At 37.6% G+C, this 144,179-nt stretch overlaps 1 long non-coding RNA gene across 1 annotated transcript; it reads left to right on the forward strand.

Annotated features, from left to right (window-relative positions):
• Positions 1–51,330: 51,330 nt before the first annotated feature.
• On the forward strand, positions 51,331–112,551 carry LOC130682566 (uncharacterized). The gene is made up of 8 exons (XR_008995776.1): positions 51,331–51,921; positions 63,339–63,449; positions 64,280–64,448; positions 65,178–65,320; positions 83,406–83,496; positions 97,828–97,877; positions 111,162–111,199; positions 112,466–112,551. It is a non-coding gene; the product is annotated as an uncharacterized LOC130682566 (long non-coding RNA).
• The last annotated feature ends 31,628 nt before the right edge of the window (positions 112,552–144,179 follow it).

Raw genomic sequence — 144,179 nt, forward strand, 5'->3', positions numbered from 1 at the left:
CCTGTATGTCTGATAAAATTCCGAGGTAAATCCATCTGGCCCGGGGGTTTTGTTCTTTGGTAGTTTTTTTTTTTTTTAGATAATTATTTTTTATTGAAGGGTAGTTGACACACAGTATTACATTACATTAGTTTCAGGTGTACAACACAGTGATTCAACATTTATATACATGATAATTCTAGGTACCAGCTATCACCATACCAAGTTGTTACAATATTTTGACTATATTCCTTATGCTATACATTACATCCCGGTTACTTATTTATTTTACAATTGGAAGTGTGTACTTTTTTTTGGTTGTTGTTGTTAGGGCATCTCTCATATTTATTGATCAAATGGTTGTTAACAACAATAAAATTCTGTATAGGGGAGTCAATGCTCAATGCACAATCATTAATCCACCCCAAGCCTAATTTTCGTCAGTCTCCAATCTTCTGAAGCATAACGAACAAGTTCTTACATGGAGAACAAATTCTTACATAGTGACTAAGTTACATGGTGAACAGTACAAGGGCAGTCATCACAGAAACTTTTGGTTTTGCTCATGCATTATGAACTATAAACAGTCAGTTCAAATATGAATACACATTTGATTTTTATACTTGATTTATATGTGGATACCACATTTCTCTCTTTATTATTTTTAATAAAATGCCAAAGTGGTAGGTAGATACAACATAAAGGTAGAAAACATAGTTTAGTGTTGTAAGAGAGCAAATGTAGATGATCAGGTGTGTGCCTGTAGACTATGTGTTAATCCAAGCTAGACAAGGGCAATATAACATCCACGTATGCAGAAGATTTCTCTCAGAATGGGGGGGTGAGGTTCTAAGCCTCACCTCTGTTGATCCCCAATTTCTCACCTGATGACCCCCCTGCGACTGTGCCTGTCTTAGGTTGTTCCTCCCTTGAGGAATCTTACCCGTCTCTGGCTAACCAGTCATCTTCCGGGGCCATACAGGGAAATGTAGAATTGGTAAGTGAGAGAGAAGCCTTATTGTTTGAAATGGTTAGCTTTTTATTTCTTTGCATATTTATGCCCTGTGGCTTCTATGCCCAGCATTTGTCTTGAGGTATCTTTACCACTTGGAAGAATTATGATACTCGGTAAATTTGATATGAGGCACGAATTCTATTTAAGGGTTGTAATTAGGAAGGAAGAAGAAAAGCTATAGAAGTAGCAGGCGGGAGAAAACATGGGAAGATTGATTATTTCTTTGACAAATCTTCTTGTAGAGTAACTTCAGCATGTATAGATTTTAAGCTACTACTTAAATTGCACACACACATTAACATAATAGGAGTATAGTTACATAACCAAAGCATACCTGTAATTACCAGCCATCTCCAGTGAAACCAAGAAAACCAGTTAGGCACCCTAGGCATTTGTGAAAACTTATCAATGATATGATGGTTATTATCTAACTGAATTTGAATAGTTTGAGAAAAATCAGACAAATTAAAACAACCCATTCCTGTGCACTGTTCACATCCCATATGTTCTTTTAACAGTAAATAGTCTGTAGTTGTAAGATTTTGGAGCGCTACAATTTGCACTTTTCCTAATTCTTGGTTGAGTTCCAACAGTATAGATCCAGTCAAATTTGTTGTTTTACTGTATGCACAGGCCAGCTTAGATATCTCCTTCATTCCCATGGCAAGTCCAGGAGCTGGTGGGATGAGTGCATCTACAGCTGTAGCAGTGCGTGGATCTTTGTTGGGGTTTTTTGATGATCATCTTCTGGCATGAGTCTTCCCGAGAGTGCTGATGTTGGAAGTTCTCTTTCATATCGTTTCTTAGTTCATTTTCGGGGTAGCCAAATTAGGCTTTGATCCTCCGTATAAACACAAACAGACCCTTTGCCTACACTTTTATATGTCCTTTATATCATTGTGTAGAACTCATTAGAGGTCACCACATAGGAACTGCATTTTTTTTTAATCATTAATCTACACTTACATGACGAATACTTACGAATACTTTGTTTACTAGGCTCTCCCCTATACCAGGTCCCCCCTATATACTCCTTTACAGTCACTGTCCATCAGCGTAGCAACCTGTTGTAGAATCACTACTTGTCTTCTCTGTGTTGTACAGCCCTCCCCTTTCTCCCACCCCGCTATGGATGCTAATCTTAATACCCCCCTACTTCTCCCCCCCTTATCCCTCCCTACCCACCCATCCTCCCCAGTCCCTTTCCCTTTGGTACCTGTTAGTCCATTCTTGAGTTCTGTGATTCTGCTGCTGTTTTGTTCCTTCAGTTTTTCCTTTGTTCTTATATTCCACAGATGAGTGAAATCATTTGGTATTTCTCTTTCTCTGCTTGGCTTGTTTCACTGAGCAAAATACCCTCCAGCTCCATCCATGTTGCTGCAAATGGTTGGATTTGCCCTTTTCTTATGGCTGAGTAGTATTCCATTGTGTATATGTACCACATCTTCTTTATCCATTCATCTATGGATGGACATTTAGGTTGCTTCCAATTCTTGGCTATTGTAAATAGTGCTGCGATAAACATAGGGGTGCACTGATCTTTCTCATACTTGATTGCTGCATTCTTAGGGTAAATTCCTAGGAGTGCAATTCCTGGGTCAAATGGTAAGTCTGTTTTGAGCATTTTGATGTACCTCCATACTGCTTTCCACAATGGTTGAACAAGTTTACATTCCCACCAGCAGTGGAGGAGGGTTCCCCTTTCTCCACAGCCTCGCCAACATTTGTTGTTGTTTGTCTTTTGGATGGCAGCCATCCTTACTGGTGTGAGGTGATACCTCATTGTAGTTTTAATTTGCATTTCTTCTGATAATTAGCGATGTGGAGCATCTTTTCATGTGTCTGTTGGCCATCTGTATTTCTTTTTTGGAGAACCGTCTGTTCAGTTCCTTTGCCCATTTTTTAATTGGGTTATTTGTTTTTTGTTTGTTGAGGCGTGTGAGCTCTTTATATATTCTGGACGTCAAGCCTTTATCGGATGTGTCATTTTCAAAGATATTCTCCCATACTGTAGGGTTCCTTTTTGTTCTATTGATGGTGTCTTTTGCTGTACAGAAGCTTTTCAGCTTAATATAGTCCCACTTGTTCATTTTTGCTGTTGTTTTCCTTGCCCGGGGAGATATGTTCAAGAAGAGGTCACTCATGTTTATGTCTAAGAGGTTTGTGCCTATGTTTTCTTCCAAGAGTTTAATGGTTTCATGACTTACATTCAGGTCTTTGATCCATTTTGAGTTTACTTTTGTATATGGGGTTAGACGATGGTCCAGTTTCATTCTCCTACATGTAGCTGTCCAGTTTTTCCAGCACCATCTGTTGAAGAGACTGTCATTTCGCCATTGTATGTCCATGGATCCTTTATCAAATATTAATTGACCATGTATGTCTGGGTTAATGTCTGGATTCTCTAGTCTGTTCCATTGGTCTGTGACTCTGCTCTTGTGCCAGTACCAAATTGTCTTGATTACTATGTCTTTATAGTAGAGCTTGAAGTTGGGGAGTGAGATCCCCCCTACTTTATTCTTCTTTCTCAGGATTGCTTTGGCTATTCGGGGTCTTTGGTGCTTCCATATGAATTTTTGAATGATTTGTTCCAGTTCATTGAAGAATGTTGCTGGTAGTTTCATAGGGATTGCATCAAATCTGTATATTGTTTGGGCAGGATGGCCATCTTGACGATATTAATTCTTCCTAGCCACGAGCATGGGATGAGTTTCCATCTGTTAGTGTCCCCTTTAATTTCTCTTAAGAGTGACTTGTAGTTTTCAGAGTATAAGTCTTTCACTTCTTTGGTTAGGTTTATTTCTAGGTATTTTATTTATTTTTGATGCAATTGTGAATGGAGTTGTTTCCCTGATTTCTCTTTCTGTTGGTTCATTGTTATTGTATAGGAAACCCACAGATTTCTGTGTGTTGATGTTGTATCCTGCAACGTTGCTGTATTCCGATATCAGTTCTAGTAGTTTTGGGGTGGAGTCTTTAGGGTTGTTTATGTACAGTATCATGTCATCTGCAAATAGTGACAGTTTAACTTCTTCTTTGCCAATCTGGATTCCTTGTATTTCTTTGTTTTGTCTGATTGCCGTGGCTAGGACCTCCAGTACTATGTTAAATAACAGTGGAGAGAGTGGGCATCCCTGTCTACTTCCCGATCTCAGAGGAAATGCTTTCAGCTTCTCGCTCTTCCATATAATGTTGGCTGTGGGTTTATCATAGATGGCCTTTATTATGTTGAGGTACTTGCCCTCTATTCCCATTTTGCTGAGAGTTTTTAACATGAATGGATGTTGAACTTTGTCAAATGCTTTTTCAGCATCTATGGAGATGATCATGTGGTTTTTGTCTTTCTTTTTGTTGATGTGGTGGATGATATTGATGGACTTTCGAATGTTGTGCCATCCTTGCATCCCTGGGATGAATCCCACTTGGTCATGGTGTACGATGGTTTTGATGTATTTTTGAATTCGGTTTGCTAAAATTTTGTTGAGTATTTTTGCATCTACATTCATCAGGGATATTGGTCTGTAGTTTTCTTTTTTGGTGAGGTCTTTGCCTGGTTTTGGTATTAGGGTGATGTTAGCTTCATAGAATGAGTTTGGGAGTATCTCCTCCTCCTCTATTTTTTGGAAAACTCTAAGGAGAATGGGTATTATGTCTTCCCTGTATGTCTGATAAAATTCCGAGGTAAATCCATCTGGCCCGGGGGTTTTGTTCTTTGGTAGTTTTTTTTTTTTTTAGATAATTATTTTTTATTGAAGGGTAGTTGACACACAGTATTACATTACATTAGTTTCAGGTGTACAACACAGTGATTCAACATTTATATACATGATAATTCTAGGTACCAGCTATCACCATACCAAGTTGTTACAATATTTTGACTATATTCCTTATGCTATACATTACATCCCGGTTACTTATTTATTTTACAATTGGAAGTGTGTACTTTTTTTTGGTTGTTGTTGTTAGGGCATCTCTCATATTTATTGATCAAATGGTTGTTAACAACAATAAAATTCTGTATAGGGGAGTCAATGCTCAATGCACAATCATTAATCCACCCCAAGCCTAATTTTCGTCAGTCTCCAATCTTCTGAAGCATAACGAACAAGTTCTTACATGGAGAACAAATTCTTACATAGTGACTAAGTTACATGGTGAACAGTACAAGGGCAGTCATCACAGAAACTTTTGGTTTTGCTCATGCATTATGAACTATAAACAGTCAGTTCAAATATGAATACACATTTGATTTTTATACTTGATTTATATGTGGATACCACATTTCTCTCTTTATTATTTTTAATAAAATGCCAAAGTGGTAGGTAGATACAACATAAAGGTAGAAAACATAGTTTAGTGTTGTAAGAGAGCAAATGTAGATGATCAGGTGTGTGCCTGTAGACTATGTGTTAATCCAAGCTAGACAAGGGCAATATAACATCCACGTATGCAGAAGATTTCTCTCAGAATGGGGGGGTGAGGTTCTAAGCCTCACCTCTGTTGATCCCCAATTTCTCACCTGATGACCCCCCTGCGACTGTGCCTGTCTTAGGTTGTTCCTCCCTTGAGGAATCTTACCCGTCTCTGGCTAACCAGTCATCTTCCGGGGCCATACAGGGAAATGTAGAATTGGTAAGTGAGAGAGAAGCCTTATTGTTTGAAATGGTTAGCTTTTTATTTCTTTGCATATTTATGCCCTGTGGCTTCTATGCCCAGCATTTGTCTTGAGGTATCTTTACCACTTGGAAGAATTATGATACTCGGTAAATTTGATATGAGGCACGAATTCTATTTAAGGGTTGTAATTAGGAAGGAAGAAGAAAAGCTATAGAAGTAGCAGGCGGGAGAAAACATGGGAAGATTGATTATTTCTTTGACAAATCTTCTTGTAGAGTAACTTCAGCATGTATAGATTTTAAGCTACTACTTAAATTGCACACACACATTAACATAATAGGAGTATAGTTACATAACCAAAGCATACCTGTAATTACCAGCCATCTCCAGTGAAACCAAGAAAACCAGTTAGGCACCCTAGGCATTTGTGAAAACTTATCAATGATATGATGGTTATTATCTAACTGAATTTGAATAGTTTGAGAAAAATCAGACAAATTAAAACAACCCATTCCTGTGCACTGTTCACATCCCATATGTTCTTTTAACAGTAAATAGTCTGTAGTTGTAAGATTTTGGAGCGCTACAATTTGCACTTTTCCTAATTCTTGGTTGAGTTCCAACAGTATAGATCCAGTCAAATTTGTTGTTTTACTGTATGCACAGGCCAGCTTAGATATCTCCTTCATTCCCATGGCAAGTCCAGGAGCTGGTGGGATGAGTGCATCTACAGCTGTAGCAGTGCGTGGATCTTTGTTGGGGTTTTTTGATGATCATCTTCTGGCATGAGTCTTCCCGAGAGTGCTGATGTTGGAAGTTCTCTTTCATATCGTTTCTTAGTTCATTTTCGGGGTAGCCAAATTAGGCTTTGATCCTCCGTATAAACACAAACAGACCCTTTGCCTACACTTTTATATGTCCTTTATATCATTGTGTAGAACTCATTAGAGGTCACCACATAGGAACTGCATTTTTTTTTAATCATTAATCTACACTTACATGACGAATACTTACGAATACTTTGTTTACTAGGCTCTCCCCTATACCAGGTCCCCCCTATATACTCCTTTACAGTCACTGTCCATCAGCGTAGCAACCTGTTGTAGAATCACTACTTGTCTTCTCTGTGTTGTACAGCCCTCCCCTTTCTCCCACCCCGCTATGGATGCTAATCTTAATACCCCCCTACTTCTCCCCCCCTTATCCCTCCCTACCCACCCATCCTCCCCAGTCCCTTTCCCTTTGGTACCTGTTAGTCCATTCTTGAGTTCTGTGATTCTGCTGCTGTTTTGTTCCTTCAGTTTTTCCTTTGTTCTTATATTCCACAGATGAGTGAAATCATTTGGTATTTCTCTTTCTCTGCTTGGCTTGTTTCACTGAGCAAAATACCCTCCAGCTCCATCCATGTTGCTGCAAATGGTTGGATTTGCCCTTTTCTTATGGCTGAGTAGTATTCCATTGTGTATATGTACCACATCTTCTTTATCCATTCATCTATGGATGGACATTTAGGTTGCTTCCAATTCTTGGCTATTGTAAATAGTGCTGCGATAAACATAGGGGTGCACTGATCTTTCTCATACTTGATTGCTGCATTCTTAGGGTAAATTCCTAGGAGTGCAATTCCTGGGTCAAATGGTAAGTCTGTTTTGAGCATTTTGATGTACCTCCATACTGCTTTCCACAATGGTTGAACAAGTTTACATTCCCACCAGCAGTGGAGGAGGGTTCCCCTTTCTCCACAGCCTCGCCAACATTTGTTGTTGTTTGTCTTTTGGATGGCAGCCATCCTTACTGGTGTGAGGTGATACCTCATTGTAGTTTTAATTTGCATTTCTTCTGATAATTAGCGATGTGGAGCATCTTTTCATGTGTCTGTTGGCCATCTGTATTTCTTTTTTGGAGAACCGTCTGTTCAGTTCCTTTGCCCATTTTTTAATTGGGTTATTTGTTTTTTGTTTGTTGAGGCGTGTGAGCTCTTTATATATTCTGGACGTCAAGCCTTTATCGGATGTGTCATTTTCAAAGATATTCTCCCATACTGTAGGGTTCCTTTTTGTTCTATTGATGGTGTCTTTTGCTGTACAGAAGCTTTTCAGCTTAATATAGTCCCACTTGTTCATTTTTGCTGTTGTTTTCCTTGCCCGGGGAGATATGTTCAAGAAGAGGTCACTCATGTTTATGTCTAAGAGGTTTGTGCCTATGTTTTCTTCCAAGAGTTTAATGGTTTCATGACTTACATTCAGGTCTTTGATCCATTTTGAGTTTACTTTTGTATATGGGGTTAGACGATGGTCCAGTTTCATTCTCCTACATGTAGCTGTCCAGTTTTTCCAGCACCATCTGTTGAAGAGACTGTCATTTCGCCATTGTATGTCCATGGATCCTTTATCAAATATTAATTGACCATGTATGTCTGGGTTAATGTCTGGATTCTCTAGTCTGTTCCATTGGTCTGTGACTCTGCTCTTGTGCCAGTACCAAATTGTCTTGATTACTATGTCTTTATAGTAGAGCTTGAAGTTGGGGAGTGAGATCCCCCCTACTTTATTCTTCTTTCTCAGGATTGCTTTGGCTATTCGGGGTCTTTGGTGCTTCCATATGAATTTTTGAATGATTTGTTCCAGTTCATTGAAGAATGTTGCTGGTAGTTTCATAGGGATTGCATCAAATCTGTATATTGTTTGGGCAGGATGGCCATCTTGACGATATTAATTCTTCCTAGCCACGAGCATGGGATAAGTTTCCATCTGTTAGTGTCCCCTTTAATTTCTCTTAAGAGTGACTTGTAGTTTTCAGAGTATAAGTCTTTCACTTCTTTGGTTAGGTTTATTTCTAGGTATTTTATTTATTTTTGATGCAATTGTGAATGGAGTTGTTTCCCTGATTTCTCTTTCTGTTGGTTCATTGTTATTGTATAGGAAACCCACAGATTTCTGTGTGTTGATGTTGTATCCTGCAACGTTGCTGTATTCCGATATCAGTTCTAGTAGTTTTGGGGTGGAGTCTTTAGGGTTGTTTATGTACAGTATCATGTCATCTGCAAATAGTGACAGTTTAACTTCTTCTTTGCCAATCTGGATTCCTTGTATTTCTTTGTTTTGTCTGATTGCCGTGGCTAGGACCTCCAGTACTATGTTAAATAACAGTGGAGAGAGTGGGCATCCCTGTCTACTTCCCGATCTCAGAGGAAATGCTTTCAGCTTCTCGCTCTTCCATATAATGTTGGCTGTGGGTTTATCATAGATGGCCTTTATTATGTTGAGGTACTTGCCCTCTATTCCCATTTTGCTGAGAGTTTTTAACATGAATGGATGTTGAACTTTGTCAAATGCTTTTTCAGCATCTATGGAGATGATCATGTGGTTTTTGTCTTTCTTTTTGTTGATGTGGTGGATGATATTGATGGACTTTCGAATGTTGTGCCATCCTTGCATCCCTGGGATGAATCCCACTTGGTCATGGTGTACGATGGTTTTGATGTATTTTTGAATTCGGTTTGCTAAAATTTTGTTGAGTATTTTTGCATCTACATTCATCAGGGATATTGGTCTGTAGTTTTCTTTTTTGGTGAGGTCTTTGCCTGGTTTTGGTATTAGGGTGATGTTAGCTTCATAGAATGAGTTTGGGAGTATCTCCTCCTCCTCTATTTTTTGGAAAACTCTAAGGAGAATGGGTATTATGTCTTCCCTGTATGTCTGATAAAATTCCGAGGTAAATCCATCTGGCCCGGGGGTTTTGTTCTTTGGTAGTTTTTTTTTTTTTTAGATAATTATTTTTTATTGAAGGGTAGTTGACACACAGTATTACATTACATTAGTTTCAGGTGTACAACACAGTGATTCAACATTTATATACATGATAATTCTAGGTACCAGCTATCACCATACCAAGTTGTTACAATATTTTGACTATATTCCTTATGCTATACATTACATCCCGGTTACTTATTTATTTTACAATTGGAAGTGTGTACTTTTTTTTGGTTGTTGTTGTTAGGGCATCTCTCATATTTATTGATCAAATGGTTGTTAACAACAATAAAATTCTGTATAGGGGAGTCAATGCTCAATGCACAATCATTAATCCACCCCAAGCCTAATTTTCGTCAGTCTCCAATCTTCTGAAGCATAACGAACAAGTTCTTACATGGAGAACAAATTCTTACATAGTGACTAAGTTACATGGTGAACAGTACAAGGGCAGTCATCACAGAAACTTTTGGTTTTGCTCATGCATTATGAACTATAAACAGTCAGTTCAAATATGAATACACATTTGATTTTTATACTTGATTTATATGTGGATACCACATTTCTCTCTTTATTATTTTTAATAAAATGCCAAAGTGGTAGGTAGATACAACATAAAGGTAGAAAACATAGTTTAGTGTTGTAAGAGAGCAAATGTAGATGATCAGGTGTGTGCCTGTAGACTATGTGTTAATCCAAGCTAGACAAGGGCAATATAACATCCACGTATGCAGAAGATTTCTCTCAGAATGGGGGGGTGAGGTTCTAAGCCTCACCTCTGTTGATCCCCAATTTCTCACCTGATGACCCCCCTGCGACTGTGCCTGTCTTAGGTTGTTCCTCCCTTGAGGAATCTTACCCGTCTCTGGCTAACCAGTCATCTTCCGGGGCCATACAGGGAAATGTAGAATTGGTAAGTGAGAGAGAAGCCTTATTGTTTGAAATGGTTAGCTTTTTATTTCTTTGCATATTTATGCCCTGTGGCTTCTATGCCCAGCATTTGTCTTGAGGTATCTTTACCACTTGGAAGAATTATGATACTCGGTAAATTTGATATGAGGCACGAATTCTATTTAAGGGTTGTAATTAGGAAGGAAGAAGAAAAGCTATAGAAGTAGCAGGCGGGAGAAAACATGGGAAGATTGATTATTTCTTTGACAAATCTTCTTGTAGAGTAACTTCAGCATGTATAGATTTTAAGCTACTACTTAAATTGCACACACACATTAACATAATAGGAGTATAGTTACATAACCAAAGCATACCTGTAATTACCAGCCATCTCCAGTGAAACCAAGAAAACCAGTTAGGCACCCTAGGCATTTGTGAAAACTTATCAATGATATGATGGTTATTATCTAACTGAATTTGAATAGTTTGAGAAAAATCAGACAAATTAAAACAACCCATTCCTGTGCACTGTTCACATCCCATATGTTCTTTTAACAGTAAATAGTCTGTAGTTGTAAGATTTTGGAGCGCTACAATTTGCACTTTTCCTAATTCTTGGTTGAGTTCCAACAGTATAGATCCAGTCAAATTTGTTGTTTTACTGTATGCACAGGCCAGCTTAGATATCTCCTTCATTCCCATGGCAAGTCCAGGAGCTGGTGGGATGAGTGCATCTACAGCTGTAGCAGTGCGTGGATCTTTGTTGGGGTTTTTTGATGATCATCTTCTGGCATGAGTCTTCCCGAGAGTGCTGATGTTGGAAGTTCTCTTTCATATCGTTTCTTAGTTCATTTTCGGGGTAGCCAAATTAGGCTTTGATCCTCCGTATAAACACAAACAGACCCTTTGCCTACACTTTTATATGTCCTTTATATCATTGTGTAGAACTCATTAGAGGTCACCACATAGGAACTGCATTTTTTTTTAATCATTAATCTACACTTACATGACGAATACTTACGAATACTTTGTTTACTAGGCTCTCCCCTATACCAGGTCCCCCCTATATACTCCTTTACAGTCACTGTCCATCAGCGTAGCAACCTGTTGTAGAATCACTACTTGTCTTCTCTGTGTTGTACAGCCCTCCCCTTTCTCCCACCCCGCTATGGATGCTAATCTTAATACCCCCCTACTTCTCCCCCCCTTATCCCTCCCTACCCACCCATCCTCCCCAGTCCCTTTCCCTTTGGTACCTGTTAGTCCATTCTTGAGTTCTGTGATTCTGCTGCTGTTTTGTTCCTTCAGTTTTTCCTTTGTTCTTATATTCCACAGATGAGTGAAATCATTTGGTATTTCTCTTTCTCTGCTTGGCTTGTTTCACTGAGCAAAATACCCTCCAGCTCCATCCATGTTGCTGCAAATGGTTGGATTTGCCCTTTTCTTATGGCTGAGTAGTATTCCATTGTGTATATGTACCACATCTTCTTTATCCATTCATCTATGGATGGACATTTAGGTTGCTTCCAATTCTTGGCTATTGTAAATAGTGCTGCGATAAACATAGGGGTGCACTGATCTTTCTCATACTTGATTGCTGCATTCTTAGGGTAAATTCCTAGGAGTGCAATTCCTGGGTCAAATGGTAAGTCTGTTTTGAGCATTTTGATGTACCTCCATACTGCTTTCCACAATGGTTGAACAAGTTTACATTCCCACCAGCAGTGGAGGAGGGTTCCCCTTTCTCCACAGCCTCGCCAACATTTGTTGTTGTTTGTCTTTTGGATGGCAGCCATCCTTACTGGTGTGAGGTGATACCTCATTGTAGTTTTAATTTGCATTTCTTCTGATAATTAGCGATGTGGAGCATCTTTTCATGTGTCTGTTGGCCATCTGTATTTCTTTTTTGGAGAACCGTCTGTTCAGTTCCTTTGCCCATTTTTTAATTGGGTTATTTGTTTTTTGTTTGTTGAGGCGTGTGAGCTCTTTATATATTCTGGACGTCAAGCCTTTATCGGATGTGTCATTTTCAAAGATATTCTCCCATACTGTAGGGTTCCTTTTTGTTCTATTGATGGTGTCTTTTGCTGTACAGAAGCTTTTCAGCTTAATATAGTCCCACTTGTTCATTTTTGCTGTTGTTTTCCTTGCCCGGGGAGATATGTTCAAGAAGAGGTCACTCATGTTTATGTCTAAGAGGTTTGTGCCTATGTTTTCTTCCAAGAGTTTAATGGTTTCATGACTTACATTCAGGTCTTTGATCCATTTTGAGTTTACTTTTGTATATGGGGTTAGACGATGGTCCAGTTTCATTCTCCTACATGTAGCTGTCCAGTTTTGCCAGCACCATCTGTTGAAGAGACTGTCATTTCGCCATTGCATGTCCATGGCTCCTTTATCAAATATTAATTGACCATATATGTCTGAGTTAATGTCTCGATTGTCTAGTCTGTTCCATTGGTCTGTGGCTCTGTTCTTGTGCCAGTACCAAATTGTCTTGATTACTATGGCTTTATAATAGAGCTTGAAGTTGGGGAGTGAGATCCCCCCTACTTTATTCTTCTTTCTCAGGATTGCTTTGGCTCTTCCGGGTCTTTGGTGGTTCCATATGAATTTTTGAATTATTTGTTCCAGTTCATTGAAGAATGTTGCTGGTAGTTTCATAGGGATTGCATCAAATCTGTATATTGCTTTGGGCAGGATGGCCATTTTGACGATATTAATTCTTCCTAGCCACAAGCATTTGATGCGTTTAAATCTGTTAGTGTCCCCTTTAATTTCTTTTAAGAGTGACTTGTAGTTTTCAGAATATAAGTCTTTCACTTCTTTGGTTAGGTTTAATCCTAGGTATTTTATTTTTTTTGATGCAATTGTGAATGGAGTTGTTTTCCTGATTTCTCTTTCTGTTGGTTCATTGTTGGTATATAGGAAAGCCACAGATTTCTGTGTGTTGAATTTGTATCCTGCAACTTTGCTGTATTCCGATATCAGTTCTAGTAGTTCTGGGGTGGAGTCTTTAGGGTTGTTTATGTACAGTATCATGTCATCTGCAAATAGTGACAGTTTGACTTCTTCTTTGCCAATCTGGATTCCTTGTATTTTTTTGTTTTGTCTGATTGCCGTGGCTAGGACCTCTAGTACAATGTTAAATAACAGTGGGGAGAGTGGGCATCCCTGTCTAGTTCCCGATCTCAGCGGAAATGCTTTCAGCTTCTCGCTATTCAATATAATGTTGGCTGTGGGTTTTTCATAGATGGCCTTTATTATGTTGAGGTACTTGCCCTCTATTCCCATTTTGCTGAGAGTTTTTAACATGAATGGATGTTGAACTTTGTCAAATGCTTTTTCAGCATCTATGGAGATGATCATGTGGTTTTTGTCTTTCTTTTTGTTGATGTGGTGGATGATATTGATGGACTTTCGAATGTTGTGCCATCCTTGCATCCCTGGGATGAATCCCACTTGGTCATGGTGTACGATGGTTTTGATGTATTTTTGAATTCGGTTTGCTAAAATTTTGTTGAGTATTTTTGCATCTACATTCATCAGGGATATTGGTCTGTAGTTTTCTTTTTTGGTGAGGTCTTTGCCTGGTTTTGGTATTAGGGTGATGTTAGCTTAATAGAATGAGTTTGGGAGTATCTCCTCCTCCTCTATTTTTTGGAAAACTCTAAGGAGAATGGGTATTATGTCTTCCCTGTATGTCTGATAAAATTCCGAGGTAAATCCATCTGGCCCGGGGGTTTTGTTCTTTGGTAGTTTTTTTTTTTTTTAGATAATTATTTTTTATTGAAGGGTAGTTGACACACAGTATTACATTACATTAGTTTCAGGTGTACAACACAGTGATTCAACATTTATATACATGATAATTCTAGGTACCAGCTATCACCATACCAAGTTGTTACAATATTTTGACTATATTCCTTATGCTATACATTACATCCCGGTTACTTATTTATTTTACAATTGGAAGTGTGTACTTTTTTTTGGTTGTTGTTGTTAGGGCATCTCTCATATTTATTGATCAAATGGTTGTTAACAACAATAAAATTCTGTATAGGGGAGTCAATGCTCAATGCACAATCATTAATCCACCCCAAGCCTAATTTTCGTCAGTCTCCAATCTTCTGAAGCATAACGAACAAGTTCTTACATGGAGAACAAATTCTTACATAGTGACTAAGTTACATGGTGAACAGTACAAGGGCAGTCATCACAGAAACTTTTGGTTTTGCTCATGCATTATGAACTATAAACAGTCAGTTCAAATATGAATACACATTTGATTTTTATACTTGATTTATATGTGGATACCACATTTCTCTCTTTATTATTTTTAATAAAATGCCAAAGTGGTAGGTAGATACAACATAAAGGTAGAAAACATAGTTTAGTGTTGTAAGAGAGCAAATGTAGATGATCAGGTGTGTGCCTGTAGACTATGTGTTAATCCAAGCTAGACAAGGGCAATATAACATCCACGTATGCAGAAGATTTCTCTCAGAATGGGGGGGTGAGGTTCTAAGCCTCACCTCTGTTGATCCCCAATTTCTCACCTGATGACCCCCCTGCGACTGTGCCTGTCTTAGGTTGTTCCTCCCTTGAGGAATCTTACCCGTCTCTGGCTAACCAGTCATCTTCCGGGGCCATACAGGGAAATGTAGAATTGGTAAGTGAGAGAGAAGCCTTATTGTTTGAAATGGTTAGCTTTTTATTTCTTTGCATATTTATGCCCTGTGGCTTCTATGCCCAGCATTTGTCTTGAGGTATCTTTACCACTTGGAAGAATTATGATACTCGGTAAATTTGATATGAGGCACGAATTCTATTTAAGGGTTGTAATTAGGAAGGAAGAAGAAAAGCTATAGAAGTAGCAGGCGGGAGAAAACATGGGAAGATTGATTATTTCTTTGACAAATCTTCTTGTAGAGTAACTTCAGCATGTATAGATTTTAAGCTACTACTTAAATTGCACACACACATTAACATAATAGGAGTATAGTTACATAACCAAAGCATACCTGTAATTACCAGCCATCTCCAGTGAAACCAAGAAAACCAGTTAGGCACCCTAGGCATTTGTGAAAACTTATCAATGATATGATGGTTATTATCTAACTGAATTTGAATAGTTTGAGAAAAATCAGACAAATTAAAACAACCCATTCCTGTGCACTGTTCACATCCCATATGTTCTTTTAACAGTAAATAGTCTGTAGTTGTAAGATTTTGGAGCGCTACAATTTGCACTTTTCCTAATTCTTGGTTGAGTTCCAACAGTATAGATCCAGTCAAATTTGTTGTTTTACTGTATGCACAGGCCAGCTTAGATATCTCCTTCATTCCCATGGCAAGTCCAGGAGCTGGTGGGATGAGTGCATCTACAGCTGTAGCAGTGCGTGGATCTTTGTTGGGGTTTTTTGATGATCATCTTCTGGCATGAGTCTTCCCGAGAGTGCTGATGTTGGAAGTTCTCTTTCATATCGTTTCTTAGTTCATTTTCGGGGTAGCCAAATTAGGCTTTGATCCTCCGTATAAACACAAACAGACCCTTTGCCTACACTTTTATATGTCCTTTATATCATTGTGTAGAACTCATTAGAGGTCACCACATAGGAACTGCATTTTTTTTTAATCATTAATCTACACTTACATGACGAATACTTACGAATACTTTGTTTACTAGGCTCTCCCCTATACCAGGTCCCCCCTATATACTCCTTTACAGTCACTGTCCATCAGCGTAGCAACCTGTTGTAGAATCACTACTTGTCTTCTCTGTGTTGTACAGCCCTCCCCTTTCTCCCACCCCGCTATGGATGCTAATCTTAATACCCCCCTACTTCTCCCCCCCTTATCCCTCCCTACCCACCCATCCTCCCCAGTCCCTTTCCCTTTGGTACCTGTTAGTCCATTCTTGAGTTCTGTGATTCTGCTGCTGTTTTGTTCCTTCAGTTTTTCCTTTGTTCTTATATTCCACAGATGAGTGAAATCATTTGGTATTTCTCTTTCTCTGCTTGGCTTGTTTCACTGAGCAAAATACCCTCCAGCTCCATCCATGTTGCTGCAAATGGTTGGATTTGCCCTTTTCTTATGGCTGAGTAGTATTCCATTGTGTATATGTACCACATCTTCTTTATCCATTCATCTATGGATGGACATTTAGGTTGCTTCCAATTCTTGGCTATTGTAAATAGTGCTGCGATAAACATAGGGGTGCACTGATCTTTCTCATACTTGATTGCTGCATTCTTAGGGTAAATTCCTAGGAGTGCAATTCCTGGGTCAAATGGTAAGTCTGTTTTGAGCATTTTGATGTACCTCCATACTGCTTTCCACAATGGTTGAACAAGTTTACATTCCCACCAGCAGTGGAGGAGGGTTCCCCTTTCTCCACAGCCTCGCCAACATTTGTTGTTGTTTGTCTTTTGGATGGCAGCCATCCTTACTGGTGTGAGGTGATACCTCATTGTAGTTTTAATTTGCATTTCTTCTGATAATTAGCGATGTGGAGCATCTTTTCATGTGTCTGTTGGCCATCTGTATTTCTTTTTTGGAGAACCGTCTGTTCAGTTCCTTTGCCCATTTTTTAATTGGGTTATTTGTTTTTTGTTTGTTGAGGCGTGTGAGCTCTTTATATATTCTGGACGTCAAGCCTTTATCGGATGTGTCATTTTCAAAGATATTCTCCCATACTGTAGGGTTCCTTTTTGTTCTATTGATGGTGTCTTTTGCTGTACAGAAGCTTTTCAGCTTAATATAGTCCCACTTGTTCATTTTTGCTGTTGTTTTCCTTGCCCGGGGAGATATGTTCAAGAAGAGGTCACTCATGTTTATGTCTAAGAGGTTTGTGCCTATGTTTTCTTCCAAGAGTTTAATGGTTTCATGACTTACATTCAGGTCTTTGATCCATTTTGAGTTTACTTTTGTATATGGGGTTAGACGATGGTCCAGTTTCATTCTCCTACATGTAGCTGTCCAGTTTTTCCAGCACCATCTGTTGAAGAGACTGTCATTTCGCCATTGTATGTCCATGGATCCTTTATCAAATATTAATTGACCATGTATGTCTGGGTTAATGTCTGGATTCTCTAGTCTGTTCCATTGGTCTGTGACTCTGCTCTTGTGCCAGTACCAAATTGTCTTGATTACTATGTCTTTATAGTAGAGCTTGAAGTTGGGGAGTGAGATCCCCCCTACTTTATTCTTCTTTCTCAGGATTGCTTTGGCTATTCGGGGTCTTTGGTGCTTCCATATGAATTTTTGAATGATTTGTTCCAGTTCATTGAAGAATGTTGCTGGTAGTTTCATAGGGATTGCATCAAATCTGTATATTGTTTGGGCAGGATGGCCATCTTGACGATATTAATTCTTCCTAGCCACGAGCATGGGATGAGTTTCCATCTGTTAGTGTCCCCTTTAATTTCTCTTAAGAGTGACTTGTAGTTTTCAGAGTATAAGTCTTTCACTTCTTTGGTTAGGTTTATTTCTAGGTATTTTATTTTTTTTTGATGCAATTGTGAATGGAGTTGTTTCCCTGATTTCTCTTTCTGTTGGTTCATTGTTATTGTATAGGAAACCCACAGATTTCTGTGTGTTGATGTTGTATCCTGCAACGTTGCTGTATTCCGATATCAGTTCTAGTAGTTTTGGGGTGGAGTCTTTAGGGTTGTTTATGTACAGTATCATGTCATCTGCAAATAGTGACAGTTTAACTTCTTCTTTGCCAATCTGGATTCCTTGTATTTCTTTGTTTTGTCTGATTGCCGTGGCTAGGACCTCCAGTACTATGTTAAATAACAGTGGAGAGAGTGGGCATCCCTGTCTACTTCCCGATCTCAGAGGAAATGCTTTCAGCTTCTCGCTCTTCCATATAATGTTGGCTGTGGGTTTATCATAGATGGCCTTTATTATGTTGAGGTACTTGCCCTCTATTCCCATTTTGCTGAGAGTTTTTAACATGAATGGATGTTGAACTTTGTCAAATGCTTTTTCAGCATCTATGGAGATGATCATGTGGTTTTTGTCTTTCTTTTTGTTGATGTGGTGGATGATATTGATGGACTTTCGAATGTTGTGCCATCCTTGCATCCCTGGGATGAATCCCACTTGGTCATGGTGTACGATGGTTTTGATGTATTTTTGAATTCGGTTTGCTAAAATTTTGTTGAGTATTTTTGCATCTACATTCATCAGGGATATTGGTCTGTAGTTTTCTTTTTTGGTGAGGTCTTTGCCTGGTTTTGGTATTAGGGTGATGTTAGCTTCATAGAATGAGTTTGGGAGTATCTCCTCCTCCTCTATTTTTTGGAAAACTCTAAGGAGAATGGGTATTATGTCTTCCCTGTATGTCTGATAAAATTCCGAGGTAAATCCATCTGGCCCGGGGGTTTTGTTCTTTGGTAGTTTTTTTTTTTTTTAGATAATTATTTTTTATTGAAGGGTAGTTGACACACAGTATTACATTACATTAGTTTCAGGTGTACAACACAGTGATTCAACATTTATATACATGATAATTCTAGGTACCAGCTATCACCATACCAAGTTGTTACAATATTTTGACTATATTCCTTATGCTATACATTACATCCCGGTTACTTATTTATTTTACAATTGGAAGTGTGTACTTTTTTTTGGTTGTTGTTGTTAGGGCATCTCTCATATTTATTGATCAAATGGTTGTTAACAACAATAAAATTCTGTATAGGGGAGTCAATGCTCAATGCACAATCATTAATCCACCCCAAGCCTAATTTTCGTCAGTCTCCAATCTTCTGAAGCATAACGAACAAGTTCTTACATGGAGAACAAATTCTTACATAGTGACTAAGTTACATGGTGAACAGTACAAGGGCAGTCATCACAGAAACTTTTGGTTTTGCTCATGCATTATGAACTATAAACAGTCAGTTCAAATATGAATACACATTTGATTTTTATACTTGATTTATATGTGGATACCACATTTCTCTCTTTATTATTTTTAATAAAATGCCAAAGTGGTAGGTAGATACAACATAAAGGTAGAAAACATAGTTTAGTGTTGTAAGAGAGCAAATGTAGATGATCAGGTGTGTGCCTGTAGACTATGTGTTAATCCAAGCTAGACAAGGGCAATATAACATCCACGTATGCAGAAGATTTCTCTCAGAATGGGGGGGTGAGGTTCTAAGCCTCACCTCTGTTGATCCCCAATTTCTCACCTGATGACCCCCCTGCGACTGTGCCTGTCTTAGGTTGTTCCTCCCTTGAGGAATCTTACCCGTCTCTGGCTAACCAGTCATCTTCCGGGGCCATACAGGGAAATGTAGAATTGGTAAGTGAGAGAGAAGCCTTATTGTTTGAAATGGTTAGCTTTTTATTTCTTTGCATATTTATGCCCTGTGGCTTCTATGCCCAGCATTTGTCTTGAGGTATCTTTACCACTTGGAAGAATTATGATACTCGGTAAATTTGATATGAGGCACGAATTCTATTTAAGGGTTGTAATTAGGAAGGAAGAAGAAAAGCTATAGAAGTAGCAGGCGGGAGAAAACATGGGAAGATTGATTATTTCTTTGACAAATCTTCTTGTAGAGTAACTTCAGCATGTATAGATTTTAAGCTACTACTTAAATTGCACACACACATTAACATAATAGGAGTATAGTTACATAACCAAAGCATACCTGTAATTACCAGCCATCTCCAGTGAAACCAAGAAAACCAGTTAGGCACCCTAGGCATTTGTGAAAACTTATCAATGATATGATGGTTATTATCTAACTGAATTTGAATAGTTTGAGAAAAATCAGACAAATTAAAACAACCCATTCCTGTGCACTGTTCACATCCCATATGTTCTTTTAACAGTAAATAGTCTGTAGTTGTAAGATTTTGGAGCGCTACAATTTGCACTTTTCCTAATTCTTGGTTGAGTTCCAACAGTATAGATCCAGTCAAATTTGTTGTTTTACTGTATGCACAGGCCAGCTTAGATATCTCCTTCATTCCCATGGCAAGTCCAGGAGCTGGTGGGATGAGTGCATCTACAGCTGTAGCAGTGCGTGGATCTTTGTTGGGGTTTTTTGATGATCATCTTCTGGCATGAGTCTTCCCGAGAGTGCTGATGTTGGAAGTTCTCTTTCATATCGTTTCTTAGTTCATTTTCGGGGTAGCCAAATTAGGCTTTGATCCTCCGTATAAACACAAACAGACCCTTTGCCTACACTTTTATATGTCCTTTATATCATTGTGTAGAACTCATTAGAGGTCACCACATAGGAACTGCATTTTTTTTTAATCATTAATCTACACTTACATGACGAATACTTACGAATACTTTGTTTACTAGGCTCTCCCCTATACCAGGTCCCCCCTATATACTCCTTTACAGTCACTGTCCATCAGCGTAGCAACCTGTTGTAGAATCACTACTTGTCTTCTCTGTGTTGTACAGCCCTCCCCTTTCTCCCACCCCGCTATGGATGCTAATCTTAATACCCCCCTACTTCTCCCCCCCTTATCCCTCCCTACCCACCCATCCTCCCCAGTCCCTTTCCCTTTGGTACCTGTTAGTCCATTCTTGAGTTCTGTGATTCTGCTGCTGTTTTGTTCCTTCAGTTTTTCCTTTGTTCTTATATTCCACAGATGAGTGAAATCATTTGGTATTTCTCTTTCTCTGCTTGGCTTGTTTCACTGAGCAAAATACCCTCCAGCTCCATCCATGTTGCTGCAAATGGTTGGATTTGCCCTTTTCTTATGGCTGAGTAGTATTCCATTGTGTATATGTACCACATCTTCTTTATCCATTCATCTATGGATGGACATTTAGGTTGCTTCCAATTCTTGGCTATTGTAAATAGTGCTGCGATAAACATAGGGGTGCACTGATCTTTCTCATACTTGATTGCTGCATTCTTAGGGTAAATTCCTAGGAGTGCAATTCCTGGGTCAAATGGTAAGTCTGTTTTGAGCATTTTGATGTACCTCCATACTGCTTTCCACAATGGTTGAACAAGTTTACATTCCCACCAGCAGTGGAGGAGGGTTCCCCTTTCTCCACAGCCTCGCCAACATTTGTTGTTGTTTGTCTTTTGGATGGCAGCCATCCTTACTGGTGTGAGGTGATACCTCATTGTAGTTTTAATTTGCATTTCTTCTGATAATTAGCGATGTGGAGCATCTTTTCATGTGTCTGTTGGCCATCTGTATTTCTTTTTTGGAGAACCGTCTGTTCAGTTCCTTTGCCCATTTTTTAATTGGGTTATTTGTTTTTTGTTTGTTGAGGCGTGTGAGCTCTTTATATATTCTGGACGTCAAGCCTTTATCGGATGTGTCATTTTCAAAGATATTCTCCCATACTGTAGGGTTCCTTTTTGTTCTATTGATGGTGTCTTTTGCTGTACAGAAGCTTTTCAGCTTAATATAGTCCCACTTGTTCATTTTTGCTGTTGTTTTCCTTGCCCGGGGAGATATGTTCAAGAAGAGGTCACTCATGTTTATGTCTAAGAGGTTTGTGCCTATGTTTTCTTCCAAGAGTTTAATGGTTTCATGACTTACATTCAGGTCTTTGATCCATTTTGAGTTTACTTTTGTATATGGGGTTAGACGATGGTCCAGTTTCATTCTCCTACATGTAGCTGTCCAGTTTTGCCAGCACCATCTGTTGAAGAGACTGTCATTTCGCCATTGCATGTCCATGGCTCCTTTATCAAATATTAATTGACCATATATGTCTGAGTTAATGTCTCGATTGTCTAGTCTGTTCCATTGGTCTGTGGCTCTGTTCTTGTGCCAGTACCAAATTGTCTTGATTACTATGGCTTTATAATAGAGCTTGAAGTTGGGGAGTGAGATCCCCCCTACTTTATTCTTCTTTCTCAGGATTGCTTTGGCTCTTCCGGGTCTTTGGTGGTTCCATATGAATTTTTGAATTATTTGTTCCAGTTCATTGAAGAATGTTGCTGGTAGTTTCATAGGGATTGCATCAAATCTGTATATTGCTTTGGGCAGGATGGCCATTTTGACGATATTAATTCTTCCTAGCCACAAGCATTTGATGCGTTTCCATCTGTTAGTGTCCCCTTTAATTTCTTTTAAGAGTGACTTGTAGTTTTCAGAATATAAGTCTTTCACTTCTTTGGTTAGGTTTAATCCTAGGTATTTTATTTTTTTTGATGCAATTGTGAATGGAGTTGTTTTCCTGATTTCTCTTTCTGTTGGTTCATTGTTGGTATATAGGAAAGCCACAGATTTCTGTGTGTTGATTTTGTATCCTGCAACTTTGCTGTATTCCGATATCAGTTCTAGTAGTTCTGGGGTGGAGTCTTTAGGGTTTTTTATGTACAGTATCATGTCATCTGCAAATAGTGACAGTTTGACTTCTTCTTTGCCAATCTGGATTCCTTGTATTTTTTTGTTTTGTCTGATTGCCGTGGCTAGGACCTCTAGTACAATGTTAAATAACAGTGGGGAGAGTGGGCATCCCTGTCTAGTTCCCGATCTCAGCGGAAATGCTTTCAGCTTCTCGCTATTCAATATAATGTTGGCTGTGGGTTTTTCATAGATGGCCTTTATTATGTTGAGGTACTTGCCCTCTATTCCCATTTTGCTGAGAGTTTTTAACATGAATGGATGTTGAACTTTGTCAAATGCTTTTTCAGCATCTATGGAGATGATCATGTGGTTTTTGTCTTTCTTTTTGTTGATGTGGTGGATGATATTGATGGACTTTCGAATGTTCTGCCATCCTTGCTTCCCTGGGATGAATCCCACTTGGTCATGGTGTACGATGGTTTTGATGTATTTTTGAATTCGGTTTGCTAAAATTTTGTTGAGTATTTTTGCGTCTACGTTCATCAGGGATATTGGTCTGTAGTTTTCTTTTTTGGTGGTGTCTTTGCCTGGTTTTGGTATTAGGGTGATGTTAGCTTCATAGAATGAGTTTGGGTGTATCCCCTCCTCTTCTATTTCTTGGAAAACTTTAAGGAGAATGGGTATTATGTCTTCCCTGTATGTCTGATAAAATTCCGAGGTAAATCCATCTGGCCCGGGGGTTTTGTTCTTTGGTAGTTTTTTGATTACCGCTTCAATTTCGTTGCTTGTAATTGGTCTGTTTAGATTTTCTTTTTCTTTTTGGGTCAGTCTTGGAAGGCTGTATTTCTCCAAGAAGTTGTCCATTTCTCCTAGGTTTCTCAGCTTGTTAGCATATAGGTTTTCATAGTATTCTCTAATAATTCTTTGTATATCTGTGGGATCCGTCGTGATTTTTCCTTTCTCATTTCTGATACTGTTGATTTGTGTTGACTCTCTTTTCTTCTTAATAAGTCTGGTTAGAGGCTTATCTATTTTGTTTATTTTCTTGAAGTACCAGCTCTTGGTTTCATTGATATTTGCTATTGTTTTATTCTTCTCAATTTTATTTATTTCTTCTCTGATCTTTATTATGTCCCTCCTTCTGCTGACCTTAGGCCTCATTTGTTCTTCTTTTTCCAATTTTGATAGTTGTGACATTAGACCGTTCATTTGGGATTGCTCTTCCTTTTTTAAATATGCTTGGAGTGCTATATACTTTCCTCTTAAGACTGCTTTTGCTGCGTCCCACAGAAGTTGGGGCTTAGTGTTGATGTTGTCATTTGTTTCCATATATTGCTGTATCTCCATTTTGATTTGGTCATTGATCCATTGATTATTTAGGAGCGTGTTGTTTAGCCTCCATGTGTTTGTGAGCCTTTTTGCTTTCTTTGAACAGTTTATTTCTAGTTTAATGCCTTTGTGGTCTGAAAAGTTGGTTGGTAGGATTTCAATCTTTTGGAATTTACTGAGGCTCTTTTTGTGTCCTAGTATGTGGTCTATTCTGGAGAATGTTCCATGTGCACTTGAGAAGAACGTGTATCCTGCTGCTTTTGGATGTAGAGTTCTGTAGATGTCTATTAGGTCCATCTGTTCTAGTGTGTTGTTCAGTGCCTCTGTGTCCTTACTTATTTTCTGTCTGGTGGATCTGTCCTTTGGAGTGAGTGGTGTGTTGAAGTCTCCTAGAATGAATGCATTGCATTCTATTTCCTCCTTTAGTTCTGTTAATATTTGTTTCAGGTATGTTGGTGCTCCTGTATTGGGTGCATATATATTTATAATGGTTATATCCTCTTGATGGACTGAGCCCTTTATCATTATGTAATGTCCTTCTTTGTCTTTTGTTACTTTCTTTATTTTGAAGTCTGTTTTGTCTGATACCATAATTGAAACACCTGCTTTCTTCTCTCTGTTGTTTGCTTGAAATATCTTTTTCCATCCCTTGACTTTAAGTCTGTGCACGTCTTTGGGTTTGAGGTGAGTCTCTTCTAAGCAGCATATGGATGGGTCTTGCTTTTTTATCCATTCTATTACTCTGTGTCTTTTGATTGGTGCATTCAGTCCATTTACATTTAGGGTGATTATTGAAAGGTATGAATTTATTGCCATTGCAGGCTTTAAGTTTGTGGTTACCAAAGGTTTAGGGTTAGCTTCTTTACTATCTTACTGTCTAACTTAACTCGCTTGTTGAGCTATTATATACACAATCTGATGATTCTTTATTTCTCTCCCTTCTTATTCCTCCTCCTCCCTTCTTCATATGTTGGGTGTTTTGTTGTGTGCTCTTTTTAGGAGTGCTCCCATCTAGAGCAGTCCCTGTAGGATGCCCTGTAGAGGTGGTTTGTGGGAGGCAAATTCCCTCAAGTTTTGCTTGTCTGGGAATTGTTTAATCCCTCCTTCATATTTAAATGATATTCGTGCTGGATACAGTAGTCTTGGTTCGAGGCCCTTCTGTTTCATTGCATTAAGTATATCATGCCATTCTCTTCTGGCCTGTAGGGTTTCTGTTGAGAAGTCTGATGATAGCCTGATGGGTTTTCCTTTGTAGGTAACCTTTTTTTTCTCTCTGGCTGCTTGTAATACTTTGTCCTTGTCTTTGATCTTTGCCATTTTAATTATTATGTGTCTTGGTGTTGCCCTCCTTGGATCCCTTGTCATGGGAGTTCTGTGTACCTCTGTGGTCTGAGAGGCCATTTCTTCCCCTAGTTTGGGGAAATTTTCAGCAATTATTTCTTCAAAGACATTTTCTATCCCCTTTTCTCTCTCTACTTCTTCTGGAATGCCTATGATTCTTATATTATTCCTTTTATATTGATCACTCAGCTCTCTTAAAATTCTTTCATTCCTGGAGATCCTTTTATCTCTCTCTGCATCAGCTTCTCTGCGTTCCTGTTCTCTGTTTTCTAGTCCATTAATGGTCTCTTGCATCTCGTCCATTCTGTTTTGAAGTCCTTCCAGAGCTTGTTTTATTTCTGAATTCTCCTTCCTTAGTTCTTGCATATTTCTCTGCAAGTCCATCAGCATGGTTATGACTTTCGTTTTGAATTCTTTTTCAGGTAGACTGGCTAAATCTATCTCCCCAGATTCCTTCTCAGGGGAAGATGTAGCAGATGCTGAAGCTGTCTGGGTTAGTCTTGTCTGGATCATATTTTTTTGCCTTTTCATGTTGACAGGTGCTATTGACTGTCAGCTGGGAGGGCCAAAATTTTCACTTACTACTGGCCTTTCTTTACTGGGGCAACTGCGACCCCTAGTGGCTTGTGTTGGGTAATTGCGTGTAGAGTGGGTCTTTGTGTCTTGCCTGGCCGGGAGGGAGAAATTTCCCTTTCTGTGGGCGGAATTTGTCTCAGGCTGCTTCTCTGCTTTCGCAGCGCCCGGTGGGGTGATGGATGGGGGGGCTGCTTGACTGTTTGCCTCCGTGGGGGGTCTCAGAGCTGTTGCCCAGGGGGTTAGTGCACCCGGTTTTCCCTGTAATTTCCAGCTGCTGTACTGTGACCTGGGTTGTTTCCGTCAAGCTGTTAAGTCCCTGTCCCTTTAAGACTTTCAAAAAGCCCCCGCTTTTCTTTGTCACAGGGGCATCAGCTTCAGCACCCGCTCAGAGGTCTTACTCCCTGTTCCCCCAGTATCCAGGGCCCCCTGGGCATGTACTGTGTCTGCGCTCTGGCCCGGATGGCTGGGGCTGGGTGTTTGGCAGTCCTGGGCTCCGTCTCCCTCCCGCTCTGCCTATTGTTCTCCCGCGGGGAGCTGGGGGGAGGGGCGCTCGGGTCCCGCCGGGCCGGGGCTTGTATCTTACCCCTTTCACCAGTCGCTGGGTTCTCGCTGGTGTAGCTGCAGTCTGGCCACTGTCCTGCGTCTTCTGGTCTCTCTTTTAGGGCTAGTTGTGTTTGTTGTATTTTCAAAAGTATGTATGTTTTTGGGAGGAGATTCCCACTGTCCTACTCACGCCGCCATGTTGGCTCCGCCTTTTGGTATTTTTTTGATTACCGCTTCAATTTCGTTGCTGGTAATTAGTCTGTTTAGATTTTCTGTTTCTTTCTGGGTCAGTCATGGAAGGTTGTATTTTTCTAAGAAGTTGTCCATTTCTCCTAGGTTTCCGAGCTTGTTAGCATATAGGTTTTCATAGTATTCTCTAATAATTTATTGTATTTCTGTGGGGCCCGTCCTGATTTTTCCTTTCTCGTTTCTGATACTGTTGATTTGTGTTGACATTCTTTTCTTCTTAATAAGTCTGGCTAGAGACTTATCTATTTTGTTTATTTTCTCGATGAACCAGCTCTTGGTTTCATTGATTTTTGCTATTGTTTTATTATTCTGAATTTTATTTATTTCTTGTCTGATCTTCATTATGTCCCTCCTTCTGCTGACCTTAGGCCTCATTTGTTCTTCTTTTTCCAATTTCGATAGTTGTGACAGACCGTTCATTTGGGATTGTTCTTCCTTTTTTAAATATGCTTGGATTGCTATATACTTCACTTTTAAGACTGCTTTTGCTGTTTTCCACAGAAGTTGGGGCTTAGTGTTGTTGTTGTCATTTGTTTCCATATATTGCTGGATCTCCATTTTGATTTGGTCATTGATCCATTGATTATTTAGGAGCGTGTTGTTAAGCCTCAATGTGTTTGTGAGCCTCTTTGCTTTATTTGTACAGTTTATTTCTAGTTTTATGCCTTTGTGGTCTGAAAAGTTGGTTGGTAGGATTTCAATCTTTTGGAATTTACTGAGGCTCTTTTTGTGTCCTAGTATGTGGTCTATTCTGGAGAATGTTCCATGTGCACTTGAGAAGAATGTATATCCTGTTGCATTTAGATGTAGAGGTCTACAGATGTCTATTAGGTCCATCAGCTCTACTGTGTTGTTCAGTGCTTCCGTGTCCTTACTTATTTTCTGCCCGGTGGATCTATCCTTTTGGGTGAGTGGTGTGTTGAAGTCTCCTAGAATGAATGCATTGCAGTCTATTTCCCCCTTTAGTTCTGTGAGTATTTGTTTCACATATGCTGGTGCTCCTGTGTTGGGTGCATATATATTTCGAATGGTTATATCCTCTTGTTTGACTGAGCCCTTTATCATTATGTAGTTTCCTTCTTTATCTCTTGTTACTTTCTTTTTTTTGAAGTCTATTTTGTCTGATATTAGTACTGCAACCTCTGCTTTCTTCTCGCTGTTGTTTGCTTGAAATATGTTTTTCCATCCCTTGACTTTTAGTCTGTACATGTCTTTGGGTTTGAGATGAGTTTCTTGTAAGCAGCATATAGATGGATCTTGCTTTTTAATCCATTCTATTACTCTATGTCTTTTGATTGGTGCATTCAGCCCATTAACATTTAGGGTGACTATTGAAAGATATGTACTTATTGCCATTGCAGGCTTTAAATTTCTGGTTACCAAAGGTTCAAGGTTAGCCTCTTTAGTATCTTTTTTTTTTTGTGAGTGCGTCTCTCATATTTATTGATCAAATAGTAGTTAAAACAATAAATTTCTGTATAGGGGGGGTCAATACTCAATGCACAATCATTAATCCACCCCAAGCCTAATTTTCGTCAGTCTCCAATCTTCTGATGCATAACGAACAAATTCTTACATGGAGTACAAATTCTTACATAGTGAATAAGTTACATGGTGAACAGTCCAAGGGCAGTCATCACAAAAGCTTTCGGTTTTGTTCAGGCATTATGAACTATACACAGTCAGTTCAAATATGAATATTCATTTGATTTTTAAACTTGATTTATATGTGGATACCACATTTCTCTATTATTATTATTTTTAATAAAATGCTGAAGTGGTAGGTAGATACGAGATAAAGGTAGAAAACAGAGTTTAGTGTTGTAAGAGAGCAAATGCAGATGATCAGGTGTGTGCCTGTAGACTATGTGTTAATCCGAGCTAGACGAGGGCAATAAACATCCATGTATGCAGAAGATTTCTCTCAGAACATGAGGGGGGAGGTTCTAAGCCTCACCTCTGCTGCTCCCCATTTTCTCACCAGATGGCCCCCTGTGACTGTGCCTGTCTTAGTTTGTTCCTCCCTTGAGGAATCTTACCCGTCTCTGGCTAACCAGTCATCTTCCGGGGCCATACAGGGAAATGTTAAGTTGGTAGGTGAGAGAGAAGCCTTATTGTTTGAAAAGGTTAGCTTTTTACTTCTTTGCATATTTATGCCCTGTGGCTTCTATGCCCAGCATTTGTCTTGAGGTATCTTTACCACTTGGAAGAATTATGATACTCAGTAAATTCGACATGTGGCACGAGTTCTATTTAAAGGTTGTGATTAGGTAGGAAGAAGAAAAGCTATAGAAGTAGCAGGCAGAAGAAAACCAGGGAAGATTGATTATTTCTTTGACATATCTTCTTGTAGAGTAACTTCAGCACTTATAGGTTTTAAGCTACTAATTAAATTGTGCACACACATTAACATAATAGGAATATAGTTACCTAACCAAAGCATACCTGTAATTACCAGCCATCTCCAGTGAAACCAAGAAAACCAGTTAGGCACGTTAGGCATTTGTGAAAACTTATCTATGATATGGTGGATATTGTCCGACTGAGCTTAAACAGTCTGAGAGAATTCAGATAAACTAGAACAACCCATTACTGGGGACTGTTCATATCCCATATGTTCTTTTAACAATAAATACTCTGTGGTTGTAAGATTTTGGAGTGCTACAATTTGCACTTCTCCTAATTCTTGGTTGAGTTCCAACAGTATAGATCCAGTCCAATTTTTTGTTTTACTGTATGCACAGGCCAGCTTAGATATCTCCTTCATCATTCCCATGCATGGCAACTCCAGGAACTGGTGGGATGAGTGCATCTACACCTGTGGCAGTGCGTGGATCTTTGTTGGAGTTTTTTTTTTGCTGATCATCTTCTGTCATGAGTCTTCCCGAGAGTGCTGATGTTGGAAGTTCTTTTTCATATCGTATCTTAGTTCATTTTCAGGGTAGCCCAATTAGGCTTTGATTCTCTGTATAAACACAAACAGACCCTTTGCCTACACTTTTATATGCCCTTTATATCATTGTGTAGAACTGATTAGAGGTCACCACATAGGAACTCCTTTTTTTTTTTTTAATCATTAATCTACACTTACATGACGAATACTTTGTTTACTAGGCTCTCCCCTATACCAGGTCCGTCCCCCCTATATACTCCTTTACAGTCACTGTCCATCAGCGTAGCAAACTGTTGTAGAATCACTACTTGTCTTCTCTGTGTTGTACAGCCCTCCCCTTTCTCCCACCCCGCTATGGATGCTAATCTTAATACCCCTCTTTTTCTGCCCTCCCTTATTCCTCCCTACCCACCCATCCTCCCCAGTCCCTTTCCCTTTGGTACCTGTTAGTCCATTCTTGAGTTCTGTGATTCTGTTGCTGTTTTGTTCCTTCAGTTTTTCCTTTGTTCTTATATTCCACAGATGAGTGAAATCATTTGTTATTTCTCTTTCTCTGCTTGGCTTGTTTCACTGAGCATAATACACTTCATCTCCATCCATGTTGCTGCAAATGGTTGGATTTGCCCTTTTCTTATGGCTGAGTAGTATTCCATTGTGTATATGTACCACATCTTCTTTATCCATTCATCTATGGATGGACATTTAGGTTGCTTCCAATTCTTGGCTATTGTAAATAGTGCTGCGATAAACATAGGGGTGCACTGATCTTTCTCATACTTGATTGCTGCATTCTTAGGGTAAATTCCTAGGAGTGCCATTCCTGGGTCAAATGGTAGGTCTGTTTTGAGCATTTTGATGTACCTCCATACTGCTTTCCACAATGGTTGAACTAACTTACATTCCCACCAGCAGTGTAGGAGGGTTCCCCTTTCTCCACAGCCTCGCCAACATTTGTTGTTGTTTGTCTTTTGGATGGCAGCCATCCTTACTGGTGTGAGGTGATACGTCATTGTAGTTTAAATTTGCATTTCTCTGATAATTAGCGATGTGGAGCATCTTTTCATGTGTCTGTTGGCCATCTGTATTTCTTTTTTGGAGAACTGTCTGTTCAGTTCCTCTGCCCATTTTTTATTGGGTTATTTGTTTTTTGTTTATTGAGGCGTGTGAGCTCTTTATATATTCTGGACGTCAAGCCTTTATCGGATGTGTCATTTTCAAAGATATTCTCCCATACTGTAGGGTTCCTTTTTGTTCTATTGATGGTGTCTTTTGCTGTACAGAAGCTTTTCAGCTTAATATAGTCCCACTTGTTCATTTTTGCTGTTGTTTTCCTTGCCCGGAGAGATATGTTTAAGAAGAGGTCACTCATGTTTATGTCTAAGAGGTTTTTGCCTATGTTTTCTTCCAAGAGTTTAATGGTTTCATGACTTACATTCAGGTCTTTGATCCATTTTGAGTTTACTTTTGTATATGGGGTTAGACAATGGTCCAGTTTCATTCTCCTACATGTAGCTGTCCAGTTTTTCCAGCACCATCTGTTGAAGAGACTGTCATTTCGCCATTGTATGTCCATGGATCCTTTATCAAATATTAATTGAACATATATGTCTGGGTTAATGTCTGGATTGTCTAGTCTGTTCCATTGGTCTGTGGCTCTGCTCTTGTGCCAGTACCAAATTGTCTTGATTACTATGGCTTTATAATAGAGCTTAAAGTTGGGGAGTGAGATCCCCCCTACTTTATTCTTCTTTCTCAGGATTGCTTTGGCTATTCGGGGTCTTTGGTGTTTCCATATGAATTTTTGAATTATTTGTTCCAGGTCATTGAAGAATGTTGCTGGTAGTTTCATAGGGATTGCATCAAATCTGTATATTGCTTTGGGCAGGATGGCCATTTTGACAATATTAATTCTTCCTAGCCACGAGCATGGGATGAGTTTCCATCTGTTAGTGTCCCCTTTAATTTCTCTTAAGAGTGATTTGTAGTTTTCAGAATAGAAGTCTTTCACTTCTTTGGTTAGGTTTATTCCTAGGTATTTTATTTTTTTTGATGCAATTGTGAATGGAGTTGTTTTCCTGATTTCTCTTTCTGTTGGTTCATTGTTGGTATATAGGAAAGCCACAGATTTCTGTGTGTTGATTTTGTATCCTGCAACTTTGCTGTATTCCGATATCAGTTCCAGTAGTTCTGGGGTGGAGTCTTTAGGGTTTTTTATGTACAGTATCATGTCATCTGCAAATAGTGACAGTTTAACTTCTTCTTTGCCAATCTGGATTCCTTGTATTTTTTTGTTTTGTCTGATTACCGTGGCTAGGTCCTACAGTACTATGTTACATAACAGTGGAGAGAGTGGGCATCCCTGTCTACTTCCCGATCTCAGAGGAAATGCTTTCAGCTTCTCGCTGTTCAATATAATGTTGGCTGTGGGTTTTTCATAGATGGCCTTTATTATGTTGAGGTACTTGCCCTCTATTCCCATTTTGCTGAGAGTTTTTATCATGAATGGATGTTGAACTTTGTCAAATGCTTTTTCAGCATCTATGGAGATGATCATGTGGTTTTTGTCTTTCTTTTTGTTGATGTGGTGGATGATATTGATGGACTTTCGAATGTTGTGCCATCCTTGCATCCCTGGGATGAATCCCACTTGGTCATGGTGTACGATGGTTTTGATGTATTTTTGAATTCGGTTTGCTAAAATTTTGTTGAGTATTTTTGCGTCTACGTTCATCAGCGATATTGGTCTGTAGTTTTCTTTTTTGGTGATGTCTTTGTCTGGTTTTGGTATTAGGGTGATGTTAGCTTCATAGAATGAGTTTGGGAGTATCCCCTCCTCTTCTATTTCTTGGAAAACTTTAAGGAGAATGGGTATTATGTCTTCCCTGTATGTCTGATAAAATTCCGAGGTAAATCCATCTGGCCCGGGGGTTTTGTTCTTTAGTAGTTTTTTGATTACCGCTTCAATTTCGTTGCTGGTAATTGGTCTGTTTAGATTTTCTGTTTATTTTTGGGTCAGTGTTGGAAGGTTGTATTTTTCTAGGAAGTTGTCCATTTCTCCTAGGTTTCCCAGCTTGTTAGCATATAGGTTTTCATAGTAGTCTCTAATAATTCTTTGTATTTCTGCGGGGTCCGTCGTGATTTTTCCTTTCTCGTTTCTGATACTGTTGATTTGTGTTGACTCTATTTTCCTCTTAATAAGTCTGGCTAGAGGCTTATCTATTTTGTTTATTTTCTCGAAGAACCAGCTCTTGGTTTCATTGATTTTTGCTATTTTATTCTTCTCAATTTTCTTTATTTCTTCTCTGATCTTTATTATGTCCCTCCTTCTGCTGACCTTAGGCCTCATTTGTTCTTCTTTTTCCAATTTCCATAGTTGTGACATTAGACCGTTCATTTGATATTGTTCTTCCTTTATTAAATATGCTTGGTTTGCTATATACTTTCCTCTTAAGACTGCTTTTGCTGTATCCCACAGAAGTTGGGGCTTAATGTTGTTGTTGTCATTTGTTTCCATATATTGCTGTATCTCCATTTTGATTTGGTCATTGATCCATTGATTATTTAGGAGCGTGTTGTTTAGCCTTCATGTGTTTGTGAGCCTTTTTGCTTTCTTTGAACAGTTTATTTCTAGTTTAATGCCTTTGTGGTCTGAAAAGTTGTTTGGTATGGTTTCAGTCTTTTGGAATTTACTGAGGCTCTTTTTGTGTCCTAGTATGTGGTCTATTCTGGAGAATGTTCCATGTGCACTTGAGAAGAATGTGTATCCTGTTGCTTTTGGATGTAGAGTTCTGTAGATGTCTATTAGGTCCATCTGTTCTAGTGTGTTGTTCAGTGCCTCTGTGTCCTTACTTATTTTCTGTCTGGTGGATCTGTCCTTTGGAGTGAGTGGTGTGTTGACGTCTCCTATTATGAATGCATTGCATTCTATTTCCTCCTTTAGTTCTGTTAATATTTGTTTCAGGTATGTTGGTGCTCCTGTATTGGGTGCATATATATTTATAATGGTTATATCCTCTTGATGGACTGAGCCCTTTATGATTATGTAATATCCTTCTTTGTCTTTTGTTACTTTCTTTATTTTGACGTCTGTTTTGTCTGATACCAGAATTGCAACACCTGCTTTCTTCTCTCTGTTGTTTGCTTGAAATATCTTTTTCCATCTCTTGACTTTAAGTCTGTGCGCGTCTTTGGGTTTGAGATGAGTCTCTTCTAAGCAGCATATGGATGGGTCTTGCTTTTTTATCCATTCTATTACTCTGTGTCTTTTGATTGGTGCATTCAGTCCATTTACATTTAGGGTGATTATTGAAAGGTATGAATTTATTGCCATTGCAGGCTTTAAGTTTGTGGTTACCAAAGGTTTAGGGTTAGCTTCTTTACTATCTTACTGTCTAACTTAACTCGCTTGTTGAGCTATTATAAACACAGTCTGATGATTCTTTATTTCTCTCCCTTCTTATTCCTCCTCCTCCCTTCTTCATATGTTGGGTGTTTTGTTGTGTGCTCTTTTTAGGAGTGCTCCTATCTAGAGCAGTCCCTGTAGGATGCCCTGTAGAGGTGGTTTGTGGGAGGCAAATTCCCTCAAGTTTTGCTTGTCTGGGAATTGTTTAATCCCTCCTTCATATTTAAATGATATTCGTGCTGGATACAGTAGTCTTGGTTCGAGGCCCTTCTGTTTCATTGCATTAAGTATATCATGCCATTCTCTTCTGGCCTGTAGGGTTTCTGTTGAGAAGTCTGATGATAGCCTGATGGGTTTTCCTTTGTAGGTAACCTTTTTTTTCTCTCTGGCTGCCTGTAATACTTTGTCCTTGTCTTTGATCTTTGCCATTTTAATTATTATGTGTCTTGGTGTTGTCCTCCTTGGATCCTTTCTGTTGGGGGTTCTGTGTATTTCCGTGGTCTGTTCGATTATTTCCTCCCCCTGTTTGGGGAAGTTATCACCAATTATTTCTTCTAAGATACTTTCCATCTCTTTTCCTATCTCTTCTTCTTCTGGAACCCCTATAATACGGATATTGTTCCTTTTGGATTGGTCACACAGTTCTCTTAACATTGTTTCATTCCTGGAGATCCTTTTGTCTCTATGTCAGCCTCTATGTGTTCCTGTTCTCTGGTTTCAATTCCATCAATGGCCTCTTGCATCCTATCCATTCTGCTTATAAACCCTTCCAGAGTTTGTTTCATTTCTGCGATCTCCTTTCTGGCATCTGTGATCTCCCTCTGGACTTCATCCCATTTCTCTTGCGTATTTCTCTGCATCTCTGTCAGCATGCTTACGATTCTTATTTTGAATTCTTTTACAGGAAGACTGGTTAGGTCTGTCTCCTTCTCTGGTGTTGTCTCTGTGATCTTTGTCTGCCTGTAGCTTTGCATTTTCATGGTGATAGGAATAGTCTGCAGAACTGGGACGAGTGACGGCTGGAAGGACTTCCTTTCTTGTTGGTTTGTGGCCCTCCTCTCCTGGGAGAACAGCGACCTCTAGTGGCTTGTGCTGCGCAGCTGCACGCAGACAGCGTTTCTGCTTCCTGCCCGGCTGCTATGGAGTTTATCTACGCTGTTGCTGTGGGCGTGGCCTGGCTCGGGCAGCTGCTCCAAAGTGGTGGAGTCACGTTGGAGCAGGAGCGGCTGCGAGGGTATTTATCTCCGTAAGGGGCCTCCCTGCTCGCTGCAGCCCAGGGGTTAGGGTGCCCAGAGATCCCCGGATTCCCTACCTCTGGATTAATTGTCCCGCCGTGCCCCTTTAAGACTTCCAAAACGCACCCGCCAAAACAAAATAACAACCACCAGAAAAAAAAAAAAGAAAAAAGTTTTTAAATTAAAAAAAAAATTTTTTTTTAATTAAATAAAGAAAAAAAGGTGGCTGCTCGTTTTTCTTTATTCTCCGGCGCCAACCTCAGACCTCTGATCACTGGTCTTGCTGCTCTGTTTCCCTAGTATTGGGGTCCCTATCACTTTAAGACTTCCAAAAATCACTTTCCAAAACAAAACAGCAAAAAATGGGCCCTCGCTTTTCTGGTGTCCTCCTGCAACAGGCTACCGGTGCCCGCTCACTGTTCTTGCTTCCCTGTTTCCCTAGTATTGGGGTCCCTATCCCTTTAAGACTTCCCAAAAGCGCTCACCAAGTCAAAGCAGCAAAAAAAAAAAAAAATTGGTCACGCACTTTTCTTATGTCCTCCGGCGCCCAGCCTCCGGTGCCTGCTCACTGTTCTTGCTGCCCTGTTTCCTAGTATCCAGGGCCCCCTGGGCACGTACTGTGTCTGGACCCGGTTGGCTGGGGCTGGGTGTTCGGCAGTCCTGGGCTCCGTCTCCCTACCGCTCTGCCTATTCTTCTCCCCCTTGGAGTTGGGGGAATGGCCACTCGGCTCCCACCGGGCCAGGGCTTGTGTCTTACCCCCTTTGCGAGGCGCTGTGTTCTCTCAGGTGCAGATGTGGTCTGGATATTGTCCTGTGTCCTCTGGTCTTTATTCTAGGAAGGGTTGTCTTTGTTATATTTTCATAGATATATGTGGTTTTGGGAGGAGATCCGCTGCTCTACTCACGCCGCCATCTTCCACCCCTCTCCTCTATTTCTTACTACTTTTTATGTTTACTCTGTTTATTCTTCCCTTGTATATTTTGTTATTTCTGATAGTTCATATTTACCTTCAATTTTTTTCATTTTGAATTGTTATACCTTAGATTTTCAAAGTGTCTTTGAGTCCTGCGAGGAACAAAACACGTATAATTGGCTCAATACCACTATCCATATTCATTTCTCAAATTAAACATTGCAGGATCACTCAGGCAGCATAAGTCGAAATGAGACAGGGATGGGACGGTGGGTGTAGTCAGAGTAGGGTGAGATCCTCCGTGAAAATCAGAGTAGGGTGAGATCCTCCGTGAAAAGCAGGGTGGAATATTTACAGTCAGAGCAATGTAACAATGGGCAAAGAAGTCCCCATTGAATCTCTGTTAAGCATTATGCAAAGTCAAGGTCACACTAATTCTCTAGGGGAAGATAACTAAGAATATAGACATCTTCAGTGAGATCAGTTAAAGGTCAAAAGGCCAGAAGCAACTTGGCCTGGAATATTTTGAGTGTTCTGCAAGGGTATCAGCATAACCTGTGACTCCGCTGTCAGCCCCAGCAATCAGACTATGACCAAGCCCACCTTGAGGACAGGGCAGGTGATGCAAATCCACACCCCTAAGTTTTTTTCATTTTCGAAAAATCCTCAACTGCCTATAAAACTCCCTAGACAACACACCACTACGGGCTGTCTTGTCCCCTCCTGGCATGAGCCAGGAGCTCTATTCTCTCACTTTATTTCTAAATAAAAGCCTGTACCTTGCTCTCCTACCTTGACTGTTTGTGAAGCTCATTCTTTGGCTCCGCAAACAAGAACACCGGCATCAGAAACAGCAAACTTAGGGAAATTGCATACTAATGGCTTTAAATTCTAAGGGCAGACTCTTCCACACTAGACCTCAAGCAAAGATACACACCATTTTTGCCATCTTGTTATCAGAGATGGATCCTTGGTCTGGTTTCAAGAAAGAACTCAAGAATGGATGCAAAAGCAGTTGAGCATTAATAGTTTATTTGGGAAATAAAAGTTCCAAGAAAGACAGAAGTACACATCTGAGAATTGGGGTGCAGGCAGACCCTGAAGGAGGTAAGCCGAGGAAACAGAAGAGGAGCCCTTTTTGTATGAAGGGAGATGAATATTCACCAAGTGGGGTCAGGTTTCAGAGGGACCAGGTGGATTATTTTTTGGAGTCCAGCCTTGCTCCACCCTCACAGTGGAAGGGAAAAGTTTTTACTCTATTTGTTTCCCATCAGAACTGTCATGGCAGCAGGGAGGTGTGATTTTTACTATGCTAATGTGGAGGGGGGTGATTTTTACCATCTAAATGAATTTTGGGGTGAAGTTTGGGTCAACGTCCCCTGCATGTTGGAAACAGGTGGTGTGGTTTTGGCCAGTCTGTTATCTGTATTCTCACTCCCCCAGTTTATATGGAATGTGTAGAATATAAGAATATACAAATATAAACACTTGCCAAAGTCCCTTGCCCTCTCCCTGTTTAGGTTTAGCTATCTACCTACTCTAAGAATCTCTGAAAACATTTTTAATATTTATATTTATTTATGAAAGTGAACAAAGTTTCTGGATCAAGGGAGATTATCATTAACAGAGAAAACATTTGCTCTCTTTTCCCAATTCTTCCATCTTCTAAAGTTATGCTCTGTAGGAGAGGGATCTTGAACCTGGAATTCAGTTTTTCTAAGACAGCTTGCACAGGATCCCCTCTTCCACTCCAAGAGAAAAGAATACTTTATGTTAGAGTACACAAATCCTTTGTAATGTAAATGATAGCCCCAGGTATAATCCCCCTTTGATATGGTAAACATACCTACAGGGAGGTAAATCTCTGCTCCAGAGAGATGTAAATCATCTTTTAATTTCCAAGGCCTGTCCCTTAATCCAGGTTTCTCGTTTCTTTGTTTAGAAAGCCCTAACCTTAAAGAAGCAATGAAGTATTTTCTCAACAGTCCCACAGTCTATCAGTGTGGGTAGGTGAGCTTTTTGAATATTAACATCTGAGTTTTAATACCCAGTTTAAATACCCTGGCAATATTTATACTTTCTGCCTTATTAATTCATAGTCTAGAAATTTATTCTAAGAAAATTATGAAGAACTGTGCAAAGATGTCCATGAAAAGATGTTCATGAAAGTGTTTTATATAGATAAGTAGATATAATTGATAAAATGGAAAAACTCTAAATAACAACTGAGTGTTAGGCAAATTATAGTATGTAGTATTAAAATAGAATGCAGAATCAAAAATTATGTTGTAAAAGAATACTAACATGAAGAAAAAATATTTATATAACAGTTCATAGAAAAGCAAGTGTGGGCAAAATTGCAGTATTCCCAGAATATCTTGCCTGGCCATAGTCCATCTCCGTATCAATAGGTAATTATAAAGGGGAGTGAAGGCATAGCTGGACCAGAGAGGTTGGGTGGGGTCCCTTTTGCAGCTGGGTTGTGAGAGACACAGGTGAGCAGATGTGGACAACAGCTTGTAAGCAATAAACGGGTTTCTCCTACTTTATTTCTCTGTTTGACTGATTTTGGTTTCAAAGATATTTTTCCCCGAGATTCCTTCCCCAACCCCCTGAAGTTACAGCAAGGCACTAAAATATAGGTAGAATTCAACATGATTTTTAATAAAATAAATGAGAATTCTTAGAAAATTTACTTGAAATACATACACAGAGTTTAAAAAGTACTTATGTCTGAGTGATTGTTACGGGTTGAGTTCATTCTCCTGGGCCCTTGTCCCCACCACAACAAAGAACTGAAAGGCAGGGACTCAGCAGCAAAGCAGAATCAAAGTTTTATTTGAATGCACTCCAAGTGAGGAGTGGGCCAGAGTCAAGGTAGGCAAAGGCAGACTGCTTACTGTGAGGCTTTTTTTTCTGTGGTTTTTGACAGGACAGAGAAGTCCTTGACTGACCATCTTTGACTAGGAGGCCTGGTCTAACTGGTAAAAAGATGACATGGGCTGTGTCCTGATGTTTGCTGTGACTATCCTCTGGTATTTTCTTTATCTGGGGAGTGTCTGGGCATTCCAAGTCACTCCTGGTCCTTGAAACTTTAACTAATTAACTCTGTGAGTCTTTTCTGACTCTCTGGTTTTATCTGGTAACTTTTGAGTCCCTTTTAATTGGCTCTACTGGCCTTATCTCCCTCCACCCTCTTATGTCTGTCTTTCTACCTAACATAATGGATTTCTACTGACTCTTTTACATTTATAAATATTGTTTCTTTTCTTTTGTTATTCATAAGATATATGTGATTTTTATGTTAAAATATTAATTTTAATGGCCTAATAATTCTGTTTTAAGAAAATATCAAAACAATATTTGTAACAGTGAATCACCAGCAACTACCTAAATGTCCAACTTCATCATATGGTGAAATAAATTATGATCTCTCCTGTAAAGAAATAATATGCAACAATTAACAAAACATTCTCAAAGAATATGTAAGGGCTTGAGAAACATGCAAATGTATATATATATAGATACACAGTTAGGTTAAAAAAATACATGTTTAAGGATCATAACAATCTTAATTTATATTTATTTTCTTGGATAAAAGTTTATAAGCAATTTTCAAGATATTAAATAATAGGTTATGACTATGCTCCTTTTTGTATAAAATACTTATCTATATTATTGAGATTTCATAGGACTATTAATATTCTAGATGCAGTCACTGGGATCTTTTAGCTCTTTAGGTGATATTTTATCTGCTTGATAGAACATACCTTTGTAAGTCTTTGAAATTTCATCACCCAGTCAACTGCATAGCTTGTGATGGACAACATTGCCACTGGCCACATGTGGCTATGTAAATTAAGATTAATTAAAATCTATGTTCTTTAGTCACACTAGCCACATTTCAACTGGTCAGTAGCCACATTTGACTGACCAGTGGTATTCATAAGAACAGTTAATGAAACAGCATAGATGCTGTTAAAGAATATTTTTACCATCTCATAAAGTTTGACTAGAGAGTGCTATATAGAGTTTTCAAAATAATTCCCAAATCTCTACAAAAATCAAAGCAAAGACAAAATTAGGGCTTCACATTTAAGGGAATGAAATTAATTTGGGTTTTTTTATAATGCTGGTTAGATGCTGACTCCATCAGAACACAGAAAAATACAAACCACCCTAGACATTTCAGCAAGAGGTTGTGTACAGGAAATTGGTGTGGAGATGTCAAAGGTTTGAATAGACAAAAGAGTTACTGCAAGAAGCACATATTATTTTTAAGACTATGGTAACCCAGCTGATAATAACTAGGGAGCTGAGAGCTGGAAGTGGTGTTATCTAAAGCTAGGAGCTCTTAGGAGGGGCTCCGATTGCCGTGTCTTAGACCTCTGAGGGATGCATTGCATGATTTGTACATGAATGGCTGAGGGAAGCATGGCCAGGGCTGGTATCTCTGGGGCTGGAAGGATGACATTGTAACTGTCATCTGAAGTGATACTAACATGAACTGTAAACGGAAGGTGATGTCTGTTCTCTGTCATCCTGCTTTCCTAGCTTCCTCTAGTAGAGCCTCTCATAGAGCTGAGAATACCATCAGTAGTAAAGGGGATCTGAAAAGTATAGTTTATATAAATGTATGTATACATATGTACACTATTTAATTAAAACATTTCATATAGTAGCTTCAGTGTCATTTCTATTGGTAGTGTTTAGGATTTTATATTTAGTATTAATGGTAAATCATTAATATTTGTTAATTATTAATAGCATTATCTATGTATCAGATACTCTGCATGTATTATCTCATTTATTTGTAACAAAAATTCTATAGAGTATTGTTTAACCGTTTAATATGTGTGCAAACTGAAGCTCAGTAACATGCCCAAGGATTCACACTCTTGAAGAAGGCTGATATAAGCACCAAGCAATTAGCCCCATGGCCACTTGACAATAAGGGAATAACTAGTTTGAGGCTGCATATTCTTGTCACTCCTTTGATATGTGATATTTTGACTATTGCTTAAGAAATGATGGCAAATAAATACAGTTTTTCAAGTTGTAACATAGTAGTAACACTTAACAAAGATTCATGTGACTGCATACTAATTCTGACTTTTCTTATGTAAGGCCTTGGAACATTTTAGGGCACTCTATGGTCAAGATATGAATACTGTATTTAAAGCAGTTTCCCCTGTCATTTTTATTTTCTATAATTTATCTGTTTACTTATAAAGATAGAATCATTCTCTCATGAGCCATCCAGGGAAATCATTTTCGAGATCATTATGACTGATTTTTATTATTATATTTTTTGGCTAGAGATTAGGCATGTGTCAACAAGGATAAAGGAAAAAATATTAAAAGGTAAAAACAAATTTCCACATGCCACACTGTTACTGCATCTAGAAACATACATATTTTTAGGACCATGAATATTTGTATAGAATTGAAGTTGAGAATCTCAGAGAAGAATAGGAAAATGGATGAGAATTTCATTTTACTGGATTATTACTGTCTGGCAAGTGTTCTAAATATGTGTATTCAATTAATCATCAAAGTAAGCCTTTGAGAAAAATTTATCACTTTACTTTCAATAGGTGAGAAAACTGAGGTTCATGGGGTGGGGTGGGTTCTTCTGGCAAAGCTAGAGCCAGTGGGACCCCTGGCAATATGCTTTCCTCAAAATTAATTAGGGTTCTAGCTATTCAACTGGTACAGGGTTCTCTCTCATTCACCGATTGAACATAATTTTAAGAACTTAAGATATTTGGTACATACTCTGCTAGCAACTAGAAATGCTGAAAGAAATACAACAGTGGCCAGTGGCCTCAACAAGGGAGGACTCTGGGAGCTAGAGGACAGAAATCAGCCATGCAATCAGACAGATGCATCCTAGGAAGATAATTACTGACGAGAGGGTGCCCCAAATCCTGTAAGGGAGGACAAGGAGGCTCAGCTTTGCTTTGTGTTTGGGAAGGCTTTCTTGAGAAGGTGGTAGGGATTTAAGTGTGGCAGAGCTGTTGGTAGGAGCGGAAGGTTTCTCATCCAGCAGGTTCCTGAAGGCAGCTGCAAGTGCCAGCAACATTCCTCTGTACCAGGCCCTTTTAAGTCTTGCAGGAGTCCCCACATGGGAATAATGCAAATTTCGAGTAATGTATTTGAACTTCAGAACATCATATACCCCTTGGAGATTTCACCATTATCATTATCCCTGGTAATATTAAAGATTTCGGAGAAATATGAAATATAGCTTATGTTTCCTCTCTCACTCCTGACCTGATACAAAACCCTATTAATAAAGCTCTCTTTGCTCTCATTCTTTTTTCAACACTCAAAATATTAAAATGTGGATATACACTGATATAAAATACATATAGTACAGTTTCCAATTACATGATGAATAAGAAAATAGAAAAATTCACAAATGTCTTTTTAAGTGTTTTAGGATATCCTAGGATAAGCTACTTTATAATTTAATAACTGTATGTTATTTAACCTCAAGTATGTTTCCAAATAAGATCCACCTTTTTACAGCCAAACTCATATTAAAACAAAACTAAATTCAATGCCTTTTCTTCTTTGTACTCCAGGACTTGGTCTTTTTGTATCAACATTTATTCAAGCCATAAAAATGGAGGAAAGATACCTTCTTCAATTGTACCCAATGGATCACCTTACCAAGCAATTGTATTTCTTCCTCTACATTTCCAGAACAATTACCATCATTTGAATCTTCATCATTTATTCTATAGTTACTCACTAATGGGTCACTATGATTGATCCTACCTATCCATACTTAGTTCAAATCTTCATCATTTCTCATCTGAATTTTTATAATCTCTCCTCCATTCGGCTCCATGTTTAGACCCCCCCTTGTTACCAATGCAAATCTAATCCCATCATTTATCTACTAAATCAGTCATATATGTGGCGTTTATTTATGAAATTAGTTCTATGTGATTTAGCACAATATGCAAAGTTCCTGATAATCTATCCTATTTCTTTGCCATCTATGATTCCACCCTTTACATTTTCCATCCATGAACATCACCTCCAGGTTTCCAAACTCTAACTCATACTGAATTTCCCCGTATCTCAAGAAGTGCTCCCCTCTTATGTCTCTGTCTTTTCCTTTGACCTACTGTTTCTCTCATTGGAAGTCTTTTCCCATTCCTCAGTTGATCAGTACTGCAAATGTTACCTTCAGTAGTTTCTCCTCTGGTCAAACCATCTACTTCCCCTGTTCAAGTCATGTATGTCTTGTTCTTTGTGTGAGGGTTCTGGCCCATATTTGTTTATGTGAGTCCTGCTTAACTTTTCCCCTACAGCTCAGTATTTTAAGCAGGGTCACATTAATAATAATTCCTACTATTTTTTATTCCCAAAGTTTATTTCAGGAACTCCACCCAATTGCTGATCTCTTATCATTCTGGTTGTCCTCGGTTATGTCACATCTTCCTTGGCAAATGAGGTCCTTCAGCTAAAATATACTTAAAAATAAAAAACTCCTATGACCTGTATGATTTATTGAGGATGATAGCAGAGGCAAGACTATTGTCAAATCCTCCTTCTCCCTTTACACAGCTGGGTCCACTGTTGTTTTCCATTCCAGCTAAGGACCCCCTCAGTTTCCAAGTAAATCTTTACTCAAGTGGTCAGCATATAAACACATGCAGGAGAGCTTAACATTCAGTTCTGCAACTAGATAAGGATTTAGATTTCTTAGCTTGAATGTCCAGATTGTACATTGCTCCTAAGAACTCCCTTGCTTTATAGTTAAACTTTAGGTGCAGTGTACCCAGGAAAATCTCCATGCCCACAGTCACTAAACACCACTGCACACCACCTGTGGGTTCACATGTTGCAGGTCTTTTCCTGGTTTAGGCTTCTGAGGTACAAGAATAAACGAGATAAATGTTTGCTTAAAGATAAATCATGGAGATATCAATTTTTTTTGGTGCAAACAGTGCTATGTAGCCACATCAATAAAATTAGCCTCACTCTTCTGATTTCTCATCTATAGCCAACTTGGCTGATTCCCCAGGCTTGATCTTCCCCTGTCTCCCCTTCTCAGAAATATATACCCAAATTTATGGCATCTCCCATTAACATCAGGATATCCCGACTTTGGGGATCATTCAACCTCTACTTCCATCATCACAAACTGAGCCTGTTGTCATGTTATCAGCTGATCCTGACCATTAACAACCGTCCTTCAATTTTCACTCCCAGCCTTCTGTCTGTCTACTTTACAATCAACTTGGAGAGAGGAAAGTATTGCAAAAGAAGTGCTAAGTAGATTATTTTATAACTGGAAGACATAGTTTGCGGTTGTAAAAAAATAGATGGCTTATAGATGATCTATCCTGGTCTCAACTCATTACAACCAAAGCTCTCTCCTCTCTTTTGGAAGCTGCCAAGATATTATGAAAATCAGTGTGGGTGGTGGGGAGAGTGAGGAACCAATATATTATCAAAATTAACTGTAGTTTGTTTTATTACTTTATTTAGTTTATATTATAAAACTATTAATTTAGTTTTAGCATTATGGTTCTTATGTAAAGGCACATATTCATTTCATTAAATAGAAGTCCTTTAGTATACCATGTAATTAAGAATCCTGCAAGTATAAATACAGTTTAGAAATTATTACTTTCTAATACAGTCCAGTAGAGTTTTGGTTGTAATGAGTTAAGACTGGTACAGATGATCTATAAGCTATCCATTCTTTCATAATGGCAAACTGTGTCATTTGAAGTAGTTTTCCTTTGAAGTACTTTGCTGTCTCCAAGTTTATTGTAATTTAGAACATAGGCAGAAGGCTGAATGAAAATTAAAGGAAGGTTGTTAACGGTCCATATCAGCCAATAACAAGAAGACAATGGGCTCAGTTTGTATGGAAACACAGATTGAAAGGTCCGCAAAAGTTTGAACATCCGAGAGTTAACAGGGCATGCCATGAATCTGGGTATAAGATTATATATATATTCATATTACCATCTGTAATGCTCCATGTTTGTAGCTTAGGAAAATTAGCACTAGATCCAAAATACATGTGGAGAATGAACTCTACTTGCAAAGAAATCTCTTAAACTGTGTCACCCACCACTACCCCAGATCACTTCCCTTCAAAGTCGTCAAGTGAACTGTCAGGTACTGGTGCATCTCACTGGCCTCAGGAGAGTTTGAAATGTCACTGAACACACCAGCTACCTTCTAGAAGAGCACGTTTTGAACTGCTTTCTTTCTTTTAGACGACTTGTACATATAAATTGACAGCAAAAGACAAACCATTTGTCCTAATACTAAATATTCTAGTTAGAACAGTTTTCTTTTCCTTGAACTAGTCTCCAGACAGAGACTTTTGCTTTAATAGTGGACTACAGCATCTAACACAGAGCCACAAAAAATATTTCATAGAGTTATTGCCATCACTACTTGGCTCTCTTGTCAGCTACTCATTTTAAAGTATGGGGATTTTATATTTGTCAACTTTGCAGTCTTTATTTATCAAGTTGTGCTTGGTGGGTTGTGGGAGAAGCTTGCCAGTTTATAGGATTTCCACGATACATTCCATGCTTAACAGTTACATCAAATTAAAAATAGTTATTGAATAGCTTATGAAACATCTGATAAGGTACAAATAGGTTAATTTTATTTTACTAACATAGGATCTTTAATCCAGTTTTCAAGGCTACTTGTGTACTAAACATATATTTTAGGCTTACTAGAGATTGGTAAAAAAGAGAATCTCAAATTTTGACTCTTGTGCATCGAACTGAGGCTATTTGAATTTTCCCATGGCGTTATATGTTATGGGACACAGAAACACGATTATGTTGAAAGGTCACAATTTGATTGTGCCCCAGACTTAATGAAGGCTCAGTCACTGCCTTTCAAAATGTTACTGGAGCGGAGAATGCAGAAAAGGGTTCTCTTCATTTGCTTATTTTTCCCTTTACATCAAGTGGAAATTTGTCACACATGTCACACCCATCAATCAACTGATTGCTTATTTTAGGATCATTTCAAGATCAGTGCTCAGAATTGTTGATGATCAAGAAAAAAAGTCAGGTTTTCCTCAGTGAGCTCAAAATCTAAGCAGAGATGAAAATCAGGTTTTGAAAATGAGTAAGTGGTGGAAGCTAAGGACTATATTAGGTGGAAGGATGTTGATCAGCAAAAATTTTAGAATGTACATGATCAGAAAGGTAATAGATCAAGAGAAGATTTCCTGAACAAACTAGAAATTAGAACGAGCTATGAAGAGCAAATGAAAGGAGAGCTCTTTCAGTGGGAACACAGTAGGTGATTCCTATTCTTATAGTCAAGTCAAACAGGCTCTTAGAACCTCTCAAGACCTTGATAGCTCACTTGTGTCAGTTCAAGGCACCGTGCTGGATATTCAGCTGTGAGAGAATTGAGCTCTCATTATGCTTCCTATATGAATATGTGTTTTTTAGTTTTAGTAATGGAGATAAAAGTATATCTATTTTTGATGTTCTATCACACACACACAGATATATTTAGTTTTTTTAAATGTATACATTTTTCTTTTCTTTCTGTCATTTGCTATTTAGATTGTTTGCTTTTGTTATTGTCTCAAGTTCTTTGATTAGGGAGGCCCCAGACATAAACTGGTTACAGATGTGTTTTCCTTATCCATTGATATTTTTAGAAATTGGATATAATCCCTTTAGATAGAACATCCTCTCTTCAGTTAGTAAATCCCCTAGTAGTTATTGTTTTATAGCAGCTACTCTGCTGAGAAAATCTATTCTCATGCAACATGTGTCTTTAAATTCTATCAGAAATTAATTTTAAGGGTTTGAAAATATCATGGGTCTTTATCCAATTTTAGAATTAAAGTTGAAATATCATTTAGCAACCATTCCTCTAAAAAATGACTAAACAAAATTTCTTTATCCTAATTTCTACCTTTAGACTTTTTTTTTGTTTTGAAAACCTAATATATTGGGGCTTTTTTTACATACAGTATATTTACACACAAAAACTGCACATTTTTTCCTATCCATATTTAGGTTTAGTCTATACTGTGTTTAAGAATTTAGTGTCTGAGTTTCCTATTAATGTATCATTTAATTTTATTTATCTCTTGGTTGATGTTAGTACTTATTTAAGCATATAATTGCCTACTTCTGTTTCTCTTGCCCTTGTCACTTCTTAAGAATTGCCATCATCAATACACTCTTTGTCCATTGTCTGTCCCCTTTTGTCTGTTGTATGTATTTTAATGGGCCTTTTTCCCTTTTTCTCAGTTTCCTCTGTCTTCTGGTAAAGTCTGTCATTTGCCCTCCCTGTCTCTGAGTCAGTTCTTTTCTTTGTTAATTTCCATTTACTGCTTCAAATAAAATGTTTGATTTTATTAACTTAGCTTTACGTCACTTAAAATCTTTCTCTTCCTCCCAACAGTTCTTTTGTATTTCCATTCTTTTTCTGCTTTCTCATCATATTCTTTCCATGTTTTAGCTCATATTTTATCTACTGCTTCATAGACTATATATATAGTTTTGTTGAGTTTTATTGTGGGCGAAAACGATGCTTTTTTCTGCCTCTCAAGTGTGCTATTTATCTCTTTCTTGTGGGGTGGCCAAATATTTTGCAGGCTCAGGTTTGGTTCTGTTACTAGGTTCCAAAGACTTTATTCTTCATTTGAGGGAGCTCTATTATGGTTTGTTTTGTTCTACATTAGAGGACAGTGCATTCTTCTTGATTTCTCCAATAATAATAGAATTTTCCTCATATATACTACACCAGAAAGGTGGTAGATAGATCAATTATGAATAAGAAAAATCCTTTATTTGACCATCATTTTTCCTTTAATAATGCTTTCGCTTTCTTTATGTAGGTCTGAGTTACTGACCTATATCATTTTCTTTTTTTTTTTAAGAATTTATTTGACCACTTCTTGCAAAGTTGATCTACTGGTGACAAATTTTCTCATTTTCTTTTTCCTGAAGACATTTTTATTTATCCTTTTCTTGTGAAGGATAATTTCACTGGATATAGAATTTTAGGTTGTTGGGTTTTTTCTTTCAACACTCTAAATATTTCAGTCCACTGTCTCCTTGCTTGCATATAGAAGAGAACTCCAAGTAATTCTTATCTATACTCCTCTATAAGTAAAGTGTGTCTGTGTTGTTTTTTACTCTAGTCTCTTTTGAAATTTTGTCTTTTTTTTCCTGCAGTTCAAAAATGGTATGCCCAGTTACAGGGGTTTTTTTTGTTTTTTTTTTAGCATTTATCCTATTTGGTATTTTCTGAGCTTCCCAGATTTGTGCTTTAGTGTCTATCATTAGTTTTGGGAAATTTTCAGTCTTTATTGCTTCAAATACTTCTGTGCCTTGCTCCCTTCTCCTTGTGGTATACAATTATGCACATGTTAAATGTTTTATAGTTCTCCCACATTTCTTGGATATTCTGGGGATTTTTAGAGTCTTTTTTCTCTTTGTTTTTCAGTTTTTGAAGTTTCTATTGACATATCCTCCAGTTCACTGTTTTTTTTTTTCAGGTCTGTCCAGTCTACTAATGAGCCCATCGAAGACATTCTTTGTTTCTGTTACAGTGTTTTTGATTTCTTGTATTTCCTTTTGATTTGTTCTTAGAATTTCCATCTGTCTGCTTATGTTATCCATCTGTTCTTTCATGTTGTCCATTTTTTTCCATTACAGCGCTTAACATACTCATCATAGTTGCTTTAAATTTCTTGTCTGATAATTCCAGTATCTCTGCCATATCTGTGTCAGGATCTGATTTGTGTTCTATCTCTTCAAACGGAGTTTTTGTCTTTTACCATGCTTTGAAGTTTTGTGAAAGCTATGTATGATGACCTTGGTAAAAGGATCTGAGGTAAACAGGCCTTTAATGCTACATTTTATGATTATCTGACAAGGAGTTTGGCTGTGTTTGCTGTGGCTATGCTGTAGGTGACAGGCTAAAGTTTCCTCTGGTGTCCTTATTTTTATCTCCCCTGTTGTCTTTGGGGTTCCCTAGAGACTCATTCTTGAATAAAATTATATGTGCCATTCTTCTAGTTAGTGTATTCTCCTGTTATTACACAGTAGCCCTACAGATGTGATGGTAAGAAGAGGGGAGAGAAGCAAGATATACTCCTATGATTAGCTTCAGTCTTTCAGTGAGTCTATATCCTTGGGCTGTGAGCTTCTCAGGTGCTTGCCAGTTCCCCACCACCCGCTTAGTGGAGGCTGAAAGGCTGTAGGGGCTGGAGTTAGCTATTTTCCTTCCCCCAAGTGGAAGGCTACTGAGAAAGGAGATGGGTATTTTTCTTCCCTCATATACATGGCTGGAGCAGGCTGTGGGTGGGTATCCCCTTTCCCTCAGGTTGGTGAGGCTTGGATAAAATCCCAGCTATTTAGACTTGCAAATTTTTTTTCTTTTGAAGTCAGGCCTTGTTAAGACCAGAATTCTCTGGGAGTATTTCAGATTGATCATTTTTCCCCTCCCTGGCAGCAAGCAGGAAGGCATTTTTCTCTGATCTTCACTGTGAGAACCTGGTAGCAATCCTGGAGGTAAAACTCATAAAAGTGGGGTGGCCCCCCTATGACAAGGAAACCCCCTCACCTTATAGTTTCAAACTCTCAGACTTGTCCAAATTCAATCCCCAGCAATTTTCTAAGTACAATTCAGGGTTTCCTACCCAGGCACTGATTGCTGTGGAGATGTCTGCTCTCACTAGATATGATTCTCTGTATCTACCTATCTGTCTCTCCAATATTTGATGTAACAGTTTGACCTGTGACTTCAATTATAAATCACATCTAGGGCAACCATCTCACTGGAGACATTTTTGTTTATTGGTATTCTTTTTCATGTCCTTTAGCATCCTAAGTCATCTATTTCTGAATAATATTTAGTCTCAGCCAACTTAATGATAAGTTGGGTACTCCCTCTGTGTTCCTTTGGGTAATACTTTCAATTACAGTCTTCATTTGGTATTCTTTCAGGATTTCTTCTAATTATTTTCTGTAACTCTGTACCACTTTCTTGGTACAAAGTTCTAGAAAATTTGTAATTTTAGGGATTTTAGAAAATGTAGGGATTTATTAATCAACCTTCATATTTCCTCAATATCACTACTCTAGAGCTCATCAAAATGATTTCACTTTGTTCCATTTAGTTAACACCATTTTTGAATTTTCATTGCTAAGGAAGTCCATCTTATCAACCCAGACTGTAAATGTCTATATATATGTATATCCCTATATGCAAACATATAGATGTATTTATTCACACACACAGAGATATATATAGATATGCATACATATGCATATGTATTTCCATAAATTTTAGTTGTATAATGGAAAGGAGGGTATATGGCAAGTTAAATACCTGTGCTCAAGTCAACATCTTTTCTTGGTGTCCTCTAAGTATTTTCCACAGCATTAAGTAGCTGACCAGGAGTCCCCAGAATACCCTGAGAAAATTAGTCATCCAGAACAGGATCTCTCAGTATGGCAGCATTTACTAGAGGATGGCCTAGTCCCACTGGGCCATGCCTCAGGGAAAAATCACAGAGTGAAGAACATTTTTTTGAGTTAAGACAACACTGCCAAGATATAGGACAAAAGACAAGTTTACTCACTGAGTCATCTCAGGGCACTCATCCACAGCACAATATGGTACACCTACTTGGTAGAAATAATTATGGTAAAAGTTGGCAGGAGAGAGGGGTTTGTTAGATGAGTTGTGTGTTCTTTTTAATGGAGCAGAGGAAAATAGGTTTAAATAATAACTTGCATACAAAAGAAGAAAAGATAATGTTTATTTGGGGTGTGCTGGTAACCAGCACACTTGAACCCAAGAATAAAGGAAGAATTGCATGATCTGGAGATAAGCCTGCAATCACTTTTATTACCATAATCTCCCAAGAGGCTCAACACTAACATAACAGGTTGCAAACAGATCTTGTCATCTGGTGTGAACACAGACCCATCGTTTTAAGTGGTATAACGTGTTTTCAAACAGGTTGGAGTAATGCTTAACGGACATTCGTTAGCAGCTCAGCTTCCTAAACACTGAAAAAAAAAAAAAGACAATTACGGGCAAGACTGGCAGTTGAACACTTGAGTCCATGTTATGATATTTATTGGACAACTCCTGAAGGTGTTAGCTGTGCACATTTGGTTGATTACATAAATAGTTGCTGCTATTCTGACTATAACCAGATTTGGTGTTTTTAAGGCTTTATTAAATATTATAATCATCTGGTCTCGCTGAGCAATAGGTGGGGGCATATGGTTCCAATGCTTACTGAACCACCAAGTGAAAGGAACTTATGGGTTCAATTTTATGTGAGATACATATTCTTACTAGTTATTTGGATCAAGTACTTAACACAAGGAATTTGCTGGCAATATAAAACACATTAGTCTGAGAAAAAAGTTCCATACACTACTTGTATCTCTAACTATGAGACTCTGCTTAATTGGATCTTGTGTTCTTACTTGAAAGTAAGAAGTAGCACTAGATAACTTGGTAAAAAACTTCTTTCAGTCTTGTAGCTCAGCAAAAATATTTGACAAGCTTTTGATAAAACTAGAGATACTTAATTTTCATCTAGACCTTTGGGAACAAGATGATCCATCTAGAAATTAATCCATTCATTTACATATTGTTTTGAGTTCTTATTTTTCCCCTCATTTTTTTAAATTTTCCTTTTTTATTCTGCAGATTATTCTGATGCCTAACCAACATTGAGAACCTCTTCCATAAGTATCTTCTAACTCCTAAATGGATTAGTGCCCAACTGGGCATTTGTGTCCATCAGAGTCTCCTAGCCACATGGTTCATCTCAAGAAAATAAGTGCTAAACTTAGGAAGAACCTAGAGCAACTACCTAAGGTAAAGATGATGACAAAGAACAACAATGAAAACTTCAGTAGGAAAAATGGATGTGGGTAATGTAAGGCAGTTTCAGACATCTTAAATGTCTGAAGTAGTTATGATTTAAAAACTAGGACTGAGGTATATTTTACAGTATTGAAGTTAGGATCTGATGCAGTCCAGCTAACTAATTAAGATCATCAATTTATGCAAGATAAGGGAAGGCCATGGGAAGTATACAACTCAGGTATAGATCTGGAAGTCTTCAAGAAAATAGGACAGGTTCTAATCAGAGGGCTGGTTGACTTCGACCTGGCTTGGCGTCTCTGAAGCATTGATAGTAAGTCTCCATTAGACTTCTCGTCCGTTAAAAGCACAGTAGTTGGGAAACTATGTGTGTAGGGGTGAGGAGGAGGAAGCATTAGATTTGGGAAAACATTTTCTAAATTAGTTCTAAAATGCCAGAGGGAGGACCTTAATTAGGTTTTGTTGTTTCAGCCCTAGAGCAAGAAAGTTTCTAAACTCTATTATTTAACACAACAATTTATTTCTTTTGAACCTTTCACATCATCAAGTCTAGCTGAATATTTTCCATTTATCTCCCCTCATCTGGAATCCTCACTTGCTTGTGCTAATTCAGAGCCTTATTATCTCCAGTCTGAATTATAACTCCAGCTTTCTCATTGGGTCTGCTCTGTCTATTCTCTTCCTCTTGAAGCCCAGTTCACTAGATGCAAATATGAGATATGGCTTGAAACTTTCAGCTTCTTTCTGTCTACCTACAGGGCAGATATCTTCTGTAATGTGTGGCTGGTCATTACCATCTCGCTGCTTTTTTGTTTTTTTATTAAGGTGTCATTGATATACACTCTTACGAAGGTTTCAAATGAAAAATATTGTAGTTACTGCATTCACCCATATTATCAAGTCCTTCCCATACCCCATTGAAGTCACTGTCCATCAGTGTAGTAAGATGCCACAAAATTCACTACCTGTCTTCTATGTGCTACACTGTCTTCCCTGTGAACCCAAACGCACCATATGCACCCCTATGTTTACTGCAGCACATAATACCACTCAATCCCCTTCTCTCTCCCTCCACAACCACCCTCCCCCACACCTCCCCTTTGGTAATGGCTAGTCCCTTCTTGGAGTCTGTGAGTCTGTTGTTTTGTTCCTTCAGTTTTGTTTCATTGTTATACTCCACAAATGAGGGAAATCATATGGTACTTGTTTTTCTGCCTAGCTTATTTCACTGAACATAATACCTTCTAGCTCCATCCATGTTGTTGCAAATGGTAGGATTTGTTTTCTTCTCATGACTGAATAGTAATGCATTGTGTATATGTACCACATCTTCTTTATCCATTCATCTACTGATGGACACTTAGGTTGCTTCCATGTCTTGGCTACTGTAAATAGTGCTGCAGTAAACATAGGGGTGCATATGTCTTTTTGAATCTGAGATCTTGCTTTCTTTGGGTAAATTCCTCAGGTAGAAATTCCAGGTCAAATGGTATTTCTATTTATAGTTTTTTGAGGAGCCTCCATATTGCATTCCACAATGGTTGAACTAATTTACATTCCCACCAGCAGTGTAGGAGGGTTCCCCTTTCTCCAGTTCCTTGCCACCATTTGTTGTTCCTAGTCTTTTTGATGTTGGCCATCCTAACTGGTGTGGGTTGATATTTCATTCTGGTTGTAATTTGCATTTCCCTGATAATCAGCAGTGTGGAGCATCTTCTTATGTGCCTCTTGGCCATATGAGTTTCTTCTTTGGAGAGGTGTCTGGTCAGACCCTCTGTCAGTATTTTAATTGGGTTATTTGCTTTTTGGGTGTTGAAGTGTGTGAATTATTCATGTATTTTGGATGTTAACCCCTTGTCGAATAACTCATTTACAAACATATTCTCCCATACTGTAGAATACCTTTTTGTTCTATTGATGGTGTCCTTTGCTGTACAGAACCTCTTTAGTTTGATGTAGTCCCATTTGTTCATTTTTACTTTTGCTCCCTTGCCCAAGGAGATGCGTTCAGGAAAAAAGTTGCTCATGCTTATATTCAAGATAATTTTGCCTATATTTTCTTCCAATAGTTTTATGGTCTCATGACTTACATTCAGGTCTTTGATGCATTTTGAGTTTACTTTTGTGTATGGAGTTAGACAATAATCCTGATTCATTCTCTTACATGTAGCTGTCCAGTTTTGCCAACACCAGTTGTTGAAGAGGCTGTTATTTCCCTATTGTATATCCAGGGCTCCTTCATCATATATTAATTGACCATATATGCTTGGGTTTATATCTGAGCTCTCTATTCTTTTCCATTGATCTATGGGTCTGTTCTTGTGCCAGTGCCAAATTGTCTTGACTACTAAGGCTTTGTAGTAGAGCTTGAGTTTGGGAAGCATAATCCCCCCAGCTTTATTCTTCCTTCTCAGAATTGCTTGGCTATTTGGAGCCTTTTGTGGTTCCATATGAATTTTGGAACTATTTGCTCTACTTTGTTGAAGAATGCTATTGGTATTTTGATAGGGATTGCATTGAATCTGTAGATAGCTTTAGACAGGATGGCCATTTTGACAGTATTAATTCTTTGTATCCATGAGCACAGGATGTATTTCCATTTATTGGTATCTTATTTAATTTCTCTCAGTGTCTTGTAGTTTTCAGAATATAGGTCTTTCATGTCCTTGGTTAGGTTATTCCTAAGTATTTTATTCTTTTTGATGCAATTGTGAATGGAACTATTTTCCTGATTTCTCTTCTGTTAGTTCATCATTAGTATATAGGAATGCAACATATTTCTGTGTATTGATTTTGTATCCTGCAACTTTGCTGAATTCTGTTATTAGTTCTAGTTGTTTGGGGTGGATTCTTTAGGGACTTTTTATGTGCAATATCATGTCATCTGCAAACAGTGACAGTTTAACTTTTCCCTTACCAATCTGGATGCCTTTTATTTCTTTGTGTTGTCTGATTGCCATGGCCTGGACCTCCAGTAGTAAGTTGAATAAAAGCAGGGAGAGTGGACATCCTTGTCTTGTTCCCTATCTTAAAGGAAAAGCTTTCAGCTACTCACTGTTAAGTATGATATTGGCTGTGGGTTTGTCATATATGGCCTTATTATGTTGAGGTACTTGCCCTCTAAACTCATTGTGTTGAGAGTTTTTATCAGGAATGGGTGTTGAATTTTGTTGAATGTTTTTCAGCATCTATGGAGATGATCATGTGGTTTTCGTCCTTCTTTTTGTGTATATGATAAATACTGTTGATGGAATTTCAAATATTGTACCATCCTTCTATATGTGGAATAAATCCTACTTGATCATATGGATGAACTTACTGATGTGTTTTTGAATTTGAATTGCTAATATTTTGTTAAGAATTTTTACATCTATGTTCATCAGGGATATTGTTCTGTAATTTCTTTTTTTGTGATGTCTTTGGTTTTGATATTAGAGTGATGCTGGCCTTATAAGATGAGTTTAGAAGTATTCCCTCCTCTTGTACTTTTTGGGTAACTTTAAGGAGGATGACTATTAGATCTTCACTAAATGTTTGTTTAAATTTAGCTGTGAAGCCATCTGGTACAGGGATTTTGTTCTTAGGTAGTTGTTTAATTACCAATTCAATTTTGTTGGTGGTAATTGTTCTGTTCATATTTTCTGTTTCTTCCTGGGTAAGCCTTGGAAGACTGTACTTTTCTAGAAAGTTGTCCGTTTCTTCTAGGTTATCCAGTTTGTTAGCATATAATTTTTCATAGTATTCTCTAATAATTCTTTGTATTTCTATGGTGTCCGTTGTGATTTTTCCATTCTCATTTATGGTTCTGCTTATGTGTGTAGACAGTCTTCTTTTCTTGATAAGTCTGGGTAGAAGTGTATCTATTTTATTTATTTTCTCAAAGAACCAGCTCCTGTTTTCATTGATTCTTTGTATTGTTTTATTCTTCTCAATTTTATTTATTTCTGCTCTGACCTTTATTATGTCACTCCTTCTCCTGACTTTGGGTCTCATTCGTTCTTCTTTTTCTAATTTCATTAACTGTGAGTTTAGACTATTCATATGGGATTGTTCTTCTTTCCTGAAGTAAATCTGTATTACAGTATACTTCCCTCTTAGCACAGCCTTCGCTGCGTCACACAGATTTTGTGGTGTTGAGTTATTGTTGTCATTTGTTTACATATATTGCTTGATCTCTGTTTTTATTAGATCATTGATCCATTGCTTACTTAGGAGCCTTTTGTTAAGCCTCCATATATTTGTGGGTTTTTTCTTTTCTTTGCATAATTTATTTCTAGTTTTATAACTTTGTGGTCTTAGAATCTGGTTGGTACAAATTCAATCTTTTTGAATTTACTGAGGCTCTTTTTGTGGCCTAGTATATGAACTATTCTGTGCCCTTGAGAAGAAAGTGTATCTTGCTGCTTTTGGATGGAGAGTCCTGTCGCTGTCTGTTATGTCCATCTGGTCTAATGTGTTGTTCAGTGCATCTATCTCCTTACTTATTTTCCGTCTGGTTGATTTGTCCTTTGGAGTGAGTGATGTGTCGAAGTCTCCTGAAATGAATGTATTGCATTCTATTTCAACCTTTAATTATTTTAGTATTTGTTTCACATATGTAGGTACTCCTATGTTGGGTGGATAGGTATTTATAATGGTTATATCCTCTTGTTGGACTTGCCCCTTTATCATTATGTAACATCATTCTTTGTCTCTTGTTACTTTCTTTGTTTTGAAGTCTATTTTGTCTGATTCAAGTACTGCAACTCTGGCTTTTTTCTCCCTATTGTGCATGAAATATCTTTTTCCATCCCTTCACTTAGGCTGTGTATGTCTTTGGGTTTAACATGAGTCTCCTGTAGGCAGCATAAAGACAGATCTTGTTTTTTATCCATTCAGGGACTCTATGTCTTTTGATTGGTGCATTCAGACCATTTACATTTAGGGTGATTATTGATAGGTATGTACTTATTGCCATTCCAGGCTTTAAATTTGTGGTTACGAAATGTTCAATGGTAACTTCTTTTCTATCTAACAGTCTAACTCAACTCTCTTATTATGCTATTAGAAACAGCTTCTAAAGGTCCTTTTTTTAGCCTCCTTTTTCTTCCTCCTCCATTCTTTGTATATTAGGTATCATCTTTACTCTTTGTTTAACCCTTCACTGATTTTGTAGGTCGTTGATTTGATTTTGCATCTGCTCAGTAATTAATTGGTCTACTTTCCTTACTGTGGTTTAGTTTTCTCTAGTGACATCTCTTTAGCCTTACGAACACTTCCATCTATGGCAGTCCCTCCAAAATACACTGTAGAGATGGTTTGAGGAGGTAAATTCTCTCAGCTTTTGCTTATCTGGAAACTGTTTAATCCCTCCTTCAAATTGAAATGATAATCTTGGCAGGTTCAGTATTGTTGGTTTGAACACTTCTGCTTCATTGTATTTAATTATATGATGCCAATCCCTTCTGCCGTGTGAAGTTTCTGCTGAGAAGTCTGATGATAGCCTGATGGGTTTTCCTTTATATGTGATCTATTTTCTCTCTCTGGCTCCTTTTAATACTTTGTCCATGTCCTTTATCTTTTCCATTTTAATTGCTGTATGTCTTGGTGTTTTCTTCCTTGGTTCCCTGGTGTTGGGAGATCTGTGCACCTCTGTGGCCTGAGAGACTATCTCCTTCCCCAGATTGGGGAATTTCTTAGCAGTTACTTCCTCGAAGACACTTTCTATCTCTTTTTCTCTCTTCTTCTTCTTCTGGTACCCCTATAATGCAAATATTGTTATGTTTGGGTTGGTCACACAGTTCTTTCAATATTCTTTCATTCCTAGAGACCCTTTTTACTCTCTGTGCCTCAGCTTCTTTGTATTTCTGTTCTCTAATTTCGATTTCATTTACCATATCCTCTACTTCATCTATTGTGTTTTTATGTCCTTCCATTTTATGTTTTTCATTTCAGATACTGAATTCTTCAATATTTATATCTCATTCCTGAATTCCTACCTGGACAGAGTGCACCTGGACAATTTTGTCCACCTGTCCCTTCTCCTGAGCTGCAAGGCCTGTGCAATCCTTGCCCCTTTAGCAGCCCTCTTGCTGTTAGGGAGTCTCTCAGACTGCCCACATTTCTTTTGTCCCAGAGTGGATGGTTGTGGATATGCCTTCTTATTTTTCTGTAGCTCGATGAGCATGTTTATAATTTTTATTTTGAAATCTCTTTTAAGAAGATTGATGAGTTCAGTTTCACTTGGCCCTCTTTCTGGTGTTTGTGGGATTTTGAGTTGAACCAGGTTCCTTTGACATTTCATATTTGTGGGTGACACCCTCTAGTACCCAGAAGTTATACCCTCTATTGCTGTTCATCCCCTGGAGCGATGGTGGCAGTCACAGGTGAGTGGCACTGGTGCCTGTCAGCAGGAAAGACCTTTTTTCTGCTTCCTGGCTGCAGTGCCTGCTTCCAATGCCAGGGTCAATGGGCTGAGCATGCTGGGAGAAGTCTCTGTGCTTTGCACTTGTAGCTGCTGTAGGTGGGGCCTCCCTCTAGCTGGCCTGGTATAATGTTGGGGCAGCTGTTTCGTGAGCTGTTGCCAGTGGGAAGAAGGTGCAGCAGGCTGCGTATCATGGTGGGGGGCCTAGAGGTGCATAGCTAGCAAGGGGGATGGAGCGCCTGTAGCTCCTGAAAGTTCCCAACCTGTTGGACAGACTGTGCCCAGACAATTTTGTCCACCTATCCTTTCTCCTTAGCAGCTTGCTCTGTGTAATCCTTGCCCCTTTAGCAGCCCTCTAGCGGTTACGAAGTCTCTCACACTGCCTGCCTTTTGTCCCAGAGCTGCCAGTTGTGGATATGCATTTCCACCAGCAGCTGAAATCTCAGTCTCTCCAAGTACTCAAACCTCTTAGCTTTCCAACCCCACTAATATCCAGAGCATGATGTAATGTAGGTTTGTGTTCCCAGAGAAGGTCTCCAGGGTTGTGTGTTCAGGAGTCCTAGGCCTCCACCCCTTCCCCACTCCATTTCTCTTCCTCCTCCTGGTGAGCTTGGGTGGGGGAAGGACTTTGAGGGCTACTCTTTTCCCCAGGTGTAGGCAGTCTGCTGCAGCCTTCTTAACTGTTGCTCTTTCATGATTAGATGTATTTGCTATATTTTCATATTATATGTGGCTTTTGGGAGGAGGTTTCTGTCTCACCTCTCACACCACCATCCCATCTGGCTGCTTTTTAAAACTCTCTTGCCTGTGCCCTGTTTAAAGTGCCCATTGCCAATCAGGTACATCCACTTGATTATTTCCTTTTAATAATCCATGTTGACATGGCAAGTGAAGGCTGAAAAAGGTAATACCCCAAATTGGAATGGGGAAACCAAGGCCTCTGGAGATTAAGACTAGTGCTTCCAGCTATAGATGGGTCAGCTCCTTCTTGTGTCACAGCAATAGGCTTTCCCAAGTCATCCATGAACCCCTCAGGGCCAGGGAGGCTACTGCCCTTCAAGCCCATTTGGGTCATTTTTAATGAATAGTTGCAGCACCTCTAACTCAGCCCATTTTCTCTAAGGAGGTGAAGAAGGGATATTGTTAAATTCGCCAGGTTTAGGGGGGATGATCCTAGATGCCTTTTGGGACTGATCCCCAACTTATAGAAAAAACACTTTCATCAAACCCCCACTTCATGAAAGGTTAATTACTTACATTGAATCAATAGAAAATGCAGGATTCTTTTGAGTTACTGAAGAAGAGATAAATCTATATTGATACTGACTCAAAAAGACAACCCAAAAGAATTCTGCTCCCTGCAGGAGGAGACGTTAGGTGTCAGCCATGCTGCCTCACTACACAGTGATGATCCACAGATGCAGGGACATGGAGTTGTTCATGGAAAGGTATAAAGAAATAGTTAATGAAAAAATTTTGTGTTAATACCTACTCTATCTACTTTATATTTCATGGGTGCTAGTCTACTTTCCTAGTAGTCTTATGAAGCAAACTGAAATTGACTACTATATTGATCATCTTTTCTCCCCCCATCACATTGCTCTATATGTTTGTATCACCATCTGACACCATTGAATAGCTCTTGTTGAAACAAAACTCAGAAGTAGAGACAAAATTATACTTTATTCATCTTCCAAATTCAGACACCTGAGGAAAACTTACAAAGTATACCAAAATTTGTACACTGACTGATTACATATTTTGTTTCAAATAGGAAAACAAAATTCCCTTCTGATTAGGTCATCCTTCCTTTCACCCTATCTGTGGAAAGAATATGCTATCTAGGTGACCCTAGTATGTATTTTGATTCACTAATTTTTTTCATATTACATTAACAAATGGCAATCTGGTTGTATACATTATTTTCTATATGTGTTAATCTGATCATACCCCAACCTCTACTGCAACCATCTTTCAGATTTCCTCTCAAATTCACTTATATTTTGAATAGTTTTAAGAGAATTTAGTAGTTTAATGAAGGTAAAAACTAAACTGACATGCTTTCTTGACTCTTAAGAGCTGCATTATTTGGATGTTGTAGGCTTCCTATTATTTGAATACCAAAGTACAACATCTGTGTTTCTTTCCAATGATGATTGTTTATATATGTGCAGATATTCCCAATTTGATCCTCAAATGGATGTTTTGAAAGTAGCAGAGCAGATGTCAGTCTTATTTTCCAGACAAGCAAACCAAGACTTAGATGAACTTGAAGGATTTGCCTGAAGTCACTATGTAGTGAAAAACCAGTCTTACAAGACCAGGGTTAGGCCATTAAGGTACCTCTGTGTATTAGTAGTGCTTTCAGTTTACAAGTTCTAAGGGGGGCTTTTTAGGCAGTAGACATGAATTTGACATTTAATATGAATGAACTGGAGAAGTGTCACAGGACTCTGATGAGTGAAATTACACGATTTTACATTTTGAAAGGATCATTCTGGCTGCTTTTGTGAGAATAGAATGCAGAGGGTGCAAAATGGGGACCTGTTAGCCGACCATTGCAATAACCTAGCTGAGTGATGAAGAGAGCTTGGACAAGGGAACTAAGCAGTAATGATGGTGAGAAGTGATCTGACTGAATATATTTTAAAGAAATAAAGATTCACTGATAATCATGGGTCATGAGATAAAAGAAGAGTAAAGCATGACACTATTTCATGTGTGAGATGCACAAAGTATATAGTTACAGTAAGTGAAATGGGGGATAATGCAGGTGGAAAACCTTTGGAAAGGCAGATTGGAATTTCAGGCTTAGACATGCGTTAGAAACATTTTTGGGCCTCTCAGTCAGGATGTTAAGTAGACAGCTGTCTATGTACAACCTAGAGTTCAGAGGAGAGGTCCATGTGGAAATATACATTTAAGAGTCATATTTGCTTTGCTCTTTTATCTCTGCAGAACTTTCTCTGCTTCTCAGTTCACAGAGGGACTGTGTACCTCTTCCACTTGAGGCAGCACAGACAGAGAGTACAATCATTTGGTCCCAATCCCAATTTCCTGAACAGAAAACCTGATCAGCTCAGTGTTCTTCAGGGTCTATACCCTGGCCTACTAGCTACAGGCAGGGAGTGATGCTGTGAGGCTGACACATGGTCTAGCCCTGCAGGAGTGGTGGGTGGTTCCTGGACAAGATCACCCTGTGGGTGACCACAACACACAACTGAGAACTTTTCAGGACAGATAGCTTAATATATTTCTGAGTTATAAAAAACCTAAATGCAACCAACCTTGATGGATGGAAGGAAATATCTGTTAAAGGACTATAACAAAGTACAGACTTGTATGTTAATCCTTGAATTACGTTGTCAAGAAATGTAAGGAAAAAAAATTGTAGAGAAAATAATCCAATCAACCATCACTAATATTGGCACAGGCAAAATAGTATCCTAATAGGAGATACTTTGTTATATTCAAATTTGATAACCAAATTAATATTAAAATTTGATCTGGTGATAATATTGAGACACATTAATGTTCGCTATGTTCCAATTTGATAGCTAAGTAATGAGTCTCAATATTGTCACCAGACCATTAAATTCTCACTAAATTTTACTTAAAATTAACTTCCAGTATACTTATTAAAATAAATTTTAAAATTTCTTTCTTATTTTGTCTATGCCCTACACCCCCCTTTCCTGATTTTAGTCATGATTCATGGAAAAGATGCACCTAATATTTACAAAAAATAAAACGATAAATCATTATGTGTACAGAATTTAATTATTAAAATTCCTTATTTCCTTCATTAAAGGACTGAATATTTATTCCATGTTAATGATGACCAAGGCTTATTTTTGATGTGAACCCAACAACTATTTTGTGGATCAAACCCTCAGTGGTTTGGAGAATTATGTACCATAATTAATGAATAAAATCACCTGATGGTGTTGGTAATCATCAGAGATCTAGTTGGTTAATGATAAGATTTGTGTTAAAGTTGCTATGAAAAATGAGAGTGCACTTTATTAGGACAGTGTGTCATTAATACCTCCAGTCCCCTTCTGAAAGTGGATAGACAGATTTCTGTACAACATCTCTTTTACCATTTGGCCCCAACCATGTACCTGTTCTACAAGTGCACATTCCTTTGTCTCATCCAGATCTCTGAGGTGAGAACTAATAGGAAATATGTATTTTTAATAGGCTTCCCAAGGGGACTGTTTTGTACATTGTAGTTCAAAAATCATTTGCTGAGAGTCAACATATAGAATTTATTTACAAATTCAGTATAAGCCACAAAACAAAAAAACAAAAACTAAGGTGCCAAATGGTAAATGAGATGACAGGTTGCATTTCACAACCTTAAAAATGTTAGTGTGGAAAGAAGTGCAGGCATTACAATTGGAATGGGCAAAAAGCCAAGCTCATTAAAATTCTCCTGGCTCCCTGCCCAATTTCCCATGACTTGGTCATATTTTAAGCAATTCATCAATCAAGAATAAATATTTAGTGAGAGTGTGCAGCATGCTCAAGGTGTGGTGTGGTTTCTTCTGGTCCCTGGACATATGGGCATATGTTGTATTTGCATGATTGATTGTGCATAGATATCTCAGTATTTCGCCATCCTTTGGCAGGACGTGACCATCGTTACACCCAAATTGTCCTCAACAGGCTACTTATGAAGGAAAGAAAATGCCCAAACTAAATAAATGAGTCAGGTTTAGATATTAGGCAAATCCAATAGGCCCACTTTGAATACAGCTGAGGCTTCAAATGAGTTCTGTGATGAACACTGAGAGCCTGGGCTTTGAGAGCATTCTATGAGTATTTTTGTCACATTGACAGAAAACATCTACTTGAAACTATATTTATTTATTTTTTTAATTACTCCATGGGCCAGTTGAAGTTTAAAAGCTAAGCATTTGCAATCCAATGATCTGGGTTCAAGTTTGAGTGGTTCTAACCTGTCATCTTTAAAATGTAGACAATTCTGGGTTCCTTACAGGACTGCTGGGACAATGAGATGCTAATGTGTTATTGGATCAAATAGTGAAAGCATCTTGATGCTGTAAAAGCTGTACAAATATTATTTCAAATAATCGACTACTTATTTCAGGTAAGCCCATGACAAGACTTAAATATTAAAGCTTGTCGCTTGCCCTGGGGTATTGATCACATGCCCTGTGCAAACCATGGGAAGTCAGAAAATTGGCAGGACTTTTGGCTCAACGTGTAGGAATTTTCTGATAAGAACCATAGGGCTGAGATCCAATTAGTGTAGAAAACATCGAGCAAACAACAGGCAAGTGTGATGCTAGGAATTTATTGTGGAGTTTCACACCTTTGACGGCAGTGTGTCCGTGACCATTCATTACAGTGATTTCATCCATCCTTGGGGTATTCTCTTGGTTTCTCTACATTTATCTATAATTCACTACCAGTTACCACCCTGAGTGATTTACCAGCAGTCATTTATTTAATCTTCACAGCACCAATCTGAGAAACACTAAACTGGCCCCATTTTCATTAATGTGGAAAGTGAACTCCAGTAACAAGGAGTTGCTTGTCGATGGTTTCACAGAAAGGAAAAGATGAAACTTGAGTTTAAAATAAGACCATCTTTGCTCTAGAACTCATACCGCGAAGTACCTCATAATAATTCTGCCTAGGGTTTTTAATTATTTTGAATGACATATTAAAAGACATGTTAATTATGCTCTTTGTTTACATTTTCACAAATGTCAAGTACTTAAAAATTTTTATATTGAAATATTTTCAACAATTTAAATCAGATTCCTTATATATTGGGTTCTTAGCTCTAGAATTGGTTCTCAGAAATAACTCATTCTACCCTTAGGGTAGGATAAATGGATGATGTATTTTGCATTTAATAATACTGACTTTTTAACATTTAAGGAATTTTAGTATGTCTGCATCTCCTTCCAGGGCCAAAGACTCCAGAGGCTACCCTTCCCTCTGAGCCTTATACTTGTCCCCCAAAATAGTATACAGGAGAGAAAATGTGGCAAGAAATCTGTTTCTCTGGAAAGTCAAGAGAAATGAGTGATCCAAGATGAGAAAAGGGACAGGCAGCGAAAGACAAGGAAGCAACTGGGTGAGTCCTGCTTGTCACAACATATAAACTCTGGTGTAAGTAGGCTAGAGGTAGTCCTGGCCTCCTAGCACTGGGAGTGCATGCCCAGCCTGCAGGGTCTCAGCCACTTCCTCACAGCCTTTCAGTGGGATGAACCAATACAATCCAGTGTGCCGTGAAAGAAATGATGCAATCCTTCAAACAAACCAATATATTCTAAATATATTCTAAATATTCTTCCTACATTTGGAAGTTGACCTGAGTCCTGGTTCTGTCATTTAAATATTGAATTTTCTTAAAAAAGCTATTGAAACTGTTTATACCTAAGTGTCCTCATGAATGAAATAGGGGCTCATAATAATGCCTACATCATTAGGCTATTGAGAAGAGCAATTGAGTTAATACCTGAAAAATGCATAAACGAACCAAAAGATGCTTGGCCCATAGTAAGTACTCAGTAATTTCTCTCTACTATTTTTATTACCTATTTTTGTCTGTTCTAGAATGATGAACCTGGCACAATGCTTGGCACACAGATGATGCTCAGTAAAGATCATTGAATTAAACAATATAGTTGAACTTTCCCCTGTGAAATTACTTAACTGTTTCATAAAAATATTACATTACCTCTGCCATAAGAAATTTGTGTGGTTAAAAAGAATTTGCATATAATCCTATCCTTGTTGGGAACTGCTAGAAATGTTTTCTTTGTTAAACTCAAAGCTTAAACCGACTGTTACATGTTTTCAGAAAAATAGCATATCTGATGGTCTCCAAGATATATGAATCTTTAGATGGCCAGTAAAAGAGCTCTGATACGGAAAGATTTCACTCTGGACTGCTTTCCTCTAAAAGAATTCTGAGCTACTTTCTGGAAAAATTATGACTAACAGGTACCTGGTGAGAACACGATTTGTTGTCAGTATTAGGACTGTCATTCAAAGTAGGTCTTGTAGATTTTAAAGCACTCAATCAAGCTCAAGAAAAACCTTGTGTTTAATTATATTCTGTCTCTCTTTTTTCCCTTCTCTCACAAATTGCATCCTCCTATATTACTATACTAGAAGGACACAGATGAAATCACTAAGAACTAAGAGTCTAAGCAAACTTGATGTCATAATATCCACTCCAATTTTCCAGAAGTTCAGGCATAAAGGGACACATTTGGAGTGGTCTCTACCTCATGCTCTGAACCTTGAGAAAGGCACCCAGCACTTCTCTTTGTTATGTAAATATCCTCCCCCTCTACCTGGAAGAGACAGCTTGAGTTTACTTAAATCTGCCAGCCCTCCTCTAAGTGATAAGGCACAGCACAAGGCTTGCATATGCTCCGTACATATACTCCGTACCGTTCAGCAGGGCTGCAAACACTGACGGGCTCCTCCGCCCCCTCCTGCCCCTCTGTTGCCAGCAGAACCGCCGCCAGTGTCCGTTGCTGTTTCACAAGTCTTCCTTAAGATCCATCTTGTTCCAGAAAAGCTTTATATTTCACGAAAGGAGCCCGGTCTGGCAGCCAGGGACAGGAAAGTGGAAGGAGAAAATAATAGTGTTCTAGCTTATTAGAAATACACTAATGAGAACAGAGGTGCAGCAGTGGTGGTAGGAAGCGTTCTCTAGCCCAGGAGGGAGCTGCGCAGCTTCCTCTGCTATTAAATTTCCAGTCTTTGTTCTAAGGCAAGACCTCGTCTATTAAGTTAGGATATTAGATTAGGTGACTCCTTAAGTCTTTTCCCATTCAAAAATAACACCAATTTAGAAATTAACTCAAACATTGGCGTTTTCAGTGAGAAAAGTAGTTTGATATGTCCAGAGTCCTACTCAAAATTTAGTGGCTAGGCCAGCATATGAAAAATTTCATCAAATAACTTCATTTTACAAAGAGTAAAACTAAAATCCAAAGAGGTTAAGTAGGATAGACTCAGAATTGGAATTCACATTATCGAATTTCCAACCTAGTGTTCTTTCCATAAAACCTCATCACAATTTCCAATGGAATATTTCCAGGCATTATCCAATAGCTTGCGGAAGGTATAATATAAGATTAAAAAAAGAAAAGACCTTTTTCAGAAGTCACTGAAATCAGCTTTATTGACTTTCTGTTTGTGCAACTCGTGCTGTATTCAGGTCTTAAATTCCCAATGGGCTTTTGGATGGCTGGTTTATTTCACTTTGTATAGGGTTTCTTAGATGAGAGAGGATAGAGAGATATCCAGTCCCACAGAATACAAGTATAATACATGCCTCTTAAGATAAAGTCTGGATAAATTTTACCTCTAGATAATACTTTAAGTAAAGGTAGCAACTAAGGATTATATTTGGAAATAGATTTCCTGTCCTTTTGCCTCCCAAAATTTAAGAACCTAGTTAAGATATATACTCTACATGATTTTATTCCACAATATGTTCACTTCAACAATTTTAGCAGTCAGAAATTTTTCTCCAGTTTCCCTAAATTTCCTCAAATTTAGAAAATCTAAAATGAAACTTTCCTTCCAAACTCCTATCCTGGGCAAGGAACTAAACAAAAATCTCTAATATGAATGGAAACACTGGAGATAATCATTATGGTTTCCCATGGTAGTCAAGATATCCCTTTCCAAGTTTTTCTATGTATAGATCATTATTAGGTCTAGAAAGGAAGCTAGTCTTTAAGAAGTGTACCCAATTTAGAGGTATAGATCATTACTAGGTAGGGCCTTTTATCCTTAGCTGTGCATATATGAAGAATGGATATGGGATACATAATTGAAATAGAACCGGTCAAGAATACGGAGACAATACCAAATAAATGAAGACAGTGTCAAATAAGGGGTAATACTCAAACCTATTTTTATTCTTCCAGCAGGTGGCAAACTATTCCCTGCTGTCAGTTTTGACTAAGTTATGACACTGTAACAAACACCACCAAGATCTCAGTGACTCACAACAAAATTGTGTTTCTATCTGAAATTGTATGTTTATCATCCTTTGGCTCTGACTCTGTTTCATGTTGTTTTCTCCACTATCCAGGCTTACTGAGGGTCTCTATCTAGAACATTATCAGTCTCATGTAGAAAATGTAAGTCAGAGGCAATACAGAATTTGTGGGAAATGAGTATGGGCATTTTCTCTTAAATCTCCCTAGCGAATGACTGGCCATAGTCAAATATGTGTTGATGTTTGACACCAAAAGACCTGGGGTTATATTGCAAAGAGGGCCACTAAAAGAGGGTGTTTAAGAAGGGGCAATGAGTATGTATGCTGAACCATAATGCAGCTTACTACATTGGCCTCTATGTCAGAAAAGGGATGACTTGCAGTTGAAAATGTCATGCAGCCTCATATCACTTCCCCACAAAAATAACTATTAAAATACAACCATTTCTTCAAAAAAAAAATCAAGACTGACTGCAAACTAAATGAGAGACTCTTGATGAATGCAGCAGGGGAGACTAGACAGACAACCAAATAACAGTTGGTATGTAGTGTGATCATATATCTCAGTTTGCCAGAGATAATCTCCTTTTACTTTTTTAGAAAGGATCCTGAGGTTGTATATAACATTTTTATAATGATATGTTAAAGCAGTGGTGGCCAAATATGTGGGTACTCCTAGGAGTATGTAATGCCTCTCTCTACGTGTTTATGTCTCAGAAATATTAGGTCCTGAAAAGCATGAGGAATTTGGTTGCCACCGGCTTTCCCTGGGGTGATGTCTGTGACAGTCTGGAAAGGCTCTTCACCCTCCCCACCCCCCACAGATTCTCTAGTATCTTTCTGCTTTTGGGTAGAAACACCTCAGCAGAACTGAACTGTCACTGTTAAAACAAGCAGAAGCAGGGGAGAAGTGGTCTAAAATGATCCTGTAAGTCTGAGTGAGTACAGGGAGAACCTGTGGAAACTGTCATTTTGTATGTCTTCTCTCAGTGTGAGTACAGCAGAGCCAGCTGGTGGGATGGCAAGACAGCAGAAAATGAGACCTGTTCACAAAAGATGAGTAAAGTGGCACAACAACTTGTTGATAGTAATTCAAATTCTAAACAATGTACATGCCATTTATTCCAGGGGCTTTTCTTCTAGAAACTCACACTAAGGAAATAATCATAGCTACAAGCAAAGAAGAATTGAGGCAATTGCCTTCTATACTATTTTTAGAACACTACAATACACTAAGTACAGTGCTAAGCACTTTGCACGCATTTTTTATTTAATAATGTCAACAATGGTAAGAACTCTGGATGATCATCCTCTTTTCCCAAGAAACAAACTGTGGTCTTAAGGTTTTTTAAGTAACTTACCCCATAAGCAGAAATGGAAAAGTAAACATTTCAATCCAGATGTCAGTCTAGATATGTCAGAACAGCTTCCCTATGCTGTTCTCAAAAAATTTGAAATGACCTAAATAAAATTACCCAAATCTCAAAAAATTTGAAATTACCTAACTTAACCATCTATTATCTACATTATAGTTCAAATATTCAAAAACAAGATAATTGCAGTTATTGAAAATAATATTTTAGATGAAAGAGGACATTGGGCAGAGAGGGTAGCTCCAGGAATACATCCATCCACATGAACATTGAAAAATCTAGCAAAAACTATTCTAATTAACTGTGTCAGAACTTGGATGGCAGCCAAAGGCTTACAGCAATCAAGTCAATGCTGATTCAAGAAAAGGGTAACTTAGAAACAGTAGAAACGCTTGGTGTTTTTGCTTCCATTCGCCCCACTCCCTCCTTGGCTTGCCAGCAGTCTTGAAGATGGCAGACTATTTCCCAGCATGGGACCCTTGTCCCTAGTTCCACAGCGAACAGAATAAACCTTATTCTCAAAAAATACTATGTTTACTTGTTTTAACATGACTGGGGGACACCTGAAGACTAGTGCAAGGTGCGTGACTTTGGTTTGCCTACTACAGAATTCCCATAGTGTGGAAAAGTAGTAGTCCTTCCAAAAAAAGTATTGTAAGGCAAATGAGTAACTTGCTGTGGCCTTTGGCCTAAGATTATAGCAAACAACAAAATATCTAAATATTTTATTTAGAAAGGGAAAGAGAGTTTTTTTCTTTTTTTGAAGTTAAGGAAGTGCCCATGTGTACTTGAGAATTTAAAAGTAGGTGCATTCCAGGATACAAGTCTGTGAAAGACACGAGTATATCTGTAAGCTTTCATGTTTCACTGATTTGAAGTGAAAAATGTGAATGCAGACTTTATAAATATATTATGGGAAAATAACTAAATAAATAGCTACAATACAAAGCAAAACAAACCCTGAAGAGGGGGTATCTGATTTCCAGAGTTTTCACATTTTATCACCCAAATATCCATTTTTTACCAAAAAGTGTGCAATGCTTGAAAAGAAATAAAGTATAGCCCATTCACAGAGAAATTACCAGAAACTATCTCTGAGGGAGCATAGGCAAAATTTTAAATAAACTATCTTAAATATGTTCAAAGAACTTAGCACAATAAATGAGCTTTATCTAATAAACATATAGCAATTAGTATATTCAGCCTTAAAAAGGAAGGAAGTTCTAACATATGCTACAACATGGCTTCACATAGAGGACATTACCCTGAGTGAAATAATCCAGTCACAAAAAGACAATCCCTGTATGATTCCACTTAAATGAGGTACTTAACGTCTTCAACATCATAGAGAAAGAAAGTAGAATGGTGGTCTCCAGGGGCTGTAAGAAAGAGAAGGAAGAGAGAAAGGGGCAGAAAGAATATTTGGAGGAACAACGGCTGGATACTACCCATATTTGATCAAAGACATGAATCTACACATCAAAGAATCTCAATAAATTCCAACAAGGATAAACAAAAAAAGATCAACACAAAGACACATTAAAATCAGATTGAAAAAAACCAAAGATAAAAAGAGAATTCTGCAAGCAGCAAGAGAAGTGACTCACACACAAGGGGTCCTCAATAAGATGATCAGCCAATTTCACAGAGGCCAGAAGGAAGTGGGACAGCAGTTTTAATGTTGAAAGAAAAAACTGCCAACCAAAATTTCTGTATCCGGAAAAATTCTCCTTCATGAGATGAAGAGGATATTAAGATTTTCCCAGATATATAAGAATGAAGTTGGTTTCCTACCTTACAATGAAGAAACCATGGGGTAAATCTTCATGTCCTTGAACTTGGCAGTGGATTTTTATGTTACATGACACCAAAAGTATGAGCAACAAAAGAAAAAAATAGAAAACTGGACTTCCTCTAATAAAAAAATTTCATGTATCAAACGATATTATCAAGGGCATTAAAAGATAACCTACAGAGTGGGAGGAAATATTTGCAAATCATATATTTAATGAGGGTCTAATATCTGGAATACATGAATATCTCTATTAACAACAAAAACAACTCAAAAAATAGGCAAAGGACTTATATAGAAATTTCTCTAAAAAAGATATATCAATAGCCAATAGCACATGAAAAATGTTCAGTATTAGTAGTCAAATCAAATCATAATGAGATTCACACATGCTAGATGACTATCATTTTTTTAAATTGAAAATAAATGTTCACCAGGATACAGAGAGATTAAAACCTTTGTAGATTGCTACTGGTTATGTAAAATAATGCAGCCACTAACAAAAAAGTTGGGTAATTCCTCAAAAAGTTAAATATATAATTACTATATGACCCAGCAGTTCTACTTCTAGATATATATATACCTAAAATTTAAAATAGGAATTCGGACAATTAATTGCACATAAATGTTCATAGCAGTATTATTCTCGATGGCTAAATGGTGTAAATAACCCAAATTTCCATCATCTGTTGAATAGAAAAACAAAATGTGGTAAATGCATACCATGGAATAATTTCAGCCATTAAGAAGAAAAAGATAAAGTAATGATATGTGTTAATACATGGATGTACCTCAAAAGCATTGTGCTAAGTGAAAGAGAAAGAAGACAGACACAAAACGTCACAAATTGTATATAATTGCATTTATATGAAATATTAAGAATATTCAGAAATATTGAGACAGAAAACCAGCTGGTGTTTTCCAGGACTGAAGGGGTGAGGGAATAGGAAATGACTGCTTCATTGATCTGAGAGTTTCCTTTTGAGGTGATGAAAAAGTTTTGGAACTAGATGGAGGTGGTGATTGCACCATGTGAATGTACCAAGTGCCATGGAAATGTACATTTTTAAATGATTGATTTTATGTTACTTGTATCCCACTTCAATTTTAAAAACACAATGTTTTAAATATTTTATGACATGAAAATTGTTGGGCATGCATGTTACTAACAGAATATGTATTGTGTTGTTGTGTGGGTGTGAATGTGTGCATTTGTTTATCTGCCTCACATAGATTCTACACCTTCAAAGGGCAGTTTTTTGAGAATTCTATTTTGTTCACAATTGTATTGCCAGGACTGAACCTAGCATTAGGATGCACTCAAAAAACATTTGTTGAATGAATGAATAAATCTATGAGCAGATGAAGGATCCAGAGATAGATTACTAAAGATAAACGCCAAAATGTTACCTCTTGCTATCACTCAGGGAATTATGGATGATTTTTGTATTCTTCAATTTGCATATTTACACTTCTCTAAAAATGTAGCTATTTAAATAAGTCTGTGTCATTTTGTAATGAAAACTAATGACAAAAAAAGTATTTTAAAAGGAATGGAATGGTTTTTAAATTAAAGATACCTGCAGAATTGCTCCCTTACCTATTCCAGTTAAAAAAAATTTTTTTAATCTAGGTAGATATTTTATCAGAGCATGAACCAAGCCTGCCACTAAATCCTTGGGAAAAGACATTGAAAATAATTGTCTTAGGACACTAGTAAAAATGTCTTAGTGCTCCAGATATTAAGCAGGCATTTTTCTTTTTGGGAGAATGGGAAAACAATGATGAATAGCAAACATTTTCTAGTAAAGAGATCTCTGATATAAAAACAAGAAGAATTTGATGACTATTTCATTATTGGAGATGCACATTGCTGAAAATATTCAACAGGAAAGGCAAGGTTAATGGAAATTAACATATAGTTTTTCAGAGCCCCAAGCAGGCAGATTAATGGTCTACTTAATAAGTGCAAGTCTCTCAGAGGTGGCTGTTTAATGAACAATTAGAGCACCCCAGATGTTAGAGGAAGAGTTGAAGACAGCATTGTATTTTGGAACTCATAATGAGTCTGGATATAATGAAATCTACTTCGATAATGAGATGGCAATAGCCCTGAAACATGGATCTCTGAAGCAGTGATGAGTTAACCTTTAAAAATCATTGTGAGATCTAGTTAAGAGAAAGAGGTGAAAGCTCAGATTATTTAATCTCATTAGTTGGAAACTTCCACAGCACTCACTAAAAATCAGGCTCATTATAATAGAATGATAGTGGAGGCCTCCACTATATAGGAATAAACATTGTTTTCACCGGGATATTGTTTGAGACTAAATCAGGGAATTTAAATTAGGGAGGCAAAAGCCTTAAACATTTATAGTTACTGAGAGAAAAAAAAAACAGAATAAAGCAGGCATCTGCACTGGTTTCATTTTATCAGAATTGACTTTTCAACTTTAGCTGGAGGCTGTCATATTTCTCTAGAGAATTCATTAATGATGCATTTGGAATTTCAATAAAAATCCAAAGTGAGAAAATAACAGGAGCTCCCTGTCCACGAAGGAAATCAGAATCTGTGTGTTTAATATGACATCATCTTGCCACATCTGCACTGAAATAACCAAATGCAACAGGAAAATCCAACATACTGTCTAGAGTTTTTAATTGCAAGCAATAGGAAAACCTGGAATTTTCTGAAAGGATAAGTCACACACAGAGTCACCAAGCATCCTTGAGATCATATTTGGGAAATAGCTGGACTCAAGGGCAACTGTACACTGAGATCTGTTCCCTGCCACTGTCACTCCACTGATACTGATGCAGAGGATTCAAGATGCCACCGTGTACACTGTTGCATCTGGAAAACTGTTACTGTTGACCCACCACCGTCACCAAAACTGAGTCTGCGGTGCTCTCCCTTCCATGTGTTACAGACTCCATTACAAAGAGTGTGTCTAAATGTTAAGACTTAAATCCTTTGCCTGTCAGCTTGCTGAAAGGGAGGCTGGTTTCTCAGTTTCTGTAGGGGGCAGAGGGTTCTGTTTGCTATGAAGACTTAAACACAGAGGATGTCCCAATGATAGACTGGTAGCAGTGATTAACATTAACCACAGTGTAAATCTTTGGTTGTTCATATATCAATATATATGTTTCTTATACTTCATATATCAATATATATCAATACATATGTTTCTTATACTTCAAAACTTTGGTCTTGCCTATTCTAAAGCAACTACCCTGTATTGCAAGCAAAACATCTCATCTTGTTCCCAAGAGGGGATATTCAAAGTCGTGTTTTGTACTATGTCATCATAATCTGTGGGTATCGGTGTTCCCTTACCATCTGTATATAGGCGAAGTACTGAGTCATAAAGGTAGCCAGACCCCTTATTCTCAACTGTGGGTAAAATGAGAGAAAATAAAAGACATATTCTGCTTTCCAACACACACACATGAACACACATACATGTACACGCACATACACACATGGGAAGGAAAAAAACACATGCATAGCACATTAGTTCTGCAACTTAATTCTGTGACTAGTCAAAAGAGATGGATTTATGATTTTCTGTCTGTTGTAACAACTGAAGTTTACTTTTATCCTCACCCAGCACCTCAACTGCTCAGCAATCTGTCCACAGTGGGATGTCCCAAGCCTTCAGTCCTAACAGATCTGAACCCTCCGTGGTTCTCCCAGTATAGGGTTGCAGCAGTCCTACACTACTTGTTATTCTTGAACCTAGTAGTAAAACCATGTACCCTAGGGATCCATGGTGTCACCTATACTCCACAACATAGCAGCATAGCAGCCACCAATTACCTCTTGATATTTAAGATCTTTTACCTGGATAACATCATAACACTTTTTTGGGGAGGGGGTGGAGCAGAATACTCATCAATTAACATTAAAAGAACAAAGTGGCCTGATAACAATCTTATTCAGCTTCCAATTTAGTGGAAATACTGTTGTGTCCTTACCACAAATATTTCTCCAGTTAGCACTAAAATCTCTAAACAAGAGTTCAGAATGTAAGCAAATATTTTGCCAATAGATCTTGAGGGCTTATCGTGAAGAAATCAGCATTCCCCAGAAAGTCCTTTCTAAATCCAGTAGATATCAGGGTAGTAAAAATATTTTGTTGTTCCTTTTATGTCAGATGGAAAAGAATATATAGATGCCCCAAAAGTACCCACATAACTTCTAATATCAGAGAAACAAAGTCCTAGTTGACAGTATAGGTGATCAAATCAGACAGTCCTAGATTACTTTTACTCAAGCCAGTTATTGACATGGGCTCTTGGGCAAGTCACTTAATATCTCTCGAGCCTCAGTTTTCCCATCTGTAAAACAGAGTTAACAGCAACTACACGAGGATGTTAACTTTATTTTTTCTTGTAATAAGATAATAAAGTGCTTACATAGCACATTGCCTGCTAATGTGACTGCTTGATTCACTGAAGCAGGAGTCATAGTTAAAGTACTCTGGAACCAGTACGCCATAGTCACCTGTCAGCTACAGCAGATTCGGGCTTTGATGCAAGAGCAGGGTCTTGGGGCCCAGACATCAGCCCTTACAATGGCAGATATTGAGGAGGTTCAGAGATCCATGATGATCAGGGTCCATGTGGGGAGCTGTGTTTTCCCAGACCATATAGGAGTATTTCTGTAGTATAACACCTGGAGCTGGTATGTGATAGCTGATCAACAGCTCATGAAACAGTAGAAACCCGTGGTAGTGATGAGAATGGTGAGCGAGATGACGGCAGCTGTGATGAAACAGCTCCTTAGTAAGGATAAGCAGAAAGAGAGAAATTATCCAGCGCACGCAAAGGCTACTAAAATGAGAACAAAAAAACACCCCATCCATAATGGGAGTAGGGTTAAAAAAAGGAAAATCATAAATTGAATGCAAATGATGTTCTTGAGATTTCAAAACACTACAGTTGTTCAATAGCTTTTAACGGAATAAAAATGTGACTCATTATTCTTGGAAATAGGAACACTCCATAATGTTTGGGTTTTTCCTAATGAAACAATTCATTTTTAAGGGAAATTTAATTTTGCCTGTCAGTGTTTTCTTCCAGCCAAATGGAAAACTCTTATCGTGAGTTAATTATATTTCATTTTCTAGGATCAGTGAGAAAAGAAAACAGGAGAATAGTCAGCTTCTAAGCCATATGTTTTGTCACACAGAAGAAAATAATACAGTTGACTTTGTTTTAGTTTTCATATATTTATATTTTAAAACAATAGCTCTAATTAAAGATCTGTTCTCTTTTTGAGAAACTATATTAATTTCAAGTCACATTGATTGAGCATCTACTACCTATTTGGCAGACAGCAGGGTACTGTGACTGGTAGGGCATGGTGTCTGTGAAGGAAGGCAACATTTAAGCTCAGTTCTCTCCTGCATGACAGATAAGTCCCCTGGCTATCTCTCTGAGCTCCTGTCTATTCCTCCCTGTTAACTGCTCCAGAAAGACAGGCTTATTTTGCAGTCCCTGGAGGAGGTCCAGCATCCATCTGCCTCAGGATCTTTGTAGTTACTCTGTCCTCTCTCTATAGTACTCTTGGCATGACTGTCTTCTTAACATTTACCTTAAAAGCCACCCTCTCAGAGAGGCCTCCTGTGATATTCTTAAAGTAGCAACAATCTCCCACCTGTCCCTCCCTTACTCATTTGTTTTATTATTTTAGAGATAGTTACCATTACCCAAAATATTTATGCATTTATGTACTTATGATCTACCCTCTAAATATAAACTCAACTAGACCAAGATCTCGGTGTGCTCACCGTGATGTCCTTAGGAATATGAACAGTTCTTGGCACATAGAGAGGATTCAATCATTATTTAAAGCAAAACTGAATCACTTGATTTCCAACTACATAGGTTCTGGAATTGCTAGAATTTTACAGTACCCTTGAAAATGGCTGTCATTCTATAGATCATGCACTTGGGGAAGTAAACATGCAGCTACCCTTGGGAATGGTTTGTGAGTTCTTTGGCTATATTATTATATCACAGTAGTAGATGGGGTGGAGTTTTGTATTAAAACAATATAATTTAAGCCTGAATTATGTGTCTTCAAATCTTCAACATTTTAGAGACCTGTTCCTAAGTCCTTGAACTAATTGGCACTCATCTATTAAATGTGGTGCCACTTCATCCAGTCCCATACTGTGAGGTTGTGCTAATTACGGTCTATCTAATTTTTAAACCCAATGTTCAAAGCAGAAACAAGAATTTTTCCTCTGGCTCCTTGTGCAGAGATCAAATAGCTCTAGGACTAAAAGAACAATAGGTCAAATGTGAAACCACACATCTGAAGTTAGAGGAAAAGGGAAGAAAAGGAGATAGCCAGATAAGAACTTTTAAGGGAAGAGATGTTCATATTGGAGAAAGATAAAAGAAACAAAAGGAGGAAAAAGGCTCCTGCTCTATAAAGTTTTCCAGAGCTCACAAAAATACGAAAAATCCACCCATGTAAATATTTAGCTAGCATATCATGATCATCTAATTGCTGACAGATAATTTGCAAAGATTGTGCACACAACAATAGATATTTACATAAAAGAAACTAAGAGAAGATTAAATATTCCCAGCATAATAACAAGAAATGTAAAAATGCATGGGAAAATTATAAGAACAAATAAGAAATGTATGTTGAAAAAATAACAATACTTAATTTCAATAAATAAGGATATTGTTTGATTGTATTGTTGAATAGAAAGATTGAATAATGCAAATATGAAAATGATTCCTAAGCTGAGTTCAAGTCAAAATCCTAATTATTCATTTTTTAGAAAATTTTACAAAATTATTCTGAAATTCCTCCAAATTTAGTATAAAAATGTACAGTAATTCTCTCAAATAATTTTGTGTAATTTATTCATTCCAGGGGAAAACATAGTTATGTTGGAATTTGAAAAAAAGAATTGGAAAATTTTAAAGTGGTAGAGAAGTATAAAGATTACTTGGAGTTTAACATTAAAGAATATCACAATTATGTATATAGACAATATAATTTTTTTTATTTTGCTATCATTAATCTATTACATGAACAACACTGTGGTTACTAGATTCCCCCCATTATCAAGTCCCCCCCGAAACGCCATTGCAGTCACTGTCCGTCAGTGTAGTAAGGTGCTGTAGAATCACTACTTGTCTTCTCTGTGCTGTATAGCCCTCCCCGTGCACCCACCCAAATTATACATGCTAATAAGAATGTCCCCTTTCTCCCCCCCACCCCCTTATCCCTCCCTTCCCACCCATCCTACCCAGTCTTTTTCCCTTTTGTAACTGTTAGTCCATTCTTGGGTTCTGTGAGTCTGCTGCTGTTTTCTTCCTTCAGTTTTTCCTTTGTTCTTATACTCCACAGATGAGTGAAATCATTTGATACTTGTCTTTCTCCGCCTGGCTTATTTCTTTGAGTATAATACCCTCTAGCTCCATCTATGTTGTTGCAAATGGTAGGATTTTGTTTTCTTCTTATGGCTGAATAATATTCCATTGTGTATATGTACCACCTCTTTATCCATTCATCTACTGATGGACAGTTAGGTTGCTTCCATTTCTTGGCTACTGTAAATAGTGATGTGATAAACATAGGGGTGCATCTGTCTTTTTCTAACTGGGCTGCTGCATTCTTAGGGTAAATTCCTAGGAGTGGAATTCCTGGGTCAAATGGTATTTCTATTTTTAGTTTTTTGAGGAACCTCTGTACTGCTTTCCACAATGGTTGAACTAAATTACATTCCCACCAGCAGTGTAGGAAGGTTCCCCTTTCTCCACATTCTCGCCAACATTTGTTTTATTTGTCTTTTGGATGGTGTCCATCGTAACTGGTGTGAGTAGACAATATAATTTAAATAATATGATACTGGCCACTGACTAGACAAGCAGATAAATATATTAGATAGAAAGCCCTAGAAATAAACCACAGAGTATGTAACTATTCAATGTATGAATGATATGATGTTCTAAGTTAGCATTAAATACTCAAGTTACTCCATAAATGGTGTCAAAATAATTAGCCAATTCTTTGGGTGAAGGTGTTTAACTCTATGTATCAAAATAAAATTTCAAAATGATCAAGGAATTAATAGTAAAACATGAAACCAAAAATAGAGCTAGAGTATAAGTGCTAATATAGTATTTATTCTGGAGAAGGTCTTTTTATACATGACACCAAAGGGAGAAATTATAAAGGCATTGATAAATTAAAATCTTTCATCATCAAAACACAGCTAAAAGACAAAAGTTCCATTCAGAATTGACTAACATTTATTCTTTTGTAGAACTCATAAGGTTTACTCTAAAGTATTAAAATAATTCAGGAAAGTACAAAGAATATAAGAAGAGTGACTTCTAAGCTTTCCTGCAGAGATTATTATATAGTGAGCATAAATTTTGGTGAATTTCATTCCAAATATTATCTTCTCTTCATTGATACTCCTAAAATTGTAAGAATATAATTTTACTTATTATGTATGTTCTGATAACCTGCTTTTCTCCAAATAGTATGTTCTGAAAATGTTTTCATTGGAAATAATATAGGTATAGGTCATCATGTTAAGTAACTGTATATTATTCCATCATACAGCTTATACTAAAATTCAATTAATCAGTCTTTTTTCCTGATTGGCATAGCATTGTTGTAATATTGTGTAATTATTTGTTGAAATCTTTCTCCCATGCAGCATAGTAAGTGCCCTGACATCAGAGATGGTCTGCCATTTTGCTTACTGTAATCCCAGGGCTCAGTTTGGGATATGGCTAAAGTGGGTTCTGTAAAAGTAGTTATTGGGTAAAAGACTGAAGTGTACTAGATACTCAAGGGTAACTCATTTTGAAAACAAAACAGATACTGTATATAGCCTGGGGGGGGGTCAGTCCCAGGATTTGTAATCCATATTTGTTAAGAATCTGAGTGGCAAAGCCAATGGATGTTACAAAATTTATGGGAACTGATTCTCATTAAACCATGTGATCATGAACCTGCCATCACTATACCTTTGATGAAATTAAGGACCATAGTAACTTGGGGAATAATATTACTAATATGGGAAATTACATATTGGTCCTTAACTGGGATCAGCCATGTTGGTAAAGGAACTTACACAAGAACTTCACATTTTTTTACAAAATCTGTTTTGAGTTCCCCAGAATGGACTAAGTAAGAAGGAGAAGGGGCTCACATTGGAGTCACTGGCTGACAAAATGACATTTCTCTATAGAAATTTCAAGGTACCCAAGCATAAATGGACAAAGATTATAGAACACAGCAACAAATAGTAGAAAAGTGATGGGCAAAGTCTGCATGAACAGTGAGAATTGAATGGTTCAATCAAGTCTGATTGATTGGCAATGTCTAATTATGAGGAGAGAATCCTCATAATCATGCACTTGAGGAAGTAAACATGCAGCTATCCTTGGGAATGGTATGTGAGTTCTTTGACTATATTATTATATCACAGTAGTAGATGGGGTGGAGGTTTGTATTAAAACAATATAATTTGTTTTAATAATAGTGACTAGTTCGCCATCTGTAGAGCAGGCATTTCTTAAACTATCTGCGGAGTAGAGACCTTTTTTTCAATTTCTCATTTATTTCAGACTTATGTCATACAAAATACAATAAAAAATTTTTCAGCAGTATGAAATTGCTTTAAAATTTCTAAGCACTTCTCCTTGATTTTCTATACTTTCCTGTTTGAGAACCGAAGATAAACCATTCAGAACCTGGCATCAGCCTGTGGAGGGTGCTTTGTGTAGTACAGTTTTACACAGCTTTTGTAAACACATTCATTAATTTAAAATTGAAATGTCTTTTAAAAAATGTGGATCCCAAATATATCAGATATATACATACTTAGGGTTACTTGAAGAGCTCTCCACTGTGGTATATTCATCTCAAAGTAAAATGTGTGTGTGTAACATTGACCACACTGCAGAATATGGGAACTGTTTGTGCCATAAATATCAAACCTGGAAACTTTGTTGTTATTCTAAGTTTTGTACAGCAAACACTAAGTTGATATTTAATATATTTCACAGTATAGGAACTACTCTTCCGTAGACAAAAATCTCTTGACATTTTCTTTTATCTGTCCATTTTCCCCTCTATAAATAAAACTATCCTCTAAGTCCATTCTTGGGGAAAATATTATCTGGAGTTCATGTGCATCAGGAAAGAAAAGAAAGGAAGAAAAATATATCCAGGAATCCTTTCCAAAGAGCTAATTAGCTTTAAGTATTGGAAGCCAACAGGATGGCCCGCACTCACCCTAGAGGGCAGATAGGCCTTATTTCCCTGTAATACACTCACAGCCTCTCTTAATAGTTGAAGTCTAGCAGTAGAAACCCAGAGGTTGAGTTTTCAATGCTGTTAGATTATCCCAGGGCAGCATCAATTTCTGGCAGCAGTAATGCATGCAGTGGCTTTCCGGCAGGACACAGCCACAAGGTTCCTGGCAGAGCCACTAAGCAAGGTTTTTGTAAGCAGATCCGTATCACCTTTGACAGGACGAACATATGGCTTTGAATTTCTGGCCAATGCCTCCTTCATGGTTCCTGTGAGAAGAGACCCCTACACGATCTCTGGCAACACTGCCATGCAACGTAAAGGATTTAATTCCTGGAAGTACATAGCCACAATGATTTGCTACAGAACAAATTCCAAAGTTGGTTTCCTGCCAACATAAAATTCTATAGGTCATGTCAAGGCCAACGCCACAGTGAGTTAGTGAGTTTTCAGCAAGAAGATATTGAGCTGATCTTTTAATAGCCTTCATACTCACACTTTGCCCTATTCTTAAGTGTTTCCATCAACACTGAGTACAAATGAATTGTTTTCTACGTAAAAGAATATCACAATTGTTTATACAGAAGATCAAAGCCTAATTGGGCTACCCTGAAAATGAACTAAGATATGATATGAAAAAGAACTTCCAACATCAGCACTCTCTGGAAGACTCATGCCAGAAGATGATCATCAAAAAACCCCAACAAAGATCCACGCACTGCTACAGCTGGAGATGCACTCATCCCACCAGTTCCTGGACTTGCCATGGGAATGAAGGAGATATCTAAGCTGGCCTGTGCATACAGTAAAACAACAAATTTGACTGGATCTATACTGTTGGAACTCAACCAAGAATTAGGAGAAGTGCAAATTGTAGCACTCCAAAATCTTACAACTACAGACTATTTACTGTTAAAAGAACATAAGGGATGTGAACATTCCCCAGGAATGGGTTGTTTTAATTTGTCTGATTTCTCTCAGACTGTTCAAGTTCAGTTGGACAATATCCACCATATCATAGATACGTTTTCACAAATGCCTAAGGTGCCTAACTGGTTATCTTGGTTTCACTGGAGATGGCTGGTAATTACAGATATGCTTTGGTTATGTAACTATACTCCTATTATGTTAATGTGTGTGCGCAATTTAAGTAGTAGCTTAAAACCTATACATGCTGAAGTTACTCTACAAGAAAATATGTCACAGAAGTAATCAATCTTCCCATGTTTTCTTCCGCCTGCTACTTCTATAGCTTTTCTTCTTCCTTCCTAATTACAACCCTTAAATAGAATTCGTGCCTCATATCAAATTTACCGAGTATCATAATTCTTCCAAGTGGTAAAGATACCTCAAGACAAATGCTGGGCATAGAAGCTACAGGGCATAAATATGCAAAGAAATAAAAAGCTAACCATTTCAAACAATAAGGCTTCTCTCTCACTTACCAATTCTACATTTCCCTGTATGGCCCCGGAAGATGACTGGTTAGCCAGAGATGGGTAAGATTCCTCAAGGGAGGAACAACCTAAGACAGGCACAGTCGCAGGGGGGTCATCAGGTGAGAAATTGGGGATCAACAGAGGTGAGGCTTAGAACCTCACCCCCCCTGTTCTGAGAGAAATCTTCTGCATACGTGGATGTTTTATTGCCCTTGTCTAGCTTGGATTAACACATAGTCTACAGGCACACACCTGATCATCTACATTTGCTCTCCTACAACACTAAACTATGTTTTCTACCTTTATCTTGTATCTACCTACCACTTCAGCATTTTATTAAAAATAATAATAATAAAGAGAGAAATGTGGTATCTACATATAAATCAAGTATAAAAACCAAATGAGTATTCATATTTGAACTGACTGTTTATAGTTCATAATGCATGAGCAAAACCGAAAGTTTCTGTGATGACTGCCCTTGTACTGTTTACTATGTAACTTATTCATTATGTAAGAATTTGTTCTCCATGTAAGAACTTGTTTGTTATGCCTCAGAAGATTGGAGACTGACGAAAATTAGGCTTGGGGTGGATTAATGATTGTGCATTGAGCATTGACTCCCCTATACAGAATTTTATTTTTGTTAACAACCATTTGATCAATAAATATGAGAGATGCCCTCACAAAAAAAAAAAAAAAAAGTACAGACTTCCAATGGTAAAATAAATAAGTAACCTGGATGTAATGTATAGCATAAGGAATATAGTCAAGATATTGTAACAGCTTGGTAGGGTGATAGCTGGAACCTAGAATTGTCATGTATATAAATGTTTTATCACTGTGTTGTACACCTGAAACTAATGTAATGTAATACTGTGTGTCAACTACCCTTCAATAAAAAATAATTATCTACAAAAAAAAAAAAGAATATCACAATCGTGTGATGTGTTTTGTGCATGCACATATGTGAGCATTTAACAGCACCTCTCACTTGTCCATCTAACATAATGAATCAATCACAAGTAGTTCAAAATTTCACTTTAATTTGCAAAAGCCAATGCACATTACTGGCATTAATGAGTATGGAAAGAACAATACATCCCACAGTTCAAAATGCGATTTAATTCTTTCACCTTTTTATTCTGACCACAGATTAATTCAGCAGCAAATTGACTGCAGATATCTGAAGAGAAGAAGCTCTGGCTTTTGAAAGGTGATTAAAGTTCAAGGTGAAGGGCAGGAGGTAATATATCCTTCACTGGCGGTGATGCATCATTGCATTTTCCTAAACCAGCACTATGTACAATGCATGTATTTACTACACTGCTCTAATACTGCTTTTGTTAGGAATGTTAGATAGAAAGATAGACGTGAGCAGCCCGAAAAGGGGAAGATAAGACTCAAGGAAGAAGCTGCCCAAACCTGGCCCAGGTTGGGGGTCCCAGGTGGAGACCACAAAGGCTTTGCAGGGAGGTAACTTCCTCCCCAACCAGATCCTGACTGAGGGATCTAAGAAGAACCCACACCACCCCTCGGCATGTGGAAAGGACGTGCTCCCTAAGAGGGACAGCTCTGTGAATGGACCTATAAATCAAATAACCCCACCTGTCAGTCAAAGAGGCACCTCCTAACCAGGATGCAGCACACAGGCCTCCTGCCTAGCAGATTGGAGGCCTTTGTCTACCTGGACGCTGGCCCGTACCTCCCTTGGGGTGTATTCAAATAGAACTTTCCCTCTGCCTCGCTACTGTTGTCTCTGTCTTCCAGTTCTCTATTGCAGCGGGGACCAAGGACTGAGAAAAACTCACCCCTTAGCACTTCCATGCCACCAAACTCGACAATGTCACATCACATTGTCCTAATATTTCTGTCATAATGGGGTTGCTCTGCTCAGGGTGACCTCAATACATACTGATTCAGATAAGAGATTTCTCAAATTAAAGATCACAGAATCACTAAATTTTATTTGATTTATATAAAATACTCAGCTGACCAAAAAGCAAGCATTCAGCTTAAAATAAAACAAAATGCTTTTTAAAGATGGTTATTATTCAACAAAAGTAAACAAAAAAATCATTCAAGATCACTCCCTGCCTGTTTCTTGGTGCCTCTGGAATCTCATTATAGCAATTAATTCAATGTAGCTTTTTTAATTTGTGAATTTTTATCCTTATAAAAATACTGTCCTCAAACTGAAGGCTATTCACACTTGAATAACCCTTAAGATATATGCAGATTCATATATAAAATGATACAGCGAAAAAATGTCTCTGTGAAATGCAGAACTACAGAATTTACTGGCAAATGAAGATTATGTGTGTGAGGCTTGTTTTCCTTTTGTTCATTTTGGCATGCCTAAGAGATAGAAAGTAAAGTAAAGCTTAGAAACAATCAGAAAGAACATTTTCTGAGTGGCCTTTGGGACTAGAGCACTGTGTTGATGGATATACTTAGCTGTAATTCCAAATCAGCTCTTACCTCCAAATCCCTTCTCCAAAGCCTGAAAAAGGGCCCTTAAGCTGGTTTCTGTCTTTCTTTTTCTTCAGTAGCTGCAAAGGCATCCTCAAGTAGGTGAAACTTGTTTTTCTCCCATAATCATTTAATAATTTTAGAATTGTCTTACTCTATCTGTTGCAAAGTTTAAGAAGTGATTGTCATGGACTTTCAATATTTCATCCATTTACTTGTTCAATCAACAAATAATGATTAAATAGAAAATATGTGCCAGTTACTGAAATACAATGTTTGGGTGTGGAACCCTTTTAGGGTTCAAAAACTCTGAACCTCCTCCTTGAAACATAATAAGGGAAGCCTTGTCAATTATATTATTTTTGTCTCCTAAAAGAAATAAGTCAAAGAAAAGGAATGGAAATATAAAACTTACAGTTCAATGAAGTTGAAAGATCTCGAAATATTCAAGGGAATCATGGCTTAATTTGAAAAACAGCATGTCATACTACTCTACTAAATGCATGAATAATGTAATTTAGTGCAAATAAGATACAGGAATGAGACACCAGGAAAAAACAACAACTTTTAACTCACCAACATTTTGTTTTGCAATTTTGTGTTAATGCAGGACCATCTCACACTGATGCTGGGGTTCTTGTTTGTGGAGCTGAAGAATGAGCTTCACAAACAGTCAAGGTAGGAGAGCAAGGTACAGGCTTTTATTTATAAATAAAGTGAGAGAATGGAACTCCTGGCTCACACCAGGAGGGGACAAGAGAGCTCGTAGTGGTGTGTTGTCTACGGAATTTTATAGGCAGTTGAGGATTTTTCGAGAACATGAAAACACTTAGGGGTGTGGACTTGCATCACCTGCCCTGTCCTCAAGGTGGGCTTGGTCATAGTCTGATTGCTGGGGCTGACAGCGGAGTCGCAGGTTATACTGATACCCTTGCAGAACACTCAAAATATTCCAGGCCAAGTTGCTCTTGGCCTTTTGACCTTTAACTGATCTCACTGAAGATGTCTATATTTTTAGGTATCTTTCTCTAGAGAATTAGTGTGACCTTGACTTTGCATAATGCTTAACAGAGTTTCAATGGGGACTTCTTTGCCCATTGTTTCATTGCTCTGACTTTAAATATTCCACCTTGCTTTTCTCCGGAGGCCCTCACCCTACTCTGACTACACTCACCGTCCCTGTCTCAACAGTACCTCACTAAGTGCCAATGTTTCGAGCCAACGAGCTTGAGCATCATTGATTTGGCTGGTCCTAACAACTTGGTTCAAACCCAAGAGACAGGTAGAACACAGGGGAGAAATAAATTTGGCTTGGTAGAATCATTGAGAATGACGCCAGCTCTCAGCTAATTGGAAAAGACTGTTGGTCTTTGGCTTTTCTTTGACTTTTTATGTTGTGACATGGGACCTGAGTTTCATGGCTGGTAATTGTAGCAGAAGTAGGTCAGTAAGGGGCAGGTTCATCCTGAGATATCAACAGAGATGTCTGGCTCTCTCCCAGCTTGGGCAGGGCGACAGGAAGGGACCACCAGGTGAACTGCTCAGCGTTCACTGAACTACTCCGAGAGCGATGAATATATTCCTAAGCAAGAACAGTGACTGAGCTTTTGGGTTTCAAATGGAAATATGCCCCCCTTGTCCCCTGAGAAAAGGCCATTATTGCCTTTTTGAAAGCACTTATTAGGCACTAAAGAAAATTTTCTGATAACATTATGCTATATAAGGAACAAGGAAAGGTTCCTTGAAAGTTAAATAAACAACCCAAGAATGCAGATCTAGCACCTGGCAGATGCAAATTGGGAGAGCAGGTTGGTCTTCTGGACAGTCAGCTGCTCCCCGGCCCCCACCGCTCGACTCTCCCTGAGCTTGTGGTTCCACCTTCCCAGTAGAATTGAATGACCAAGGCACCATTTTCCCAGTCATTTGAGAGCACAGATCTTGCAAACTACGTTTTTCATATCCATGCCCACAAACCTCCCAGGCTGCCTTTATATGAGGTCAGCAATATAAGATTTCATCGTGAAGTACCGAGTTCTTAAACCCATGATGCCTACTCTCGTTTTTCCATGATTTAAAAGAATAACAGTCATAGGAGAAGAAAACATAACAAATATACTAATTAAGGCATTTTTCCTCCCAAGGAAAATAATTTTAGATCAACTGTTCAGCCTTCATTAAAGCCATTATCATTTTATGGACTAAAAAATACATTTGAGTTTCCAAATGCTGTGTTCACAGCTGGATTGCCTCCTACTCCACATTTTATCAAACTATGGTATAATCAGGGTACAGGTTAAGGTAACACATTATTAGGTCGCCCAAGAGAAGTGTAAATGAACTCCGCCTTGTAAATCGGCTAATTACGTTTTGTGTCACATCGTTAGCTATAAAAAGTCTTTACACTTGAATGTATTTTTGACCCCAGAATTCAAGCCTATCATTTATAAAAAACACAATAGCATTATTCAAAGACATGTTATAAGTGAGCTATGAAAGAAGGATTTCTTCAATTCTTCTCAAATTTAAAATTAGTTCCTGACTATCAATCTATTAACTGTTCATTGTTGAAAATTTAGGAAGATATTAAAAACCACAAAGAAAAAATAAAAATTGCTTGAATCCCTCAAGCCAGAGGTAACTATTAATATTTGACATAGTCTGTCTTTAAACATATATATATGAAAAAATATAATGTGAAAATATACTTATATGTTCACAAAATAGAAGCAGTAGTATACTACTCATTTATGGCCTAAAATTATTTTCTTAATAAGCTAGGAGAGGATCTCTATGTTATGGAAGCATTTTATATAAAGTTATATTTATAGGTGTAAAAACTCATAATGTACCAACACTTATTAGTCTATACTCTATTATCAATTATTTGTTCAAGTTTTTAAACTATTATAAACAATCCCAGCAGAAATATACTTATAGCAAAAACAATGATATCAGCCTCTGTGATGGTTTACTAAGAGTGAATTAATAGAAAGAGTCAAAGAATACATATTATTAAATTCTTTCTCCTAAAAAAATTATACCAACTTAATACCTAGCAGCAGTGAGAAAAAACTGTTTATCTCTTTCATTGTTGAGAGTGGTTATTATCAAGATTTTTGAACTTGCCAATTTAATAAAGATTTTATCTCATTTTTATTTAACTCAAGGTCTTTGATTACTACTTACATGGACAAATTTTCAGTAAAGTCATTGGTCATTTGTATATTCTACTTTTTTATTGGATTCATTCATTCATTCATTCTTAAGTACCTTCTGTGCTACAGGCAGCATCATTCCAATTGCTGGGAATACAGTGCTGAGCACTACAGACCCCAGCTCTCAGGCGACGCACCTGCTTTTGAAGGGAGTCAGACAGGCAGAACCTAGGAAATAAACAAATTAATTTTCAGACTGTGTATTAGCTCCTTGGGCTGCTGTAACAAATTACCTCAAACTGGGTGCTCAAACAACAGGAACTCACTCTGTTACAGTTCGAAAGGCTGGAAGCTGGAGCGCAAGGTGTCCGCAGGCTCCTGCTTCCTCTAAGACTCTCAAGGGGAGAGCCTTCCTTTCCTAGTCCAGTTTCTAGTGGCCCCAGGCCTACCTTGATTTATGGCCTCATTACTCTGATCTTTTCCTCCATCTTCTTCTCCGTGTGTATCCTCTACGTCTCTTTGTCCAAATCTCTCTCTCATTTCTCACAAAGACATCAGTCATTGGATTTTAGAGCTCACCGTGATTCAGTGTGGCCGCATCTTAATTTGATTATATCTGCAAATAACTTATTGCCAGAAAACATTGTATTCATGGGCTCTGGGGCTTAGGACTTGAACCCCTCTTTTTACTAATACAGGACTACCTATCTATGTACTTAGCTTTGCATTTATTTATATAACTATGTATCCATTGTTTTGTTTTATGAACTCTGTCTTGCCTGTGTGATCAGGAAAACAAAAAGAAAAAACTCGCCTTCAGAGTTTAACACTGTGGCTTGTCGTTTTATGATTTCTTCTTGCTCCTGTTTTGTGTGTGTGTGTTTCATTTATTTTACACATACTGCTTTCATCCATCTGGAAAATATTTTTGAACTAAAACTCATTTTGGTTTTTCTCACCATTTCATCAGAACAAAGTGGTGTCATGATGAAGGCCTCTCTGTCCATTGGCCCTAAACTCTGCACAGAACTGCAACCCCAAACTTCAATCCTCAGTGGAAACAATGATTTCCTTTACCAGGGTCTGGTATGTCCTTGTTTTAGTCAGTGTGGGCTGCTGTAACAAAAATACTACAGCCCTGATGGCTTAAACATTTATTTCTCCCCATTCTGGAGGCTGGGAAGTCCAAGATCAAGGTACTAGCACAGCTGGTGCTCATCGATAATCTTTTTGCTGGTTTGAAGATGGCTATCTTTTCTTTGTTACCTTATATAGCACAGCTAGAGAGAAGCAGCTCTGGTATATCTTCTTCTGAGAGCACTAATCCCATCACGAGGGCTCTACCCGCATGGCCTCATCTAAAACGAATTACTTCCCAAAGGCTCCCTCACTAAATGCTATCACATCGGGGATTAGGGTTTCAATAGAGGAGTTTGGAGGAACGCAAACATTCAGTCCATAGCAAATCTCTAGTTCTTGATGTTTCAAATTACAGAGCATTAATGTGGCTTTGCAAGAATCATCTCCACTAGCTTTCTGCAATGCCACATTTCTTTACAGGGGAAAGTTGCTGGGAGTCTGCTTTTGGTATTCGTTTTTGTTTGTTTTTATTTTTTCCCAAGTCTATCCTCTGTAACAGGTTTGCTCTAATCTAATCACTTTTTACCTGAATTCCAAAAATGATTCAGGACCTCCCCTGCTTTTCCCTGTGGTCATTTCAGTAAGATTTAAGGAAAAAAGGGTGGAAGTTGTGTTCTTGTGCTGATATTATTAGATGTTTAAAATTTAAAATATTCCAATATGTGGACACATAAAACATAGTTTCTAATGAACTTCTGATTTCTCATCAGAATGACAATTTTATGTAATTTTCTCTTAATTTTCAGAGTTAAAGTTTTACCATAGATGCCACTGGCTTTAGTAAAGGGTCTTACTGTTTTCTGAGCCCATCATTTACTATATTTGCAAGAGCGTCAGATCTCCTAGTTGTTAGGTCTTGGTCAGATTGCTAGACCTTCTAACAGGATCGAATATCAGATAATATCAGAAAGAAGGACCAATGAAATTGAAGTTTTTAATTGGTTTGGTGACTGAATTGCCAGAAAATTACTGTTAAAAATCTGGATGCTGTAAGTTATATACAATAACTGACAAAATTTAAATTGTACACACAGAATAAGGAGACAGATAATGTTGGGTCAATAAGAACACCAAGAATCACAGATCTTTAAGACAGAAAACGGGATAGTCTCTTCAGATACTTGATTCTTCACCACGTATATATGACAAGCTATATCTCAATTTGGTAGGTTTCATGCACTGTATCAACTCCAAGCCCCAAAGAAAAAAGGAAGATGTGATTCTTGGCATAAAATGCAATACAGAAATCATACAGAGAAACAAGAAAAGCCTACTGGTTTTCTCACATAGAAGCAGCTCTGTTCAAGCAACTATATCAGATCCGTTTATATAATTGTAAATATGGATGGTTCACTTTAAATTAGAGATTCTGAAAACTATGCTCAGAATTTTGTAGGAGCTCAATTATTTATTCTATGCTGTTTTGATTCTATTTTCCCTCTAAATAATGACTGTATATACAAATTCCTCAAAACATGATAAGTAAAATTAAAATCACCCTATTATAACCACCAATGTGAACAGGGAGGTTAAAATGAATTGTTTTTGTATGGGTTACCCCTATTCTTTTTCTTGATTATGACAGTTTAGGAGCTGGAATCTTTTTTTTTTTTATCCCTTATCTTTTTTTTTCCCTCCTCCTATGCCATCTGGGTAGGCAAACCCAATTAGCACATGTCGAAAGCTAGCAACACCTTTTCCAACATTTCAAAGTTTTGGCAAGCTTTAAAAGTTAACTGTGTCTCATAAAAGCTCATTTGGCACGTTACAAGGGTTTGCAGTATGAATTTATCATATGCAATGATCATTTTCCAAGTGCATTGAGAACATACAGCACAATTGGACTTGGAAAGATCAGTTGATCAGTTGAAACAAACTTCATCATTGTGGTTTTAGGATCAATCCACTCAATCTACTTAATGGAGCTCTTCACCTTCTTTACTTATAAAAGAGAAAGGAGTATGGGCCAGAAAGGCTCTGGCCTTGTTTTGAGACAGTCTTATTTCTGGCACTTGATATCAACTCACTAACGGAATCTTGGAAAGGATGGATATGAAGGTTCCAGATTTGCACTACAGATTTTATGAAATCCCCCAATTTTATATCTTTCTCATTATGCTAATAATTTGCTAGGCTGTTCAGAGCTCAGCAATCACTGCTTTCCTCAATAAATATGTACCTGAAACTGGCTGTAAATTGCCCACCAGCTTCTGTCTTCTACTTCAGAAACATGCATTAGAGAAATTATCTTGTGTATTATGCTTGTCTGAGGTGGTGTGTATGCTATATCGCCTTGTGTGCCACCTGTTCCAAACTCCTTTAAGGGTGCCTTCATTTACTGAAGAGGCTGGACACCAAAATATCACATTTCCCAGACTTCCTTGCATCTGAACTTCCAGATGTAATTTAGGACCCACCATTTAGATACACTTGCTTGAGCGTTCAGTCTGTAATTAAGTTAAGTAGGGAGATAGGCAATAACCCTTGAAACACATTTCACTGGTGCATCACGCCGCTGGAACAGGGCTCCGGGGCCAACAGTTCTGACGGCAGCACCCTATTCCCAGATCCGGAATCAAGCAGCTGAGTCAACAGCTTGCTTTAAGATTCTGCATTGTGGCAAAACTGGCATTTCTTTTGGTGGGCCAGTTCTATGGATTTTCTATGTGGGGTCCTTCTATGAATCTCCACCCAGACCCTACATTGGCAGCCCTTCCAGTGATATGTATGAGCTTCTATTCCCAAGATTAAGTACCTTCATGTTTAAAAGAACTAGTGAACTGAGTTCTCACAGTCATACTGTACTGTTTTGAGATTAGCATGTCCTTGATAGAAAACTACATTTATGAAATGATTTTAGCTATACCACACCTTCTCTTTTATCTCCTTCTTGCTCATAGAGATGAGAGCATGAAGACTTATTTTGGAATTAAAATTATCACAGCAGTTCAAGATGGTTTATTCTATAACTCTGGGCAACAGAGCATGTCAGTCTAAAACTATTTTTTTAGGCTCCTATTAGCATAAAGAACCATATTAAGAGCATGCAACACATACCTCCATGCTTGTGCCCCCACATACTGTAGCTGCTCAATCCACACATCTGTTTGGATGCTCCATTGTCAATCAGCTTCCTCCTCCAAATCTAAATCTAAAAGCTTGCTAATAAAAACAAAAGCACAACTGACACTGACACTAATATGTATTATCATTTCTTTATGTCATATGTTATTCTTACTTTAAAATCATTCCTAATAACAAAAAAGACTGTCTTATTCTTCTCTCACAACTATATTTCATCAAGAGAAACATGGTACATTGGGGCCAAACAGGTCCTACTCTGCTGCATTCCAGTTCTCTGTAAAAGCCTTTCACTGTCCTTAGTCTCCTCATCTGAATAATAGGCAAATTAATGTGCCTGCTCTGTAATGTTGGGAGACAATTCAGTGAGCACATTCATTCATCAGTGGTGAGTGGCATGATAGGTGCTCAAATATTGTGGCTTCCTGTCTGCTGTCATCATTCTTATTCCAGCCACTGACTTCATATCATGTATTTCAATGACCTCTGAATGGTTCTGGCTGGGGCAGAAGATATTTGGATAGAGAGACCATCCTTGAAGAAGCCTCTAGGTGGGAAGGGCAAGGTGTCTACAGGAAAACATGTGGTTGTAGGTTTGCTCCATAGGTTCCTCCCATATTCCATCAAAGTGGCTTTAAGCCATTACTGATAAGACAAACCACTGGCAACAACCTCTTCCCGTTCAAAGATTTGTAATCTTTAACTCTTATGGAACCATTACATTTTTCACATTTATATGTTTTCCTAATTACATATAAGGTGGGCGGGGACCTTCTGCCATTCCTTGCTGCATACCACACTATAGATATCCGTTAAAAAGCCTTTCTGACCTAACCTGACATCTAGAGTTTTAGAATAAGCCACATGCTTGAATCACTGTAATATTTCTAAATTCCAAAATTAATCCCTCCTATCTAATCTCTGTCTTTCTGTCTTTTTATTTATTTTCTTCTTTGGTATACTCTTCAAATATAACTTTTTTTTTTACACAAATAGGTAACATGTTATTCAAACCTCTTGCTACCAGAAGTGAAATCTGTCCAGTCTTAGAAAAAGAGCTGTTTCTTTAATTGCACTCAGTCTCAAAAATTCTGATTTCCTGGTGCTAAAAGGCCAGTCTTAGAATTACCACCTTGCCAGAGGCAACCAAAGGCAACAGTGAGGGTAATCAGCTTATAACTAGAATACATCAGACTATCCCAAAGTTATCTTTTAAGGTTGACACATCTCAAATGTCTCAATAAAAAGTATTTCTGAAGCTTAAATGAGAAGAAGATTCTTAAAAGCACAAAGCTAGCAATAGAGAAAATTTTGTATTGTACTTTAAATTAGAACTAATGATGTTCCAGTATTGTTTAGTCAAATACCATGTCTCATTTGCTTAGTGTGTTTTATAAGGTTATTCATAAATACTGTTATTTACTGTTAGAGCTTAATAAAATACTAAGTGTCATATATTAGCTCCATTGCTGTGAAGAAGCACATACAGAGGCAACTTTGATGTGTAAAAGTTGCTTAAATATTTAGCTGGAATTAGCCATCTGTTGGCTGAAATGATGATGTACCAATTCCACCAGTGGCTTAAGTAGTTAAGTAATTAAGCATGTCATCGGGACTATCAACTTATAAGGAGTCCTTGTTTTCTCAAACATCTTGAAAATACTTACGTAATGTGGACCCTGTTCAAGAAGCTCACTCCTACATGGAAAAGAAGAAAGCCAAAATCTGAGTGCCCAAACTGAATGAAAATGTGTTCATTCCTCCCACTTCATGGAGGTGTCAAAAAAGACTGTCAGTTTCATAATTTTGCCTCTTGAGCAGATGGGTGGTAAGGCATTCTATGACATTTGAGGGGAAAATAATTTTGAAATTCTAAAAATAATAATAAAGGAACTTCTAAATAAAGTGCATGCTCCAACACACAAGTAAAATATCTTACAGTAGGGATTCTTTTTAAAATGACTAGAGACCCATTTGTTAGCTAGACCTTTCTTGTTTACAGTACACACACCATCAGGTTTTACAGCAGGTCATAACAAAAGATGACCCTGCAGAATGTTCCAGAATAGCTACATAAGTTGTAGCCAATGAATTTATGTAGTATGAATCCACAGTTTGCTCTCACATTGAATCAACCACAGGAAACAGCTGATGCAGTGAAAAGGTTAAAATTACATTATGAAGCAAGGTTGGGGAAGGTGTAGTTAATTCCTAGCTTTTGTTCCATTCATTCAAAAAGGGCAAATAAAAACATAACACGGGGAGGAAACTCACAACTCATATTTTTACCAGCACCTGAAGGCTACCTGGCTCCCTGAGCTGCCTTTTGATAGAGGATAAAGATTTCCATTCCTTGAATCATCACGCCCATTCAGAGCGCTGTATTTTCCTAACAGTCTTTCTTTGGGTCCACTGGGTAGATAAACACTGCAGCTTAAGGTGTGAACAGTCTATCTAAAAAAGCATGAAAAAGAATATTTACAAGACATTTGTTCCTTCTATCTTTGGTGTCAGATTCAGAAAACCAAGGGCAAAAGAAAAACTCAAAAAGATTTCAAAGCCCACATCAAATTCTGGTTGATGTAACAACACAACTAAGTTCTATAACTACCAGGACTGTTCTAATCAGCAGATGGCCTTCGGTTTTTAAATGTACTACATATTAATTACACCAGTAATAATGTTCTAAAAAAGAAAGTAAAGATAAGGAAAAAAACAAGGATAAAATTAAAATTTTCCTGAAGTCCATTACCTAGTGGTCAGGACTATAATAAACATTTGGCACTAGCCTTCGTGGTGTTTTTCTATACACACATAGTGATATTTGCAAAACTAAGATCATTTTTTACATACTCTTGTGGGCTGGTTTTCCATGTATATTTCTCGACAACTTTCACTGTCATTAGACTTATAATTTTAATGGCTATTAATGCTCATGTGTATATATAGTAGCATAATATAGATACATAATACCTACCACATTATATATGCTGTTAAAAGATAAACTGAGGCATATTACAATTTTTAAGCATTTATTTGAGCATACATTGATTCAGATCAGGCAGTGCCAAACTCGAAGTGGTTAGGAGCCAGGGGAAAGACATAGAGAAAGTGAGGAAATAAAGGAAATTACTTGATTGTTACAGCTTAAAGCCAATTGGCTGTTGTGATTGGTTGTCTTTAAATTTTTGATTTTGTAAGTTTGAGGGACTTGTAGCAAAAAAAGCCTCAGGCTTTGGTTTGCTCACATAGGCTACTTTGGCACAAGAGCCACCTCAGTCTAATGGCCATCTTATTTAGTTAAAATGACAATGCATATAATGTATGTTCCTACTACATTCCAGACAGTATTAGTATTTCACTTGGGTTGTTTCTAATGTTTTGATTTAAATACTGCTCTGATGAATTTTCTTGTATATACAGCATTTTAAATAAGCTAGCTAACTATTTGAAATTGTTTCCTTAAAATTCTTAGAAGTAGAGTTGCCTGGTCAAAAAGGATTTAGATGCACATTTTTAAAGGTTTTGATATATATTACCAAGTTTTCTTCCAGAAAAGCTTTACCTAATTTAAGTTACCACTAGCAATTATTAGAATGTTCAGTTCTTTTCAGATTGTCAAACCTCAGCTTCATCTTTTCTAACCTTTCCTAATCATATAGGGGAAATGTCATTCATCAGTTTTTCTCTAATTTACACTATTTAGTTATCAGTGAAGCCAAACAACTATTAATCATTTTGTTGGCAATTTCTACTTCTTGTTTCACGAATCCTTGTTCAAGGCTTTCTTAGCCAGTGTTTAGTTGCACATAACAGAAACCACTACATCTCTTTTGAGCAATAGGAATTAGAAACTACATGCTTAAAACCCAGAAACACAAACTAAAGGCTGAACGTGTATAACAGAGTAGATGCCAGTGATGACCCACCAGGTTCCCCTTACCAGCCAAGCCACCATCCTCAGCTGCTTTGAGAATTCGCTCACAGCTGCCCACTCCTCCCTAGAATTTTCTTTGGCTGAGTGGAAACTGCTTCTCCCTGGAGGTTAGGCCCCCTCCTCCCCAGAAGAAGCTAGTCAATAAATGACTAACATAAGGTACAAAAAGACAGATCCCTTACCTCAAGGTGGTGCAATTGGTGATCCTGAGTTACCTCCAGAGTTACCACTCCCCTCAGATACTGGCCACATTCTTGCTTAGTCTCTCCATATCCCATTCTCTTCCCCAAGTCCTCTTTTCCTAAGAGCATTCCATCAACAAACCCCTCACACAAAAATCCCCATCTTGCTTCTGCTCAGAGGGATACTGCTGAACATAAAGACTATGAGACCAATACAGCAAAACTGGCCCACCTTGGAGACTTGGGAGTCAGGAGGGCTGCTTCCCCGGTGCTGCTCAAGTTCCAATACATGTGAGCCTAAGAGATGCCCCAGGTGCTTCACCTTAACGTCTATAAGCTGTGCAGCACCCACAGTGCCACCAGTACTGCTGCCACCACAGAAACAACCCACACAGCTGAACTTGCCTGCAGAACCAGCAAGAACAGCAAAACATGGCCTCCACCTCACTGGTTCACTGGTCGCATTTACGTTTTCAAAACATTCCATAACTTCTTCATGGGAGCTTGAACCCAAGTCTTGAGGGAGTCTGACCAAGGTGGTCTCTGGCTTCCCAGTTCCTCTCAGACTGGAAGCCTGTCTGCAGGGCTTTGGAAGGATTTGAGTGGCCAGGGGGCCATGTTCACCACAAGGACCTTTGCTCATTTTCTGTGATGGACTCCTTTCCTCCCACACCATCCCTATAATTCTCAGCTTGCCATTTGTGTCTTAATATTGCTTATGATCATTTTTAACATTCAGGATACATTTTTTTTAATTGCCTTTTTTTGTATAGTTTCTTTTAGTTACCCTTTGAATGGCTTTCCCTATGAGGGTTATAAACAAAAATATTTCCTATATTCTAATCTAGTCCTTCCATGGTTTTATTATGTACATTTAACTATTTGAAATTAGATTGGCATATGTAGTGAGTTGAAGACCCTATTTAATATTTTCTTCCAGTGTAGGAAGCTATATGAGCCTCAATTATGAATAATTAATTCTTTAATTTCTAACTTGAATCAATACTTTCTGATGTTTTAAGATTTGCACTCAGCTTCCTTGCTTGCCCATCTGCCTGGCACCAGTGCTGCTTGGTTTAAATTGCTGTTGCTGTAGGATACACTGGAACAGCCGATAAAATAAAGCAACCTCGGTCACTCTTCCCAGTTCACTCCCGCATTCCTCAAGATGAACTCATGAATCACTTCATCATGTCCTAGAACAAATAATCTGGGCGTTTCAAGTGCAATTGCATTAAAAGTATAACTAGAAGTGGTAACACACTTATGAGATTAGATCTTGTTTGAGATAATTGGATATTTCTGTATCTTTTTGGTGGGAAGGCACAGTGGTTGACTTTTGCGTTTTTCTCACATAGGTGCCAAAACACTTGTTGTTGTAAATTTTACCTGAATACTTTTTTTTGTTGTTAATCATTAGGATGGAATATTTATCTCCCCATTTATTTGAGTAAATGGATATTCAAGGAATAGCAAAAGCTTTCAATTTTTACATATCTATATCTTTATCATGGTTTTTTTTTTTGTTCTGATGAGGGTGTGGCGAGTCATATTTAGACCTTCTGCTTTCTGTCCACTTTTTCCATGAAAACTTTGTTCTTATGTTTCAGGTTTTTAAAAAAATAAACTTAATGACAGTTCCAGGTGTCACATGCTGGATGTAAGTATCATAAAAATTTTGTTGTTGTTGTTTCAAATACTGATTTTAAATTTAAGCGTTATTTTTTATTTGAATATTGTACCCACTACTTTGATTTGGCTTGTCCATGCTCTTTGCATTTTTTGAAGTTTTCTCTTTTTAAAACATTTTACTGAGGTAATGACTGACATACAAAAAGCTACATGTACTTAACGTATAGAACTTGAAAAGTGTGCAGATAAGTATCTGTCCATGAAAACACCACCATAATTGATGCTCTGAACATATCACCTCCAAAAGTGATGTATTTTGTACAGCCTTTGTATGTTCTTCAGTTTTTAACTTTTCTCACTTTATTTTAAATGATGGCATGGAGTGTTTTTTTGTTTTGTTTTGTTTTGTTTTTTAGCATTATCTGAGATATGTAGAAAAAAACTAGCATAGTTCCCATAACATGGGCAAAAACCACAAAGGAGGGAGGGATAAGGTGGGAGCAGTTTGACAGCTGTAGAGGAAAAAACCCCTCATTTTACACAGAAGGAAGTCCATAGGTGGATTGTGAATAAAGTTGGAACATCTAGAAGTAACAGTATAGAAGCACATTATTGATAAATTCCAAAATGGATTGCCAGAAGAATCAGGTAAAATATTTAAGCTTTTAAAAATGAATACATCTGGAGACAAGAAGGTCTGCATACTGCTATTTTTTATTAAAAGCCTTGTAAATAATCTGACTTAAAGTATATAAATGTTTTACTTTGATTAACAAATTTAAAGCAAACAAAAGAAAAATAAGTTTATACATTGATAATAAAACCATCATAATGGCAGCCTCTTTAAGAATGAAAGGCAAAATCTGTGAAAAATGTTAGCCTTTGAGACAAAGCAGTGTGAGAGGAAGGGGCTAGAAAAATTTATATTTTCCAACTTTCTACACTATTTGATCTTTTTGCACCATGTACACCATTCCCTTCATTATAAAGATGTTAGATATTTGTTCTTTAAAGGGTTTTTAAAAAAGAAAATATAGGAAATATTTTTAAATGAGGAATTTTGTTGAGCTAGAGTAAATAAGCCAATTAGAGACTTGTACTTTATGTTGTGAATGTATGATTAAAATTTATTCACGAGTGGAATTACTTTCAACAAATTAAGGGATCTGAATACTTTAAAAAATTTGTCATTAAATAGGAAATATATATCTCATTTGTGTGATATATTGCAACTAAAAATTATAAATAGCAGGTACCTTTGTTACATATATACACATACATATAAAATGTGTATATATATATATATACACACACATATATATATAAAATGTGTATACACTCACACACACACGTATAATACTTATCTTAGTATAAGTAAATTTAAATCTTACCTTAATTCCAGTTAAAACATTATGTGTCTGTCCTTAGGAGCTTGGGATTTTTCATTCACTGTTTAGCTATTAGGCTTCAAATAATGTTGAAAGAGGGTTAGAAAGTGAAAAATATCCCGATATTTTGTGGTGTATGTGTTAGAGAATGTTTTTGTTACCTTTATACTGAAGCAAAAGCTTGGCCTTCAGAATCTGCCCCCTTAGCACTCCACTGGGAGGAAGCCAGATAAAGACAGGGTTGATTTCTAGTTGCTAGATCTGTCGGCCATTTGGGAATATTTGGAGAGACGAAGGTCACCTGCATTAAGCTACCTCATTGCTGGGAATATTAGTTTCTTTATTCACAGCACTGGCGGTAGCCACCATCTTTTCTGGTGCTACCACAGACCTACATCCTCAGGAAGCGCCCCTGTGCGTCCTGCTTCTGGCCCATTTCTTTAGTTACAGGCCTAAGGATTGTGAGGCTCCAGCTTTCTCAACTTCTTCCTGCCCAGTGGGCAAAGGTCCTCCAAGTGGACTGTTGACCGTGGGTCTCCCATACATGGATCACTATTCTACACCCAGGAAACCCACAGTAACAGTCCAGAGTCATTTTGTAGGTAATCTTGCTTCTTAACAGGACCCCCCAAACTTTTTGGTATTTAACATGGTGCATTGCTCAGTATGAGAAAAATTGGTATTTAGAATTCCATATAAATATTTGTTCTACCGTGCATCATAGGACCTCAGCCACATCTGGAGAACTGTGATGGGGTTGAACATACCATGGTTCTTCGACAGACATACCCTCTTAGGCCGAAGGAGTCCTGGGAGTTTCATGAGCTCCCCTATTAGATGCAGTGGCTCACACACGCATGATGATCAGCTGACTCCAGAGTGCATGCCCCCGTTTCAGTGGTTGGGATGACATTTCTTCCACAAGCACCTTTCCATTTGGCGGCCAGGTGGAGAAGAGTGTCTCCCTTTCTTAAAGCCCTCTCTGGATGATTAGCCCCTCTCCCATTCCTCCCTCTGAAGCGCTGGGGAAGCTGAAGGGCGCACATGCCTTCCAAGCCTTCCCTTATCATGCTGTCTTTGCTTCCATCTTCCAACCCTTGCCTCACGTGCCCAGCGTCAGGCAGATGTGTTCATTCTGCTGCCTGCTTATTTTTCCTGAAGTGGTTTGCACAGCAGATGCTCCAGTAAGTGTTTTCACCTTAGTCTTTTTACAATTCTGCTTCAAAATAGCAACTGTACACTGCTGTTGCCCTTCAGATTTTCAAAGAACATTCTTCACAGCTCCCTTTCCACCTCGGTGGAGACTGTCCTTTTTTCTCCTGGACACGCATGCACTTCTCAGGAGTGTCTGTCCCATCATGCTTTTTCATTGCTCCTTTCTTCACATGTAGGTACCTTTCTCTAGGTCTGATTACTACATACTTTCTTTTCTAATCTCAGACGTTTTCTAATTCCTAACTGTTAACAGAACAGTTTTGTCATTTGTCCTTCTCTTCGTAGTGCTATTCTTAGTCCTGGAGGTGGATCATCCAGCTTTTGAAAATGGTATTACAAGGTCAGATACCATCAAAAAGGAAAACCTCATTACATTAAGGATGCATCGCTATTAATTCTATTATAGTAATATCAGCAGTAATTGTGGTTTAAATGATCATACGTGTACCTTTTATAAGCCTAATATGTTATTTTAATAATATCAAATCCATTAAGTGTTAAGTTATTGAAATGCACTTGCTCATTCATGCTACCGATATTTTATGAGCACCTCTTTCATGCCAGCTTTGTGCTTGGCACGGCGGTGGATACCACCAAGACTTTTCATGTGTTTACATAGCCTAATACCCTGCCCAGCAAAGGAACAATGTTCACTGAATGTGTGTCGAATATTCTTTGGTAACCAAAACAGCTGCTAAATAAGAGCTCTTCTCTTTGTCATTAAAGAATAATAGGCTACAGCTGTGTTTGTCATGACTTCCAGATGTAGACAACCTGAGATCACATTCAGACTGACACTTACCAGCTATAGGTCCACGGGAGAAATTACTTAACATTAAATCTCAGTTTTCTCACCTATTAATTTTTTGGGAAGATCCAACAAGGCAATGTCTGTAAAATCCTTCTGACAGTGCCTGGCATAGAGTGTGCCTGGCATGTGGGCATATGTTTAAGTTCTTGAGCCATTAGTTTTATTATTACTACCATTGTGGGTGCAAGATTGGAGGGTCAGGGAAGCCGACTGCTCTAGCATAGAGAAGGGACTATGACACAGGCTTCCCAATATGAAAGTCAGAAAAGAAGTGAAGTTCTCAAATTAAAATGTTGTTGAAAAGAGCTGAGGATGTGCTTCTCATGCCAAGTGTGGCTGGTGTTCGAGTTAGGCAGAGATGGGCTCGGTCAGACACCGAGGGTAACCGACCACATACACAAACCCTTTGCACATAGGCTGTTCTGTGCAGTGGGACCTGGATTCCAAGATGGTTTATGGAAACCTATGTAATTATGTCTGTGTTGCTGTGTTCAGATTCAGGGCCAGAATACATGCTGGGTTCCAGGTGTACTTTAATTAAAACCATGTTTGACTCATAAAATATTGAGTAGAGAAAGCCAGTAACTACTTCTGCTCTAATGTTAACGGCAGCCGACTCACTCAGCCGGACACAGCAGGTCCTTTTCTTGGGATGTTCTCTTTTCATACACTGAGGGTGGGATTTTCAATAAAATATAGGATTACCAGGTGAACTTCATCTACACAATAAATAATGTTTTTCTGTAGACCCAAATCCATCTCAAATATTGTATAGAACATACTTATGCTTATATGTTGTTTATTTGAAACTCAGATTTAACTGAGAACCCTATTTTTCAATTTGTTTTGTTTTGTTTGTTGCTGAATCTGGAACCCTAGATGACAGAGATTCTCCTAGACCATTTACTTTTTTACACTAGAAGAGGCATTAATGAAGTCCCTTTCAAACCATACTTACTAACAGAAAACAAGAATCTGGATCTTTGAAAAAGGCCTCATGAAAACCACTTGGTTCACATGCAAGTTTTATAAAGAAAGTTCCTGAAGTGATTCTTGCGCATGTAGACTTTGGAAAATTATCTAGCATGTGAATGAACATAAATGTTTTGAAGTTTATTATCTCCATTAACCTTCACTAGAACCCTATGTGATAAATACAAATATAATCTCACTTTACAGATGAGAAAATTGAGGCAGAGATATTTTAAATCACTTGACTTTACTAGGCTGGGATTCAAGCCCAGTTTTAATGATCAGGATATGTGCTTATTCATAAACACCATGCTATTCTGTCTTCAATTAATGTAATAAGATATAATATCCAAAATTATATTCATAGGCAAGAAATCATGCCTCTTTCTGCTATTTCAAAAAATACTTGGCTAAATTATCAAAGTTCATTAACCAATAAGAGCTAGATGGCATGATATCCCAAATATTATAATAAACACACTGGAAAATGTTTCAAATTGGTCTTTATCAAGCAAAGATTTTGTTTGCACAGGTAAATTAAACTTGTAATGTCCAAATTAATCTCTACTTGTATTTCCTTTTATATCACCAATTCCCATGGAGAGGGCCCATACTGAGTCTTGTTTGGACCATATCCAATGGGACCATTGTTGCTCCTTCAGAAATGAATAATCACTCAAATACGAAATAGCTCATGTCCCCCACATTTTAGATGTTTCAATGAATCAAGCAATAAATACACAAATCTCAGGGCATGAGCTCTGTGTTCACAGGAATCCTGTATGTTCAAATCTCAGACTAGTTTGCTAATAGTTCTACTGAGGATATATCATTCGTTATTTTGTTCCTCTGTCTTATTTAAAAGCTTCTGTTTCCCCCTTTGGCTTTCGTCTTTCTGGCATTTCAGTGCTGGCTTGAGGTGGGCTCTGTATAAAGGAAGCAGCCTTCATTCTTTTTTTGTCAGAGATCTCTACAATTTGAATAGGCAACCCCTCCCTGCTCCAATATTCTTGCTTTGAGAAGTCCCAAAACTTGGTACCCCAGGGCTGTTCCTCATGATTCTTCTTCAAGCTGTGACCTTTAATCAAATGCCTTTCTAAAACCATGTCTATTCTTGGCTTTGGAAATGTGCCAGTCCAAAGACAGGGCAATGTATTATTCCAACCTCATTTTTCTACTCCTCTGTATTTTCTGGGTTGCCATGTCAATCACTCACCCTATAAGGAAAAGAGAATTTTGAATTCTAAAACAATGTCACCTTCTGGTACCTGGATCCACTAAGCCAGATCTTTCCACTGCAGTCTTATAGGTAATACTTCCCTGTTCCTGGAAATAAAGTTTACTTCCCTCCAGGCTTTCTCTCCATGTAGGACTCTGCCTGCATCCGTTCAGCTGCCTTGAAATTCGAGACCCTAAATAAGTCTGCCTCAAATCCTAAAATGAAATCTTCTTCCTGCCCAGATGAGATTCTATCTTTAATTTCTTCCACTCCATGAGATTGTGTCTACAAGAAAGGCAGTTGAAATAGCAGTTTGAATACTAGAAGAAACTTCCCTAGCATCAAAACAAACGTTCCATCCTCATCAGAGCAAAATCCTTTTAGGGAAATGTAAGCTATTTCCCATAGCATTTCCCAGAATGCTATGTCAGCAGATTGAGATGCTATTATCAGTTATTCAGGTAGAGATTAGCCTCCCAATTCTCAGTCCAGTGCATATTTTTCTTAATCTGCTGAGCCACGCAAGACTGCATTTGGTTGGGGAGATAATTGTATTACAACTGAAGCTGAAAATACAATTAATTATAATATTATGGCCTATTATATCTTAATGTTATTAATAGTCCATATGGAATTGGGGCTTTATGAAAAACTATTGCAGAATTATGAAGAATTTCTGTATTTGTTTATAAAAAATGATGGATGAAACATTCATATTAGCTTTGAGTCTCTCCTGAATCTCCATATGATATTTTTTAAAGTCATAAACTCATAAAGGAAAGGGAAAGGAATGAATAACATTTTAGAAGCTAAGACAAAAGAGTGAGTTATCCCATATAGAACCCATGTGGAAAAAGCTTGAAAATCACCAAAAGAACTCCAGAAATTGTTAACAATAGGTCCCCTGGAAGTCAAAGTGCAGATGGGGCTAAAATCAGGGTCCCCTTCTGGAGCAAAGCTAAAAGGAAAACAAGATATTAGAGCAAGTGATGGAAGTTGGCTATTATAAATATGGGTCCTCTAAAAAAAGGTTAAACAGACCATTCCCAACCCTGTACAGCATTGGAACTGCCCCTTCCTCATCCTCAAACAAGAGCATGACTATAGAAAGTACAGGTGGCTGCAAATACCTGTACATGAAATGAGGGAATTAAGTGGATATACTTGAAATTGTGAGACACCCAGCCCTCTGCTCCTCAGGTCCATACTACAGCTTCCTGGCAGGATTTGGAAAGGTCCTCCTGAGGAATGTTCGTAGCCCAGAAAAAAACACCTATGGAAAACGCTATCAGAAAGGTCTCAACAGCCCAAAGAGACAATTTTTTTTTTTTGAGTAACTCCTATCTCAATCCATATTTATAGCACTTTAATGAGCTTTCTAGATTAAAAGCGAAACAGCCAGGAATCCACAGCAAACAAGGAAAACTTCTAACGTGAAATTTGAAGGTCAAAACAGTCAAAGAGGAGAGAGAAATTGGAGGAAACAATGAAGGGGGAAGAAAATTTCACAATTTACTCTAGGTAAATATCATATACATTTATAACATGTATATGCCTATATATAATACAAACATACAAATCTGATCATATGAAATGCTTTTATAAAAGAGAAGACTAACAAATGGAAAATCGCTATGAAGAATTTAGAGCTCAAATTTAGAGTTTACACATTACAGGGCCTTTGAATAAGCACAGTTCAACTTCTCCTAATCATTGCTTGAGATCAGGAGATCAGAGTTCATTTCCTCCTTTTGGGTCCTTCATTTGTAACATGGGGTAGTGATTATACCTCTTATCATTGTTTTGTTTTGTGGAATAAATGAACAATGAATGTAAAATTCTGAGTATGGCCTTTGTCACATATGAGATTGTATTGACAGATATTACGATGATGATTAGCATTAGTTTGTTCCATAGCAAAAGTAAAATGCATCATTGTATCATTACAAGTATAAAAATCCATGTTTTCTCCACATACATGTTCATTTCTGACCACAAATGAGAAATCATGGACTCCCCTAGAAGAATGGAGTGTGGGGGCTCTGAGACCAGGAGAAATCTTGCTCACTGCCTTCTCTCTATTGCTCCATGGGTGGTGTTGGGCTGAATTATAAATCTTCAGAGCAGGAATGACTGGACAACAGCAGGAATGAAGGACTGAGGACTAAAGAACAGACAGAAATGCAGGAGGACTCCACGGCACTGCAGAGAGCCCCCGTTTGTCCCCACTGACCCTGCTTTCCCTCTGAACTCATCTTCAGAGCATAGCAGACTTGTGGGAGTGCGTGTCCATGGGATATTCGGCCCCTCACTGGGGTCTTCTATCCCACCTGCCTCCCCCAGATGTTTTGTGGCATAGTTGCAGGTAAACCGAATGAGACAATAAGGATGAAGCATGCCAAACCTGATCAGTGTTGAGGACAACAAAACACCCAAGAAACAAAACTCAAAAGAAGCGTTCCAGTGCAGCAATCAGAAATTACCACCTAGAGCACAGCTACAGCTACAGCCAAATGAATTCTTGAGTTGAGGTGATTTTTTTCCCTGCTGGCATTGTTACAGGGTTTGGCTGACCCTGTGCTTATTCCATGCTGTTCCAGTGCATTAGCCCGCTGCTCCTGGCTCCTGCACGCCAGAGGTAGCAGCCTTTGAGAAGTAAAGCTACTCGACACAATTTGATAAAACAAAGCCGACTGTTCCCTTTCTCAGTGTTTCAGGACGTGAATCAGGAAGGTTCTAAACAAACTGATCTGTTCTAGAATGTGGTCCCTTTCCTACTCTCTGTCCGTAAGCATTCAAGGAAGTATGCTATGTCATCAAAAATATATTTATATCCATTCAAACACAGGAAAACATCCATGTTACAGAATATGGTTAAAATAGATGCAAGTTCTGTTGCAGACTAAGAAATAGAATTAGTAGGTGGCTGTTTAACATTTCAAAGGGTTTTTTTTTCCCCCTAAACAGGTGTGTCCACACTAAGATTTGCTGTTTTGTTAAGTGATAAGCTTTTCATCAGTACAGGTAAAGGCAGAGATATTATGGGGGAAAATGGTGCAATTAGAAGAGAATTTAGACACTATATATTTTTTTCCATTCTAAGGGTTTCTTGCTGTGTAAATAAATACCAATTTGAGAAATAAAAGGTACATTGGCATTTCGAATGTGATTAATACTCATGTAAATCACCACACTGAGTACTTTTATAATTTGTTTTCAAGGTGAATTATATTGTTAAGCTTACATCTTCCACTGCTCCAAGCAAATGTAATGCTACGCTTCCTGAATGCCAAAGAAGAAAAAACACTGAGCTTTATTCCCTCTAGATTGCCCACTCATTCTTCCCAAGGCACTGATTTAATCTTGTATATTTCCCAAAATTAAAGTATCGTTCCAAACTCCTTTGCCACGGAGACTTTTCAGCATTTGATCGTCTCTTCTTACCCAGCCACGTGTGCCCACCTTCCTCAGTCCCCCTCAACTATCTTTTTATCTTGTCTTGCCTCTGCATGTTTTAACCACTGAGCTAGGTAGGTATTTTATATAATGATAATACAAAGCCTTACAAAATACACATTTTAATCTTAAATTTCAACTCAGATTTGCCCAGATTTTTTGTAGGTACTATAGTGTGTCTGTCTGACCGTTTATAGTTTGTAAGCGATTTTAGATTTTTCCACTTTTATGGAGTTAGCACATAGGGTGAGGATATTAAAAGTAAAAGAAAAATGACCATAGGAAAATCACAGTTATTGGCAAATATTTAAAATAATAGATGCTCATTTGGAAATGAGGAAGAAAACCACAGATGAACTTAAAGGCTATTAGTGATCTGGTCTCAAATGATGTCACCCACAGGCACGTGGCAGCCCTTAATGATAAAGCCTTAAAAGCTCTCTGCTAAGCATTTACCTGTCACATAACATCCCAGAACCAAGGCAGTCAAGGTTTTCTATTAATGGACAAGGGCAATTCAGTGTTAAGATAATGTTAGAACTGTTGAGGCTAATGTAGTATTTACAGGAATAAACCTCAAAAAGCCTTGGTTATATATCTTTGCATTGCTCTAGGGACTACACAGAGAGAGAAAAACAGCCAGGCCACAGGCCCAGACACAATCTACAGTGATGCCCATGAACTCTTGGAGAGAAGACAGACATGCCACCTAATGACATCAATTTCCAGTCAATCTAGCAAAAGATGTGACCTGTTCTGGGTTTCCTGGAGGTTATAAGAACATTGACTAATTTATTGAGCCACTATAATAAGATAACCAGATGGAGAAGCTAATGGGCTGAGACAACGACAGTTAAACACAATTTGCTAGCACTGGTATACAGGAGAGTGGAGTGCGTTATAGGCCAGTACTTACCTTTTAATTAAAATAATACTGTTTTCAGCAGTGTTTTAATACAGTAGTCAGGCAGCATGGATTCAGACTACCAGCCTTATTTTCATTTTCTTTTTTAGCTTCTTTTGGGATGACTGCTTGAACAAAGTCAGATAACCTGAATATCACAGTATTTTAATTCAGCTGTTTAAAATCTATTTATTGCTTGTTTGACCCTACCATGTTAATATTTAAAAGAATAAGAGGCAGTATAGCACTATTCACACAAATCAAACACATCAGAATTGAAAATAAAATCTTTAAATATCATTCAAGTACAAAGATCTTTAAGTATCATTCAGTACGATCTCTACATCCAATCTTTGAATACCTTCTAAGAGTTATTCTATAAATAACTAAAATTTAAAATACCTCCTTCAGGTCTCTGCTTTTAAGTACTTCTCAGTAGTTTATTATAAGACATGAAGACACTCCTTCAAGAAAATCCATTCCCATCACCTGACGCTTTTATACACTCAGTTCTATAATGAATATTACAAAGTCTTGAAAATGTTCTTATCATCTTATGCTCAGCCTGATCAAATACCACTGACCACATGTGTCTTTGGGATTCTCTTATACCACAAAGCCTTAAAGGTACCTTTATATATATCTCTCCCTTAATGTCATTTTTCTTTAATCTTTACAGATGATCTTGTTTTGAACTTTTAATTTGAACAAATGAAACGGTATCCCAATTTGGCTGACTTATTCCATCTACCATCATTTTTGCTGGGTCCACACCATTCACACTTATTCACAACTCATTCTCTCTCACTGCCCCTGCTTGTAACTATTTTTTCTTCTCCTTCAATTATCCCTTCATGTCTCCCTGGTCCCATCTTTCTGTCTTCTTTTCATCTTTCTTTTTATTTCTAGGCTTCTGAGTTAACCGTTTGCTCACTCATCCCAGTACTTCCACATGTTCTGAGCCATCACACTGATTTTAACTTTGCAGGCTTTAAGCTTTGAAAGACACACACACTAGCAAAACCAGTGACAATAAATACACACATGCATGCATGCATGCAAATAAAAAACCTGGATCCCTGTTTTTTTCTCCTTCACAGAAGTAGATAGAAAGTTGTAATAGCCAATTTGGATTAACTGAAAGTTTGGCCCACTAAGCAGTATCTGTAAGAATAAAATTACAGATGAAGAAAAGTGCTTTTAGAGGCTTCTTTTAAATTGGCTATCTTCTTTGTTCACTCAGCCAGTATCTGAGATAATATTTCACTACAGGTAGTCTAAACAACAGAAGTGTATCCAGCTCTAGGATGTGGTCTATGCTTCCACTACTGTACTGATTTCCCTCCACAACATCTTTGTAAGGAATCTGCCTCAAGTCACTTTGCATCACTGAAGATTTTTAAACCTGAGTTGAAGTCTCCTCCACTCTTAGTTCTGCTGGCCATTTGTAACTCCCTGACTTTGAAGAAGGTACTCATCCTCTCTGTGACTAGGTTTCTCCATCTATAAATGGAAAAAACCAAGAGTGCTTACCTCATAGGCTTTCTGAATAAGATTTATGAGCAGAATAGGTCATTGGAACCAACATTTCTTATGAGGAAACTATAAAGGCTATACAAAGTATTTTAAAAATCTACATGAGGGTGTCAGAAAACCAACAAGTTGGTGAATTATCTTTGAATGGAGATTCAGGAGTGGCAGACAGAAGTGCAGGGAATTGATCCCATTGGTGTGCCTCCTCCCTTTGGAGGCATTTGCTGATATCAAGGAAGATGCTCTCAACATTTTGTCACTAATACTGTGGTTTTTGCCTCTTTCAGAATTCACACGGTATACATTTTCATACCTAGATCACTCATTTCATTATATTGCTGGGTAATATTCCACTGTAGGCATGTACCACCATTTGTTTACCCATTTATTCTTTAAAGGGCATCTGGGTTGATTTCAGTTCTTGGTGATTATGAATGAAGTTGCTATAAACACTCACATGCAGGTTTTTATGAGGAGATGCATTTTCAAATCAGTTAGGTAAGTACCTAGGAGCATATTTGCCAGATTGTCTGATATAACTTCCTTTACCTTTGTTAGAAACTGTCAAATTCTCTTCCAAAGTACCTGTACCATTTTGCACTCCTACTGGCAATCAGTAAGAATTTATATGTACCCTTGACAAGAAAGGTCTTACCAGATTTTTAGATTTTAGCCATTCTAATCAATATAAATGGCCACCCATTCTTGTGTTAACTCTCAATTGCCTGATAAATACAATATTGAGCGTTTTCTTCATATGCTTATATGTTCTCTGATGGGGTGTCTGTGGAGAATTTTTGCCCATTTTTTAGTTGAATTATTCATTTTCTTATCATTTGGTTTTAAGAGATTCTGGATATTTTGGATTCAAGTGGTTTATCAGCTGTGTGTTTTGCAAATATGTTTTCCCTTATGTCACTTGTCTTTTCATATTCTTAGACACGTCTTCGCAGAACAGAAGTTTTTAATTTTAAGAGTCTAACTAATTGATTTTTTCTTTTATGGATCATGGTTAGTGTTTTATCTAAACTCATTGCCAAACCCAAGTTCACCTAGGTTTTGCTCTATACTTTCTTCTAGAAGTTTATGGTTTTGTAGGTTACCTTTAGATCTATAAACCAGCTTCAGTTAATTTTTGTACAAACTGTAAGATTGGCTTAAAAAATAGAAGCAAGCCAATCACACTTATTTTAAAAGTAAATTTCCAATAATTTTATTCCTGTCACCATTCTGAGGTCATGTTTCACTTACTAGAAAAGCCCCAAAAGAGAGTAATTTATTACATTTGGGTTAAAATGCTTATACTATAAAAAGAGATCCCTCCTTTCCCCAATTTTGCATTTCTTTGTAAAGATAAGGAAGTTCAAGATTTAAAAGAAACATTTAATTAATTAAATTGTCTTTTGTCTAAATTACTCTAAGAAGCATTTTATGATTATTAAACACTAAACCTAGGAATTGCTTATTAACAAGTTTGTTTTGAAAGACTAATGTACCGAGGTAAGTACCCAAGTTCATATCAGACTGGGTGAAACAAATATAACTCTGTGTTCTCAATTTTGAGTTTCTCCTTGTACTAGAAAGACTACTGGTTCTTGTTTTTAAGAACTGTTTGACCAGAGATTAACAAGAATGTTTAAAAAAGATTAAGTCAATCAAAAGTATTGCAATGAAAACAGACTCTTTCTGTCTATACTTATACATTTACCAAAGTAAATAAGTAAGACTCTGATGAACAAATTTTTATTTGCCAAGGTTTTGGTTGTTTCTAACAATCGTTTAGAAGGTTAGGATGAAACTGTCTTTTGTTACAGAAGGGCCAGGCTTGGAATGAGACTTCCTGTTTAAAATGGTATGTAACCTGAACTCTTACTGTATACTCGCCTAATTTCTCATTAAATTACTCATGGAGAGGGCCAAAGGAGCCATAGCAACCTCAAGAATGAAGACCAGCAGGCATCCCAATGTCACCTTCTAGGAGGAAAGTAGCAGGAAGTACACAACTGATGGAATTGTATTAGGATTGTACTTATGAAAATGACGCATATTGAATCTCTTCATGAAATAAGGTAGCAGCCATTTGTCATCTCTCCCACCATCTGCTGTCAGTCTCAGAGATACAGGACGTCTGTAATCCAAAAACAAAACAAAACAAGCTAGGCAGCTGTTTCTCTGTTGTTGTTTTTAATTTTATTGCCCAGATGTTTTGTGATGAAGGGGTCAGAATACCATTTCTACACATAGGGTCTTAATCCCGCTTTCTCTTGTCTACCTATAAATCAGAAGGAACCTCAAATTCCAGAAAACATTGGGTAGGATATGACTTAGGTGAAGTTGGGAGCAGGACTGTGGCAGGATGAGAATGAAATATATTTTTAGCATCATTTGGAACTTGTTAGAAATGTAAATCTTCAGGCTCCTTACAGACTTTCTGAATAAGAAAATCTAGGGCTAAAACCTAGTATTCGCTGTATTACTAAGTCCTCAAGGGGATTCTGACACGTATATATGTGCTGTGTGTAGTCAGCCATACTAATTAAAACAACATGGAAATGGCACTGGAGCAGAAAGACATTCATAGAAAGACAGAGGAAGTCCAGAAGAGATTAAAAAATATTGATAAGGTGAAGTTGGAGTCTTACCTAAAACTGTATTGAAAAGTTAGCTCAAAATAGATCAAAGCCTAAACTTAAGAACTAACACTCTAAAACTCTTAAAAGTGAACATAGGGGAAAACCTTCATGACATTGGATCTGGCAATGATTTCTCAGATACTACACCAAAGCACAGTGCGATGGTTAATTTTATATGTCAACTTACTGATCTAAGAGATGCCTAGGTAGTTGGCAAAACTTTATTTCTGGGTATATCTGTGAGAATGTTTCCAGAAGAGACTAGTATTTGATTCAGTAGACTGAGCAAAGAGATCCACCTCCCTCAAATGGGTGGGGATCATCAGTTCCACCGGGAACACAAATGGAGCAAACATGGTGAAGGAAGGGCAAACTCTCTCCTCTTGTGCTGGAAAGTCCATATTTTCCTGTCTTCTGACATTGGAATTCCTGAATCTAAGTATTTTAGACTCTGCGACCTACACCAGGGGCCTTCTGTATTGCAGGTCTTGGGACTAGGACTGAATCATAACACTGGCTTCCCTGGTTCTCCAGCTTGCAATGCATAGTTGTGGGACTTCTCAACCTTCAAAACCAAGTGAGCCAATCCTAATAATAAGTCTCCTCTTAAGTATTTATCTATCATTTATCTATCTATCTATCTATCTATCTATCTATCTATCTATCTACTATCTATCTATCATCATCATCATCTATCTTTCTAACTATATCTATCTATCTATATCTATCATCTATTTATCAAATATCCATCTATCTATTCATTGGTTTTGCTTCTCTGAAGAACCCTAACTAATACACACAGGCAACAATAAAAACAGAATTGATAAATTGAACTACATCATAATTTAAAAGTCGGCATCAAAGGACACTGTGATATAATAAGTCATAATAAATGCATATTTGGTCATTCCATGCTTGGGAAACCAGAAAGCTTCCATGTGCCACTGAGCCAGTACACAAGCTCCACAAGGACAGAGGCTTTTTTATTTGGAACCTTGCCTTATGTATCTCTTCATCTGGCTGGTGACTTCTGTCCTTTATGGTAAACTTTATTAAACTTCTCTGTGAGCCACTCTATAATCAAATCTAAGGAGGAGGTCATTGGAATCTCCAATCTGTAGCTGGTTGATCAGAAGCACGGGTAACTACTTGCGACTAGCATCTGAGTTGGGGGTGGAGAGCAGCCTTGTAGGTGGAGCCCTTAACCTGGGAATCTGGTGCTTTCCCCAGGCAGATAGCATCAGAGCTGAGTTGAAATCTCAGATACACTGCTGGCATTTGAGAATTGTTTGATGATGTGCATGAGAAGACCCCCCTACCCCCCGACACACACACACACTGGAGTCAGATCTGGGAACCTGAAAAGAGCTGTATTTGGCTGTGTAAATAAAAATATAGACACAATAAACAGAGTAAAAAGATAACCCATAGAATGGGAGAAATTGTTTGCAAATTGTATGTCTGATAAATGATTTTATCCAGAATATATAACTCCTACCAGTCAACAAAAACAAAAACAAAACCAATCAGATTTTTTAAAATGGTCAAAGGGCTAGAATAAACATTTCTCCAAAGATGATATACAAATGACAAGTCACCACAAGAAAAGTTGCTCAATATCACTAGTCATTAAGGAAATGCAAATCAAAACTACAATGAAATACTACCTCACACTGATTAAGATGGCTATTTAAAAAAGAACAAAACAGAAAATAACAGACATTAGTGTAGAGAAATTGGAATTCTTGTGTACTGTTGGTGGGAATGTAAACTGATATGGAAAACAGCTTGGTGGTCTCTCAAAAAATTAAAAATAGCATCCAGTAATTATACTTCTGGGTATACACCCTAAAGAACTGACAGAATTTCAAGGATATATTCGTACATACCTGATTATAACAGCACTATTCACAATAGGTGGAAGCAACCCAAGTGTACATTGACAGATGAACGGATAAGCAAAAGGTGGCACATACATACATACAGTGGAATATTAGTCAGCCTTAAAAAGGAAGGAAAGTCTGTCATATGCTACAGAGTTGCTGAACCTTAAGGACATTATGCTAAGTGAAATAGGCCAATCACTAAAAGACAAACACTGTGATTTCATTTATGATATATTTTGAGTAGTCAAAATAATAGTGATAGAAACTAGAATTATGGTTACCTGGAGTGGAAGAGAGAGAAAATGAGGAGTTATTGTTGAATGGGTTTTAAGTTTCAGTTTCACAAGGTGAAAGAGTTATGGAGATGGATGGTGGTGGTGATTGTACAACATTATGAATACACTAATATCACTGAACTGCATACTTAAAAAAGGTTAAGATGGTAAATGTTATGTGTATTGTACCACAATTTTTAAAATATTGATAAAATTAGAACACAGTAAAGGTGGTAGTTTGCATCAGTAACAATTATCATATGTTACTTGAAAAACTTGACTCTGCATTTGTGAAAACAAGGTAATATCTCTAATTTGATCTACCCCCACAAAGAATTCTAGATACATAACAATGAAAGGTGAGAAGAAATGAAACTATAAACATGTCAGTAGAAAAGCTTATGAATATTTATATAAGCTTCAAGTGAGGTAGGTTATTTAAAATCTGACAGTAGAAGAAACTACAAAGGAAATATGTCTGAGTAGACAAGTTACATTAAAAGAACTAAGGAAAGAGAACTGCCTTCCTGGCAGAAGTCTGGATAGCTTGGTGTGGGTGCTCCTCCAAGATGCTCAGGAACCAGTCCATGATGTACAGCAAACTTCCTAAGGGATCGCAGTCCCTATTCCATGAAACACCTTCTCTAAGTTCTAAGACCTGAAAACCCAAACCTATTCCTTTTATTCCTTCAAACCTATGAGTTTGAAGCTACTTCCTGTAATTACTAACTTTTTGAATTCACTATCCCTTTTTCCTTTTTTAAATTTCTACAAAATCTGCTTTACCAATTCCTTACATTATCTGTTAAAATACCTGATAAAGTTTTTTTTCCCCATGGACATTTAAAGTAATTTTTATATTTATTTAAAATTTTTAAAATACAGTCTTATATTTATGAAACATTTCATAATAATTCTATATTATAATTTAAATAATAAAGATTATGTCCATTAAATCTCAAAACTGTATGAAGGGAAGAGATAAAGATTTGTTATGCAAGAAAAAGTCCTTTTGTAGTTGCCAGGTCTCATGTTTGGAACAAATTCCACCAATCCTATTGCATGAGATAAGGAGTAAGCTTTGTTCAGAAATCTTATAAAGCTGGGGTCACCAAGAATAGAAGGAATAGCTTCACAAAGCCCTCATTTTGTACAGAGAGAGGCATGCAGGGCCAGAGCATTCTGCAGGACATGCAGTCTGGGTTTGAAATTCAGGGCAGATTGTCACATTCCTGTTTCTGTTCCTTTGTAGGACAAGCAAGGAAACAACTGAGTCACTGGAGGATATGCAGATTTCTGGGATGACAGGGAGATGGGTCTAGAAAGCTGCTCCATAGGAATCGTCTAACAAAGCCACTTCCCCAGCACCTGGAGACTTTGCGACCCTTGGGAGTTGTAGACCCTCCTTATGGGAGGAAGAACTGCGAGAAGCTGGATTCAGATCCAATCCCTCCTGCAGGAAGAGTTCAAGAGTCTAGTCCAAGCTGCCCCGTTATCCAGAATGAATGTATTTGTTGAGCCATAGCTCCTTACTCTGTTCTACATTTTTTCAACACAGAACTTTTTTTTCCTTGTTAACATGCTATATAATTTGCTTACTTATCATGTCTATTGTTTTTTTTTTTGTCTGCACTAGAATGTAAAGTACACGAGAGCACAACTTTTGGTTTGTTCAGGGGTGTTTCCCAGTGTCTAGATCCAGTCTGCATTCTAGTAGGTATTCAGTAAATACTGAATGAATGAATGAATGAAGAGCAAGATTTTCTCTTCCAAGTCTTGCTACCTTTCATCATTTTTATTTTCCATTTGTTTTCTTATCTAGACCATGAGATGAGGTCATCAGCTCTAGGAAGTATTTTCAAGCTCTGTTCTCTAAATCAGGGTTCAGCTTTTTCTATCAAGCACCAGGGTCTTTTCTGAACTTAGGAATATTTTCTCCAAATTCACTTGTTTCTCTTTTGAATTCATTTAAGGAAAATGAATGAGTCAATTTAAAGAAATAAAATGGCAAGTGGTAGTATAAAGAAATAGGAACAATTTGAATGTGTGATTAGGATGATCCACGTTTATAAAACAAAATGAAAGAATTAGACAAGGACCAAAAAAGAAGAATGTTTTCCATGAGTCTAAAAATACAGGACTGATGAGGGCACAGGAGTTAGAACTGTGGTGAGGTGGATGACAGCAGTCAGAATTGCGTGCCTAATGAAAGATTTTTTTAAATCTTTGGAGAGAAAGGCAAAAGGTGACAAAGTTTCTACTGCTGCTACAGGTGTGGGTGCTACCATGAGGAAGGGGTACACATTCCTGAGGGAAGACTCCAGGCTTCCTGAGTCCAGTGTGTTGGGGATAGACCACTAACATGTGGATGTGAGTCACAGATATGATCTCAAAGTTGACCCCAAATGTAATGGAAATATCTGCAGGTGACAGCTGCCAGGATAATAACTGAAGGGTGTCAGAAAGGGACATCATTTATCTTCCATCTTTTCTGTCTTTTTTTTTTAGATGAAAGATTATAAAACCATTGTAGAGAAGCTGCGGAGAGAGCCCAAGTGTGTACTTTCTCTTTTGTCACGTCCCTTAGTTAGAGGGAGGAAGACGTTTCAGCTGGAGAAGTTAGTGTGGCCATACCAACCAAATTCCATTGATAGAAACTTCAGGAAAAATCTAAGGTGAAGGAAAAGTCTTCCCACCTGCTCCTCATGGCCAAAGCTTGGTTAATTTTAGAGTGTATATCTGTCATGGATGAATCAGGTTGTTTTCTCTAGACCAGGATTTGGCTCAAAGATGTCAATGAATGCTTTTTGAATATAATGTTGATTTAGAGGTATTTCAGTTGTGTGAGAGAAACATGTCCTCACAGTAATGGAGTTAATACCCATAAATACATCCGCACAGTGTTCAATCCCTTAGGATGCCTTTGCCAACTTAGGCAAAATTTGAAGTTGAATGTCACCTTGTTTCCCATTTTGATATTCTTATTGAATATTAATATACTTGTTTTCAAAATTCAAAATCAAACTAATTTTATTCATATTTGACTTCCCTTTTTTAACATCATAGTGATGTTTTATATGCAACTTATTAAAACATTTTCTGCCTTTGTCTTGTCTATTAATTGGCATGATATTTGAACTTAGGAAGCATCAAGCTTAAGCCCCTCACCTAGATATAGAAATAGAATGACAAAGTATGACAGCAGGAATTGTATATGAAATGCCCCTGTACTCAAATCATGTGCAGCATGTCACTTCTCATTCAACTTATCATGAGAGCCATTGAATGTATCTGACAGGACATGTATTTGACTGCTGGAATGATGGACGTCTCTGAATGTGTAGACCTGACATGGTGGGAGAAGATTATGCATGTGTGCCATCGAGGGCAGGTTCCCAGCAGTGAAAACAATCTCTCCCTGACGCAGCACCAAGGTTCTGGGGTATTTGCCCTCTTATGATGGCTGACAGTGTGTGTGTGTTTTAACTCTGGCAATCAGTCAACCTGCTCTTGATGGGTAATCTCCAGCAGGAACCTAATTTTTCCACATCAGTGGTCACGCATGTCTCTAATGTTCTTATTCACCATTACCTAGATTGACGATGTTGTTTCAGACAAGAAAAGGAGAAGGAAGGAAGAGTTCCCCTTTCTTCCTAGAAAGACACAGTAATTCAGCTAAAGTATATAAGTAAAAGTATACAACAAATCTTTGGAGCTGATACTTAAGATTAAAATAAATGGTAATGTCCAGTGTCACAGTCATGCATTGATCAGTATGTATAGAATTGCTTATAATATATTATGTTGTTATATACAAGGTAAGTCAAGTTATTTTAGCTTGTGGAGCAGAGAGCCATGAATGCATTTTGAAAATAGGTGCTTTTAGTGACCACTTGATATGGATATATATTCTATCTTTAAATTTTACATACATTTTAAAGTACATTTCTTATTTTTTGTAGTCCTAAAAATAATATATATATCATGTAGGAAAGTCTGGAAACAAGTTGAAAATAGATATAACGAAGAAAATAAAATTACTAATAATTCTAACCACAAAATAACTTTTGACATATATATTTACAGATATATATACACATATATATTATTATGGTATATTCTCATGCTAATGGATGTTTAATAGTGCACATTTGACTTTTTTGGTAATTTTTAACTTTCACAAATTATGCTTTAACATATAACCTTGAGATTACATATATGAAGACACCTTTTTTATTCATGATAAATGACAAGAAAGGAATTGCTGGGATATTTTAGAGTTTTATGTTTGATTTCTAATTTCTCAGAATTTAAACTTTTACTAATAGAGTATATGAATTTCCACTTTCTCACACCAAAGTATTTTTTTTTTGACAGATTAAGAAAAAGAAGATTACCTTTGCTGTTTTATTATTATTAGACTTAATTTGATTGCAAGCAGCTATAATATGCTTATGGGGCATTTTTGTCGTGTGTGTGTGTCTGTATTCTCTCTGTTGTATGTGAGTATGTATATGAAAAGTTTATTTACAAACCCTTAACCATTTTTCTCAGTTTTTCATGTAATTTACTTTTTTAGGCTTTTATTTTGAGATAATTATAGATTCATGAGAAGTTGCAGAAATAATGCAGAGTTCTTATGTGAACTTCACCTTTTTTTTCACAATATCTCTAGCTACATAATAACCATAGCACAATATTGAAACCAGGAAATTGACATTGGAACAATGTATGTGTATAGTTATATGCCCTTTTTATCATTTTTGTAACCACCCTTACTATAAAGATACAAAACTATTTAATCACCTCAAAAACTTCTGGGCTAAGCCTTTATAATCATTCCCAACTCTCTCAACGCAACGTCCTTGTGCCCTGAACACCACTAATCTGTCCTCCATCCTTGTAATTTTGCCATTTCAGTAATGCTACAGAAATAGAATCACTAACTTACCTTCTTAGGACTAGGTGGATTAAAGATATTACACACTTGCAATTGTTTCTTTGTGTTGCAAATTCTTTAAAAGGACCATTTTGCTTTAAATTTTCTTTGAGATATCCCTTCTACAGAGTTTCACATTTTATTAAATGATAATATTTATGGTTTCTGCTAAAGAGCATTTTCCTAATACCCATTTATCCTTATTATTCTTTTGCACTTAATATGTGTATTTTTATATTCATTCCATTATTTAAATTTTCACATTTAAATATTTCCGCATTGGTTTTAATTTTGATGTGTGTTGGAAATTGGAAACTCTAACTTTATTTTGTTGTTGAAGCAATTTTCCTGCTATAAATACTAGAATGATATATCTACGTCTCCAATTTGAAAAAAGATGACTTTGTAGGACATTAACATACACACACACAGACACATGTATACGTATAAACTTTACACACTTAGAATATTCTGTTGGGTCTATTCTGGGATTTTTAAGTTTTCTGTGGACCAGTTTTCTGTTCTGGAAACAGTGTAGTCTTAACTATTGTGCTTAATTATATTTTTAATTTCTGAAGATGTCATTTTCCCTTTGTTAATGCTATTTTTTCAGTATTATTTCTATTCTCACACATGATTGAATCCTTGTGTGGTATTTAAAAAGTATAAAAGTCTTATTGGGGTTGTAAATACAGCATTATTCAGTTTGTAACTTAGAGTTTGGAGAAAATTGGCATCATCACAATATTAATTCCAGTCACTTAGTAACCTCCAGTGCTCCTCCTTTGATTCAGATCTCTTGTCCTGCAAGGTATGTGTGGACAGATGTTCATACAAGGCCTCCTGTGTTTATTGCTGGGGAAATTCCTAGGCATTCTGTAAGTTGCACTCTCTCACCTCCCCCTAATGGTCCATTGCCAGATAATACCACCAGACGGGTCCCTAGTCACTTGCACCAAATCAAGTCTGATGAGAAGGAATGTACCCATGGTGGGAGCTAGACAGCCTCCCCAGGCAGCAGGCACTAGGGGAGCTCAGCAGACTTTTCTCTGCCTTCACAGAGCTCCCGCCTCTCAAGGGATCTTTAAAGGCACGGCTGGCAAAAACAATGGCCCTGCAGAGAATCTGGCTGTTACCCAACCCTGGGCTACTGTCCCCTGCTTCTCCGGTCGCTGCTCAGCAACTAGACCGTGTTTCCCTAGGAAGCCCTTAGTCCAAACTCTTCACAGAAGCTATTTATAACCTCCACCTCTATTCTCAAACCCCCATCCTGTCATTTCCCCGTTCACTCTCACTATCCCTGTTACCTACCCCAGAAGGGAAACAGAGGCTCTCTTAACTCCCTTAGCTTCCTGCCATGTCATCTACCAAATCACCTGAATCTGCACCTGCCTTTTTACAATTTCTGGGGCAATGAAAGAGCTGCCCAGTTTCTTTGTTTTCTGTTTTTTGTTTTGTTTCTCAACCTATGCTTTTGCTTTCCTGGAGACCCCGCCCTATTGATTTCCCCTCTCATATTTCTTCAATAAATTTCTACTCACTGCCCCTTTCCCTCAAGTTTTCTAAGTTTCTCCCACCTTAAAAAAATTCCAATTTTCACATCATCTCGAGTTGTAGTTCTCCATGGTTATATAATGTTCCTCATTATTCATTCTATTTATTGGTTCTTTCTAACTAGCCTTGTCAAATGACTGTCCAATATATTAATATTTTCAAATAACCAGTGCCAGGATTTCATCAATTCTTTAATTTTTTTTTTTATTTTCCAATGTATTCATTTTGTTTTTATTCTCCCTTCTATTTTAAAACCCTTTTTTCCCTATTTTTAATTGTAGTCTTTAGGAATATAGAGCTTGTTCTTTCTTCTCACTTATTTAATTAAATGCAGAGTCCATTAGTGATTTTGTTTCATAGTGAAAGTATTTGTTGGTAATGTTTTTCATCTGATTTTTCCTAGAGTTGCATTTCATACGCTTTGATATATAGTCTTGTCATCTTCATTTTTTTCTTTAAAGCCTGTAATTGGGTTTTGATTTTTTCTTTGACCCAAGAGTTATTAAGGATAGTGCTTTTGGTTTCCAAGTACTTTATTTTAGTTATTTCATTATTACTTTCTGGAATCATCTAGTGGAAGTCAAATAATGTGATCTCTGTAAGATATTCTTCATTACCTCACAATTGAGAAACATTCTCAGATATTTACAAATAGTATGTATTCTGCAGGGCATAGCATTTAATATAAAACTATTAAAGCAATATTATTATAGATAATATTCCATCCTTGGTTTTTCATATTTGGTTTTTCTCTTTTTAATTTGTCAAAAGAGCTAAGTCAAAGTTTTCCACTAAAAATTGGTGTTCGGCCAATATCTTCTTGCATGGGGAGGCTATGTATCTCATTGCATAAATGCTTATGACAAAACATCTTCACTCTGGAGTGAAATTCTAATCAAAATAATATAATCCTCTTTATCTATTTTCTTCACCTGGATTATTAACTTGCCCATCAATATTGATTTGCTAATATGGATTGTTTGATATGTTTTTGCTAATCCCTTTATGGTTATTTTTTGATGGATTGCATCATAATTACCATATAAATGCAGTATGTGTTTTGACCTATTTTTTGAGAATTATATTTTAACAAAAATTTACTTATGCATGTATTTATTAAATTGATAACCTGTTTGGAATGTTGCAAAATCCAAAAGCTACACATCTATATAAGTAAAAATAAATCTGTGTCCCTCCCCTCTCTTCTAGGTACCTATTTACTGTTCCCAGGGGTGAAACTATTACCTCCTAATTTTGTGTCAGATCTGAGATGGTCCATGCATTTACATACATTTGTAAATGTGTTTTCCTTTTTCTTTTTTGTCAAACAAATTGTAGCATGTGTTTGCATTGCTTGTGTTTCCTATGTATTTTATTTAGCTGTATGGTTATACCTAATCCTTATCTCTTATTTTGCAGCCATGCTTTTCTTTTAAGTGACTACAAGATAGGCCATTGGTTTCCCATATCATAATTTCTGTCAGTCTTCTTTCCTTCACTTCACTTGTCTAGCTTCCACTAAGATTCTTTGTTTTTGCCTTTATATGAATTTTGGTAGATCAATATCTGAAGACAATAATTCAAATTAATCTAAAACTATGTCGGGCACAGGAACAATCTAAATTCATTTTAAAATTGGCACTCTGTTGTACTGAGCTACCTAATTGTGTAATCAAATTACTCTTATACTACATTAATTGACTGTATCGACTTACTGATGAATGGGCAGAAAGAGTTCTCACAGCCACATTCATTCCTTCTGGCTCTGTTGCTACAGTGGATGGAACTGCAGCAAAATGTGTGTCTATAATTATATGTTAAAAATATTTAAGATGTATTTTCAAGTATATTCTGATAAAAGCAAACTTCTGTTTTAATTAGGCTCCATGAGATCTGAATCTTGGGCATACAGTTTTACAAATCTGACAATTAGAAGAGTTTTTGGCTCCATATTTTTCAAGACTTTTCTCCATTGTGCACACCGTTCTAAGGCCAGGTCCTATAAGACATGTTCAGTTTGTGATTTCACCACTGGCCCTACACATTCATTGGTGAGTCAGCAGAGTGAGTGGCAGGAATATCCCTGGAAGCCATTCCTACTTTGGGGCAGAGAGCTGTAACTTAATTATACACTGAAGTGACTGTGAAACATGTAAATACTTCCCCCTAAACCTAAACTATGTGCATTCACTGCAAAATGTCCTCTTTGCCTAAGTATTCTAAATTTTTGGAATCATAGGCCTCTTTGGCAATCTGAAGCCTGTGAATTTTTCAGAATAATAAATGCATGCAATCATAACAGTATAAAATAAATCAATGGTATTGAAATAGATATATAAGATAAGGTTGTAATATATTAATATCGGTATATGTATTATTACATTAAATAAAAATATGTAACTTTGATTTTAAAAAATAAACTAATGATATGCTGTGTTAGCTATTATGATGATAAATGTTTCTCTGATGATATAAAATATATGTAATGTCAATTAGGGAAAAACAATCACAGGTATTGTTAATTTATTGTAGTTTAATGCTTTCACTCATGAGTAATGGAAATGCTATGTCACTGAACAAAAAGAAGTATCTTTTTTAACCAAATCCACACATATATCCTGAATTCTACTCATTGTATAGAACTGTAAGTTGACACCTTATGGCCAATCCAAATTGTCCATAGCCACTCCAATATCACTAGAAAAAGATGAAGGCTGATCCAGAGAAAGTCGTAATGGAACAACACAGTGATTTATTCAATCACAGTTAAAATATCTTATTTTCATAAATTTTACAGAATTCAGTGAACACTGAATACATTATTTAAGTATTGTCTAGTTCAGGTCCATAATAATGTGGAACCCAGAAGCTTAAGGTCCAGTTAGCTTCTGGGTAAATTCACCTCCACTTAGCTTTATGGTAGATTCACCTGTGCATTCTCTCTCTCTCTCTCTCTCTCAATCTCTCTCTCTATATATATATATACACATATGATTTCCAGAAACTTTTCTCCCTTAGTCTTACCTTTTAAAACTCTGTATCTTCATATTTCTTAGCGGGAAAATGGCTCTAATTCCTCAAGTTGTTCCATTTCTTTGAACCTAATGGCATTTTCTGTTTGATCATTCTCACTGAGGTATATATATGTATATCTGTCCTATGAGAAGCTGAAGTGAGACAAAGATTAAGTGAGTTAAATTCTGTATCTTTTAATGCAGAATAAGGAGCATGAGAATAGTGCAGAATCTTTGTAATATTATTTTGCCGTTGAGAAAATTAGCAATGTATACAATCTTGATGAGGGCTCCAAGTGGGAATTGTCAAGGCAGGGAGTATACTTTTTCCACTAAGTAAAGCTTTCCCGTATTTGTGGGGGTAGCCAAAGCTAGATATGGCCAAGCATCATCCTCTAACTCATGCAGTTAACAACATAAGTGGACTCCTGTGATAAACAGAATGACTGCTTATTTATAATTGGTGACTTTCAATGCAATGCCCCTCCCAAGAGGAAGATTATATATACTCATAGTGTTGAAATCAGGTCTTGCCATGTGACTTGCTTAGACCAGTGTTTCTCAACCAGGAGCAGTTTTGCCACCAAAGGAACATTTGTCAATATCTGGAGACATTTTTGGTTGTCACAGCTACGGTAGGGGTTGTTCTTGGCATGGACTGAATAGAGGCCATGGATGCAGTTCAAACCTTCACAGTGCACAGGAGAACTCCCCACAGAGAAGAATTATCTAGCCCAAAATAGTGCCATTGTTGAAAGTAAATTATATTTCTTCTTTCAGGAAGATTTGAGAGTAATTTCATTAGTTATTATGTTCTTTGAAAATATTTTAAATAGGGGTTCCTCCATCGACCTGGTTCCTGGAGTTAAAAACAATATGGAGCCATCAGCAGGTATGAAGGGTCTGAGATTTTACCCTGCTTACAAACAAATAGAGTTGAAGACATGAGACTCCTGGCACAGAGAAAAAATAGTCACTCACAGCCCAGGAAAGCATCATGAGCACCATGTTCCGTGTCAATTCCCCTGGTCTCCAAACTACCATGAGAGTGATAAGGAGATGGTGATGTCAAATAAAAAAATATGGGAACCGTCCGAACTAGGGAACTCAAATCTTTTAGTATGGACTGGAACAAACGTGCACAACCCTTGCCTTCCAGAAAGAAATTAACTTGATTATACTGGACAGTAAACAAGCATTCCTTTTGGTTCAGAGGAAGACACTGTCTCTATCTTCCAAGGGTGTTCGCCGTACAAACTATCTGAACAGACAGTCCAGACACTTATAAACGGGAGTGGACCATGGAGGGTTTTCTCCCCAAAGGAGCAGAATCCCTGCAAAGCTACACTGAATCAATATATAAGCTCGAAATAAACTTGTGATATTGGAATCCACTGTGATTTGGACCACTCACTCCCTTTGCTGGAAATTGTATGACTTCTTACTCTTGGTCCATTTACCCAATTGTCAACAAACTGATTCCCACAAGTTAATGATCCTTCTATGCACCAAATTTATAACAATGCTGTCTTCCACAGAAAAATGAAGGAAGATCTACAAAGAGCATTGTCTAATGCTTTCTTAAGATATATTTGTATCAAGCCCTAAAGCTTCTTCTGCCTGGCTGACAACTAACTTGTAAACCACTTGCCAATTACTTGAAGTAATGAGTAGACTAATTAATATAAGTACAACTGATACATTGTAAATATTTTACAAGAGATTTATTTGTTACTTGTCATAATTTTATGTTTTCTGTTACATGATAAATCATTTCAAAAGGTTAGTGTGCCTTGTGGATAGTTTACAAATATTTGCAAACAATTTATCTCATATATTGGCCAATAAATAACTTGTGATTTATACATAACCACATACTTATGATCTTCTGTTTACCATAAATATTTGAATTCCTGGAAGTTCATTTAAAGTTACTGAGCTCTGCAACAATCTATTGCAGTTTGCTGTGATTGGGACGAATAGCAATAAGGCTTTGGGAGGTGTTGTTTGTTTTCATTGTAGCAATTCCATGTATATTTATTTCTCTAAGTTTTTAGATGATGTGATTATTAATGATGAGATTGCAGATTCTTAACCATAACAAATAATTGACAAAATTAAATGAACATTTATTATTAAAATAATGTTTTTGGAGACCTGGATATATTATCGAAAATGTTTGTTTCAAAATTCACACCTGAAATCCTCTTTGGAGTTGTCTTCTTTATAAACTTGAACTATTTCTGGAGTTAGTCTATAAATCTGCAGAGTTTATTTAAAAATAAACCCCCCAAATTTCCCTAGTTTCCCCTCCACGTGCTACTCTTTCACTTTCAGACAACTTATTTCCTTATTACATTCACTCTTAAACCCACTAAGACCTATGTTCCCCATCAGTCTTCCATCAAAAATTGTTCTTAATTGAAAGATTTTTCAGTATATGTATGTGAATATGGTTTCTGATTAGTAAAGTAACACAAATTCACTATAGAGCATTTGAACAAGCAGACAAATTAAAATAAGCAAATATTACCATCAGGGAAATGTACCATTATTACTTAGGTGGATAGCCTATATTCTTGTAGTCTTTCTGTTTTTTCTAAGTATATCTATTCTTACACAAATTTGAATATAGTACGAAATTTTATTTTTACTTGTGAGTTATGAAAATCAGGTCTTTGACTGACGACAAATATTGATTCATAAACTGATAATGCTGAGGAAACTATCAAATCATGAAAGAAATTTTTGAGCATTTTTAGCTGTGACCCATACTGAGAAATGCATTTTTCATTGTGATCAATTATACACACATTTTTTTAAAGTCTCATAAAACATTCCCATGATAATGACATCTATCTTGCCAACAGGTTTCAGTCCTGGGAAGTTCACTCTTTATTCGGAGAGACCAAAAAATTACAACGGAACATTCTTGGGGTGAAAGGGTTTACACCCAATTTTTTTCCCACAACGGTAAGTCAATCACTAGAATCCCGCCCACTCAGAGCGAGTCTGCATGCAGCAAGCCGGTCTCTGCCTCTGGGCCTCTCTGCCCCTGCAGCCATCTCAGTCTTTGTCCTCATTGCTGCCACCATGTCAGTCTCTGCTCTCCTGCAGCTGTGCAGCCCAGCGCATCTGGCAGAACCCTTAATATAGAGACAGTAACAATGCATTGCCCACACGTGTGCAGTGAGCAAGCCTACCAGGGTGGGGTGAGAATCCTGGCCACAGGAATTTCCATTTTCTCCACAACATCACTTTTAATATTTTCTACTCTCTTCTCTTTTCTATTTCATTTTTTTCTTAATGTGGCAAGCAGTTTCATTAGATGGTCATAGACAATGGGTCAAGATCTGCAGTTTGGAAAATAATGATCGATGAGGTGCCTTTATTGGCAGATCTGATAATAAATCCCTGAGAACTAATTCGCTGACCTCGTGGTGCTTGTGGCTCCCTTCAGTCTCTTTGCTATAGGAGTTGCCAGACCTCTGTGGCTGCCTGGAGTGAATCACCACTGATGTAATCTCCGTCCCAGAGCAGAACTTCCCAGTATCTGTTTCAGCTTTCATAGATTTATGTACTGACCTCACTAATCCATGGGTGTTTGATCAAATCAAAATACTATATATCAAAATTCTCAACAGTGGCCCTACTGACATTTTGGGCTGAATAATTTTTTGTTATGGAGGGTTGACTAGTTCATAGAATAATTAGCAGCATCCTTGACATCTACCCACTAGATGCTAGCAATAACGCTCCACATATATCATTCATGACTATTAAAAGTGTTCCATAGACATATCAAATATACCCTGGTGGGGTACATTTAGTCAGGATAAGCTTAGAGGAGACAAAAAAAGAAATTTAAAGTGATCTGCATAGTAGGTCATTCTATCATCTCCCCACTGTATCTCCACCTTCCTACCACCATCATTGCTCAGCTCACCAGTGCCAGGAAACAATATGTTCACATTGGTCTTTGCCATGTGATTCTGGTGTGGAAGAGAAAAAGGTATTTTTGATTAAGGTACCATTGATCCCTCCCCACCCACCTTCCCCAAGACCTTCCCTTTGGTAACCGCTAGTCCCTTCTTGGAGTCTGAGTCTGCTGCTCCTCAGTTTTGCTTTGTTTTATACTTCACAAATGAGTGTAATCATTTGGTACTTACCTTTCTCTGTCTGGCTGATTTCACTGAGCATAATAGCCTCTAGTCCCATCCATGTTGTTGCAAATGGTGGGACTTCTTTTCTTTTTATGGATGAATAATATTCCATTGTGTATATTTACCACCTCTTTTTTATCCATTCATCTACTGATGGACGCTTTGGTTACTTCCATATTGTAAATAATGGTAAGACAAACATCGGGGTGCATAGGTCTTTTTGAATCAGCTAACTTCCTTTCTTTGGATAAATTCCTAGGAATGGAATTACTGGGTCAAACAATATTTCTATGCTTAGTTTTTTGAGGGACCTCTATGTTACTTTCCACAATGGTAGAACTAATTTACATTCCAAACAACAGTGTAGGAGGATTCCGCTTTCTCTGGATCCTCGCCAGCATTTGTTGTTGTCTGTCTTTTGGATGTTGGCCATCCATACTGGTGTGAGGTGATATCTCATTGTGGTTTTAATTTGCATTTTCCTGATAATGATGTGGAAGATCTTTTCATGTTCCTGTTGGCCATCTGAATTTTTCCTTGGAGAAGTGTCTGTTCATATCCTCCACCCATTTTTTAAGCGGGTTATTTGTTTTTTGGGTATTGAGGCATGTGGGCTATTTATATATTTGGATATTAACCTCTAATCAGGTAAGTTGTTTATGAATATATTCTCCTATACTGTAGGATGCCTTTTGTTTTGCTGATGGTGTTCTTTGTTGCACAGAAGCTTTTTAGTTTGATATAGTCCAACTTGTTCATTTTTGCTTTTGTTTCCCTTGCCCAAGGAGATGTGTTTAGAAAAAAGTTCATGTTCATATTCAAGAGATTTTTGCCTATTTTTTCCTCTAAGAGTTTTATGGTTTCATGACTTACATTCAAGTCTTTGATCCATTTCGAGTTTACTTTTGTGTACGGAGTTAGACAATAATCCAGTTTTACACCCTTACATGTAGCTATTCAGTTTTGCCAACACCAGTTGTTGAAGAGGTTGTCATTTCCTCCATTGTATGTCCATGGCTCCTGTATCATATATTAATTAGCCATATATGTGTGGGTTTATATCTGGGCTCTCTATTCTGTTCCGTTGATCTATGGGTCTGTTCTTGTGCCAGTAACAAATTGTTTTGATTACTGTGGCTTGTAGTATAGCTTGAAGGTAGGGAGCATAATCCCCCCAGCTTTATTCTTGCTTCTCAGGATTGCTTTGGCTATTTGAGGTCTTTTGTGGTTCCATATGAATTTTAGAACTATTTTCTCTAGTTCATGGAAGAATACCATTGATATTTTGATAGAGATTGCATTGAATCTGTAGATTGCTTTAGGCAGGATGGCCATTTTGGCAATATTAATTCTTCCTATCGTGAGCATGGGATGTATTTCAATTTTTGTGTCGTTAATTTCTCTCAGGAGTGTTTTGTAGTTTTCAGAGTATAGGTCTTTCACCACCTCAGTTAGGTTTATTCCTAAGTATTTTATTCTTCTTGATGCAATTGTAAATGGAATTGTTTTCCTTATTTCTCTATCTGCTAGTTCATTGGTAGTATATAGGAATGCAACAGATTTCTGTGTTTTAATTTTGCATCCTGCAACTTTGCCAAATTCAGTTATTAGTTATAGTAGTTTGGGGTGCATTCTTTAGAGTTTTTATAGGTACAATTACATGTCATCTGCAAACAGGGACAGTTTAACTTCTTCATTACCAACCTGGATGCCTTTTATCTCTTTGTGTTGTCTGCTTGTCATGGCTAGGACCTCCAGTGCTATGTTGAATAAAAGCAGAGAGAATGGGCATCCTTGTTTTGTTCCTGATCTTCAAGGAAAAGCTTTCAGCTTCTCACTGTTAAATATGATGTTGGCTGTGGGTTTGTCATATATGGCCTTTATTATGTTGAGGTATTTGCCCTCTACACCCATTTTGTTGAGAAGTTTAACATTGAATAAATGTTGAACTTTGTCAAATGCTTTTTCAGCATCTATGGCATGGGGTTTTTGTTCTTTTTTGTTGATATGGTATATAATGTTGATGGAATTTTGAATATTGTACCATCCTTCCATCTCTGGAATACATCCCACTTGATCATGATACATGATCTTTTTGATGTATTTTGATTTTGGTTTGCTGATATTTTGTTGAGTATTTTTGCATCTGTTCATCGGGGATATTGGTCTGTAGTTTTCTTTTTTTGTGTGGTGTCTTTGCCTGATTTTGGTATTAGAGTGATGCTGGCCTCATAGAATGAGTTTGGGACTATTCCCTCATCTTCTACTTTTTGGAAAATTTTAAGGAGGATTCATATTAGGTCTTCATTAAATGTTTGATAAAATTCAGCAGTGAAACCATCTGGTATGGGATTTGTTCTTGGGTAGTGTTTTGATTACCAGTTCAATTTCATTGCTTGTAATTCATCTGTTGAGATTTCATGTTTCTTCCCGGGTCAGTCTTGGAAGGTTTTATTTTTTCTAGAGAGTTGTCTATTTCTTCTAGGTCATCCAATTTGTTAGCATATAATTTTTCATAGTATTCTCTCATAATTCTTTGTATTTCTGTGATGTCTATAGTGATTTTTCTTTTCTCATTTCTGAATCTGTTTGCATGCAGACTCTCTTTTTTCTTGATAAGTCTGGCTAGGGGTTTATATATTGTGTTTATTTTCTCAAAGAACAAAGCCCCCAGTTTCATTGATTCTTTCTGTTGTTTTATTTTTCTCAGTTTTATTTATTTTTGCTCTGATCTTTATTATGTCCCTCCTTGTACTGACTCTGGGCTGCATCTGTTCTTCTTTTTCTATTTCCACTTATTGTTAATTTAGACTGTTCATTTGGGATTGTTCTTCTTTCTTGAGGTAAGCCTATATTGCAATATACTTTCCTCTTAGGACTGCTTTTGCTGCACCCACAGGTTCTGGGGTGTTGAGGTAATGTTTTCATTTGTCTCCAAAAATTGATCTCTGCTTTTATTTGGTCATTGATCTATTGATTATGTAGGAGCATGTTGTTAAGCTTCATGTGTTTGTAGGATTTTTTGGGTGGTTTTGCATAATTTATTTCTAGTTTCATACCTTTGTGGTCTGAGAAGCTGTTTGGCACAATTTCAGTCCTTCTGAATTTATTAAGGCTCTTTTTATGGCCTAGTTTGTGATATCTTCTGGAAAACATTCCATATACACTTGAGAAGAATGTGTATCCTGCTTCTTTTGGGTAGAGTGTTCTGTAGATATCTCTTAGGTCCATCTGTTCTAATGCTTTGTTCAGTGCCTCTGTCTCCTTATTATTTTCTGTCTGGTTGATCTGTCCTTTAGAGTAAGTGGTGTGTTGAAGTCTCCTAAAATGAATACACTGCATTCAGTTTCCCCCTTTTATTCTGTTGTATTTATTTCACATATTTAGGTGCTCCTATATTGGTGCATAGATATTTATAATGGTTATATCCTCTTGTTGGACTGAGCTCTTTATCATTATATATTCTCCTTATTTGTCTCATTATTTTCTTTGTTTTGAAATCTATTTTGTCTGATATAAGTACTGCTACTCTTTCTTTTTTCCTACCTATTATTTGCATGAAATATCTTTATCCCTTCACTTTTAGTCTGTGTAGGTCTTTGGGTTTGACGTGAGTCTCCTGTAGGCAGCATATAGATGGGTCTTGCTTTTTTATGCATTCTGAAACTCTATTTTTTTTTATTGTGCATTCAGACCATTTACATTTAGGGTGATTATTGGTAGATATGTACTTATTGCCATTGCATGCTTTAGATTCATGGTTACCAAAGGTTCAAGGGTAGCTTCTTTACTATCTAACAGTCTAACTTAACTCACTTAGTATGCTATTTCAAACACAATCAAAAGGTATTTTTTCTCCATTCTTCTTATTCCTCCTCTACTCTGTATGTATTAGGTGTCATGTTTTGTACTCTTTGTGTAAACTTTGACTTCGTGGGTAGTTGATTTAATTTTCCATTTGCTTAGTAATTAATTGGTCTATTTCCTTTATTGTGTTTTTATTTTCTCTGGTGACAGCTATTTAGTCTTTTGAGCTCTTCCATTTTTAGTGGTCCCTTTAAAATACACCGTAAAGATGGTTTGTGGGAGGCAAATTACTACTTCTGCTTATCTAGAAATTGTTTAATCCCTGCTTCAAATGTAAATGATAATCTTGCTGGGTAGACTATTCTTGGTTGGAGGACATTCTGTTTTATTGCATTAAATATGTCATGCCATCCCCCTCTGAGCTGTAAGGTCTCTGATGATAGCCTGATGAACTTCCCTTTATATGGGATCTTTTTTCTTTCTCTCGCTGCTTTAAATACTCTCTCCTTGTCCTTATCTTTGCCATTTTAATTATTATATGTCTTAGTGTTGCCTTCCTAGCACCCCTTGTGTTGGGATATCTTTGTACTTCCAGGGTGTGAGAGATTATTTCCTTCCCTAGATTGGGGAAGTTTTCAGCAATTACTTCCTCAAAGAGACTTTCTATCCTTTTTTCTCTCTTCTTTTTCTTCTGGTACTCCTGTAATGCAAATAGTGTTCCATTTGGATTGGTCACATGGTTCTCCTATCATTCTTTCATTCCTAGAGATAAGTTTTTCTCTTTGTGCCTCAGCTTCTTTGTTTTCCTTTTCTCTAATTTCTATTTAATTTACTGTCTCCTCAACTTCATCTAATCCACTTTTAAATCCCTTCATTGTATGTTCATTTCAGATACTTTATTTTTCAATGTTTCTATCTCTTTCTGGGAGTCCTCACTGAGATCATGAATATTTTTCTGTATCTCTGTGAGCATGTTTATGATTTTTATTTTGAAATCTTTATCAGGAAGAATGGTGATTTCAGTTTCACTTAGCCCTTTTTCTGGCGTCTTCTTCTGCATTTTGTTTCTACAAAATTTTTTTGCCATTTCAGTTTTCTAGTGGTTCCTAACTTCATGTAGGTGGCACCCTCTAGTGCACAGAAGCTCTACTCTCTGAAGCTGCTGAGCACCTGTAGCCATGGTGGGGGTTGCAGGCAAGCAGAACTGGCACCTGCCTAGAAGAGCTGTTTCCTGTTTCTTGGCTGTAATGCCTGCCTCTACTGCCAGATTCAGTGGGATGGGCATGTAGGGAGGAGCCTCTTTGTTATGCTCCTATAGATGCCATAGCCAGGGCCAACCTCCAGCTGTCTGGCGTAATGGGTGGAGCCTCAGGTGTGAGAGACTAGTGCCTATTGCAAGGAAGGAGTGGCAGGCTGCATATGTTAGTGGGGTGTCTTGGGGCTGTATTGCCAGCCAGGGGATGGAGCATCTGAAGCTCCTGAAAGTTCCCAACCTGCTTAGCTGAGTGTGCTGGGACAATTTTGTCTTCCTGTCCTTTCTCCCGAGCAGTGAACTCTGTGGAATCTTTGCCCCTTTAGCACCCCTCTCGCTGTTAGTAAGTCTTTTAAAGTGCCCACCTTTCTTTTGTCCTGGAGGGGCCAGTTGTGCATACCTATTCTCCACAACAGCTTGAATCTCATTCTCTCTGAGTATTTTGCCCATCTTTACTTTCCAAACCCACTAATCTCCAGAACACCATGTAATGTGGATTTGTGCTCCCAGAGCAGGTCTCCAGGGCAGGGTGTTTAGTATTCCTGGATTTCTACTCCCTCCCTGCTCAACTTCTCTTCTTCCCACCTGCAAGTTGGGGTGTGTGGAGGGCTTGGGTCTTGCTGGATCATGGCTTTGTTACTTTACCCTTTTCTGTGAGGTCTTCCCTTTTGCCCTTGCAACTCTGTGGGGAAAATCCTGGGGCAAAATACCACTAAAGTCAAAATCAGTCAGAGGGGAAATAAAGTTAAGAAACCTGTTTATTTCTTACAAGCAGTCATCCCGTCTCTTTCTTGACCAGGCTGCAACAGAAGAGAGCTTCATCTAACCTCTCTGGTCCAGATAAACCACTTTATGCCCTGGTAATTACCTATTGATATGTAGATGGACTAATTTTCTCCACCCCTTGGAAACACCTATCAGTATGCAGATGCCCTAAAGCCAGGTGAGAGATTCTGGAAATATTCCAGTTTTACCCACAGCCTGATGTAGGCCATCTGTTCTGCAGTCTTTGGGTCCCTCTTTCAGGATTAGTTGTATATGCTGTATTTTCATGTTACATGTAGTTTTGGGCAGTGGTTTCTGCCTCACTTCTCATGCCTTTATCTTTTTCCCATCTTGAGAATAACAATATTAATAATATGTAGTTATTATGTAACAGACTTTGCTTTAGATAACAACCCCATCCATGGCTCAGAAGGGCAGAGGGCACTTTTATGCCATGCTCAAGAGACCAGTAATGATGGAGCCAAGATTTGAACCCTAGTAGGATGGTTGCAAAGTTCATACATTTAATCACCTTACCATAATTGTTCTCAAGAATTCAGTACCTGTAATTTGATAATTAACCAATTAGTTTCCAGACATGTGTGTTTTCAAACCACCAATCTCTGCAGAGTAGGACTCCTACCAAAGGGATACACAATCCTTCCACGGCCATCTAGCTATACACTGAATTGTCCCTTTAGCACAATTCTTAACTAAGGCCTTAGAGGATAATTAATTCAGTGCACTCTATCCATATTTTACTTTAGAGTTTGCCTTCAGTGGGTCTGGTTTTCTAAAGAATATGTGCAATGTAAAATTCGCTCTTGGGATGGTAGACTCCCCTTTTCAGCCTCATTTCCCCAGTCAATTCTTGGGGGACTTCCATATATTATTGAAGGATTGTGTCATCCACATTTTCTGCCTGATCTCCAATATTTGTTTGTTTGTTTTTCTGGATAACATTAAAGTCTTCTCTACTATGAAAATTATTATTGAGTTTCAAACTTTTAGAAATAGAGTACAAACAATTCAAGATTCAATCCCAAGATAAAGAATCAAAGAGCTGATTATAATATGTTTCCCTCCTTCTAATTTGCCCTTCACAACATTTCCCAACACTCTACCATGAAGTATGTACTTTTACCTTAACATATGTCTTGCCTTTGAGTGTGTTATCTGTCTCATCCTAGTCCCCCCTATCTAAACCAAGTCTCTGAAATGCCATTTTTATTAAGTGTTTTGTCCAGACAAGAAAGCCAAGTGGTAATTGCACATGACATTTAATGAATTTGGAGCATATCCCACAATGGAATATTTGGAGTATTTGTAAATGTGTGTGTGTGTGTGTGTGTGTGTGTGTGTGTGTGTGTGTGTGTGTATGGTGCGTATGTTTGGATTACTTAGTAACTGGGTGAAAGTATCAGAAAAAGTTCAAATCAGAGCTCATGCTGCCGATCTAGGAACCACACTTTGAGGACCTATGGCCTGAAATGTATTTCAAAAGAACATTAATGGTGGTGAAAATGCACATATTTTGTCATATAATAAAGCTGCAATGATTCAAGTAGGCTGGTTCTCTGATATCAATAAGGGGATAATTTAATGAGATTGACTAGAAGGCCCAGAACCAGATATAGCAATACATGTATATGTTTTACCATTTTGATCTAAACATGAAATGGTTTTAATTTTTCTAAAACTGCTATCAACTGAAAATTAGAATTCCCACTATATCCTTTTCTCCTGAGTCACAGGGTTTTATGCCATATGAGAAGCTTAGAAGCTGATGCCAAGGGGACTGATTCAATGGATGGCCAGGTCTGGCCTGTTTTATCGATATTGGCAGGGATCTAAAGCCCACTAGTAACTAATTACTCTGTAGTAGCATGTCTATAAATGTACATGCTGCAAAATTAGAAATATGGCTAGAAGTGAATTATGGAATTATGGTTAAATTTCAGCGCCAAAAGCAATAAATCTGCCATAACACTTCCGTTTGAGAATCATGATGGCACACTGAGGAATCTGTGATAAACAAGACTTGGAAGCATAATACTATATTGGGTTCTGTAGACACATACATATTGAATAGATGGTTGCTTTGAGCTATACTGCAGATAGAAAGGCAGGCATATTATTTGTTCTAAGAGCTCTACTCACATGAAGATCCACCTCTTCTTATTATGACTGTCTTGATCTCTTTCCATTCTGTGGAGTTACTGAAGTTGTTGGATTTTTAGATCTGCCAAGACAACCAACAAAACCAGAGATCATAGCTTCTCCAACACTCTAGGTCTCTATGTCCCTAATGATTAGCAGGTCCCCTTCCAGTCCCCAGTGAGCAGGAAGCTTGAAGAAGAAATAAACCTGAGCTATTTTAAGCCACTGACACTTGAGGCTTATTTGTTATTGCAGTATAACCCAGCCTCTCCTAAGATAATACAAAATGGTATTATCATTAATACGAATGCAAATGAATAAACAAATAGAAAATAGCCAAAACAAGCAGAAAAATAGCCTAGAACAGTGATCCTCATAACCGAGTGGGCATCAGAATCTCCTGGAGGGCATGACAAAGCACAGATTGCGAAGTACCACTCCCAGAATTTCTATTTTAGCAGGTGTGGGAGGCAGGACACAAGAATTTGCATTTCTAACACATTCCCAGGTAAAGCTGATGCTGCTGATCTAGGAACCACACTTTGAGGGCCTCTGGCCTGAAATGTATTTCAAAAGAACATTAATGGTGGTGAAAATGCACATATTTTGTCACATAATAAAGCTATAATGATTCAAGTAGGCTGGTTCTCTGATATCAATGAAGGGATAATTTAATGAGATTGACTAGAAGTCCCAGAACCAGGTATAGCAATATATGTATACATTTTACTATTTTGATCTAAACATGAAATGATTTTAATTTTTCCAAAACTGCTATCAACTGAAAACATGTTTTCTTCTGAGCCATTTTAATGATATCTTGGTACAACCACATAATTTTACCTATGATTATTTAAAGAAAGTCCAGTCCATTAAAAAATTCAATTGTACACATAATTCAAGGTTTCCTCTGTCTCCACAAGATGAACTTGTGGAGAGGAGGCCAGGGAAATAGTGAGGACATCTCAGCAGTAGCCAACCTGCTTCCTGATGTGTGCTACTCAAGAGTTGGGTGGGGTCAGAAATGGGGTAGTTTTGTGAGCCCAGTATGTTAGCTGATCCTTTCTTGTATGTTTGTAATTGTGATGTGAGCAGTTGCACCTCTATGGTGGTGATGATCCTGATCAAGATGGTATCTATAAGGCATTATGTTTTGAGTATTGATGGAAGCCCCCTGAGGGGTGATCATTGATGGGGAATCTAATTCCAGCCTGCTTAGCTGGCATTGTGGCCCTTTGCAGGACTCAGTCATCTTCAGACTCACCCATTCATTCCTGTGAAGTGTGCCATCTGCTCTGGAGCTGTCCAGCATGCCTGTAGGACCACGTTCCAGTGCTCTGTGCTTTCTCAGCTGGCAGCGAGATAATGTTGGGGTCCTCTTTGATGTTTTCTTATGTTTCAAGTGCAAAGATGGTCCCTTTATTCCCCTTAATTAAGTCTTACTTAAGCTTTTTTTTTGGAAATAGTATAGAATGATGTAGGGAAAAGCAGTAATTTTTTCTGCTGGGTGTTCCTACTCCAAAGAGACACTTCACAAGCTTCCTGCCTTCAGAAATATTCAGACCAGAAAGTGGCACTAATGTCTATGTTTAAGAATAGCCAACATTCAGTGGACATCATTCAGCATCGATGTTTATCACTGACCTGGACAGACCGTAGGGGTGCTATGGAAGATAAAAAGGCAACATTGAGTGAGTACAAAACTTCTATGCTCACAGAGGGTCTGTCCTGGCTCTGCCCTTTTCTCTTAATGTCTCCCTTTACTTTTCCTAACATGCTTTATTCTGTGCCTGTCGGGTAATGGGAGTCATATGCCAAGAACCTGGTGTACTTTGAGCTTGGCCTAGGAGAGTTTGATAATTTTATTTCAATGGGCTGATTTTCTCCAGGATGATCCCTATTGTACTTGGTAAACTCCAGATCAAGAAAGAATATTAGTCAGTACTGCATAACCATAAACTAGAGAAAAAGTTGGTATCTCTGCCTTCATACTGTATTTGTCTCCTTTGCTGCCTTAAGTTTGCGGTCAAAAAGTTTCTGTTCAGCCCTACAGCCCTGCACACAGTCTTGTAAATCACCAAAATGAATTTCACTCATGACTTAAGACTGATGCAACCAGACCCCTTCCTGAAACTCATCTCCCACAAGGACACAAAGAAGTATGTACAGAAAAGATGATGGGATTGTCAAGGACTTAGAGGGACATTGTGGCCAGACCCATGTCAACAAAATGACTGGAGTCAGCTACCCAAGGGCAAGTGTCACCTCCCTCCTCAGAAACCTTGCTGAGGTCCAGATGTCTGATCCAGCTGTCACCTCCTGACCTCAACCCCCTCTGCCCCACCTCTGCATTCTCTTACATGCAAGAAGCTTGAAATCAACCCTAAGTGAAATGGGTCTTTTGGACATGTGTCTGCCATCTTCTTGGTCTGTTCGCTTTCTGAATAAAGTCACTTTCCTTGTACCAACATCTTGTCCCTCAACTTATGGGCACGTGTGCAGCAAGTGGCATGAGCTTGGACTCAGTAGCACACCCTCATGTTGTATGACTGCACATTACATGGTAAATGTGGTGTTCTTAATCAGTGAGGAAACAATCAGTTATTTCACACTGGGTCCTGGAATAATTAATTAACACTCTGAAGACAAAAATATATTGAAAGATGCTAACATTTATTGGAAGTTTACTATGCTCTGTGCTAAACCTGATATTTCAATATCTCATTTATTCCTCACATTAATCCCAAGTAGGGAGTCATAATCATTCCCTACTTTGCAAATAGAGAACCTGAGGTTTGAAGAGGCTAAGAAAATCATCAAACTCTGGCTTTGTCTGATTGCAGAACGAGAATTCTTAACCAGGTGGTTATAAGCTAAAGTAATTTCTAGATCAATTTTAGATGCAAAAAACCAAAACCTTAATAAAAACAGATGTGATGATATGTGAAGATAGTCATATTGTTTAGATGGAAAATAAACCAGATCAAATTAGCTACATAAAAATTAAATATTAACAAAAACAAAAACACTCCTGCATTTCTGTTTTGGCATAGATCTGGCTATACCTGAAATATGTTGTGAAAACCCAAACAAACAAAAACACTCTTTTGATTCCAGGTTTGCAGTCAGCATCTGTGGAGCTTATGAAATAGTCATTCTTGACATGTGCTCTTTGAAATAGTGATCAGAATGATTACAGATGAGTTAATGGAACTCCCTGTGATGAACTGTAACATAAAAGAATATTAAGGATGATTATTTGTGACATGGAAAATATTAATAATATATTAGAAACAAGGCCAAGTACGTATACAAACCATTATGAGGTTTTAAAAATTGATTTGTATACTTTACATATAGATATGTATTATATATACACAAATCTCAAAAGTATATAGTAGTTGTTTTCTGGACTATTGAGATTATAATGCATTTTTCTTCGCTCTTACACTAGTATTCTACATTTCAGTAATACTCTAATAATTAGGGAAAAATCATTTAGAAAAATCTACTATATTTTTTCCACAATCTGTTATTTAACCTTTAGGTGAGACTCTTAAAGATAATGTGGATAAACTGGCAAATAGGGAACATGTAGGGGAGAAATTGTGAGGAAGATAGGCTATGAGCTGATTACTTACTGTGACTATTTTTCCAACACCAGTTCTCAGATGCCTACTGGGTGTCCCACTACAATTCAATTCACTTCAATTTGGAACTACTTACAGCTAACAACTACCTACCTAGCCCAGGCCCCACAGGGTAAGGACTCAGTTCCATAAGACTACCCCTCCTTTAGCCGCTGGTCACAAGCGGGGTCCCCAGGTCACCAGTTTGACTCAGCCACCATTTCATGAATTCCCATAACATTCCTGCTGCTTAATAATTTTTTAGAGTGACATAAAACTCAGGAAAGCATTATATTTATCATTATAGCTTTATTACAAAAGGTATAACTCAAAAACAACCAAATAGTAGAGGTGTATAGGGTGAGATCTGGGGGTGATAGAGCACCCATCTGTGGATAAAATGAGAGTTCCTGTGGCCAGGATTCTCACCTGGCCCTGGTTGACTAGCTCACTGCACACCTGTGGGCAATACATGGCTGTTGACTCTATATAAAGAGCTCTGCCCAGTGCTCTGGGTGCGACACGGTGGCAGGGCTGCAAGGCTGCAGGAGAGCAGAGGCTGGAGTGGTGGCAGCACTGAGGATAGAGGCCCAGAGGATGGCTGTGCGGGATGACTGTGCAGAGAGGCCCAGAGGACAGCTGCGCGGACAGAGGGGCCCAGAGGCAGAGACTGGCTTGCTGCATGCAGACTCGCTCTGAGTGGATGGGATTCTAGTGGCTGACCTGCCACCTGGAAATAAAGTTGGGTATAAACCTTTCACCCCACAGAGTGTTCTGCTGTCAATTTTCTTTGGTCATATTGAATCCATAGCGAGTTTGCCCAGAGCTGAAACCCACTGGCAAGACACATGCCCTCTGCAGGACTCCATCCCCCAAAAGCATCGATGCTTTCTCCAACCATGAAGGCCCTGAACGATGCCATTCGAGAGTTTTTGCACAGACTTTATTAGATAGGTATGGTGCATTAATTTGTTGGCCATTGCTGTCATCACCTGCTTTGGCCCCAAAATTCCAAAATTTTAGATAATTTCCTTGGCATCACAACCTAGCTGTGATCAATATGTATATAGGCATGTGGGTATGTACATTACATGTGCCACCTATGCTCTGGGTGGAAGCTTCTATATAATAGGTTTCTAGAACCATATAAAATAGGGGAGTGTGATCAGCTATATATTTCATGAGACAATTTTTAGGGACATTTTGTTGTGCAACAGGCCTTATGTGGTAGAGATCTTGCTCTCTAGGAGTTTAAATTTTAGAGAGTCAAGAGTTACAAATAAATAATGCTAAATAACACTATAGAATTAGTGAAAATCTAAGACAGTAATAAAAGAAGTCTATAAACTGGTATCTGATTAAATCCCTAGTGAGCAGGAAGCCCACAAATAAACAGTGCAAACAAACAGCAGGAGTTTACAGGAAGCAAAGAGCACTTAATGTGAATCTATCTGAGCACTCAGAATCTCAATTTAAATAAATATAACATTGATCGACAGAAAGACTATCACTGATTTGTGATTCAATATAAAAAGGTATAGGAGAAGTCATATCTTTAAAAATTATTTCCAGATTTGCAGCACCCAAGTGTATCTGTCTCAATAAACACCATGATTTACAAAGTGTCCATAATACTAGCTTTGAAAGGTAACTATTTACAACCAAATTAAAGACAATTTAAGTAGCTACCACATATGACTTAACAGAGCATTATATTTCATTATTTGCTTGTCCACACCTTCAAGAAATCTCATTAATATCTGGGTTGATGTTTCCTTTTTTTAAAAAATGTATTTGTGCTATTCTCTAGTAAAAAGACATTGAAATTGTAAGGTTATAAATGCCTTATAATATATTTTCACAAAATATACTTGAATAGGAAAACTACTTCATCCATATAGCAGCTAGTCAGTAATTCCGAAATTTCTACACAGAACAGGATAAAGTCACACTTAGCCAGTGAGAGTACTTCAAATCCTGAGTAATCCAACAGTACTGATTATAAAGAAGTTATGATTTCAAACAGCTAGTTCATTAAGCATACATGCAGATAATTTACCTTGCTGTTTGAAGTAAGTAATGAGATCTTGAGAAAAGACATACACAAATTAAAGACATACTCCAGGCAAAGTAATTTATCTTGCTTTGAGGATATATTATTAAACAAGTCTATGATTGCTCTGGGGACAATTTCTAGTGGCCAAGACAAGGGTTCCTGTGTCCTGCCCCTCTTGACCCCTCTTGATATGCTCACGTTAAAAAGGTCAATTCCAAAAGGCAAGATATTCTTTGAAAAGTAACATAGAAGATAGAGAAAAAAAGACAAAGAGCTTAAAAAAGAACAGAAAAATTGAGAAAAAAATAAATGTGACCTTGGGATGAATGAGAGCTATCAAGAGATTTTGAGGGTTAAAAAAATCAAAAGGGATTGTTATGAAGAAGGATATTTAAAAACACTACATCAGTGGATACAAAAATTTAGGATTTGTCACATTTGATACTAAGGTAATAGGCTAAAGACCTCCTTGCATTTACTTGCTAAAAAGTATCAGTGTTTATGGATATTTGATATTGGCATTGGTCATAGTAAACTAAGATTGCAGTAGTCACAGAACCTATGAAATTTCAGTGGCTTTGCATAAGATTCCAATCACCAGTATTGTTGGATGCAGTGTGCTAGGTGTATTTAGAACATTTTCCTTAACAGTAACTCAGGAAGCCAGGATCTCTCCACCATTTACTTCAACAGGAAAGAGAGAGAGAATGGAGAATGCATATCTGTTGTTAACTGTTGCAGGCTGCAGATAACAGATTAGTTCCACTCACTTTTATTCTGTTCAAGACCCAAGCCTTGGGTCACCTCTTCTATCAGGAGTCCCAGGCACTGCAGTCTTTCAGTGTTCTGTAGGGGAGGAAAGTGATGCGGTGAGTACTGCAGAGTCCTGACACAGTACTTTGGGGAACTTACGAAGAGCTAGGTACGTTACCAAAGGCTTTTAAAAAGTACATGCTTGAAAAGGAAAATTACTTCATCTGAAGCAGCTAGTCAACATTTCATAAATTTCTGCACAGATAGTAGAATATTTTGTTCGGTTAGCTGGTAGAGCATTGCAAATTGGCAAAGGCAGCCTTCCCTAGTCCATGTATATGTTCATTAATTTGTTTTCCCTACCAGGAGAAAGAATACTTGAATATGTTAGTACAGACATAAAGGATTGCCAATGAAGAGGACAGTCAGATAAGAATCATTCTTCTGAAAAGAGAAAAATATCAATTATGCAACATACAATAAAAAAGAGCAGGACTACTACTAAGTGCTATTGTCACAGAAATGTGGGTTAAATATTAATCAGATAGCATGTAAGTCCCACGAGGGGCCCAGAAATCTTAGTAACCTGCAGTCAATGCTCATTCAGTATGGGTCTTTGCGTTGGTTTGGATGTTGAAACTGGTAACACCTCATGGGCATCAAGAAGGTATGAAAAGGTTTATTACTCATATAATGAGGCTTTCTGGAAAGAATAGGGCAGGCTCGCAAGGCAGCTCAAAAATGGTCTGTGAAAGCGAGGAAAGGAGAGTGGCTTGGGGGCTTATGGTAGTTCCAGGGTGAGGCTGGGGCCTGAGTTCCTGCACACAGCCTGGGCCTTGCTTGGTTTGACCTTCTCTCTGGCTCCAAGGGAAGAAGTACTCAGGCTTTCTTACCAGATTACCCACGTGTAGTGCAGAAGGCAAAAGAGAAGTGATGGGACCTCAAAGCTATTAGCAGTCAAATATCAAAGTGGAGTCAGTGTTTGTAATAGTTTTTCTGGACCTGATCTGGTTTGTTTCATCCTCATTATATAAACAATACAGTTCATCCTACTCTTTCTCAACATTTAAAAATGTATGTGTATGGGAAGGATTATGAATGTTATTAAGAAGTTGGACAAGTTAATTTCTGTGACCTGAGAAGTTTCCTTAGGTAAGCTTTAGATGTATATTGTTACATGTAAACAATATTTTGTTTACAAAATTGTTAGATGTAGCAATATGTATATTGTTACATACATATATATTTAATGTTAAGAGGTAAAAGTTATGAAACGACTCAATCATTCTCTTTCTATGAGTCAAGGCCCTTTATTGCCCTTGGAGTAAATGACTTGCATGGAATGAATATTAGAATGTATTCTGCAGCTAGGAAATTTTAAAGATCTATATGTAGACATGGTATCCTCACATTAATTTCAAAACATGAAAATTATACCATGGGTTTATTTTAGTCATTCACTTTCTAACAAATGTCAGTTGGACACCTACTATACACAAGGCCCCAGATCTTGGCAAGTCTGAAAACACTTGAGTAGTTCATAGGCAAGTTGAAATAAGTATCATTAGAAGTTCCCAGTCATTCAATATTTAATTTAGAGATTGGCAGGTTTGACAAATAATATGCTTTTTATTGTATCTATCTCACCTACCATACCTCTATTCAAACATAAAAACTGGTAGAAATTGTAAGGGAGAAAACGAACCACAGGATGTGTTTTTTTCATCTCAAACACTGAAAGTCATCACACATTTTTGTGCTCTGGGAATATATATCATTTCACACTGTAATGGAAAAATGTACAGAATCCAAAAATCTCATAGTTAGAAGGAAATCAATAAGGCATCTAGTTCAAACTCCTAATATAAACTCCTTTGTACACAATCCCTGCAGTTGGACAACAGATATCCATGTTCACACTTCCAGTAACAAGTTTTCACACTTTG

The sequence above is a fragment of the Manis pentadactyla genome, chromosome 2 (genome assembly GCF_030020395.1).
Source record: "Manis pentadactyla isolate mManPen7 chromosome 2, mManPen7.hap1, whole genome shotgun sequence".
Lineage (NCBI taxonomy): Eukaryota > Metazoa > Chordata > Mammalia > Pholidota > Manidae > Manis > Manis pentadactyla.